General features: G+C 38.6%; 6 protein-coding genes across 9 annotated transcripts; 2 read left to right on the top strand and 4 right to left on the bottom strand.

Moving 5' to 3' along the window:
• Positions 1-11,197: 11,197 nt before the first annotated feature.
• LOC130545264 (transmembrane and death domain protein 1-like) lies at positions 11,198-18,411 on the top strand. Its single transcript, XM_057319696.1, has 5 exons — positions 11,198-12,286; positions 13,536-13,715; positions 14,096-14,215; positions 15,262-15,426; positions 16,189-18,411. The coding sequence occupies exons 1-5, from the start codon at positions 12,226-12,228 to the stop codon at positions 16,488-16,490; spliced, it is 828 nt and encodes a 275-aa protein (XP_057175679.1). The 5' UTR covers positions 11,198-12,225; the 3' UTR covers positions 16,491-18,411.
• Positions 18,412-25,293: 6,882 nt separating this feature from the next.
• Positions 25,294-29,599, bottom strand: hrct1 (histidine rich carboxyl terminus 1). The gene is made up of 10 exons (XM_057319481.1): positions 29,476-29,599; positions 28,502-28,534; positions 28,144-28,312; positions 28,017-28,064; positions 27,626-27,788; positions 27,386-27,510; positions 27,029-27,086; positions 26,264-26,455; positions 26,101-26,178; positions 25,294-26,020 (listed from the first exon to the last, which is right to left on the bottom strand). The coding sequence occupies exons 1-10, from the start codon at positions 29,489-29,491 to the stop codon at positions 25,646-25,648; spliced, it is 1,257 nt and encodes a 418-aa protein (XP_057175464.1). The 5' UTR covers positions 29,492-29,599; the 3' UTR covers positions 25,294-25,645.
• A 3,091-nt stretch (positions 29,600-32,690) lies between these two features.
• LOC130545315 (solute carrier family 26 member 9-like) lies at positions 32,691-39,156 on the bottom strand. The gene is made up of 20 exons (XM_057319752.1): positions 39,038-39,156; positions 38,811-38,950; positions 38,046-38,156; positions 37,463-37,638; positions 37,188-37,352; positions 36,945-37,097; positions 36,741-36,823; positions 36,495-36,642; positions 36,262-36,375; positions 35,859-35,936; positions 35,633-35,728; positions 35,241-35,347; positions 35,056-35,125; positions 34,840-34,932; positions 34,612-34,767; positions 34,253-34,486; positions 33,963-34,017; positions 33,212-33,348; positions 32,927-32,989; positions 32,691-32,829 (listed from the first exon to the last, which is right to left on the bottom strand). Exons 1-20 carry the CDS (start codon positions 39,154-39,156, stop codon positions 32,818-32,820), a joined length of 2,310 nt encoding a protein of 769 aa, XP_057175735.1. The 3' UTR covers positions 32,691-32,817.
• Positions 39,157-39,994: 838 nt separating this feature from the next.
• Positions 39,995-43,420, bottom strand: slc48a1a (solute carrier family 48 member 1a). Its single transcript, XM_057319170.1, has 3 exons — positions 43,186-43,420; positions 42,496-42,663; positions 39,995-42,128 (listed from the first exon to the last, which is right to left on the bottom strand). Exons 1-3 carry the CDS (start codon positions 43,313-43,315, stop codon positions 41,992-41,994), a joined length of 435 nt encoding a protein of 144 aa, XP_057175153.1. The 5' UTR covers positions 43,316-43,420; the 3' UTR covers positions 39,995-41,991.
• Positions 43,421-46,796: 3,376 nt separating this feature from the next.
• Positions 46,797-77,649, top strand: rapgef3 (Rap guanine nucleotide exchange factor (GEF) 3). 4 transcript variants are annotated; one of them, XM_057363203.1, is made up of 28 exons: positions 46,797-47,151; positions 50,819-50,883; positions 57,563-57,607; positions 65,483-65,589; positions 65,802-65,923; positions 66,239-66,419; positions 66,750-66,834; positions 66,922-66,982; positions 68,089-68,165; positions 68,302-68,448; positions 68,621-68,733; positions 68,974-69,062; positions 69,521-69,599; positions 69,720-69,870; positions 70,299-70,381; positions 70,532-70,562; positions 71,297-71,375; positions 71,682-71,819; positions 72,543-72,640; positions 73,549-73,674; positions 74,236-74,417; positions 74,580-74,670; positions 74,812-74,862; positions 74,952-75,039; positions 75,858-75,922; positions 76,080-76,134; positions 76,621-76,692; positions 76,844-77,649. In XM_057363203.1, the coding sequence occupies exons 2-28, from the start codon at positions 50,833-50,835 to the stop codon at positions 76,960-76,962; spliced, it is 2,586 nt and encodes an 861-aa protein (XP_057219186.1). In that variant the 5' UTR covers positions 46,797-47,151; positions 50,819-50,832; the 3' UTR covers positions 76,963-77,649. The 4 variants fall into 4 exon arrangements, with proteins under 4 accessions (XP_057219186.1, XP_057219184.1, XP_057219185.1 ...); XM_057363201.1 differs by lacking the exon at positions 46,797-47,151 and adding an exon at positions 49,083-49,285; XM_057363202.1 differs by lacking the exons at positions 46,797-47,151; positions 50,819-50,883 and adding an exon at positions 52,300-52,636.
• A 128-nt stretch (positions 77,650-77,777) lies between these two features.
• On the bottom strand, positions 77,778-118,406 carry itga5 (integrin, alpha 5 (fibronectin receptor, alpha polypeptide)). The gene is made up of 30 exons (XM_057363205.1): positions 118,011-118,406; positions 105,191-105,321; positions 101,648-101,748; positions 101,060-101,183; positions 100,537-100,598; positions 100,385-100,430; positions 100,075-100,203; positions 99,905-99,949; positions 99,577-99,620; positions 99,307-99,360; positions 98,489-98,541; positions 97,901-98,109; positions 97,611-97,811; positions 97,464-97,509; positions 97,264-97,377; positions 96,215-96,270; positions 94,937-95,094; positions 94,383-94,520; positions 91,871-91,938; positions 90,165-90,312; positions 89,798-89,890; positions 88,275-88,354; positions 88,096-88,176; positions 87,878-87,983; positions 85,102-85,245; positions 83,628-83,735; positions 81,603-81,716; positions 81,136-81,237; positions 80,925-81,047; positions 77,778-80,088 (listed from the first exon to the last, which is right to left on the bottom strand). The coding sequence occupies exons 1-30, from the start codon at positions 118,205-118,207 to the stop codon at positions 80,008-80,010; spliced, it is 3,156 nt and encodes a 1,051-aa protein (XP_057219188.1). The 5' UTR covers positions 118,208-118,406; the 3' UTR covers positions 77,778-80,007.
• Between the last annotated feature and the right edge of the window lie 25,773 nt (positions 118,407-144,179).

Raw genomic sequence — 144,179 nt, 5'->3', positions numbered from 1 at the left:
AGTGGTCCGTCGTAAAGCGGATCAGTTCGGCACACCCGGAAAGAGAATGCCTCAAAAGTGTCTATGAAAACAACCCAAGTCATCAGCACAAGTACCACCCACATTGCATTGAAATTATTGAATATCAAAGCTATCCACACAGTGTGCCTCTGTTTATGCAAAAAAATACATATATATCACTTTTTCACCCTGATTTTATTCCAAACCAGTTTGACTTTCTGTCTTTTGCACAACACAAAAGAAGATTGCTGATACCCAAACAAAATTTGACTTCCACTGTACAGACACAAAACGCAGACATTTCTCAATGTATCATTTTTGGGTTCCACAGAAGAGAGAGTCACATACAGGTTTTTAAATGACATGAGGGTGAATAAACGATAACTTAATTTCAATTTTGGGGTAAACTATCCCTCAAAGTGCAAAAAAAACGTAAACTTTCACGAAACGACAAACTATGGAGATCGTGCACTTTTCGACAACTTACTTTACATAAACATCAATCCACAACACGCTCTAACAAAACTTGAGAAATCCAACACAACACTTTACAATCCAACACTTTACTACAAAACATTTTGACAACCTCAAAAATGACCTGTGAAGGTGGTTGTACCTTTGCAAGTTCAGGACTCATTTACAGCTTATGGTTCTTTCTTAGCTTTGTGACAACGTCTGCATGGTATAAAATAAAATGTAACTCTCTTCTTAATACTGTAAATGTCATTACATGCAGTCGTCTCTATGAACAACACACGCAGACAGACGTGTAAATTAAAGCCATTGGAATACTAAGTGCTATATTTTCTACACTTTTCAAGTCTATGCAAATGTAACACTGTAGTAGAGTTCGCTCTTGGCTTATAACTGGAAATATCCGAAGTGCAGGAAAAAAGCTTTGCATCATCTGAAAATAGCACTGGTCTCCAAGAGTATCGAATGTATTAGTATTAAAGCCCAAAGAAAAGAACAAGGCTTCAGGGTCAAAGACACACCCTGAAAATCGACTTAATAATGTCGAATGCTCTTCCTAATTTCTCTGAAGTCTGGGAGTTCATGCAGAACTACTTTGTCCTATGCCACAAGACACTGAGTTTTATTACCACCCAACCAGAGGAAAAGACAGCCCCGATTCCAGCTGTCCAGCTCACGGTCTCTGATCAAAACATTTCACTACCTTAACTTAGAGAAACAACTTCAGCTTCCAGCAATGAAAAAGCAATAAATTCTCAGTTTAATTATGCAATATGCCCATGGATTTAAAGACGCTGTTAAAAATTCACCGTCACTTGAACCACAAGGCCCCCAAATTCATGTGGCTTAAAGCTGCATTTCTGGGGCCGATGCTTCACCTGCAACCTGTGTGAAGCATGCGCTGTCTCGTCCACAGAGAACTGCACTCGGTTCTAATCAGGCCCTCCAGCTGTTCTTTCTTGGCATGGTCTGAGTTTCCATAGAGACGACGACAAGAGATCCAAAGAGCTTTACAAACACCAGGAATTCGGCTTACAGGCAGGCATGCACAAGCTCACGGAGGGTAACACTAAAAGTGGGTGGGGTGATTTTGGCAGGTTAATCTGCCTTACATGGGGACGTATCTTCTGCAACGCTAAATACAAGTCCAACTACCCCTGACTAGGACACGTTCATCTATGCATTATGTATTTGCACAAGCTATAAGAGACAACCATGCAGGACAACATACAAAGGGGTAAAAAAAACAGCTGGAGTTCACCACCTCAAGTACACTACACCTCAACTTTTTTCATTTAGTTGGCCTGTACTGCAGACAGACCGTTCGGAACAACTACACTTTAGAGTTCCCTAGTCTGAAGCGCCCGCAGTGAGCCGGGGAGTCAGCGAGTCGGTACTAATGTGTTGATTGGGCCAAAAGTGAGGCTGAGAGAAAAGAGCATTTTGATGATGGCCCGCTGGGATGGCAGCCCTCCACTGTTATTACCCAGCTTTTAATTACAGCGTGCCAGCAAGAGGGGCGGAAAAGCACTGGTTTCTCATGTCTGATGAAGGGGACTGCGAGCACGAGATGTCCAGGGCATTCACACAAAACACGATGCAAATGTACGTGCATCCAATGCGATCCTGAATAAAAGAAGCCAACAGAGTGTGAGAGCTTTAAATATAAAGCAAAGTATTTTTGAAGGCATGTATGTACTGTCTATAGGTCCTTTACAGTAGCTGACACTGGCAACCGTGAGGACCTGTTTGCAGCACAAAATGCAAACTAGGAAAATGTTTGGTTCTGGAGTCTAAATGTGATAAGCAATGCACTTTTAAGGGAAACTTCACCCAGAAATAAAAATTCCGTCATCATTTACTCACCATCTTGTCATTTCAAACCTGTATGACTTACTTTCTTCTGCAGAACACAAAAGTAGATATTTTGAAGAATGTTTGTAACCGAACAGCGGTTAAAAGCGGTACCCATTCACTTGCATTGGTTTCGTGTCTGGTCTGAAGAAGAGAAAGATAGAGAAAGAGACCGTACTTCTTTTAGGTTACATACTGTACACTTTTCCATTTAATCCAAAGCATTTTAATGAACAATTACAGGTTAAAGTGTCTTAACAGAAGTGAATAGCCATTGTTCGTTTACTAACATTCTTCAAAATATCCTCTTTTGTGTTCTGCAGAAGATAGTAAGTCATTCAGGTTTGAAATGACGAAAGGGTGAGTAAATGATGACAGAATTTTCATTTTTGGGTGAACTATCACTTTAATCCCCTAGAATAATCATTCCTACAACGGCATGCTTCCTTTCATGTTTTTTGTTAAAAGCTTTCCATCACTTTGGGTTGTTGCTGTGAAATCTTGTACTGAATGTCATATTAAAGGAAAATGCTCAAAACAAACTAACAGGTTTCTTGGAACGTGACCGAACTTATTTTCCCGCGTGAACAAATTCATTCTCTGTATCTCGCTCATCTATCTCTATGCGCACGCACACCTCCTCTTGGGTGAAATCACATTCACAGTCGGCTCCGGGGGAAGATGGCCTATTCGAATTCTACAAGCGACGCCTCAAATTTGCATCCAAACTGAGAATGTAATATTTATGATGTCAAATAATGGCAGTCTTCACTGTCAATTTGCTTTGACATGAAAGTACATTACAAGGCTGCCGCATTCCAGCTTGGGCAAGTCAGAACAGACATGGGCAACATGTCTTCGCATTCCCATCAGGCCTGAAGAAGAGAAATATACAGAAATGAATGCACTTCCTTAAGGTTACATACACTTTTCCATTTAATCCAAAGTATTTTTATAAATAATTACAGGTTAAAGTGTCTTAACAGTGTGAATGTTGTGCATGGATACTTACTAATCATGGCTTTCAGATCTTAGATGCTTTAACCAACCCTGTGCCGTATAACCAGGAGCAAAGTTGAGAACCACAATACAGCCTGCATTCCTCCACGCATGAGTCAGAGATGGGGGGAGACGGGGCTCTTTAAACTGATCAGTACTTCTGCTCTCATGGGAGAGGGAACAGAAAAGGAAGATTCAGGGATAGATGGAAGGAGAGAGAGATCTAGGATTCTTGAAAACACACACACACAGAGGAAAAGAAAGAATGAATGCATTCCTGGGCGCGTTGAGACAGATTTGCTGCCTACAGGGAAGAGGCTACTGTAACCCAGCACCTCTATGTACGAGTGCATGTGTTTCTATGGGGGTCATGCCTCAAAGCCGTAACTCTGCTCTGACCTGACGTTTCAAAATAATACAGCCAGATATATTACACTTGCTTGGTTTATTGAGCAATAGGTCATCTCTTCCTCACTGCTGAAAGGGCAGCGTCCCACAAAATTGCCAATAAAGTTGCTCTGTGACTGTCCCATTCTCTTGCTAAATGCTCTCGTATAAACGGCATTTTTTCTTAGCTGTCAATTAGACATGCACATTTTCAGATTTATGAAAATAAACATACTGGTCCTTTGCTAAATGTGACTCGAAGTGAAATAAAATGTTACACTTACTTGTCAATATATTAAAAATATATATATATACTGTAGATGGTTTGAAAGCAAAAACATAAACAAACGTGCTTTGTGGACCAAACTTAACATCCGGTACACATGCGCAAAAAATAAAGTCCCTGTAGATTATATGTAATAAAAAGCAAAAGAAATAACACGTAAATTACATTAGCTAGAAAGTTAAAAGCATGTCTAACCAGTGTTATTTTGGGTTACCAGTAGAAGAACCGTTACTTGGCTAAACTTACACGCGACAAAGTTACACGTCTCATTCAACAAATTGTTTATTTTATAAAATGTATATAAAAATACAATAAAATTCAACAAATTGTTTATGTAACACGATTATTATACAATGAAATATTAATATAAATAAATATCAATATAAATTAAATTAAATATGAAGCTATATTATTAGCCACTAGCCAGACCGATCAACAAACACACGTCTATACACACTACCGGTCAAAAGTTTGGGATCACTTAAGAATTTTAATCTGAAGGTATATGTTTCAATATTTGAAATTAATTTTGTAGATAAAAATATAATTGTGCAAACATATTCATTTATTTCATTAGAAAACTAAATATATATAACATAATAAAATATTGGTCAAACTGGACCAAATATGAACAAAAGCAGCCAATAGGAGTACGAAATAGATCGTTCAATACGGTAAAAAAGATTTCCAGGTTAGGAAAGCTGGATGAAAATATGCCAAGTGTAGGTTTGTGCAAATTCTAGACAAAGGGTGACTACTTCGAAGATGCTAAAATATAGCAGTTCATTTATTTTGGATGTTATAAATCACAACATAATTCCCAGTTACAAAGAGAGTGAGCAGGGATAGGCAACGTCAGTGCCGGTGTCCTGCAGATTTGAGCTAAAATGCTTATAGCTTTGTAACATCTCTTGGGGACAGAGTGTGTGACATCTAAAACTGTTAAAACTAGTATTAAAAGGCTTAGAAGGAGAGCTTGTGACTCCCATGCTGCAGGCAGGATGTTTGCCTTCAACCATTCATTCATGCACCTTTTGTTTTCTGCCACTGTTTGACTCGGGTCAATTCAACCACTGATTTTTTGGAGAGAAAGAGGCCTGTTTCTTTTATCCCCCTCAAGATTCTGACCAGGTGCAAAGTTTAAGAACGCTTCAACAGTTTTGAGGGCACGAAAACTATGGGGCGGTTTCCCGGACAGGGCTTACGCCTAGTCAAGATTCAAGATTCAAAGAAGCTTTATTGGCATGATAAAACAAATGTTACATTGCCAAAGCACAGGAAAATTAAATAAAAACATTCTGCACAAATACAGATTAAGAAAAATATAATAAAAGTATCTATATACACATATCAATATAAACAGAAAAAGAGCAAAGTATTGATGAAAGTTCTCAGTGAGGGTGACAGGATCCTGTCATATAGTGTCAGTTTGTGTGTGGTGTGTTGTGTTGTGTTGTGCTGGTTGTTCTTTTGTCGTGGCAGGACTTGACATATCTTGCAGCTAGGTTTGAGCTTATTGAGTTTTCTCCCAGTATGTATGAAATCTTGTCCTTTTGTTGAAACTGGTTATAGTCTTTCTGGAAGTTTGTAAACTGGGGGAAGAATGTTTCACTGATGTGTGTATAGTTTGGACACGAGATTAAAACGTGCAGCTCTGTTTCCACTTGATTCTGTGAGCAGTGTGGACACAGTCACTCTTCTCTTGGTGTCCATGTCTGTCTGTGTCTGCCCGTCTCTACAGTGAGTTTGTGATCACCGAGTCTGTACATGCTCAAGACTTTTCTTAGTTTAGGGTCTGATACGGTTTTGAGGTATTCTAACAGTTTATATTCTCTGTTTAATGACAGATAGCATTCCAATTTACTTTGTTGAGCTGTTGCTTCTGTCCAGTGTTTGAGATATTTCTCTTTTTGTGTTTTTATAATTTGGTTTAGTCTGGCTGGGGTTTGGGGTTCAGATGGGCATGTTTTTTGTTGTAGAGTTAGTTCTGAGATCAGTTGGATGAAAGGGCTTCTCCCTGGGTTCAGCTCTTGATGGCTAAAGGCTTTGTGATGGAGTGTCACTGTATGGCTGTTCTTAAGGTGAGTGTAGAATTTTATAGCTCTTTTTTTGTATTTTAATTATTAGAGGATATAGTCCTAATTCTGCTCTGCAGGCATTGTTTGGAGTTGTTCGCTGTACCCGTAGAATGTATTTACAAAAAAGTCTCTATTGGGTGTTTGTCCCATTTGGTGAACTCTTGGTTGGTGAGAGGGCCCCAAACCTCACATCCATACGGCGCAATTCATGGTTCTATAATTGATTGGATTATTTTCAGACAGATTCCAGTTGGGATGTCAATTTTTATATTCTTTTTTATGGCGTAAAAGGCTCTTCGTGCCTTGTCTCTCAGGTCATTCACAGCCTTGTTTAAGTTTCCAGTGTTACTAATGTTTATACCAAGATATGTGTAGTTGTGGGTGTGTTCTAAGGCAGTAGTTCTCAAACTGGGGGCCGTGGCCCCTGGGGGGGCCCCGAGATGGATTCAGGGGGCCACAGATTTTGTGGCATTTTATGAAATATAGAAATTGATCATAGATTTTATGCAATCAAACATCAGAAAAATAAGACCACCAGACAAAAGAATTAATGTTTCAGCATTGTATAACCGAGTATGTTTTTGTTTAAATAAAAATGTTAAATTTAAGATTATAAGTCTTTATTTGGGGGGCCGCAAAGCGATGTACTCTACACAAAGGGGGACTTACAATGAAAAAGTTTGAGAACCACTGTTCTAAGGGCATGTTGTTTAGTTTGAAATTGTGATGTTGGTTTTGGCGACTGGGCCTTTTTTGAAATACCATGATTTTAGTCTTTTTAAGGTTAAGTGATAGGGCCCCATGTTCGACAGTGCCAGACTAACTTAAATGTTAGAGGTGTCTTGATTAAAAACAACCTGCACTGACAAATCTTAAACATATCACTGCAAAAAATGACTTTCTTACGTCTTTTTTTCTTGTTTTCCAGTAAAAATGTCTAAACATTCTTGAATCAAAATGCATTTTCTTGATGAGCAAACTGACCTAAGAAAATAAATCTAGTTTTTAGGCAAAATATATGAAATTTCAGTGAATTTGTGCTTAAAACAAGCAAAAAATCTGCCAATGGGGTAAGAAAAATAATCTTGAATTGAGTGACTAAGAAGAAGGTAAACCTTAATTCAAGATTATTTTTCTTAACCCATTGTCAGATTTTTTTTTGCTTGTTTTAAGCACAAATTCACTGAAATTGCATAATTTTTGACCAAAATCTAGACTTATTTTCTTAGGTCATTTTGTTCATCAAGAAAATGCATCTTGATTCAAGAATTTGTAGACATTTTTACTGGCAAACAAGAAAAAAAGACTACGTAAGAAAGTCATTTTTTGCAGTGTATCAAGTGTGATTGTTTTGTATCAAGATGCACACTGCAATGTTTTTTTAACTATGTTTTGTTTTTAAAGCAACATTTGAAACCTAGTTTATCACTTCTTGTCAAAGAAGCTTGGAAAAGTGTGTTTCATGTTGTTATAATGCAAAGACATTTGTACATTTTTAAGATTTGTTTACGTGCCAAAACACATTTTGTGGCTACTGTACATACATAGACTACCCTGTAAAATCAGATATTAAAGTTTACAAGTAGACATGAGCAAAAACTTCCACAGATGCCGTGATTTGGAAAAATCTAACCAACTCTTGAAATATGTCAGTGGGCTATAATGTGCTTTAAGATACACATGCACACACAATGATCAGCAAGACACACCTGCAACAAAGATCTTATCTAATGGGATCCCAAACCTCCCCCTCTGGTGTAGAGTTCCTGTTGTCGAGAACAGAGAGAGAATGTGTGATGATTGCATGCTCAGACAGCTTTGTATATTCTAGCATGAATCTCTAGAATATACAAAGATAGTAGATGATGATAGTCTTTAAGTGGTGAACGTGAACCCAGACGTATACAAAATAAGATTCTAACTGTCCTTTTGAAATACAAAAGATGCCATACTTTCCTACTGAAAGCGGATCGGGTCAAACGATAAACCTGGCATTTACATTCCTGCAAGCCTTTGTAGAGGCAAATATTGGGCTTATACGTTCTTCTTGTCGGTCCTCTACCCGTCCCATTCTATTCTGCAAATTAGGCAAAAGACACAATGCCAGCATGTGACAAAATTGCTACTAAACAAACACACAAAACGTTGCGTTCCCAGGTGACTGTGAGAATCAGTCCTCAGTAATTCCATCAGATCTATAATCAGTCAAACACCCACTGGCTTTTACCCACAAGCCAATTGTCTTCACTCAAAATGCCTATAGAAATCACAGGAGGGGTGGGGCATTCCTGCTCCTGTCCAGACTTGAGCCCAAAGCAAATTGTAAAAAGAAAACATGCGTTTTAAAAGTGCCAGGTTTTAGTGCTGCACTTGTCTGTGACTCAATGTGAGAGGAAGTTACCGTCATTAACATGAGCATCTGCGGCCGTGTGTCGTGTCAGCACAGCCAATGGTGTTGTAAAAAACATGCTAAAGAAGTAGATTAAAGTTTGAACTCAAAGCACGGGTCAAATAACAACACAACTCGCAATAAAGACAGTTTAAGGAGAAACTTGCTCAAGACATCTGTAAACATACACAAATAATTCTTCTATTATTAATGGTTTAGGTAAAAAAATGAAGAAATTAACTTTGCGCACTCAGAGGCGATTCACTTCGCTAGCTTTGTTTTATCAGATTTATTAACTTTAATTATTATAAATACAAGATACATTTTAACTGTAAACACCTGGCAAATTAAAACATGAGCGTAAATTCTTTCATTCAAATTTACAACACACACAGCGAGTTAGAGGAACAAGGTGTGGTTCAGGTTTATGATTGAGAGGGGTGCGGTTTACAAAAAAAGGCTTCTTCCTATTGGTCGCTGTCTGCTGGTGAAGTGGTGCTACCTGAAGCAGGTAGGCAAATAAAGACAGACCTGAGACAGACGATCACACTGTGGCTCCTCACACCTGCACCAAAAGGACCAACTATAGACATTTCCTGCAGTTACTCACCTTTTTCCACACTAAAGGCTTGCAAGTTTTGACAATATATTTTTCTCTTTTTTTTTTGGATTAGATGTTTTAGACTTAAATGGGTTTGGATCTAACAGCATGCAGAAAAAGGTGAGTGTCTCAACATCAAGGTACGTAAGATTTATCCTGGGAACATCTAATGCCTACAATTGACTTAAAACGACTTTTTTAAGCTTTTTTATTTACAGCTGATTTCAAACCCTTTCTACAGGACCATAAAAACGTGTACTAATTTGATTATAGGAAACACATATATTTCCCTAATCTTCTTTTAAGTAACTATGTATCAAACCACTTGAATATCAAACCACTTGGGAAACCCCCAACTCCTCGCCCAGAGGGGGACGGGGGTTAGTGTTAAGTTACAGTGTTAGTCAAAATGCACAGTTGATGACAAATCAAACATGTAGGCCTTCTTACCTCTATGACCTACAGGCACAGAAGGAGAGACAGGTTTGGGCTCGCTGAAGGGAGAGGCAGAATCACAGGGTATATAATCTCACACGCTCTCAGACTTTCACAGCCCTCAAATACTGGAATATCCTGAGATATCAAATTGGCACAATAACAACTAGTTTGCAATTTCAACTTGAATCGTCCACATTTCGAATTAGCACTCCGTTCGAACAAGTAGTGATGTTACATAATCTCACTGTTTCATTAACATTGTGTTTTTGTCACACTGCATACAGGTATGGAAGTGCTGTCCTACTTTGTCTTATGAGGATCTGCTCTGTTTTCTCCATGAATTCTATCCTTCATTCCACCGGAGTCTGTGTAGCTGTCCAATCAGATTTCAGTGGTGTGAAGTTTAGGAAACATGGTAATATCTCCTCATCTCCTACAACCTGACTTTTTGAAAAACGTTTTTTAGACATGGGGCTATACTGCATTGACAGAAATTTGAACACAAGCTGAAATACAAGAACAGCATCATGAGCACACCACAAACACACAATTGATAAAGTATGCATGGCTAGCTTGCACTTGTAGTGTAATTTGTTTGGGGGCTTGGATGCGTGCTTGGATCAACGCAGCCTGTACACGCTAAATGCTGAATGTCAATCTCCTTTTTTTGCCATCCCAGTCCTATTGTGCAGGGAACCCTTTGAAGTTCACTATATCTAACATCTATGTAAAGCAACGCACCTCACCCTGCCCTTCAGCGTATACACTAGCTCTGAAAAACATGGCATGTTTTTTCATTTGCTATTGTGAAGCCTGCAGAGGCAGGGCAAAAACACACAAATTATATTCAACGCGCCAGCCAGGGTGCATTATGTATAGTGGTCTCAACCCACACTAATAAACGTACTTTTCAAAGTGTGTGTGTGATGTGTTTTGTGTGAATTGCTTAATCCTGACAATAAACAGTGATAATAAAACAACCCTTACTCGCTCCCCTGGCATTTGTAGTCTGGTTGCTGCCATTTTTAAATTGCAATTAGTCCCCCATATATTCTCTCTATGACCTGCACTTTGCACTTTTCTGGTAAGGTTCGAGAAGATAGCTGTTAAGCCTGGATAATATCCCACACAAAGCCACACAGAGGTGAACTGAGCTTGAAATAATGCCAGTGCATTTCAAGCAACCCGCAGCTCTTCAAAGGGCTATAAAGTTCACCAACATTCGTGCCAACGCAAAGAAACTAAGACTTCAACAGTATTGCTAGCGTTGTTTCTTGTAAATGATTCTCTCTTGGAATAGACATGTTCGGCTGTGCCTCTTAAATAAAAAAACATACGCAAAGTTACAAAGTATTGCCCCAAGGTTAAGCCTGTAGCTTCTTATGCACAGCAAAACACGCTCTTGTTTTTTAATGTTAAACATGTTTAGACACGATCAATACCTTTTAGAAACCCTGGATAACAACTCCAAAGGCATGAATCTCACACATAACTGGATAGCACTGCACATAATACGAACATGAATAATATATTCTCCTAAAATTAAATAATTAAATAAGTTCAGGTTTAGCTACACGTGAGACTGACGGTCAACAAGAAACTTCATAAGAAACGATGACTTCTTATAAATATCAAATACAGCAACACAACAAATGCCACTACGGAGAGTGAAATACGTTTTTATATTTGATTATTTTTAAATGAAATCACTTAATCTTAGAGCAACATGCTGTAAATCACCTGATTATTCCAAAGCACAGTGCTTGCCTATTTTGCATCCATGAGAAGCATGTTTATAGCACTGTAAAACGCTTTAATGCAATTCCAACCTTTAAAAGTACATGCACTTAATTTATTTCTCTGTAATTTGGCTTTTAGTATTGCTTGTTTTTTGCTTGCCAGAAGCTACAGTTGAGTAGTTCGCCATTAAATGCAGCCATCCTTTAAATTTATATTTAAATATGAAACTTTACCAAAACTTCACGTCACTAAAGGTTGATAAATGCTCAACGTTAACGGGCAGACGTACCAAGAAACTGCCCAAAAAACAGAGACCCAGCGACCCAAAAATCTAGTCAAAACTCTTTGGCAAAAGACTTTGGCATAGTGATGCAAGCTAACTCACACCCGGAAACTATCAGGTAATCAATGCCACCTACACCCCATTTCTCTGCCTGTTATTACACATCCAAGAACGCCAGGAAACCATGGCAGCAATACAAGAAAAATAACAAACAAAGGTTTTATGCAATCAATTCAATGTCCAAAACAAGATTTCAGGACAAAAATGATCATTTATTTATAAAATGTTGCTGCTTATATTTAATTTACAGATGACTGCAAGAATCTCTCTAGGCTACTTAATTCAATACTTTTGTGAGCCATAAGCAAATTAAACAGATCAAACACAAAAATATTGAATAGTGACTTTTGACCGAAAACTTTGCTTCTGCTGCATCTACATTTATGATTATTAACTCAAAATAAGAAAGAATGAAAAAATGAAAGCCGAGTAACTGAAGATGTCCTTCCCAAGAACCTTGACTATTTCCGGCTATGATGATCATACCCTCCAGCACTGGCTGTTCCTTTAGCAGAAGCTGGCCAAACAGATACATTTGTCCAGAGAACAGATGATGTTTAGTTTCAAGTTCCACACGCAGTGAGCTCAAAACATGAAGGTGATTTAAAAATACACAAAAATAGAATTTCAGTTACGATGCAGACACTGATGCTCATCTTCGTCTTTCTCCTCAGCCCGGGTCTCGCTGAAGACACAGGTGAGCGGTTACATTGTTCACAAATGACAAAAATACACATAGCTTCTCCATCTGAGAAAAAAGATACGACATAGAGGACAGTTTATTCACTGAAGGTGACTGTGACGGAAGGGGGAAATGTCACTCCTATCACACATCCCTGTTAATTGATTACACTTCTTCCCTGTGTCGCCGCGTCTGCCTCTCTCTTTCCATTCACAGCTGTTCTATACGTTCCTCGAAGAATGATATCAGCGGCAGTCATCACGGCTGCCAGAAAGACTGTCAGGCCTGATATAGGAACACATAACTCTAAAACATGACTGTGCTTGTTTGTGTACAGTATATGTATACACGGCGGCTTGTGTAAGTCTGTGAATGTGCTAGAGACGGAGATGGGCTTGAGCGCAGCGTTGCTATCATTAGAGAAAACTCACAATGAGAAGATAAAGAAAAACATACATTTACAGAAACAACAGGACTGGAAAAACATAAAACTAAACTGAAATGTCTGCTCAAAAACGAACAAATAAACCAGGGCTGGGTTTCCCGAACCCTTCTTAACCCCACGTCATTCTTAAGTTATACCTTAAAAGTGGTAGCAATATATTCTTAAGAACGACGTAGTGATACGAAGGTTGCGGGAAACCCAGCCCAGACTTTTTGAAAACAAGAAAAGACAAAAGTAAATTAGAATTGGAAAGCACTGAGAAGCTACAGTAAAACTCAGCCTTATGTTAAATAATCTAAAATCATTTCAAAGCGACTTCTGAAAATAAAGCTAAACCTAAATACTGGTTAAGAGTTCAAGGGATAGGCTAGTTCACCCAACATATACAATTTTATCATGTATTCACTTTCGTGTGGTTCAGAACCTGTATGTGACAGTATGTGGAACACAAGGAAGATACTGAGAAATGTCAGTCCAAAAGTCAGTGGGGGTCAAGGCTGTTTGGTTACCAACGTTCTTCAGAACATCTTTTGCGTTCTGCAGAGGAAAGCAAGTCATACAGGTTTGGAACGACACGAGGGTGGTAAAAAAAATGTAAACACTTGGCTATCCACTTCATACAAAAACACTAAGCAATTAATTGAAGTCTTAAGGATGACTAAATCTTCACAACTTCCAATTAACATATTTTAACATTTTTAAATGAATATTATTACCGCAATGCATTGTGGTTGCTACGAAGGATGGTTTCTAGGAACAAACTTCATATCTCTATAATCGGGTCCCAGGGACATATCTAATTTTTCTTATATGCCACAGTGGCAGAGGACATTGGCCCTCACCAGCTGGAGCGTCTGGTGGGGCTCCTGACGGCGCGTGAGTGTGAGGAGCTCATCTCTGTTCTGTCTCACGTCGAGGAGAGCATCTTCCAACGCCTAGATCGTCTGTCTCCAGAAAGGAACCAGCTACAACTACACTCACGGAGACCAAGAAATACAGGTAGACAAAAATGAGACTGCTTTTCAAAGACTTGAAAAAACTCATTCTTATTTGTAAATTATGCTGATGAAGTCTAGTATCAGAAAGCAGAAAGGTCTTTGGCGTGACTCATTGTGAGAGCTCATCTGCCACCAAATGTATTTGTTTATCACTACCGTTGGTGCAAAGAACGCACACATCAGTCTATTCATGTACAGTAGAGTTGAGAGGTCCACTCAACAGACATCTCAACCAAACTAATTCTGTTGATAATCCCCTTTAATCAGAAATGAAATCTATCGAGGAATTGAGATGTGATTAAATTGTTTAATTGCCTGAACAATTCAAGAGCTGTTTGTTCTATTGCTGCCTGATCAGTCTGGCCCATGTATGATTATCAGACCAGGAGACCCCCTGTCGCTCAGCGCTCAAGGACTGGTTGCAGACTCATGGCAGGCAGATATACTACGACAGACTGTCTCGCGCACTGCAACAGATTGGCAGGACTGACATTGCCATAGGTCAGCTAAAGACACACACACAAAACACAACATTACATGGGTTGTCCCAGCAAACCACAATCACATTCTATTTGCCAAACCTTTTAGTAAACCCCTACAACACCACAGCAACATGCACCCTCAAAAACCACCTCAACATCTTCATTAGACAACAAATAAGATTGTCAGAAACAAAAAGAAAGTCGTCTGGGTGAAAGCGATAAAGCTTTTCATTATCTCTCCTGTCGTTTTTGCACACCACTGAAGCATCCAGCTAATTCAGAGCAATCCATCTTACGCTGCCATCCAAAAGATGAAGTTCAGCAGAGCATTATGTTATTTTTATACATTTCTGATGGGACGCGTTTTGCACCCTGTCACTTCTCTGGCAGCGACTGCGGTCCGGTTTGCGCGCGACTCCGCAGTCGAATGGCATCGGATGCGAGGAGGTGCAAATGATCTGACAGCAGGCTCGCTGGAGCTGACACCGGATTCGCTGCATGCCATCTGTTCCTTTCATCATCTCCGTTAAGAGGAGAGAGAGAAATAGATAAACAGAGAAAGAGGGGGAAAAATGACAGGCTCGACGGCCCAAGAACATCCTTCAGTCACAGCGATGCGTCGCCGAAAATAAAAGCAATTCCTCTGCAAACACAGAAGCTGAAACACAACGCTGAAATTAAAGAGCTTTAATTGCAGGCCTATAAATGGGCTATGATGAGGAGTAGCCACTCGGCAACAGCAACTTAGATCAATGGCATCCTTATGCTCCAGCATGCGTGTCTCCTTCAGTTGTTCTGGCTTCATTATACTTGGTTAATTTATAGGGTCTGGCAGACTCAAGGTGCTCACGGAGGCCATTACTGTGTGTTTGATTTGCTAATGTGCGTTGCGTGTTGTATGAATATGAAATGATTGCCGCAAATAAAAAGCAGGTGGAATTCCCCACAGTTTTTAGAATGATTTTAACAAACCAATTTACATTAAAACTGTGCTGAGAGTTACATCTAGACTAAATACAAACAGGCAAGAATTAATGCAGCATTTGGATGTGCTCTCTCTTGCAGAGGTGGGTAAGAACATCAACCAGGATAAAAATCTTGCTATGCAGAGACATGTAGAAGGATACCACGAGTTTGTTAACAAAATGGCAGCCCAACAAGAGAAGGACCAATCAGACGTTGAGGATAAAGATAGCCATGAGGAGGTGCTACAGTACTCAGCAAAACAGGGTGAGAGACCTCAGCAAGTATCGTAATGACCTATACTGGCATCTCCAATATTTTCATTATTTAAGTGAGATAAATTTACCATAAAATGCTCAAACAAAATTGATTAAATATCCTATATTGAGTGAAGAAATGCTAACAGGTTTTCTTCTACAGTATGTGCAATTCACAAGGACGATGACCAGTATTTAATAGTTTCTGGAAAATAAACTTTTGGTAGAAAGTTTGGTAACACTTTACAAAGAGGTGCTATTTGTTAACAATTAGTTAATGCATTAGCTAACATGAACTAACAATGAACACAACTAATACAGCATTTATTAATATGAATTCATGTTCATTTCAGCATTTACTAATACATCATTAAAATCAAACGTTGTCACTGTTAACATTAGCTAATGCACCATGAACTAACATGAATAACTGTATTGACATGAACTAGCATTGACAAGGATTAATAAATGCTGAAATACTCAATCGTTCATTGTTAGCTAATGCATTTACTAATGTTAACTAATAGCACCTTATTGTAAAGTGTTACCGAAAGTTTGATTAAAAAACCTTTACAAAGTCAAAACAAAACAAGCAACCTGAGCAGTTGCTAAGTTTTAAACACAATACCTGAATGATAGAGACACAGATCTCCATTGGTTAATAATCCTAAACTTAAGAACTGCACATATATACAGAAGAAATAGTTGTCTGAAGCAACTGTAACTTGGCAATCCATCATTCTAACCATTCTTGTTACTCATTGGTTGACAGCCAAAGGATTGAAGTGGAAAGATGTGGATTTAGAGGTAAAAAGGCATCCTGCACCACCGTCTCAACGTCAACTACAAGACACAGTGTGGCATCTGCTTTACGGCCTTTTCCTTGGATTTGCTGGGGCACTGCTCATGAGTGTGTCTGTCCTGCTTATTAGCATATATGTGTCCCATGGCAACAAAACCAATTACAAAACTAGCCATCATCATCGTCCTCTACTTGGTTTGGAAACATCATCATCAAAACACAGACAGCGCCCAAAAGACACACAGGATGAAAGCGAGACGCTCCCATACTAATAAATGTTCGGGACAATTATCAAGCCATGCTCATCAGTCGGTAATTCAATATTAAACAGATCTGTCGTTGATGGCTGATGATGACCCGAGGTACTTCCAATAAAGCAGTTCTACTGGCTGTTATCTTATCCTGCGTGCTATTTAAACTACATTAGAAATAAGTTAGACAGCTGCACGTGCCAACACCTTCAGATCCCAAAGCCTCTCATAAAGATATTTCTGCAATAAAGCGCCTGACAGAACATAATGACAGCAATCTGTTACCTCCATCGAGACCGCAGCCATTGTCCTGTCACTATTTTGATGGTTTGAGGGGAGGCTGTGCAGGAATGCGGCTGCTGTTGCCTTGACAATCTAAGCACTTCCTGTTTCCAGAATGCGACAGTAGTGGTGTGCTCCTCTGGCATTGAGGAAAAACTAATTATCCAGCCTGGCTCCTTCTCCCCTGAGCTTGCACATACCCCTGAAGCAATCCACAAGGCTAATAACAATGACAATGCCGGCAGACAATGCAACCTACGAGAGACAAGATAGACTGGGTGGGTAAGGCACGAAAACGCACAGGAGAGAGCGTCTGAAGGTTTGGAATGAGGCACAGAAAGAACTCATTTACTGTTTCACCAAGATGTGCAAAGCACCAGGAAATGAGTTCAAGTGGATGTTCATACACAAGCAAAATATCTCTCACACTGGCATCTGCTTTCTTTTTTACTCTTTCTCCTCTTCACAGTTAAGTGTTTCTCTTTTTTCGAAAAACGTACCCCCTCCTCGCCTTTCTCTCCCTCTCTTTTCTTTTACTTCTTATATAATTGAACTAATTACTTCATTATACAAATCCAGGCTAATGTGCTCCTGGATCCAGACGTCATGGATTAATAGTGGTGCTAAGCAGCAATTACAGGCAATTAGTTCATAAATCAACATCTAAACAAATTATGGTGCGGTGGAGGGGGGAGTTGTATGTTCAAAACATCAGCAGACCAAGAGGCCACATACAAACTTTACATGCAGAGTTCCATCAGTCTCACCTGCATCAAAACGATCAAACCAAGTTTGCTGTTAAAAAACTACAAGCATTTGACTATTTGTTTCAGAGTTATTCTAAGTCCACTCAAAAATGACAATTCTGTCATCATCTACTCGGGGTTTTTCCTGGCTCGAAATGAGGTGGAGGTGGTGCCATCCTGATCTTGTACACACACACACACACACACGCACACGTAGGCCTAACGTACCTTTAAGTGGCTTAACCAAAGTGACTTTGACATATTAAAAGATCTAATAAAATTAGATGTAAATGACAATTATTAAGTTATATTAAACATTACTTTTATTCAACCAAACAGAAATGTTTTTTTTATCATTTTCAACTAACTTTTCAGCCCACAATAGCCAAAAGAATTAACCAGTCTTACTAAATAAGCAAAGCTCATTCACATCTTGCATTCTCTTTGGTTCACTTTAAATGATGTTCGCTAGTGACTGAAAAGTTCAATAGTTTTAAATGAATCGGTTCAAATGAGTCATTCGTGTGCGAGTCGTTCTGAACACAATGTGCGTTCATACTGGCGAACATACTTGTGGTGCCATCCCAAAAAGGTAAAAAGTCTCTCTCACGTACCTTCTCGGGATCGGTTCCACATTTATGGAATGATCTGCCCGCTGCTACAAGATCAGCAGATTCTGTAGCCATCTTTAAGAGTCGTCTGAAAACACATCTCTTCCGTCAGCACCTGACCGATCATTTCTGACTTCTATCTCTTTTCTACTCTTTCAAAAAAAAACTTAGCTCTGTATACTGTGGTAGGCTATATGAGACCAGTTTTTTTATTGGACTTATGCTTTTTGTTGTCCTTGTGTTGTTCCAATTGCTTCCATTGTTTTCCTCATCTGTAAGTCGCTTTGGATAAAAGTGTCTGCTAAATGACTAAATGTAAATGTAAATGTTGTGTACAGTATACGCTGATCCAACTGCACAGCTAAAGACATTACAATGATGTACGTCATGTTCATTTGAGAAATTTCAAGAAATTAAACATGGATGCAAAACAGACAGCCGTGAAACACAGCTAGCTCTTGTTCTGAAACTCTTTTTAGCGCCTCAGTGTGCTGATAACGAAACAGCGCCTCCACTGTGGCGTAATGTCGCAACTGCAGTTACAAATGACTGTTAGGCTACGTTCACACTGCCACCAAAATCCAATTTTTTTCCTCATACGTGACCCCGATCTGTTTACTGCATGACAGTGTGAACAGGACAAACCACATGGAATCCGATCTTTTTTAATCTGATCTGAGCCACTTCCATATGTGGTCCTAAATCAGATACAGGTCTGATGTTTCGCAATGCGACCTCAGTCTGAACGGTCATATCGGAATTCATGCGACTTTTGCGTCATTGTAGATCGACATGCGTCACAATTCTGCGGTGATTTAAAGCTTCACGAGCCACTCTGTTGAGGGAAGTGCACTTTGCAGCTCGGCTGCCAAACTTTAAGCATCAGATTATAAAAATAAGCCCTTGCACTGTCTACACCGCACGCGAGCAGCACGACGCGATGCAACAAATGACTATAGGATCCATTATACAGACTGCTCCGGGAATGCTCTCAGATCGCACCGTGAGAACGGTCCACTCAGCACCGCATAAAGTCAAACACACCTGCTGACTTGACCCTTGCTTATTTATGACAGCCTGCTGCGTGTTATTGTTGTTTTGCTCATGCGATTCAGTTTAGAACCATCACGAGTTCACATTGGAATCTGATATTAGCCACATTTAAAAAATAGTGTGAACAGCCGAACAAAAAAATCTGATCCGAGCAAAAAATCGGAATTGAGCATTTAGGCTTGCAGTGTGAACGTAGTCTTAAATGCAAGCAGCATTTCTTGTGAAGACACCCGACATAATTTTAGGCGGCACGACATTTGACGGAGGCGACCGCCTCCAATTTCTCTATGCAGCAAAACCCCTGTCTACTCAATCTCATTCTGCTAGTAATCTGTATTACTTTTTCTTTACCTGGGGAACATGAAAGTAGTTATTTACCATAATAAAACTACCTAACTAGTAAAAACTAGTAACAGGAGCTGTCAAGCTTTAAAATAACAGAAGTACAGGTAATCTGCAAAGCTTGTGTGCTTTAATAAATCAACCTAACCTGCACAAAAACTTCACTCCTAAAATGCTCTTATAAACAGTGATAAGCAAAACTCTAAATTATGAAACTCAAATACACAATATGGCAAAGTATGAAATACCAAACTATATTTAAATAACTGCAAGGACCATCACCGTACCAGAAGTGGCCCTCATGTGCATAACATACTGCAGGCCCTTGCAAGATCATCTTCAAATAGCATAATGTGAGACAGGTATTTATAGACAGACCTGACATACTGTTGCTGAAGGGGAAAATGACTCCGTCCCTGACAAGATGTTCTCACTTCATTTTCAGGTGTGAATGCACAATCTTCCACGGTCACCCGGACACCTTAAAAGAAGTGGAGAAAGATTTTTTCAAACGAACTGCATAAGCATTGTCAACAAATCTTAGGGCCCATACACCAGTGTTGGGTGTAACTAGTTACTAAGTAATTAGTTACTGTAATTTAATTACTTTTCCCTAGAAAAAGTAAAGTAAGGGATTACTCTTATTTTGACTGTTATTTAATTACAGTAACTTCTGATGTAACTAACTACTTTGTGTAATATATGTGTGTGCAATAGTGGAATTGACATAAAAATTCTAACTTTAAAATCTGTGCTTTAACGTATAATTCTCACAATTGTAATACTTCGGTCAGTTAATAAGAGTAATTTATGTAGTTTAATATTATTTATTTAAATGAATTAAAAGAGTTGTTTCATGTCTATCCTAGAATCAATTAACTATCCAAGGTTGATAGGATATAGAAAGTAATTAGTAATAAGTAATTAAATACTTTTTGGAGAGTGTAATTTGTACAGTAATCTAATTACACTAATGAATGTGTAATTAGTAACTAGTAATTAATTACTTTTTCAGAGTATCTTACCCAACACTGCCATACACACACAATCATAAAATGAAACCTCTCAGCTCAAACTCAAACAGGCCAACCCTACGTATATAACGCCAATGGACTTTTGAAGAGTCAAGCCTTACCAAGCCTAAACCAACATCGCTAGCCGTGTAGGGAACAGTTTACATTTTAAATACTGTATATATTAGCCTGAAATGTTGCACAGATAAGTAAGAGAATAATCCAAGTATTTTTCATATTGTACATTTAAATGCACAAAAACGTGACACAAAATGCAACCAATGTCCAATTTCAAACAGTGGACCAATCAGGTGAATCTCAAGCCGGGACAGGCATCCTGAGTGTGCACATTAGCACGGTGTATGGAAGCTAATGCACCTACAAACATGCCTGCTGTTCGAGTCCGTCACAATCCATCCAGCTGTTTCTAACGCAAGAGTGCTTCTCATGTCATGTATATCCCCTCGGTCCTTAAAATACAGCAGTTGTAGATATGAGACAGATGACATAAAGTTCTTCCTGTTTCTCTCTGATCTGTAATAGTTTTCAGATGGTCTTACTATGCCATGACACTCCCAGCAAGCTGCCGAGTTTTAGATCTCAACGGCAGAATGAAGACAATGCCTTAGTGTCTAACAGGAACAACCTCACATATGGGCTCTGTCGAAATTAAACGCATAAGCATGGATATATTGACAGTCTCGTTTTTTCGTTCCTCACACAGAAACATAAATATGTATGTAATGTCACAAACGAATTGTCTCTCTTTCCATCACACACATAAAAACAGATGGAAGACAGACACGACACAACAGACCCATCCATGCGATCACACAGATTGGCATTGTGTGACATCCTGAAGTCAATATTTTCTCGGAGTGACAACGTGCTTGCCTGCAACGCTTGCCTGTTGGAGGCAAGAAAATGGGGTTTCTCGAGAGCAGACAACGCATTTAATTTGACGTGAAGGAAAAGGGGGTTGAGAGGGACAAATTTCGCACACCCACAATACATAACACTTTTGTTTACCTGAGTGTCATTTTAAGCTCAAGTTTTGTGAGCTGAGTGGTCGACATCGGTATAACATGCTCTACTTCCGGCCTCACATCTTCATTGACGTTCACGTCAAATTAAACATGGCTTCTTCTGCTCAACTAAACTTGAACTGCACGTTGCTCTCATTTGAAACATACTGCCAACCATGATATCTACAATACTGTAAAGCCGTATCATCCAGATAAACATCAAATCGGCGTTATTCTGCGGAGAATGACTGAATCATCTATGGACTGAATGACATCTTACTGCAGTCCATCTATTTACAGCTTAACGTTAATTTACCTCCTCACGGTTAAGCGTACAAGCCCGTATGTAACGTTAGGCCTACTACTAAGCAATTTAGTAATATCTTTACAAATATTAGTTTATTGGGGATAACTGTTTGGTAATATAGTTATTATAATATATGAAAACTCAAGCATTTCTACCTGTTCTGACTGACTCTGGATGACTTCCTGTTTTCTTCACGAATGTCTCTTCTTCATTTGCTCCCTCACTTTTCAGATATTTAAAGATTAGTGCATGAACGTCCCCCTCCCCCTTTCAACTTGGGCAGTTTTTAAATCCCTGCTTGTAATTCAACTCTCTGGGGAATGTTTTATGTCATTATATGATTTTACCTTCTGTTTTCAACATTTGCATCTTTGACATCTTTCTGGGACGCGCACATTTACCCAGACTGTCTCTGTCTATGAACCGTCTCGTACACGCAGATCACGCGCTGTAGAGATCACATCTGGCTCGTTTAACAAACAAACTTTTGTAACAGTAAGTCTCAAAAGTAGAGATCACATCTGGATCGTTTAACATACAAACTTTTGTAACAGTAATTGTCAAAAGTTGTGCTAAACGCTCGTGGTGGTGGCTTTCTTTTGTGAAAACACGAGACGTTTCTAATAGCGCTTTTCTCATGACGCCAAGTTGAACTGACAGAACCACAGTGCCACCCAGTGGTCAACATTAGACGATGCCAGTGAGAAAATAATGTAGCATTTCCTTAAAACTTCAATTTAATGCAAAGCTCAGACCTTGTCAAACCAACAAATCTAGTCCGAGTAACATATAACCCTGTCATTCACCAAAAATGCCAACAACTTTAATATTAAAAATATGGAAATTTATTTAGTAGGCAATTCAGGTAAATATTCTACTGTTAGTAGAAATAAGCCTTAAAGGCACATGCATGTGAACAAATTAAAAAGCAAATGTAATACCGACATGTTTTGTATTTTTTTATATACGGGTGCAGCTGGCCACAATGTATAAGTTTTTTTTTTCGTGTATAATCAGATGAAGCTGTGATTGGCAGAAAGAGGTAGATGCCAGATGGCAGTGTTATGCATGTGTGTGCATGTGTTCTTGTAAAATAAGCTTGCTGGTCAAATATGTTAATGGTGACAGGAACATACAACAAAGAAATACATGTTAGCTTACGTCGCTTACCCATTTTTTTACAAATACACCTATATATACACGATCTCTGCACACAATCTCTGAGCGGACAGTGATTGACATCTTAATGATTGTTTTTAAGCAAATTAAGTTATGGGGTTAATGCAATAACAGAAATCAGCCAACTATGTCATTAACCATTCAGCACCTACAGTATATGTACATACAAGCATGTTAGTAGCAGGCATTGAAGCAGAGGAGGATGCACGGTCCTCCTGCAGTTAATAATGAGATCCCCGAGAGACATTTTACATTCTCAGCTGTCCATTTTCATTTCTGTCCGGCTGTTGAACAAAGCCACAGCCACCCTCTGTGTTAACTGGGAAAAGATATCCCTAACATCTGAATTTCATGAACAATGATGCCAATCATTTTAGCCCAATTGAAAACAAGACAACAGAAAGATGGAAGCTCTTAGCCAGGCCTTTTTTCTCCATCGTTGGGTTTTTCTCTCGATCCACAGTTCTTTAGAAGCTGAAGGTATGTGTTATCATTGAACAGCTGGACAAAGTTTAAAGTCAGGCAGGTGTCACTTTGTAGAGACTTTTCTAAGACTTTTAAGACAAAAAATATAGAATTGCGGTATAATAGCCTGTATGGTCATTTTTTGTATGAATTTTCTGTGGTTAAATAATAAAGCTAAAGTTATCATTATTATTATTATTGCTCATGCTCAAAGTAAGAGATTTGAAAATTATGAAATATTCATATGAGGGTCAGATTATCAGAGTCATGAATTTGTTCCGCTTCGCCCACAACACCCTCACAAATAGGTTAAATATGCCCCGCAATACGCCAGACACCAAACCAAACACCTTAGCAACCGCATAGCAACAAGGTCACCTGGTGGCAGTGACTTTTGTTTGTGAAAGCACCATTGTGCTACAGATCAATTCCTTTTCTTTTGGAATTTTCTTATCGCAGCAAACGGACAAAAAAATGAATTTTACACTACATGATGCATGGCCCGCTTGCAGAATTGGATTTTAAGTAATTAGGCATCCTTTAACCAAATGCAGGCCTTGCAATTTTATGCCTAAATTAATTACCAATGCAGTTCATGGAACATTTATTTGCAATCAGACCAGGGACGTGAGACAATAGACGACATAAATTAATATTAGCCAAAAGTCAACGGAAACGTCAAGAGATGGTTTGTTACGGCCAGCGGCTGGCCAGAGATTTATTGCTGTGTGTTCTGTAAACTCGTTCATTAAGTCAAACAATAGATCGTGTCAGCAGAAGATCTGTAAGATTAATCACACTAGTTGATCACTGTCCAATCATTTGATATGTTTGTGAATGGGGGCTTGTGTATTCTGTCCTAAGTGTGGCTGAATGTGAACGGTTTATTTATGGAGCAATGGTCAGCTGCTGGTTTGGCCTCCGAAGTTTGGAAATGTCCATTTTAATGAAAAATCACAGTGCTTTTCGCCTTGAGTAAAAAATGTACTTCGATTGATAGTGGCTAAACTTCAAACACTCAAAGACACTTCAACTTGGTGAATATAGACTATTTTATCCGTATCCAAAAGCCACAATCCAAAAAAATTAATGGAATGGAAATTAAACTGCTGGCTACTTCAGTTTACAACACAATGTCCTGGCATAATCTTTTATGCAAGGCTACCCAAAGTGAGACATGGATCACCCGCTCACATTTGGGAATTGATTAAATAAGATGTACTAACTTTAAGAGGAAATTTAAATAAAACGTCATGCAGAAAAAGGAGGGGAAATAATTGGCATTAAGCTCATGCCTTATTGCATAAATGAAATGTGAATTTTTGGTGCATGACTCAAAATCTAATTTGAAATGATACCAAAACAGTGAATGCAGTGAAGCACAAGGATGCTAAATGACAATCGTCAACCTATTAAGCAGGAGAGCATTATTATGGAATGTGTTCTGCACAAGGAGAGAATCGGCTGCAATTTACCTGCGACACCGTCTGCTACCAATTAAAGTCTGCAACAGCAGGTTCCTTGTACAAGCATACTGTGCAACTGCTCTTATGAGCCACAGGCAATCGGAGAACCAGGTGTGTGCGTGTGTGTGTGTGTGTGTGTGTGTGTGTGTGTGTAGAACCCCAGGACGTTCAAGTAATAGCCTCATTTATCTCCTCGTGCATAAAGCAGAGCTCCATCCCTATCAAAAGAGTCAGTCTATTTTGGGCCTGTTTTGGTCATACAATTAGCTTTAGAGCTTATTAAACTCGCACAGAATGATCTGGCCAAAAGAATTTGAAACCTTCAGACATTTAGGCTACATATATTTATTTCATAATGCTCGTAATTGTAATAAATGCACTGAGAAACCATTATATAGATAAAAATATAGACTAGAATAACGAAAATTATATTGTGAAGTTCTCAGAAATAAGTAATGATTAAACCTGTAAACAACATGCATAGGTCATATTTTACTTAAAATGCATAATCATAAGAAAAATGTTAAATGTACTTTTTTACTTTAGGCTTAAAAGTGACTCTCACCCTAATTTACATCATAATCCTTTTCATAGGCAAAGCTTAATTGTACAAATTCCAAAACATTTTAAGATTTTTTCTGCCTCTCATCCACATTTTTGATTAGAAACTCATGTGCAACTTGGAAGTCACTCTAAACCCAGCCGTCTCTCTGTGGATGTTACGTATTGAGGAGTTGGATGGGGGTGATGGTGATGGTGATGATGACCATGGTGTCCATGACGATGATGATGGCGATGTCTGTGATGGTGACTGATATCATGGCTCCTATGGGAAAGATTAGATTGGTGATCCCTGTGACTATGGGGATGTTCCCGTCTGTGATGATGATGATGATGCCCACCAAGCCCATGAACTCTACGCCCATGATGCATAATCATCTTAGACTCAACAATCGCCCTTTCATCCTGAGTGATGCTGTCACATTCAGTGTTAAAGAAACCATCCATATCTATGAAGACAACCCCTACGCCACCAAAGCCCTTCTGGAGCAACCACGACACCTGCACATCAATAGGAACACCATTAAAATATAATAATATGTCAAATATAACGTATTATGTGTCTGCTTTAAACAACCCACCTCCTTGACAAGACTGGGTTCATCTGAGAGACTTGTTAAGGTAATGAACTCCTCTCTGCTCTTTATAGCCAGACAGACCTGAAAGGGTTTCAGATGATTCAATTATTTTGTCTAAGCCATCCCTGAGGAGCTAATGTTTAATGTCATGACTTATTCGATCTACCCGATTGGCCAGGTTTAAGCCCACGCCGTGGATGTGATATTTCTTTCCTTCCTCTGTGTTTTTGTCATTATTGCTGGGATGATGATGATGATGGTGATGTCGTCTGCTTGACCTCCGTAGAAAAGCAGGAAAGGCTAGATTTAGCTTTTGCAGGTCAACCTGCTGATCCTGCCAGTGCTGGACTGTTTTGTTCTGTATAAGACAATACATGTTTCTAATAGAGTAAGTTTTTGCCAAGTAACAACCAATCAAATTGTAGAATTTTGCTTTATTGTTACAAAGGGGTTGGGGATTTAAGATTAATACATTTACAAACCTCTGAATTCCCCTCTTATTCTGAGGTTAGGTCTGGTATAAAAAATGTCATTTTAAAGGTCAAATGTGTAATTTTTTGGAGGATCTATTGACAGAAATGCATTATAATATACATAACTATGTCTTTAGAGGTGTAAAGACCTTACATAATGAAGCGTTATGTTTTTATTACCTTAGAATGAGCTATTTCTATCTACATACACCACGGGTCCCCTTACATGGAATTCACCATGTTGTTTCTACAGTAGCCCTAAACGGACAAACTGCTCTACAGAGCGCATTTCGTAAATACGTTATCTCCTTCTTGAAAAAAAAGCAAAATCTTCTGTGTCATCACGGTAGTGCATTGAAAGTGAGGAGGAGTGGAGTGAGCATGTGGTTGCAATTTGCAATCTCACCGCTAGATGCCGCTAAATTTCATGTGCTGGAATTTTAATTTGATCAACTTACAATGTGTGGTCCATCTTTTTCCAGATGAGCAGGCAGAAGGGAGATGAAGTCCACATACCTTTTGGGACAAAAAAAAGAAAGTTCAAAGATTTAAGATTTGATTTGTCACTTACACAGTTATATAAGGACCATATAGCCTAACCAGCAATGTAAGTGTAAATAGCATAGCAAATATTTGTTAAATATGTATATAATAGAGACAAAACAAACTAAAGATAATAAGATAGTAAGAAAGAAGCTGAGAAGTACAAGACAACTACAATAGATCTAAACACGATATATATTCAGATGAAAAGAATATACCAGAAGACGAATGTGCAAAAAAGAAAAAACATATTTACAATGTTCACAACTTACTGTAAAAGTGTCCGCACATCATATCCGACCGCACTGCTGTGGTCATACTGGTGTGATAGAGACAAAGAAAGTAGCAGAGTCCGATCAGAAGAACGTGTCTCCTCCTCAAACGCTTCTCTTAGACTCTACAGAAAAAACACAAGTTTATCTATTATATTTGAATGTTCATATATGTGCTATAGAGTAAACGTAAAAGGTGTAAATGTAAAATGTGTTCAGCCTGAAAATTATGATTCTTGCCTTCAGAAAATGTCTGAGTAGCTCTGTGCTATAGCTCGATTCTGAACTAGGGCCGTTCACCCAAGTCAAGTCCAGGCCATCAAAACGTTTTTCCTTTAGGTAACTCAGTGAAGTGTGGGTGAAGTTTCCAACACTGGACTCACTAGTGAACATCAACTCCAATCTAAACAACAGCACATTAGTTAGTGATCACTTGAAGTCAGGCGATGCCAGTAGAAAAAGCCTTTATCATTTAGTTTTTACCTAATGAACTTGTCACAATCATTTCTGAGATTTCTGATGTGTTTTTTTAAGCTTTAGCTTCAAATTTCTTTATCAAGTAATTTAAACAAAATTGTCATCTTGACACCGTTGGATTTGATCTAAAGCAAATCGAGCATTTTTTTCATACCTTGATGCCTCGACTTCCAATCCAAGTAAAATCTTCAGAGTTGGGTTTCTGGGGGAATATAAATAAATATTTCAATATTAGTTGAACTGTATGTACAAAAAAGAAATGCTTTTAAAATGACACATACCTCCCCTTCATCTTCCCAAGAGCATCAAAGTCATCCTCCGACAAACTTTGTAGGTTTAAACTGTCGTTGATCCAAGCCGAAGGAACAATGATGTGAGTGCACGGGCCCTCACGTGTGCGAGGCGTTAAAGCATCCAGATAACAGGTCACCCTGTGTTCCCTCTGTGCACCTGAGACAAGAGGGAAAGTCAACTACGGTCTTGTATTATTGTTATTATTCTGAGTGCCTGAAGTTAGTCTTTCAGATCAAAAGTGCTCTGTAATCTAGCGGCTAGAGTGCTTGTACTGCATGACACCATTGTAAATGCAATGTCTGTGAGAGACATGGAGTGTAGAATGGCATTATATACATGCCTTACCTACTGCAATCACCAGGCAAAAGAAGACGAGAGCTGTTAAAAGAATATGGAATATTATTATTAATAACTTGATATAGGTGTTAGGACTCATTGATTTTCACTATGTATAAAAATTTTAGGGAGGCAGTCTGTTATGGTTTGTATGTGTAAGGTTTAATCCGCTCTAGTTTCTGAAACCAAAATGAGAAACCACATCCTGATGTGTGCGTATTGCTACAAAACACGTTCTATATCATACATCAAGGTCTCATATGAAACTTGATTTTATGCTCCGATACATTTTTATTCATATACGTCACATGTGACCCTGGATCGCAAAACCAGTCATCAAAAATCATTAGGATATTAAGTAAAGATCATGTTCCATGAAGATATTTTGTAAATTTCCTACCTTAAATATATAAAAACTTTATTTTTGTGAGTGGATGGTCTGCCACAGTGCCCCTGATTAACAACTTCAAAGGCAATTTTCTCAATATTTTGATTTTTTTGCGCTCTCAGATTCCAGTGTTTTAAACGGTTGTATCTCAGCCAGATATTGTCCTATTTTAACAACTCATATATCTATAGAAAGATTATTTATTCAGCTTTCAGATTGTGTAAAAATCTCAATTTCGAAAAATTGACCCATAAGACTGGTTTTGTTGTCCAGGGTCACATATATGCAATGTATGCTTGTTATACAGTAGACCCATACAGAAATCTGATATACTGCCATATATAAACTTGTGTGTTTTAAACATTTCAATATAACATCATCAGTATTTCACATAATGTCTGTTTGAGGATGCAAGGCATAGATGCACAACATCAGGTCTTTCTTTATTGTAATAGCTAACATGACACTAAAAGAAAAATGCTGAAAAAATGTCAACTACACTACTTAAAAAACAGGAGCTAAAATAAGGGTTTAAAGATGCACTTCAAAATCAAAATAATACATTTATAATAATATAGAAACCTCGCGTTCTTACCTCTGTTGAGCTGCATTGCTCCACTGTGTTGTTTAACTAGAGCTGGCCAAATTGTTTTTGATAAAAGCAGACTGCATGTTAAAAACAGGCACCACTTCCCGTGTCAACGTGTGGTTTGATCTGATAATTGTCTGCACTGGTTCTGCACTAGTGAGTTTCTGACACATACGATAAACCCACATCCGTGAAGTGCAGTGTTGTGCTAGTCAAGTATAATCCTTTAAACATGCTAAAATATAATTGTCATATGTTAACTTTATTTTGGAGTCAACCTCTTCAGCTGCATGCTGCTCACAGTTAAAATCCAGTACAGTACTGTCTTTCTGTCATGATCATTCACTTACTGCTATTAGCAAAACATTGTTGATGTAGGTACAGTATGTAGATATTTACGAATGTGTAAATTATAAGAACAAAAACATATTGTTTGAACCCAACTGCTGTCTGAATGCTTTCTGTCTTGTTCTGACCTGTTGGACTTGTGGCTATTGAGAACACCTTTCTGGGCTGCTCTGGAAGAACATCTTTAATTTGTTTATTACCTAGACATTACACCAGAAAAGTTGAAAAGTTAAAGAATGTTTAATTGGTGTAAATTAGGCTTGGTACATAATTTTCAGGTGAAAAATAGAATGTTCAGTATCAGAAATGTTTATATTAATATTTGGGTACTGTATATCGGCAAATATATCGGTTATCGGCTTCCAATGTTCAGGAATTATCGCTTATCGGCCAAAATTTACATATCGGTGCATCCCTACACTATATGGCATCTCAGTTTGTTAGTGTAATGTACATTATCAGCCACTAGAGGGAGACATTTCTCATATTAGGTCTGCTCAATTCCTAAACATGTATTTAAAAAACAACTACACATAAAAATGATTGAATAACTACAAACTATTATCTAAACATAAACAATTTATATAAAACGTGATCTAATATAGTAAAGTGATCTACAATTTTACAATTCCTGTTGCTGCATGTCTATAAACTATACTTTTTTTACTATTGTATCTTTCAGTAGGCCTATCACACATGATCCTTCTATTTGAAGTCGGCTACTTACAAATTTAGGCGCTGACATTTAGTTCTGATATAAGGTCAATTTTAAGGATCCTTACATTATGGACGCATGTTGACGGAGACATCAGAATGAGACCGTTTGTCACGAGTTCGTGGGTGGTGAGACAAGAGGACCCAAGTGCAGACAGGGACGTGAGGGGTTAACAAGACTTTAATATAAATACAAAGACAAAACAAAAACCCACGATGGGGGAGAACAAAACAAAACAAAACAAAACATGGCAACAGGAACGAAGACTCACTGAACTAACAAGACTAGACTAATAAAACATTACATCAACTAAAACTAAACTTACTAACATAAGTCTCTCTCCACATAAAACAAGAGGTTCTGTCATGGCTCTGCCACAAGATCAAGAAAAGCAAGACAAGATGGGGCAGAACCATGACAGAAGCCCCTCCTTATGGAGCAGCATCCTGATGCTCCTCAAGGAACAAACAGGACTAGACAGACTGACAAACAAACCATAACCATACGTAACCAAAAACATGATACATAGAAAAAAGCTCAAACAAGACATGGCGCCGGCTGGAAGGCCGGCTGGACAGTACATGGCGCCGGCTGGATGGCCGGCTGGACAACAATGATGCCGGCTGGACAGCACATGGCACCGGCTGGATGGCCGGCTGGACAGCACATGGCGCCGGCTGGATGGCCGGCTGGACAGTACATGGTGCCGGCTGGATGGCCGGCTGGACAGCACATGGCACCGGCTGGATGGCCGGCTGGACAGCACATGGCGCCGGCTGGATGGCCGGCTGGACAGTACATGGTGCCGGCTGGATGGCCGGCTGGACAGGCCTGGATGTCGACGAGACGGGACAGGAAGTCGGTGGCTGGGCAGCGTTCTCCGACGGCTGGGCAGCAAACAATGACAGGAACAACACAAACACATAGGGTGTCGACTTAGACAGGCGTGAGTACCAGCTGGAATGCCGGCAGGGATCTGTGGCGGGAACAGGACACCGGCGGTCTCGACCCTGGAGGGGAACCCGACGAACTCAACCCTGGAAGGGAGTCCAGCGGTCCCGACTCTGGACGGGAGCCCGGCGGCCTCTACCCTCGAAGGGAGTCCGGCGGCTTCAAGCCCTGGAGGGGAGTCCGCGGCATTGACCCCTCCCGCTGAGATCCCTCTGTCTGCTGGGTCCAGAATGGCTGGTCCATTCTGTCACGAGTTCATGGGTGGTGAGACAAGAGGACCCAAGTGCAGACAGGGATGTGAGGGGTTAACAAGACTTTAATATAAATACAAAGACAAAACAAAAACCCACGATGGGGGAGAACAAAACAAAACAAAACATGGCAACAGGAACGAAGACTCACTGAACTAACAAGACTAGACTAATAAAACATTACATCAACTAAAACTAAACTTACTAACAAAAGGAACTCACCCCCATGACACAAGCAATGGACCAGCACAGGACAATGAAACATGAGGACTATATAAATGGGACGAAATCAAGAAGGAACAGGTGCGGGACATGAACTAATTAACAAGCAATAACGAGACGAAAGGGCGGGAACAGAGACGCCACACCGGAGAGAGGGGGTATATGGAAGGCCAAAACTGTCTCTCTCCACATAAAACTAGAGGTTCTGTCATGGCTCTGCCACAAGATCAAGAAAAGCAAGACAAGATGGGGCAGAACCATGACACCGTTTCAAGATGCGTGATCCTCCGGATTATCTTGGGCTAATCCGTTTAAAGTGTATATCGCCATCTCTTTACAGCAAATTGAGTGACTGTATTCTTGAGTTTAAATTCATTCATAATTTCCCAGTATTGATAAAAGATCAGGTATATTTGGATAATAAAGAGAGCACAAGTAAGTTTGGTCTATAGAGTGATTTTGTTCAGTCTTTGAGATCTGCAGATAAAAGAAGCCATAATAGGCAACGCTTCTGATGTAACGTTGTTTAAAAGCAAAGTTGTACATTTAAAAAAATGTGAGGAAATCATGTCAGGAATGATAAAGAATTTTGTGAACTGCTGCCCCCTGTGGGTGACAACTGAAAGTACAACGTCGACTCACATATGTACTATCCCTATAGCTAGAAATGTCCACACACACAAAACATGAAATCTATATAGTAATTTATTAGCATTTGTACAGTACTGTATAATTACTGAGGAAAGATATTTTTGACCAATTTTTTTTTTGTTACGGTGGGTTTCAGTCAGGCTTTGACATCTAGCTTGGCTTGATCTCTCAGATAGTATGACATTAGTTTCATACCGAATGGTTTAACAATCAGAACATGTCCTGTAGGAGGAAATAAAAAATCAATTAAACAAACACTAAAGGTTCAACAGCTGAACATCATTCTTTTGTGTATTTCCTTGTCACATAAATAATTTACCTGCTCCAAATCGTTCCGATCTTCATCTATGTCACAGCTCAGGTCTATCAGCTCTCCATTTACCTATAATAAATAATGCACTTGTTTTCTATCATAAACTGAGGAATTTCCATTCAGTTAATTTTATAAGCTAATAACATTTGAAAGCTGTCATTAGTTTAGTTTAGACACAGGATTTCCTGAAGCCTTGTTCACTTATTTAAGCTTTGAGTGAGATAAGTGACAAGAGATGAGTCAGAAAGCATCTTTGGAAATGGCGTGGGGAAAAGTCAAAAAGTGACTTACCTGTTCTGTGAGATCAGACCTCACGAAACGATTTAGGCTAAACAGAGCGGCATCATGGACAGAGATGAAGAGATCAGAGTGAAAGAAACAACCTTCCTCAAACGCTCCTCCTTTCTCCAGATCTTCATACACCTGAGCTGCACAAAAAAAAACCCACATACGCCAAAATGATCAACTATATCTGTAAACTTGCTGAGAATCAATAAATAGCTAAAGATATATGAAGATTTCTTGTGTGAGCACTTTCATAATTCTTTGCCATATATAAATCATTGTTGAGTTTTGATGGAATATTTAGTAGATCAAATGTTTTATTTGTTTATTTATTTATTACTTGTTTTTTTCTTATTTTTAAACATTACATTTATATTAAACGTCCAACAAAACATATTGTCCCACCTCTAGCATTAAAGACTTTTTATTATTTCCATTTCCATGTGATATGGATATTTATTTTCAACCCTAATACTGACAACACGGAAATAGTTGAACATTGGTAGTTTGTTTCTTTTCATCGCTAAAACCAGAGAAAATTAATTTGCGTTTCTGTTGTAGTGAGTATTTTTCAATGCTGAAGCCAAAAACTGATGTATTGTTTCACTGGCCTCAAAAAAAAATTGCCAATTATTTATCATTTGAACAAAATTGCCTACAGTCAACAAGCATTGAAATCATAATTAATTGTCTATGTTTTTAAAGATATTTGTAGATATAAAAGCCAAAAAGGTCACATTTTTTGAAAAGTCCACACCTTGAATATTTGCCAAGTACATATTGATTCCCAGCTTCTTATAACTGCTGCTCATCTGTACAAGACATAAGAGACAGAATTTATTGAAGGTCAGTAGTGGATCAAAAGTGGGACACACTAAAGTCTGTAATGTTAAACAGAACTATTGCTTGAAATGCAATCTGTCCAGCTCCAGCACGCAGATCAATGTATAATCTGTCCAGCTCCAGCACAGATCAATGTAAAACCTACAGAATGTATTGAGTTCACTCAATGTATTATACCAAAATCCACATCTTACTAATATGTACCTTTGTGAGAACTTTTACACCCATCAGGTCAATGAAACACACTCCTCCCAGGTCTAGAATGAGGCTATGGAAAGGCATGGGTTGCATCTCTATGGTTACAGGAGAAGGGCATTCTGAATCAGTGGCTTTTGAATCAGATGAGCCACTGACATCACAGTAAGGGTTTTCAAAGGATGTCGGTGTGCTGATGGTATTGATGTCAGTGTCACTCTGTAGGTTTAGCTGAGATATAGTCTGAAAGAAAAATATCATATGATGATATGAATCTTTGTATCAGTGCAATACATGTAAATATTTTAAAAAGTTCATATTTCGAAAAGTCCAAATATGAGTCATATTTTCCTCCACAAACAACTTACCTGTGCTTTCATAGCAACCAGCGAACTCATTCTTCTCTTTATGTTGTCCAGTTTGTTCAGACTGTTCTCCTCCTTTGCTTCCTGTTTCTCTTTGTCTTTTTGTTTTTTCAAGAATTTCATCCTGGCCAGCAGAACCTTCCCTGGATCCAGTCCTGTCTGGTACGCACACAAATACAGGTTCAAATAATCATTTACACCAGACACGTCTTCTGATAGGCTTTGACATACTTTTTTGATGACTTTTCCTCTGAATATCTCTGCATTGGCGAAGTACAGTGGCGAGCAATAGCTCACTATTTGAATTCCTTCAAGTCTATTCACCTGCATTGAGGAAAATAGAGCTATTCATTGGCTGAGGAAATGACATCAGCGAATGGATTCGATGCGTCTTGTTGCACAGTGGATTTTTAACATCAAACATTGCGTGGGTCTGACATTTATCACCTTATTGTAGACTTTCGGGTTCTTGTAGATATCTGTTTCCATGACCTGAGCCACCTCTGAGCCGTTCTGACTACACATACAGTGCACAAACCACAATGCAGTCATTGAAATGTCAAACTGATGGTCACGATGATAAAACTGGTCACAAAAGTGCCAGCAACATGGCGATCAGTGATAACACTTACAATTGAGTTCGGAATATCACAACCAGGATTGAGAAGCTAACTCCCACAGCCACACCGTATGGCAAACTCAGAAAGAAAGTTGCTAGAAAAGACACAACCCAGACACACTACAAAGAAACAGACAGGAATACTGATACTAACGTATATATTAAAACTTAAGTGTTTCATTTTTACACAATCAAATCGTTTGTCAAACTGAAGAAGATATTTTGAACACTGGCCCTCATTGACTTACATTGTACGGACACAAAACCACTGAGGCATTTCTCAAAATATCTTCTTTTGTGTTCCACCGAAAAGAGAATCATATACAGGTTTGAAAAAGGGTGAATAAATAATAATAGCATTTTTAAAGGAGTTTAAGGTGTTAAGCAATATTGAGCTTAACTCACACAGTCTAGTCTGCTCTTCTTCCAGAGATAATAGGGGTCGGAGAGCTGCAGAAGTGTGTTCTTTAGATTGACTGCTATGAGGGCCCCCAGGACTGACTGCGGAATACAGAACCATCATGATCATAAACACTCAAACCTATTACTTCAAATATAACAAATTAAAAGAGAGCTATTAATGAAAGCTGGGATAATGAATAATTAATGAGCTGTGAAATAAGGTCCCCACCTTTGGCAGAGGTCTCAGATAGGTTCCAAGAGCCAGCATGGTCACCATGACGACCAGCATCACGCACAAACTTGCCAACTGAGATTGTACGGTTGAGATGTAATGAGAACTCATCAAAATAAGTCAATCGAGACATCATTTTGAATTTCATAAAAAATGTCACGATGCAAAAAAACATTAAAACAATTATTAGATATGTAAATATTTATTAAATGTCTGATATTTATTAACTGTTAAATATTTATACTTAATATTATATTTCTATTTAAAAATATATATATTTTATATATCTCTTGATTTTAGGGTGAGATCTTGGCAAGATTCACACTAAATAGAAAAGCAAGGAATATGTCTATTTTATTTCTATTTTTGGACAGCTGTTTCCATTAAAAAACAATTTCACCTGTGATGAACCGCCTGCATTATCAACAGCCAGAGTGACAGAGAGTGCACAGCAGATGACATGAATCTTGAAGAAAGATCCCAGAAGGTTACTGCAACCCAACGCCAGCATCTCCTGTCAACAGACAACTGTTCATTGCGACAACATGCGACTCTATAAATCTTTTTCAAATCACAAACGAAAAACGTGCAATCCATAACCCAAAAAAACATCAATGTGTACATGGTTTCCACCTGATTTGGATTAATGTCGTAACCATGCTTGGCGGCCAGTGTCCTTCCCATTGCAAGATTGATGACATAACCAACAATAGCCAATGAGAAGGCTGCACTCATCATACCTTCCCATTGTGACACTGTTGGCAGAATAGGGGCGGGGAACCTAAACAAGACAGTCAAGCAGACAGGGTTTTTCATTAAAAAAATCTGTGTATTATAAATCACTGCAGTGCATATGATGTACAATGTCTCATTTCTCACCCTAGAGGAATATCGCCCACTATGTCCATGTGATATTTCTCAGGCAAGTCCAGTGGCCCAGAAATGGCCGTAGCCACAACCACCTGAAGGTAAGGTCGGAAAAATGTCCATTTTGTTAAGCTAAACATGTATTTGCAGGACTCATAATACATTGAAGTTAGTTTATTTTACATGACATGGAAAGATATTTTATACTTTGCTTACCACAACGATCTCAACTGGGATGGGGAATGGGATTTTATGGCGGAACCTGGCACCCAGTTCTTTCACAACTATCAGAACCGCACAACTGACCAGAGCGAAGATCAAGGAAGCCACGTTTGTCTTGGGTATGCCAAGAATAATATCCACTATTGTCTGAAACACAAAACAAGAGATTTAAACATGAAAAAGATCAAAGTTATTTGAGTTTTTGAAACGAGTACATGCTAAAAGTTTCACACTTACATAAACAACTGCTAAAGGGCCGCTAAAGGGTGGAACTTTGATTCCAAATATATACTTAAGAACAGATATTAGGATCTGCAGTCCAGCTGCCGTCATGAAACCTCTCACAAAAGATTCAGACAGGTAGATGGCCACAAAACCAAACTGCATCACACCCATACCAATCTGTTGGCATCATTGAAAACATGACATTCTTTGAATACAGAAACACAGTTATCTTCTGACAGTGTTGTTATTTGACTGGATTATGGATGATACACGCAAGGCATCTATACCTGTATAATGGCAGTTAGACAAGCCAGTGTGGCTGAAATACTCAGTCGGACTTCGTTCATCTTCCCCTCATCCACCACAGTTTCGTTTAATGTGGCGTTGAAGTGGGTAAAGTCAGATTCAGGAGCTAAATGCAGACAGACCATTCCAACCATGATGCTGAGCACAGCAAACGTACCTATAATGTAAAAAACGTTTTAAAAAAGTCTTTATAGCAAAAATGGATCAAGGTCAAACGTAAAGGGACAGTTCATCCCAAAATGAAAATTCCTTTAGCATTTCCCCGCCTTCAAACCTGTATGACTTTCTGTTTTGAAGAACATCGATAACCAAACACAATTGAACCCCATTGACTTTCACTGTGTAAACACAAAACCTTTTTCAAAATATCTTCTTTTGTGTTCCACAGAAGAAAGAGGTTTACATCTACATGCAGGGGATTAAATGATGAAAGAATTTGGATTTTGGGGTGAACTGTCCCTTTCAGGCAGACTGTTTGGTCAAGTAAAACTAGTCAAATGAAGTGCCTCTTGAATTTATAGCATCTGAATTTGCTTTGTTGCAATTTCTAAAATCCATACTTACCAGGTACCATTTGGTGAGCTGTGCCCATGAAGAAATAAGGAATGAGAGGGAAAAAGGAGGAGTAGAGGCCGTTGACTGGAGGCAGGTTAGCCAGAAGGGCAAATGCCATGCCTGAGGAGATTATTTTTAACTTTTTAGAATTATAGTAAAGTTACTACAACTATGATAATTATGTAGTGATTATAAATATTGAATCAAAACTCATATGTGTACATACACTACCGGTCAAAAGTTAGGATAACTTCTTTATTTACTGTATATATTTATTTCACATTTTAAAATAAAAGTAACTTCATCAAAGCCATGGAATAACACTATTGTAACTGTGGGAATTATGTTGTAACTAAAATCATCCGAAACAAAAGAATATAACATAACTATGTTATATTTGATCATCTTCAAATCAGTCACCCTTTGCCTAGAATTTGCAAAATCGTACACTTGGCATTTTATCATCCAGCTGCATAAGGTCTCAACCTGGGAAGCTTTGCAAACAGTATTGAAGGAATTTCCAACTATACTGGACTTATTTGGGCTGCATTGTATTTATTTTTTGGCCCAAGAAATCCATTTCAAACATTTATTTTTTTATAAAAAAATTAGTTTTCTAATGAAAGAAATTCAAATGTTGGCAATTATATTTGGGTTTATAGTAATTAAAGTCATTTCAAAAACACACTTTCAGATTAAAAGATTAAACATTTCTGTGATTCTAAACTTTTGACCGGTAGTGTATATATGTGTATGTCTCCTGGTGGGACAAACCTTGAGGAACCTGTATGGTGCCTGCGCTGACCCCACTGATGACATCACAGAGGAGGTTCTGTTTAACGTTGTACTTGGGAAGCCAACTGAGAATTGGCAGACGTCTAAGCAGGACACCTTTCAGCCTCTCTCCTGAGCATCTGTGTTAATACACATACACATGTAATTTACCACGGTAGACCGACTGGTTAGTATTAATTGTATGTTACATGCATGTCTTATGGTACCGCAAGGCTTTGCAGAGTTTCTGTCCCAGTGGAAAAGTTCTTCTCTTTCTGTCAAACTCCTTATCAAAGTCAGTCTGAGAATAAACAGGCCGATCAGTCGTGTAGCGGAGGTGGACCATAGTGTTTGCTAGATATAAAGTTCATTGATGGAAAACAATGCAACGAGAGAATATTAAATATAAAACAAATAGTGTAACATCTCTATAACTTGCATGAGAAGCCTTTAGGTGTTGGTACCTTTCAAAGGGTATATATAAGGTTTATTTAGTTTTCATAATCGGGAGCCTTTCTCTTTGGGCGATAAAAACGTCTTATCTGACCTTGTGCAGATTTGTACACAATGAACACAATGCAAAAATACAAATGCCCCATGACTTTGATTATACAAATCAAAATATTAAAAAACAATATATGATAAAGGGGTTACTAGTCACCTGCCAGGGAGGTTTTGTTAAAATGTAAGTTTGACTTGAGCAGTTAAATATAATATATACAACACTCTTTTGTCTGTGCATACAGTCATTTACTGTAACAAAACCAAAATTACATGACGTAAAAAAAAACATTTCAAATACATTCCACCCTTGTTTAGAAATAATGAAATAATAATACTGTAGTTTGTTCCATACAGGTTTTACATGAAATATGTCAAATGTAAAAATGACTTACCTTGTCTCTGTGGAGTCTAAGCGTTTCAGACGTCTTTCAATGGCTTTGACATCAGTCCCTTCTATTACAATCTAATGTAGGGAGGAGCTTACCGTATCACAATACTTCAGTACATACCACAGTTACTCAGTTAGGCCTTAACATTTAAGCATTTTTAAAATAGAATCATTTTATATAAAAGACTGATTCGTCATTGTCAATCTCTTGTCTTTCTCATGCACATTTCAAACTCTATAAAAAAAGACAAATGTACACACAGAAATGATGAAAACACACAGTATTTGTGGGTGAATTAAAACAGCGTTACTTTAATCTCATTTAAATCTCTCAATGTAACTGCATGTTGCATTACTGTAACATTAAATCTGTGTTAACTGGTTTAAAGTGTGATACAAATATGTTTATTGACACACATGCTAAAGAGAAAAATATTGTACGTTCTTAAGGTGACCTTCACATTTCTATCAACAAACAATAAATGTAACTTTTATAAGCAATCAAGTGCAATCGATGTAATATGTTGTACTTTTTGGCTCTTAAAAATTGTATGGACCATCACTTCCAAATGGTCACCTTTCAGACTCAAGCAAACAAATGCTACATCTCGATACAGAGTGACTAACACTCATTCTTAAACACACACACAAATTAATGTTGTTTTGTCTCGGGCAGAATGAGCCAAAAATAATCAAAAGTAGAAGGACTGTATATTCACAGATGACAGAGCACCAAGGTAGCCAGTAATTCAATTGATTTATCGCCCCCACTAGTGGCCAAGGGAGGAACTGCATTATAATAATGTAACAGGCTAGGTTTGGAACAGAATACTTGTGTACTTATAGCATACACTGTATTCTGTTTTTTTTATAGTGTAAAACTGAATGCTTTACATTTAACATTTAAAAGATTAACATGCTCATACAACATCACTGCGTTCCATGTTAAATTCAGGAAGTGATGCTGAGCAAAAAATGAGAAAATGCTTCTTTAATTCAAATAATCAGATCAAATAATGAGTCAAAAATTATTAATTGAAATAATATTTCATATAACTTGGAAATAGAAGGTCAAGTTGAATGCAGTGCATTGTGGGATACAGTGTGCCACACAATTAGTGCACTCGGCTTTACACATCAGAAAATTTGGCAAATTTAGTAATCCATGCATATAGAAAATTTGCATACTGTTCATAGTAGCATACTATTCCAAATATTGCAATAAATAATCCTTGTCTTCAGTTCATAAATAAAAGATATAAACAAAATATTTCATAACAACAGAATCTGGCAAACAAATAAAAAACACTGTCTGACAACATCTACAACAACACTGAGTAGACCGAAAAAGATGCTTGTATTGAAACTGTCCTACATTCCTTCATTTCTGCTTTAGGCCCCTAGAACCAGCTATGTACATCACTTGCTATGCATTTGTTATTTCACATCTGATATTGAAACACAACTTGCCCTGAGTAAAGTAACAACTACCTGTGACCGTATCCTTGAGCGGTTCTCAACCCTGGTCCTCGCGACCCCCCGCTCTGCATATTTTGTACGTTTCTGTTATCCGCCTTCAGAGGTTTGTTCAATATGACTGTGCGAAGTGGACATCTATGGATATTCTGCCATGAGTCCAGTTCGTAAGGAGCATATGTTTCATTCGAAGGGCATTAAATCGCACGAGACGTGACCACTACTCAAATCTCCTGATTACGGTTAAATAACTCTTCACATTTCTGTTGTAAGTTTTGTCTGTGTGTGAAGACACAGCAGGCAGTCGTGTAGTGCAAATCTTCATCTGATTTCCTGTGTGTAGGGAGTAGAGAGCAGTGTGAACACTGTGTAGGGACCATGTCAATCGGAAGACAGTTGGTTCATGGATCTCTCTTCTAACAAGCTGGTGATTTAAATCAGGTGTGTTAAACAAGAGAGAGTTGTAAAATATGCAAATTTTTGGCGGGTCGCGAGGACCAGGATTGAGAACTGCTGTCCTAGTGTATCCCACAAAGCCTTTTAAAACACCTGACTACAATGTCATAAAGTCACCTATTAAAACTTTTAAAAAGTGAAAATGACAAATGAGTCGAATCACAGGAATCACAGAAATCGTATTCCTGGATGGGAGGGAAGGCGGGGCTAAGGTTTGACTATTTTCGTAAAAACAAGGAGACCGTTTCGCGGTATTAAAAAAGGACAAGCATCCATCCTTCCATCTTCATAGTGGCAGGTGAAGCAAGCCACCGTCTGAAAAGAACAAATCCATTCAGCTCCAGATGAGAGAGCCAATCAAAAGTCACTGAGGATGCTGATGTCAGCAAACTCCTGACGGTACCGGTAAGAGTACAGACCCAGCAGGAAGGCCCACTTAAGAGTCATGAAGCTCCACACGGCAGACAGGTAGAAACTCTTGGGGTCAGACAAAGCTGCAGACAAAACAAAGAAGAAGTGACTTTGTAACACGCCTTCAGTGAACCGGTATTATATTGTTAAAGAAGTTATCTTGACCTAATCGCAGATTACAGTGTATGCACACTCTAGATTACAGATAAACCTCCATATCACCTTGTAATTGATCTGAATTGAATTGTACGTTAATGGAATGAATATATTAGTATATCATTAATATACTACTATAGGCTATATATCTATCTATCTATATATCTATCTATATATACACAATTTACATACAACTATATATACTATGCATATACTATTATGATACAGGTTATTTTCCTAAAATGTATAGTTTGAGAGGATTTAAACAGTAGTTGTCTGTGGTAAAGTACTTACCCTGCTGTTCAACAATTGCTAAAGTTAGGAAGGTGGCAAATGCAGCAAAAGCCAGAAGAGAAAATACAGAACTAACAAACATGAAGAACTTGAGTCCTTTTAACCAGGTTCGCCAATAGTCCTGAAGGTACATGATGTGAGTGACCAAAGTCCAAATAGCCAGAACCCCTGTAAACACACATACGTCACAAATTCACTGTAAATGGGTCAAATACTGATCTGTTCATTTGAATCTTATTCTATGGAAATTGCCTGATCGTTTCAATATGAAACATTTTTATATGAAACAGATAGCATCCAGCACATTTTATCACCATTACAACATCTTATGATAAAGTTATTACCCTAAAATAAACAGTTGCAGAGAATCTGTTAATTTCTGAAATTAACCATTGTACTATAGTAAAAGTATGGTAACCATGTTTTTGATTACCATTTGCATTTTAGTACAAAGATCATCTTTAACAATGGTCATCACTGCAATGATATAATGAGACCATTGCACATTTGTGTCAACTATCATTTTACTGCAAATACTACTATAGTAAACTAATGGTTACTGTAGTAAAACCGTGGTTAATTTTCGTAGTGAGATTTAAGACATGCAAAATAATGCTAAGCAAAGCAGCACAACAGTTAGAAACAGATTATCTCTCAGTTGTTGCTGTGGCCTTGAATGTGCTCACATACCCGATAATCCACCCATCGCCGCCGTCCAGGGTTGTTTATAAACCACATTCCACACGATAAACGCCGAAGATCCAACCAACATACCGAATGTGGCATAACCAACACTGATGTAGATCCTTCTTGGACCCATTAATAATCTGTAAAATATCGCACGGGTTTGGAGAAGCTGTGTGAAGAGAACGAACTGAACGATTACACCATCGATGAGAGATTATGTAATGCGGCGCTGTTATTCGTAAACATGACGGACCGACCCGGAAGTGCTCCGCGTCATCACCATAGCAACTATCAACAACATATCCAGGCTGCTATGATATTTATTATTATTTTATTCTTTATCATTACGCAGTAAGGTGGCATGTGAGTATAATAACTATCAAAACAACCCTAAATGGACAGAAAATAAATAAGCAGAATAATAAAAGACACATAATTCATTGTTTAGTAATATTCTAACATGTACAAAGTGTTAGTGCAGGTTGCAAAATAATATATGGGCAATGCAAGAAAAAGGGATAAATGTAGACTATATTTAAAAACCTTTTCAGGACTTTCGTGTGGAAAAATGAAAACACTCAAACTGTGTTTTTGCCAGTTGATGGTATAAGTGATATACAGGTGCTGGTCATATAATTAGAATATCATCAAAAAGTTGATTTATTTCACTAATTCCATTCAAAAAGTGAAACTTGTATATTATATTCATTCATTACACACAGACTGATATATTTCAAATGTTTATTTCTTTTAATTTGATGATTATAACTGACAACTAATGAAAATCCCAAATTCAGTATCTCAGAAAATTAGAATATTACTTAAGACCAATACAAAGAAAGGATTTTTAGAAATCTTGGCCAACTGAAAAGTATGAACATGAAAAGTATGAGCATGTACAGCACTCAATACTTAGTTGGGGCTCCTTTTGCCTGAATTACTGCAGCAATGCGGCGTGGCATGGAGTCGATCAGTCTGTGGCACTGCTCAGGTGTTATGAGAGCCCAGGTTGCTCTGATAGTGGCCTTCAGCTCTTCTGCATTGTTGGGTCTGGCATATCGCATCTTCCTCTTCACAATACCCCATAGATTTTCTATGGGGTTAAGGTCAGGCGAGTTTGCTGGCCAATTAAGAACAGGGATACCATGGTCCTTAAACCAGGTACTGGTAGCTTTGGCACTGTGTGCAGGTGCCAAGTCCTGTTGGAAAATGAAATCTGCATCTCCATAAAGTTGGTCAGCAGCAGGAAGCATCAGAAGCGTCTCGCCTGGGCTAAAGACAAAAAGGACTGGACTGCTGCTGAGTGGTCCAAAGTTATGTTCTCTGATGAAAGTAAATTTTGCATTTCCTTTGGAAATCAGGGTCCCAGAGTCTGGAGGAAGAGAGGAGAGGCACAGAATCCACGTTGCTTGAGGTCCAGTGTAAAGTTTCCACAGTCAGTGATGGTTTGGGGTGCCATGTCATCTGCTGGTGTTGGTCCACTGTGTTTTCTGAGGTCCAAGGTCAACGCAGCCGTATACCAGGAAGTTTTAGAGCACTTCATGCTTCCTGCTGCTGACCAACTTTATGGAGATGCAGATTTCATTTTCCAACAGGACTTGGCACCTGCACACAGTGCCAAAGCTACCAGTACCTGGTTTAAGGACCATGGTATCCCTGTTCTTAATTGGCCAGCAAACTCGCCTGACCTTAACCCCATAGAAAATCTATGGGGTATTGTGAAGAGGAAGATGCGATATGCCAGACCCAACAATGCAGAAGAGCTGAAGGCCACTATCAGAGCAACCTGGCCTCTCATAACACCTGAGCAGTGCCACAGACTGATCGACTCCATGCCACGCCGCATTGCTGCAGTAATTCAGGCAAAAGGAGCCCCAACTAAGTATTGAGTGCTGTACATGCTCATACTTTTCATGTTCATACTTTTCAGTTGGCCAAGATTTCTAAAAATCCTTTCTTTGTATTGGTCTTAAGTAATATTCTAATTTTCTGAGATGCTGAATTTGGGATTTTCATTAGTTGTCAGTTATAATCATCAAATTAAAAGAAATAAACATTTGAAATATATCAGTCTGTGTGTAATGAATTAATATAATATACAAGTTTCACTTTTTGAATGGAATTAGTGATAAATCAACTTTTTGATGATATTCTAATTATATGACCAGCACCTGTATTATATTTGATATATAGGTCTATGTAAGTATAGATCTTATCTCAGCAGATTCTCAGAAGTGATGTTGGGACTCTTTTTATGCAGCACTGAAGCAAGGGGGCTTTTAATCAGTTCAATCTCTTTAGTGGGTTTCGCTCTGAAACCCCCTTCAGATCTGCAAAGACCTACAGCAATTCTGAAACACCTGCTTCAAAACTTTTGTTATAATTGTTCATTGTAATACTGTAATTGTAATATTGTCATATTCTTGCAATTGTTTGTATGCAATACTTTCACTAATAACATGAAAGATGGAATTATGGCGGTTACTGAGGGCCCACAGTGTCACGGATGTGGCAGGAAGAACCCAAGTGCAGGCAACGGCAATGAAGGGGTTAACACAAGACTTATTACAAATAACAAGACAAAAGAAAAACCCACGAGGGGGTGTCAAACCAAGAACGAACTAAAATACAAAACTAGAACAAAAACTTCCCACGGGGGGGCCAAAAAACAGCAGGACGAAATAACAAAACTAAACACGACCAAACGTCAAAGTAAAATACAAGGAAGTTAAATAATAATCCAAAAGACAAGCAAGACAAGGCAGGACAAGATGAGAGACTCACAGAGTTGCAGTCTTGGGAGACGTAGCGCTAACACACCAAACACATACACAATACACGAGCACAGGACAAAGAAACATGAGGGTAAATATAGGAACACAAACGAGGGATAACGACATGGGGCAGGTGTGGTACATTAAACACTTAGGGAAGGATAACAAGGAAACGAGATGGCGGGAACAGAGACGAGACACTGGAAAAACACATGAGAGGCATAAACATCTCATGGTCTTCCCACATAAAACCCAAGAACTCTGCCCCGATCCCACCACACGACTAGAATTTCATAAACAAGACGGTGGGACCGTGACACACAGGTCCAATGGGCACAACAACATACTGTATGCAGTAAAAGTCAAAATCTTTAATTTCAAAAACTTTATTCTTATTCAATCCAGTGCATACACAAAATAATTTAAATACTTCCTCCAAAAGCTCCTGGTGGCATTTTTACATAGGCCTACAAGTAACTTTTGGATGGACAGACATAGTAAAAAATACTATTCATTACAAATCAAAACACATAGACACTGTTGTTTGCTGAATCCATCCTGCAAATCCAAGGAAGGGTGGGAAGAAGTGTTGACAACATTTTTGGAAGCATGTGCGTGATGCACATGTAGCGTACACGGAATGAAAGTCCAGAAGGGAGTGGACACAGATGTACATTGACCCCATGGTCACCGTGGAGAACTACTGTAGTGCAATACAGGATCTACTTAAAATTTTGCGCAAACGAGGACAGTAAGTGTCATCAAGCACATGGCACACCTTAAGTCAGCCTTCACAACATACAAAACCACATTTTGTCACCAATCAGAGCGCAGCAGGAAGCTGGTTACTCGCATGGCCTCAGCGATTCAAATGAGATCAAAACTCAGAGGTTTCCTCTGTGTACTTTACAGACAGCACAGCGAGACAAAAGGATAAGAAAGAAAGAAAGAAAGAAAGAAAGAAAGAAAGAAAGAAAGAAAGAAAGAAAGAAAGAAAGAAAGAAAGAAAGAAAGAAAGAAAGAAAGAAAGAAAGAAAGAAAGAAAGAAGACTGAAAAAAGACATATACAGATACGCTGTATGACAAAAGAAAGAATTGGAGTTCTCCTCGAAGACAAGACAGACAAGACTGTCCTGACTGACTTAACAAACTAAAGAAGAAGAAAAAATCTGTTATTGAAATACTGGATATACCGGTAAGTTTGATCACATATCTCTGACATATATCATCACAGTTTTTCAATAGTTAAAGTTTTGTTTGAGAAGACAAACCTGTGCCTCAGTTGTGACCTTAAGAAGCTATTTTTACCCGATGCCCTTAAAATAACTTTTGTTGGTGTAATACAGGAAGGTTGATATGTTGGTCTTAATATTTTAGAATAAATTATTATTAGATTATTATACATTATACAAATAAAAAATGTTTTTGTTTGTTTTGGTCATGTTTGCGTACATTAATGAATAACTGAACATGAGAACAAGTGAGCGCAGTGTGTGGCATATTTTGATTTAAGAAATGATTATAAAATCGTTTAGTGTGAAAACTCCTTTTCAGTATTTGGACAAGATTTAGTTTTCATGTGTCTGTGCGTGTGCATTTAATTTGCAGTCGACTCGGTACAATACACAAAAATTCTCTGACAGCATTTGTTACCATGGGAAATTTTGTGAGTCTGTGATTCACAGTGATGCTTGGAAGGATAGGTGGGTGAAAGAAGGGTTTAGGTGTGAACTTACATAAACCATCAAGCAGCAGACAGGAAGTTACATATGAGCAGACCCTCCTGAAGAGGTGTGCATTAAAACATCTATCTTGTTCTCCGATCTACCTCTCTGTTGTTTGCTGCTGTTTATAAAAATGAGAAAATAAGAACAAAATTTATGAGCACATAAAATTAAAGAGTGAATGAAAACTAAGGAAGGTCATCTTTATATCTGTAAAGCTCGAGATTTACATTTGTTTCATTTTTAAACTGTGGTGCTGGTGCATCAAAAGTCCACAGGAAGCTGAAGATTCCAAATACTGTGATTTGTTGCAGGAAATCCCACACCCTTTCCCTCAGGAACTGTTTGTTCCCCTCCCTCTCCCCCGCTCTCTGATGTTTTATTTTCTAGTACGTCCACATGTTTAAAAACATTTCATTAATATTTTGTATGGCTTATTCAATAAACTTATTGTAGTTATTCTAATAGAATAAGATTCTCAGGACATCGATCATCAGACTTCAAGTGTGTGAACTGATAAATGCACACTAGAGGGCGCACCTCAAATCCAGATCAAAGAGACCGTTGAATAAAACCTGAGAAAATATCAAACATATTTAGATTGTAGGAGGAACCTGTGCCATAGGCTATTTAGGGACCACGTAGAAAGTTGGGGGTGGGCTTTTTTGACGTATGCCACCGATTTGACTAACCTCTAACCACCCTAAACACCAACATCTTGTTTTATCACGTGTGACTACAATTTGTGAAGTTCCCATTATTTACATTATTTTATTTCGCCATTTTTATGTCTTTTAGTTGTAACAAATATATTTTTCTCTATGTATTTTGCTACATTTTTGTTTTCTAATATGTTTCATTTAAAAATGAAAGACAGTCAGGACCTGGTGCCGGTTGCATAAACTGCTTAGACAGTCTTAGTAGTCATCTAATTTTTTTCTTCAAGACAGTTTAAAACAGTTACATAAACAGGTAAATTGGGCTAATTGAAATATGAAAAGTAAGACTGATTAGTCCTAACTAATTGCTAGTCAGTGAGACTAGTTGTTAAGACGCAGCGTCTATGTTTATGCAACTGGGACCAGGTGAGCTGTTCGGTGTCTGTTCAATGGCTGTGTGAGTTTAACCTAGAAAATCCTGTGTAGACTGTGAGAAATGTTTCAGACAGTTCATGTGTAAAACTACTTCTTAAGCACAAATATATGAAAAAGCGTATAAACAGCCTTCACCTTTAACTGTGCTTATATGACATAAAACAAGACAAGATCGCTATCTGATCCGAACGTGTGCTTCTCCTTATCAAAGGCAAACTAGCATGTTCACTCACCCCGTGTAGTCACATGCAGGAAAACTGGATTTCTGAGTTCTGTCACTGGCACATTTTGTCATAGCCAACCGCAGATGCCCACAAACACACAAGTATACTTTCAGATATGCAGACGAGCAGAGATTCTGAAAGAACACATTGTGGATGTTCTTTTCAGTTGCCCGCTGGGGCCTTAAGGTTAGCAGCCGTAAAGTGAGGAATACATACAGTAGTGGATATGCAAGCCAGAATGTATTCTTTCTTTAAACAGATCCTGTCTCCTAAGAGGAAAAACATGGGTAAGAGCCGAAAGTGATTGTGTTGAGGTTTGTGAGTAGCACAGCTTGGTGCAAATATCAAATCACATGGTATTGTTTTCTCTGTTGTGGTTTCTTTTTGTTTGTGCAGATGCAGAGAACTATCATGTGTAAGCGTGTGTATACTTGCATATGTGTGCAACTCATGTCATAAAAACACAGGGATACGCTTTGTCATTCTCGGGTTATTGTTGTTGGTTCTCTTTTGGAGAGAATTGTTGTTTTGTGAGTCTCCACAGCCAGACATAATTCACATAATAATACAGTTTCATTTTAGAAACATTTTGGGGGATCTGATGGAAGCCTTACAAAAATTAACCATGGCTTTTTTGTGGTACAAGTGTAGTAACCATGGTTTTTTGGTGCATTGATTACTTAGGGAAAACCATGGTTTTACTACAGTAACCATCGTTTACTATGGTTTTTACAAAAAACATGGTTTTCAAAACCATGGTTATTTTGTGATAACCATTGTTTTTACTACAGTAACCATGTTTTTTGGTTTTAACTGTAGTAAAACCATGTTTTTTTTTCAATTTTAACTGTAGTAAAACCGTGGTAATTTTTCGTAAGGGGGAGCATGTAAATAGACACCGTAAAACATCTTAAAAATAGAGCACTATATAGTGCATTAATATGAACTAATATGATTAAATTTTGTACAGCTGTTTCACTTTTAAATTTTGCACAGCATTGAATTGTGTTTTATTGTTGTAAAATTAACGAATAATGTACTGACAAAACATTACCAAGATTTTTTTACAGTGTAGGGACATGTAAAAGATTATTACTTGCAGTGACAAGAAAAAATACAAGGAACGTTTGCTGTATAAATTTGCTGTAGAATAAATTATATTATAAATGTTTAATTTCAATGAATGCTTTATATTATGTCGAGAAGTATACCAAATTTCTGACATTTTATTCATGACAAATTCCATGTCATAAATATTAAGACAAGACAAGTTAGAGTGAAGATGCTTTATCTGTCCATGAGGGGGCAGAGTTTGACTAATACCATGAGAACAATCCCTGCTCATCTGATCTGGCATGGCATTGTTATTCCCAATTTGTAAAGAAGACAAAATGTGTACATATATAAAATAACAGTAACATTTACATCTTTTAATTTTACTTTTATGGATTTGTGACTAAAACGGCAGTAAAGAAGCGACTCCCACACGTCGTTCCTCCAGGAAAGGAAGCCCACAATACTGAAACAATGGCCGGGGTCTAAAGAAGCATTATGTAATCCTCCCTGACCTCTAGAACAAAAATGACATGGTGGGAACTTTGTGTCCTGCCCACCTGAGAAAACTCTGGATTTATAACAGGAGCAGAAAACAACACTTTTCAAATTAGTTCACAATATCCAGACAATGTGTTTTACTGCAGTCATGATATTACACAATATTACACGATATGACATATGATGTAACACAACCAGAAGTGCATTTTGCCTTAAATTTAACAGCAGTTTTGACTTCATCTCTTTCTGCATTTTTGTCTTCTCAGAGGTTCAAGCTGTCATGTGTTCAGCAGACACTCTCATCCAGTCACGACGCTCGTCCCTAAAACAGGTAGGCTACAGTGCCCTTCCTTAATCATACAGTATATATGGACACAGCACTTTTAAAAAACATTCTAATAACCCTTGACTATTTATTGCAAATCCATCTAATGCACTGATGTTGTAAAACTGCCAAATTCATGATCGTCAGCTCCACAGCATGATAATTTATCGCGATACCACTCAATCCTATTGTAATCGAGCTGGCTGCGATATGCAATGTGTCGATTTTTTTATGCGTAGCTTGTCCGTGAAGCACGTCTCTGGGATCAGTAAAAAATGCTGCTCGATCTAAAAGCAATGCGAGTTTGAGTCGCTTATAATGTGCATTTGAAAAAGCAACACCCGTCAAACATGATCATTATAAATATACTTTATTATCATAAAAATACCTGATGAGGCTTGAGTAACAGTGATAAAAAAGATGTCCATAGGCATTTCCTAGATTCTAGAAGGTGTTATGGTCTTCTTCTGCAGAGCGTATTTGGAGTTTCCGCACGAGTGCGCACTCTGGCTTTCGGATGAAACAGCATTTTCCCGTACTTCACTCAAAAGCTGTGCATAAATCACGTGATATGTATCGTGACAGCCCTACATTAAATACCCAATTATGGAAGAGTTTATCCTAGACTTCATCAAAGCCAGAGCTTATATTTACTGTTGGTTTACTCCGTCGTTCCAACCTTGGCACCTGCATTAGTAACTAAGGTGGGTTACAGACACGCCCCCTGGTCCTCAGCCCCTCAAGGTTTATCAGGCAGCTGGAACACACAGATAAGAGAGCTGAAGGAGAGACAGAGTGTGTTATTGAGTCAGACGCTTGAGCTAAACATGTTTTTTCCTGCAGTAGACGGCAAAAATATATATTTTCCCGTTTAGTTGAATGGAGTCTCAGGATTCGTTTGAGATAAAAAGGATGTCCCTTAAAAGTGGAAAATGTATTTGTTTTATGTTTCTTTTTATTTCTCTACTATGTTTATTTATATTGTTTATGAATCAAATTAACCATAAATGACCTTATAAAAAATTCGATACAATCACTGCACCATTTTGTGTGATATGCAATATATCATAACAAAACATTTTGTATATGGTGCTAAATAAACATACAGAAAGCATATCAACTTGTTTAGTATTACTCAGTATTTAATAAAGCAAATACACACTAACACAAGCTATGTCAAATGCTTTTTGATATGTAGTTGATTAAATATTCGATATTATAATATCTATTTTATATATTTTGTTATTAATCTATAATGATTCAAGTTTTTTAGACGTGTTGCTGAGATAACCTGACGCAGTTAACAATCAAATCGTATGATCAAAAACTGGCGTAAATGTTGGCGCAGAAACACGCACACTACAGAAACAAACCCACGCTACTCTGGGAAGCGAGAGGCGCGCCGTGTCCGGCAAGGGCGGGAGCGCGGGTGGCGCCTCCTGTTATTGAAGTGCTCGGCTGGATTGTCGGGAGCGCGCAGGCACGTTTGACAGCCCATAGCAGGTTTTTAAAGGCATTCACAAACTGAAGATAAGACGCATGTAGGAATGCGGCGTGCAGGTCGGACTGTCTTTACTCTGGGATGGTCAAACCCTCACAGGAGATGTAGCTTGCGCCATGTGTTACTGCAACAGATGATCTCGAAGTGAAATATATCGGATGGAATTGAAACATGCATCTCTTTCGGAGTTACAATTACCAAGTCTATCCCGATCGATGTGCCAATGAGAAAACACCTAAAATCCGGGGTGTCAGCTGGGTGAGTGGACAGAAAAATAGACAATACAATATTTGATAGAGTTTAAAGAGGGGTGAGGTTTTTGAAAACTTATGTTAAATGATAGCCAGTATGTCCATTTTAACACAACTTCCATTATCATGTGACAAAGTGAAGTCCAGACATCGTTTTCTAAAACATTGAAAATTAACCATGGTTTTAGTAATCATAGTTTAAATATTGCATTTCAAGTAAAGTCATTGTTACCAAAAATGTATCATGGCTCGCATAGTTTATTCATGGTATTTGTAGAAAACTGTAATACAAATTAAAATAAATCAGCCAAAAACCATGGTTACTACTTTTACCGTAATAAATCATGCTTACTTTTTATAAGTCTGTAGTAATGTGAGTGTGTGTTGTGGCTTTGAGGGACACATTTCTGAAACTGTCCTCACTAAAACATGACTTGTGAGGACATTGATTTTTGTATACCTGAGTATGAAATCCAATTATTCATCTAAGATCTTCACCAATAGAGCCTATTAGGTGTGTGTGTGTGTGTGTGTGTGTGTGTGTGTGTGTGTGTGTGTGTGTGTGTGTGTGTGTGTGTGTGTGTGTGTGTGTGTGGACGGTGCAAGGACATGATGGCAATGAAACCAATGCCACATAATGCAAATGCCATTAGACCCTTAATCAAACTGTGTCGGACGAAAGGGTTTCAAACTACTTTAGTGTATCATAGTTATTTATAGCATATTGTTTATTGTCAAGCCTAAGGTTTGTTTCCGTACAGTTTGGAAAAGAATGTCCGCAGTAAGACTTCCGTCCAGCACATGAAAAACACCCTGCTGTAGACCACAGTGAACTAGAGTAAACTTTAAAGAACCATAAATTAAATCTCATGTGTATATACACAATAAATCAATCCAAATGTAGGACACTCGCTGAGCTCTTTTGAATTACATTAATATCAGTTGTGGGCTATTTAGGTGAATACAAACAAGAGACATTCTGTTTAAGGTGATATAGGTGAGGACTATATAAATGCCTCATTCATTCATTCATTCATTCAAGGTGATATAATGTAAGACACTGTACATGTGAGTGAATTGTTGCTCTGTAATGAACTGTAGATGTTTAGAAAAGATTTATGAACATAGATCTACACTTATTTAAGCTCGCACAGTGTAAAATTGCTTTATAAATGTCTTTGTTCTGTTGAACACAAAATAAGATATTTTGAAGAATGTAGGAAAGCAAACAGTTCTGGGACACTTTTGACTACCATTGTCATTTTTCCTACTATGGTTGTCAATGGTGGCAAAGAACGTTTTTTTAAGTCCTGTAGTAATGATTGTTAGTGGTAATAGAGTGATGGTTCTTTACTGAATATGCTTAGACACAGGAACCCAGAATCTTCTCCTGCATTCCAGCAGTTACTCAACAAGAAGTTGCCTAAAGTCTCTCTGAGGAGCGATAAGGAGTGTAAAGAGAAATGTGCTCCAACTAAAGACAGAAAGGTGTTCAGTCTGCCACTTAACTGTTATCTGGCTGGTATGTTCAATTTGTATTAATGGCAAATCATCTTTAATTTATTTATAATTTGTTTGTTTGTGCCATGAACTTGCTTTCCACACCGCAGTCATTCATTTCACAAATTATCAAATTGACGCTTCAACTACAAAGCACTATTAAAGACTACATTACTACTTATGTATACAAATATAAATGTTGAGAAAGGGAAAGCAAACAATTTACACAGGTTCATGTCAGTGTTATCAGACTGAAATGCAACTATCTACCTATGAATGATTGTGTGAATCATTCAGACACTGAAGTAAAGAAATAAATACAGGTCTCCGTAAAATTTCCCTTTAGAATCTTACCCTATCTTCATTAGACTTAGAGTAAATAGCTCTGGGTCATTTCGCTCTTGTGCCGGAGCATGTGATCCAGCCGGTCTACACAGTTTACTCAGTCAACAGACCCACAGGGTTGAGTATACTCAAGGAAATCAAGCATGAGGATCCAGTGAACCTGTTCACTTGAGAATTATCCCTTTCCACACTAGCTAACAACCACTACTGTAGCATGTAGTGTGTATATATATAAATATTAGTTATATAAATAATATATAATATATTCATTTTCAGCAAACCCATAAAGATAAGTTATCAGTGGACGTCATATATAAGAGGACGTGGAACAGCTGATGCTGGACAACACCTGGCGTGGGAACAGAGTCTGACAGAAGCCCATAAAACTCTAGAGAGTTAAATGTGGCAGCTCTGGAGATTTTCTCTTTGTCCATTTAGAAACAGATAGCAACTAATCTCCAGCTCGACTGGTAAAGCATGTTGCCCAAGTCCTGAAGCATGTTGGTTCACTTGAGATGGTAAAGTGGATTCAGGTTAATTGGGACACTTTTAGACATTGAGATGAAGGTCAAAACACAGACCAATTAACCTGATTTCATCTAAGACAGCGCAGGACTTATTAAATGGACAGCAAGCCAAACATCTTCACCGTTCATCCATTTAAAGATGATATTAACATGCAAACGACCTAATTGGTATTTCAGGTTATTTTAAAATCTGCGTATAAAAGATGGTTTGGGCCATCTTTTGTAATGACTTTGCTGACTATGTAATCGTAAGCTATAGTCCATTCCTACCATGAAAGGTGATATATCATAATGGAGCTGATGCATAGACTATGGGTCACTATAGGTCCGTTCAGTACAGAATCTACACATCATTTGGAGACTTAACAGCAGACCAGTATGTATAAATAATTAAAGAGAGTGCATCTTTTATTCTCTGTTTGACCTCATCAATGCTCATCTTGGTGGACGAGAAGTTTGACTTTTGACAGGCTGTGATTGTGGATGGAGATCAGAGCAGCTGGTGATTGTCATTTGTTAATGGCTGGACATCGAGTGCCACTTGAGCAGGAGTCCCATCACATATGCGTACTTGCCTTCTGATTGAGACCCAAGAACGTGCACCACTTCAGCCGCTCCAAATCACTCCAATGCTTCCTTTTTCTTGGGTCATTTCAATGACTTGTTTAGTCTACACAATATTGGACCTTAAAAGACTAAAAAGCAAAAAAGCTACTTAATCATCTTCATGATTTTGCAATCCTTGCTATATATAGCTGCAGAAAAAATGAAGAGACCATTCTAAATTTTCATTTAATCAGCATTTCTAGATGTATTGTGACCATTTCAGTCCAGTGTCTGTTGAATTTCAACATAATCAAACATCAGGAGTGACAAAGTCATCCAACAGCAATGTGAAAGACTGACAGCATGACAACAAGACATGTGAAAACTGTGATAAAAATCCAGGTTATTACTTAAAGACATTTTAACTTCCCCTAAATATATGTACAGTACAAATATTACTGTTGTATTGCTTAAAAGTGAATGTGAACTTGTTTTATTTCCAGTATTTGAGGTCTGAAAAAATACAGAGCATCATTTCTGTCATTTTGACCTGTTTTGCAGTTTTCATTTTCTGCAAATAAATCCAAATAGAAACATTTTTCTTTTAATTTGGGGGCGAAATATTGTTAGTAGTTCACAGAATGAAACAAAATTGATAATTGTACCTAAATACATACCTATAAACAGTCATTTCAGAAAAGCCCGGGGCCGGATTCACTAAAGTGTTCTTAAGACAAAAGATTGTTTTTAAGGTCAATTATAGGAAGTTCGTAAGAATGTTCGTGAGTGCGATTCTCGAACATTTCTTAAAACGTTCTCAAATATTTTCTTAAGAACATCTTAATTTTGATTACACTCGCTTGCTCGTGTGGTAATTGTAAATGTTTATCTAATAAACTTTATGTGTGTAACAAGCACATCACATTCTTATATAGCCTATATATATTAGCATGTGATGTATAAAACGGCATTTATGATCGCATGTAAGATAATATGTTAGCAAGCATTAAAAATATATACTTATTATAATACTTTTTGTGTGTTACCCTCTCCGTTTCAAGTCACTTTGTCCCAGAATAATGTAAAAAGCACTCCGTGTTTAATAATGAAAGCTGAAGAACTGTGAGGATGATATATACGACAGCTTTTGTTTCGAGAATTTGGATTCTTCTTCATTTTTTCCTAAAATCAATCTTGAGAACATTCCTAACTTTTTTCTTAAATTAGAATTTAAGGAAAAACATGGCAGTTAAGAAGAATTTTCTTCTAAAGAATGTTTTGTGAATCCGGCCCCTGTTTTTTCCACGGCTGCATATATTGCTGTTTTATGTATTCCAAGATCCAATATTTGTATATATTGTTTCATTTATCTCATTTTATTTAAATAGAGAAAATAATAATATCACAAAACGAAACAAATTTTTCTACATGTCAGTACTTTGTAAAAAGATGACCCGCATCTAACCCGACGCATAATATTTCGCATTTTACACAGCATCAGCACATTTGTCAACCTGTCCAGCAAGTTCTATTGCAAAGACAAAGGACGAACCTCTAAACGACAGTTTCTCTCCACCACACAAACATTCCTCCTGAATTCCTGTGTCAGTGATCATTATATTAGGGCTGTTAATGAGTTTTAGCCGAGCGGGAGGCAGGTGCCAGAGATCATGTGCAGCACAGGCGTCAAATGCCACACATGGCGGCATTTGTGTGGAATGTCTTCTGGCATTCTTCAGCCCCTGAAGCCTTTGTTGTATCAGGCTTTAATACTGAGACCGTGTACATGGACAAAATGGCATTCTGCCAGTCACAGCTTGGCTGTATTGGGGTTTTTTTCACTGTTGACCTGGCGAAAAATTTTGAGGCAACAGCACAACTCTCAAGTCTGTTCAGATTCCCACACCTTAATATGAGCAATGTGTATAGTGATGTTCACATTAATATGCAACATTACTTCTCTTACAATCTCGCATATATCCTCAAACGCTTTGTCTCTCTTTATCTCCTCACAGACACCTCTGCCAGATGCTGTGGAGACACACGACACCATCAAACAGGTAAAAATGTCTGGAAACTGTTTAGCTCTATGCTATATCATGATATCTGAACTGAACTCCGCCAGGTTCATGTTATATTCTTAACAGAGCCCGAAAATGATCACCTATTCCATGCAGCATCAGCTATATGGAGTTACATATTTATTTAGCAGTAAGCAGGCCTTTATCTGTACGCCGCTGACCTCTACGTGTTAGTAATGTTACGCTCAAGAAGTTATGCTGAGACTACTGAACCTCTAATAATGAAAATATAAATATAGCTCAAAACACAACATCAAAAGGGAAGCATTCAGCTTCTGGAATCAGTCCTCCTTTCCGACCACATAACACAACATTCTTCCAGAGTGGGAGAGGTCACAATAAATATTAGAGTTAAATGTTTATGTGGTAATCCCTATATATAAATCTTTGTAGATTGCAAGTGTAACATTTTTATTTATTTATTTATTTTATGCATCATTTTCAAACATTATTGTGCAATATAATTCATGATGCATTATTTCAACCCAACGTTTGGTCAAAAATGGACAACTGTTGGGTTAAATTAAACCAGCAAATTGCTTATATTCGATGCAGCAATGGGTTAAAACAACCCAGCATTTTGGGTTGAAACAACCCTGCATTGGTTAATATATAACCCAACAGTTGGATATGTCCATTTTTGGCCCAATGTTGGGTTGAAATAACTTTTTTTAGAGTGATACGTAACTCTTGGTTTTATCCTCCCATTTAAAAATGACATCCCTCAGATTCTTTTCGCAGGACTGCATACATGTTTCAATTATGAAAGCTCACCTTCATAGTTATTTCACAGCCTCAGGAGGTTCTAACACTGCCGTGTCACCATCTAGTAGCTCATGTGATGCATGTCCGTCTATGATCATGTGAGTACCTAAAAGAAGGGACTACTGTAAACATAGTTCTACTGGTTTTGACTACATATCTCATGTACAATGAGTTAAACTAGGTCTGTAGCAATGTATCAACTTATCCATTCCCACATTCAGCCTATCCGTCATACTCAGTTACTTAAATGGAAAGCCTTGTCATTGATATGTACGCTTGAGTAAACATCTGTAAGGTTATTCTTCCGTTCAACTTACCCCAGTCCAACCACAAGTTTTCTAACCTGAAAGCCAAGACTTACTGTAATTGCCGCTATGATTACCATAACCACCTGCTTCCTCTGCGCTTATGTTCCTCTGTTCTTTGGTGGAAACCTACAAAATGAGAATGAGACCAAAAACCTGATATTAAGATGAAATTCTATTTATTTTTCTATGGTTTTAGGCAAACATCTGGGTTTGCGTACTTGTTTAAAGTCGGTAGCAGTGCATGATGGGAAAAACACAATATTGGCAAGGATTTACTGTGACTTATAAGAGTTCTTGGAGGCTGTTTCATGTGTGGAATGCTCTCAGCACCTGGAGTGGTATTTGGTGGGCATTGTGATTCTTGGAGTGTGTTTCGCAAGAGTGGAAAGAGACACAAGCTCTTACTTTTAAAAAAGTGAACAAGATCTCTTATCAAACCTGTTGTCGCTTCTAAAAGTTATGATCACTATTATTTTTGCCAAATGAATAAATGAAAACGTACTGTATTGTTTATTCTTAACATAACTATTTAACTTTGAAACCTATTCCGCATCATTTGTGCTGCAGACATGGATAATGTCTCAAAATCATACAGCACCCACACAGAACACCCTAGCTAGTGCACAACACGTAAGAAAGCCACTGACCTTAGCAACTGCAAAGCAACAGCATGGCAGCCGCTCGAACAAGTTTTTCAGGGCAAGTACATTTTATGTTCAAAAAGTAAAACGATACATTTACTTTGGTTTTCCTTTTTTTCAAGTTGTTCGGTTCTGAATATCCCACTTTTAATATTAATCACGTGATTATGTTTTATTTATAATATGGCCTTTTTATCTGTCCAGTAGGGAAAACAATAAACCAATATTGATAATAACCATGATATTAAAAACAATGATTGTTGTTACTGTGTTCATTTCTACAGATAATATCGTAAATAATTCAGAACCCGTTTAAAGTTTTGCCTTAAGAGCCACAATGGTTACAAACTCTGTCTAACCCCCACACTCATATTTTTAGTGCGATTTGTTGGCCGAAAAACAGAAAACACAAAAGAAACCAAATTAAAGCCACAATATGGAATATTTGGACCGCTAGATGGCACACTTTCGAAACAACAACAAAAGGCGAAGCTAAATGACGTTATGTAGGAGAGTGGAATAATGGGACATGTCGTTTTCACCATCCAGAGGCGTATGGAGAACGCCCATCATGTTCACGGACGAAGTAATGAATTAATTTTATTTTATGTCATCGTAATGAATTAGCTTGCAAGAAACGTGGAATGTAATGCTACGTTAGCAATTTGTCAATTGATTTGGTAGCGTAATGCTACACAGTTTTACCTGTTTAAAACAGTCATACAGTCGTCGTTTATAAAGTAAATTTGAACGAACCCACAGCATTTACAAGTAACATTATTGGCTACATATTTTTGTGCGACATATACCGTATTTCATAGGATAACTGCATTCATAACTATTAAAATAATCTGTGCATGAGTATTTCGTGTACAATAAAAAAAAGGTGCTTACCTGTCTATTAAAACACATGTGAGAGCGGAGTCTCTGTCGAGTCCAAGTTGGTCGCGAAGCTCTCTCCATTTAGAAAACACCACGCCGATATTAATCCTTGTTTCATTTCTTCGTTTGTCCATAAGCCTGCATGTCTCATTTGGCCTACGTTTACACTTTTTTGGGTTTCCTTTACTCGCCAAAGCGTAATCGTGATCATAATAACAGAACAACAGATGTTGCGTCCCAGATGCTGTATAACCACTTCCGCATTTGCGTGTTGCCGTAGTTTCTACAACCGGAAACTGAGGGTAGTGCGGAGCAGCGGATATTAAGTCACTGATATGCGACAAATACAAGGGAGACAAGGGGCGGGCCATTATTTTAAATAGGAATTTCTCTGGAATTGCACATTCTTGGGAAGATTTGGGATAATGTAAGTACACAACTGCATGAAATATATCACACTGTGCAAGTGATTTTTGGATATTTCATAACAAAATTCTTCCATATTGTGGCTTTAAAGCTCAATTTGAATTTGAAAAGTAAAATAGTTACCGCGGTAATATCATAACACAGAATTCTTCCGGCCACAATAACCATGAAGTGAAAAAGATGATATAGTGACAGCCCGATTTTCCAGTAAATTACAGTATAATAACAAACTTAAGCAAGTTTATCTATAAAACAAGAAAAATATCTGCTAATGGGTTAAGAAAATAAACTAGAAATGTGCTTATTTAAATTAGGTTTATATTTCTTAACCCACTGGCAGATATTTGTTCTTGCTTTAAGTACTCACTTTATTTTGATAAGTAAATATACATTATAATATATAAATATAAGATATATCTTAATATCTTAGGTCATTTTGCTCAAATGTAGTTTGATTCTCTCTCAGCATCCACAGTCGCAATATGTTCATAACCATATAATCTGTCCTGAGAGGCCACTGTGTTCTGCTTCGGTTCCTGCCCGCCTCTATTGTGAGCTGGGTTTGTATTGTATGAAATGGAGCCTTTTGCTCGGCTCACCAAGGTCACAGCATCACGACTGCCTCTGTGAGCATCGCCCACAGGTGGAAAACACGTTTCCTCCCCACAACACACAGGAGGACGACTCTGTGCTGTTGCTACTTCACAAGCGATCGCATGTGGATGACTAACACTGTGTATACAATGGAAGCACAACCACATCCCTGTCTGTATAGGGAGGTTATTTGTGTTAGAAGCTTGGTGGGGCGAGGCTGTATTGTTTGGTGGCGGACATTCATATTCGTTAAAGTTCACGAAACTTAGAAATCTGATCTCCCACGGTGCAACTTTACAACCACGCATTCTGCGCATTGGTATTGTTGTTTAAGGTAACTGTTTACATAGCAATCTGACCCAGACTTGAACAATGCCACACGTTCCCTCAAAACAAAGTCATGCAGCATGAGGTGTTCTGTGACCTGCTAGGAGTTTGGTTGGGCTACTTATGTGCTCCTTAGACACACTTGAAAGATTTCTCAGGGATTTATGTAAGAATGACTCTTCATATAGTGGCCCTAAAATGTATTAAGATACATACGCCTTTAAATCCATGCTTTGCCAATTATTGTCAAATACAATGAAATTAAAATGTGTGACAAACACCGCTGGTCCCAATTGACTCCCATTGTATGGGCACAAAACACTTTTTCTCAAAATATCTTTTTTTGTGTTCTGCAGAAGAAAATCTTGTTTATTAAACAACACTAACATAAATAAATTGTGCAAGATTTGTCATTTTTGGGTGAACCGTCCCTTTAAGTGTCCAGATACTTTTTCAGGTCACTGTATTTTAAGAGTCCATTTTATATAGCTCTATAGTGATAATCCCTAATATTAGCTGAAGGAAAAGAAAAATATGGATGTGCTTATAACATTAATCTATGAATTTGAGGATAAAGTTGATCTTATGAAATATGACAGTGTATTATCCAGGCACTGGTAATCATTGAAAAGTTGCCGTGTTATTTTTTGTTGTCACATGTATCCTAAGATACACCTATTCTCAGGTGTTCATCACAGTAAACCCAGTGCACTACAGAGAGATAATTATTCCCCATGAGACTAGAGAATGCTGGGAAAATACTGCCAACAACTGTTCCCATCTATACCCCTCTCCAGGGACAGAGTCATGAAGCAGAGATGACGGGAGAAAGATGAACATACTCGGGGTCTGTAGACGCTGTGTCTGGGCACACGCAGGGTACAATGAGTTTGATGGAGAGTTATGCGTTGTAGAGGTCTCGTAGGAGAGGGCAAGATATGGGTTGACCACATTTGCACAGCATTGGTTTAACCGGTATACGAAGTATCCGATAAACAGTCGACAAGGGAGTAAAATATATCTGAAATGTTTAATTTGTGTGACACTGGTATCTTCACAAGAAAATATCACTTCTCTGATGTCAGCCAGATAATAAGAGGTTCCAAAATGAACACTCGCCAAGTGCCAAATGTGAGAAAGAGTTGGTTTTACTGAGCAAATAAAACATTTCATGGGGACATACTGGGCAGTTGACCACTTTTTCAGGAGTGGCAACATAATATAGGGTTTTATTCACACTGTGAGGGACTATAAAACAAAAGTGAACGAGAAAGTAAAACAAACTGCTGGCGAAACGTATTTCAACACAATCAATATATAATCTAATGAAGAAAAAAGTATTTAATGAGAAATATATAGAACAATGCATAGTAGTTTTATAGTACACAGAAACTATTTGTAATATTTATTACAGTAAATACAAATGCCAAATGCATTTGAATGCTTTTACTTCTGGAAAATATTAATTGTACAGTTCTGTCTTTGGAAATGTGGGTTTGTATATGGTGCTGTAGCATACCAATAGTCCTGTAGGCGGGTCAGCCGATCCCTCACGGGTCAGAAGCCAATTACATCACCATGACCGACTGACCGGACCAGAGGCCAAGAGAGGGGCTCACATCACCGCCCTCAGCAACAACCACAACAAACAGTGTGAGAAAGAAAGGGTGAGAAATGAACCTTGAGACTTCATCCCTGGACAAACATAACAAACAAATAAAAGTTTCACCCATCCATAGAAACACAAGACTAAAGAATGAGAAAACTGGGACAAATGTGCAATTCCTGAGCTGCAATAGATAATAAGTGACAGAAAACTCCCATAGACTATATTGAAGGAGAGAACAGAACCGCATCGAAGTGCCAAAGTCTTGGGGATGGGCTCTGTTGACACGGGACAGCAAGAAAACCACTTTAGCAACTAAATATCAATGCCTTATTGACGTTATTATAGTTTACTTAAAATATAACTCAAACTATTAAAATATTTTTGTTAATTGAAAAACTTTTTTTAATCTTTAAAAGGTTAAAACTAATATTATCGTTTGTTTAGATGTAATGCAATGTGTATACACGATTTAAGGTTAAAAAATGCTGTATTTTCCACAAACCGTGCATGTTTGTATCTCCTCTTTGCCCCGCCTCTCTGAAACGCGCGGGTTTTTTACAAAGCTCATCGCTCTGAAAAGCGAGGTGTGCTATGATTGGCCAGTTAACCAGTGCGTAGTGATTGGTCGAAAACTGCAAGCGTGTGATGGAAATGTTACGCCTCTTACCGTATTTGGAACATCAGGTTCCAACGCAATTGTACTGACAGGTACGCCCATCTTACTTGCGTATACATTTGGCCGGTCTTAGTCAACTCATACCACGAACTGATGTAGATTTGTGGGGGTGTGGTTACACGAGGCGTTTCAGGCAGGTCTGGGTGAGCATTCGCTTTTAGATAGAATGCATCTTTTGTTTCCGACACTTTAATTTGTTTCCGACACTTTCCAACACTTTAATTTTTGAAATTTTACAAGTCTAATACATGCATGGGCAACTTATAACACACCAAAGACACAGAAAAACACGTATTCACACCATATGACCCCTTTAAGTTGAGGCACTAAAATGATTACCTGAAAACATAATAAATAAAATATATAATATAATAAATAATTTAAACTTATATAGAAATATAAAAATAAAAACAAATAAGTAATAATAAAATGACCAAAGCACATAACAAGATTGCTCAAAAATGTAATCAAAATTAGCATGAAAACTAAAAATATAAAATAAAAGCTAATTCAAAATACTAAAATACTACAATAAAACTGAAAAAAGATCTGAAAGAAGATAAAAAAATGTGCCAAGCAACATGCTAAAAAACCACTCAAAACACCCTAGCAACCTGACGACAACCACCCACAACACCCTACCATTAGTAAGTTTAGCACAGCATCACAAAATAATTTCTAACATATTTTTTTCAAACGCATTGCTTCAATTTCCAAGTATTTATTCCCCCATGTTTGTCTCCACTTAAACAGACGTTTGATTTTTACAGTGTTTTCTATCGCCATGTGATCGCTAAGTTTGCTTTGGCTGGCATCGAGGAAAAAAACTATGTCTGCGTTGCAAAAACGGTGGCATGCTTCAGTAACTCTATAAACCGTAGCCTCAATCAATGGGGTTGAGTTCTTACACTCCACTCCTCTCAGTTTGTTTGGGAGCTGGTGGGATCTGCGGGGGGTCTATCTGAACACAGCTTGGGAAAGAGTGATGGAATGACGGAGAAGAGAGAGGGAGGGATAAAGTGGTGAATGCAGGAGTGTATGAAAACAGAGATGCTAGAAGAAAAACAGAAGAGCAACAGCTTCCATATGTGGGTGGAGTGTGAACGGTAGCGATCTTCAATTTTGCAAATTCGTCTCAGTGGAGGAGGTGTTGGAGAATGTAGAGCTGAGTGGATGTGGCATGTTCTATACGCACCTACGGCCTAGGCCAAAATCGGAGTGAAATCATGTGAAAATGTTTTTCTAATTGAATTTATTTTTTTAAATAAATGTTTGTGTAACAATTTATAATATCTTTGAATTCAGTTTATTTTGCTTTGATGACAGCATGCGCTCAAACCGGTTTATAAGGTTTGAATAAGATTTTAGATACCAGATTATTCGATTTGTATATCAATATAAACCACCACATATTTTAAGAACTACTTTTTAAAACGATGAAAAGTTATATCAAATATATATCCTAAACGCATTCCTCATCTCTTATTGGTTGGCCAAACACATAGTCCCGCCCTAAATGGCACTATTGAGGCCATGATTCTGAGTCTGGCTTCATCAGGTCACAGAAACCGAGCGATACTGTATACACATTTTTTGTAATCCTTCGTTTCTTTCTCTCTCTTTAAGTTTTTGTCCGACCGAATCCTGAAAGCCACACGGGTGGTGTACAGCACTCTGATGGAGCGTAACCCGGGTCTCATAAGAGACAGAAAACACCATCTTAAGACCTACAGGTGCCTCTTTCACTACATCACACATGTGCTTATGCCCAGCATGTTATATTCCTGGAAGCGACAGAAACACTTCGGATCACTTCCAGGAATTTACTTTGCATCCGTTGAAGAAATAAATGAATCCGCTTGATTCACAAATATGAGAAGATGAATATGTAACACTTTAAATGAAGTATTCAGCAAAATACGTGTTCCTCTGGTTTGCGCCACAGACAGTGCAGCTGCGGGAAGGAGCTTGTTGATTGGCTGATGAAACTGAATGACTGTTTCCAGTCTCGGAGTCAGGCGGTCGGGATGTGGCAAGTTTTGGTGGATGAGGGCATTCTGGGTCACGGTAAATATCCACAGTAATTTTTTTGGATATGTATACAAGAATTCGCCAGTTGTTTTGCATGCTGATATTTGCATTTCCCTTACAAAAAAACTACAGGGGCATTTTCATTAAATTATTGAGTTATTTACATATTCATGTTTCATGCTATTTACAGCAGGGGGTACCCCAAGGCACTAGATATGTTTAGTGTTACACTACTGAATGCATTGACTAACTGATGATCCAATTTGTTACATAATAAAAATAGGTTCATACTGTATTATGTAATATTTAATAAATGCATATTGTGATCCATGTCTTTTTTATAACATGCAGTGAAACAGGAGTTAAACTTCCAGGACAAAGACACACAATTTTATCGCTTCATGGAGGCAGAATTTGACCTTAATAGCTCCAACATTGAGAAAGACTCCAAAGAAGACGAGCTCCAGGAGAGTCTATCACTGCTGGTCCAGATGGGTCCAGATGCTCTGCTGACTATGATACTGCGAAAATGGTAAGACACAATTATACCACAAATTAAAAATATCATGCGTAGATACAGGGAAGATGCAAATTTCTGCCCCACCACCATTTCTGCTTTGACTTAATAGATCTACACAATCATTTTTTTTCACTGTTGAAGTATAAAATTGGCTTTACAAGCCATCAGTTATGGGGCACTTTTGACTACCATTGTCATTTTTCCTACTATGGTAGTCAGTGGTGGCCAAGAACTGTTTGGTTACAAGCATTCTACCAAATATCTTTCTTTGTGTTCAACAGAACAAAAATCTCAATTATAAAGAACATAAAACGCCTAAAAATCTGTTTGCATGTTCCTCAGCCCAAGTCAAAGATCTCCGGAGGACCTTGAAGTTATTTACGAAGAGCTTCTTCACGTCAAAGCCGTGGCCCACTTGTCTACATCTGTGAGTCAAATGACACGTTTCATGTTTGTTTGTGCCACAAAAAATCACGCATCCATCATTACCTCAATCCTTCGCTCTTTCCCGCAGGTACGGAAGGAATTGGCAGCAGTGCTGGTTTTTGAAAGCCAAGCCAAGGCGGGAACAGTCTGTGAGTGTGAAAGCAATGATGACAATTTCGTAAGCGGTGGGCGGAAAGAAAAAACAGCGCTGATATTGAATTAGAGCAAAAAAAAGAGCAGCAAATGTCTTCTTAAGACACAGCGGCAGACAGCACGGTTAACACTGAATGAGATGATTAAGTCATTTGATTTGATCATTCTCGGCTGCGTGCTGTATGGGATGATTGACAGTCTTGTATCAACAAAGTGAGATGAAGAGAAAATGAAAGCGTCAATGCGGCAGGCGTACTTGCATACTAAATAGCAAGAGTAGGCAGTACAGACACTGTGCATTATCTGATAGAGGTTAGTCACACTTAAAATCTGTGCATGAGAACATATTCATATAGCATCGATAAAAATAAGTTATTCAATAAAATGTTTAATAAATGCACAAATGTTCTTTCGAGATAAACTGGTAGAGCATGGCATTGTTGTGGTTTCACTTGCCAGGTAACACTTCCCTGTAATATCCCACCAATAGAATCCATCAGTAGACCATTATAGTTTCCATTAAAACCCAAACAATTCCCAATATAACCTAACGGTAAACTAATTAAACTAACAGTACTGTTTAGCGTGTTGACAAAATGTTTATATGTTCTCCTACTTCCCTGCTGAAAAAAACAATAGAACCCCAACAGAAACCATTACAGAAATTCTAAAGGTTTACAATAAAATACCATTATGAACCATTAGCTTTTTCCATTAAAACCATTACAAAATGCCTTTTTGTAGTGTGTTTTGGGCATTATTCCAGTAGGATTTAACATCCCACCAATAGAATCCATCACATACCAGTAGAACCATTACAGTTTCCATTTAAACCAATACAAATCCCTTTAAACCCATTAAAACCATTATAATTTCTTCAATGGTTTTTTTCAGCAGGGTTAGTCGCTTTGGATAAAATGTAAATAACCATTAAATCCATTACATTTTCTATAGTTTTTTTAGCAGGGTTGGTATAGCATTGGGATAAATGTGCAAAGTTCATGGATTTAACTCCCAGAAAACGCACAGTTCTTCAGATAAAAGCATCTGCCAGATGCATAAAAATGCACTTTAACTCTTTAAATGTCTGTTTCTGTATCAGTGTTCAGTCAGGGGGACAAAGGAACTTCCTGGTACATCCTCTGGAAGGGCTCTGTTAATGTCATCACCCACGGCAAGGTAGAGTCATCAGGCCTGAGTTATGTGACCTTTAGAAGACACTGGGTTTTAATATAGATTACATTGTTTAAAAGTAATTCATATTGTATGCTTCCTGTTGGGAATGTTTATTTTATGCCCTTGTGTGTGTGCACAGGGCTTGGTGACCACACTTCATGAAGGGGACGACTTTGGACAACTGGCTCTGGTGAACGACGCCCCCCGTGCCGCCACTATCATCCTAAGGGAGGACCACTGCCACTTCCTGCGGGTGGACAAGCAGGACTTCATACGAATCCTTAAGGCAGGTTCTGTGTTTGTTAGAATGGATGGGTTCACGTCTTGGATAATGTAGGAAAACTGTATATTAATGTAATCTGCCTCAATCGTCAGTAAAGATTGTATTTTTAGGATTTTGGGTTGACCTTAAATAGCTTAAAATGCATAAATGTCACATAACCTGAGTTGATCTGCAGGACGTGGAGGCCAACACTGTCCGTCTGGAAGAACATGGTAAAGTGGTTCTAGTCCTGGAAAAGAGCTCAGCGCAGGACTCCACCTATCAGGGCGGATCAGCAAACAGCAACAGGTGGACGATTTCTTCACTTTTTTTAAAAATGCACATCTTAAATAGACAAGTAAATAAGGCAATTGAACACTATAAACCGTAAAAGTAACACAACAAAATTCTAAAAAGGTTAAGCGGGTGCTTTGCGTATCTTACGTCACTTTTATAATTATGCAGAGATAATGTCCACAATGCGACTGTAATGGTTGTAAATGACTGTAATTATTCATATGAATTACTCTCTCTGTCTCTCTCTCTCAGGTATACAGTAATGTCAGGAACGCCAGAGAAGATTTTAGAACACATGCTTGAGACGATTAAATTGGAAACTAATGGAAGTGATTTTATAGGTATGACAGATTTACGATCTCGGCTGATATTATTAGTTTGAGACCAATGCTGGAGCATTTTTGCAATCATTTTGATATGAAGTTCATAACATATCAAAACAATCTGTAGCGGATGTATGAAAAAAGTGATACAAAATAAATCATAGGTATTGACCAATCAGCATCAAGGAGGGAAATCGTATAATTGTTTATACAACAGTTTGTTATATAATGAAAATATATTCATACTGTATTACGTAAATATTAAATAAATACATATTTTAAGCTTTTCGGGACCACCGCTTTCAAGAAAAATTTGTACCACAGACCGAAGGAGACCAAAGCATTTCTACTCATTTTGAGTTTACACATTTATTACAAACCACCAGTCAGGTGATTCAGACTGTTGTATACTACCCATACTACCCAGAAAACAAGTGCGTGTTACAGAGGTTTGTTTGTCTCTTGTGCTTCTACAGATCCTAGCGTGAGTGACTTCCTCTTGACTCATCCCGTCTTCATGCCCTGCAGTCTGCTCTGCGCCGCCCTCCAGCATCAATATCCAGAATACCATCTACTTGATCTTATTTCAGTTTCTGTGTTTAGTTTTTTATCAGTATGTTTGTGTACTGTAGCGTTGTTTGGAGTCAGATATTATTCCTTAACCTGCGCGTGCACTTACCAAGCAGAGCCGTCTGAAGGCACGGATCTGGAGAAGGCAGCGTATGCTCTCAATACCAAGCAGAAGATTGTAAAGCTGGTGTGTCAATGGGTGGCTCTGTATGGTTTGCTGCTGAGGGACGACCCTGTGGCTTCTGAATTCCTGGAGGTTAGAAAAAAAATCTTAATATATATATTTTATATATATATTATTTTATATAAAATATAAAAATATATATTTATTATGGATGCATAATATGTCAGTGACAATATCAGAATTAACTTTTTTTAACAAATCAGACAAAGTAGACAAACTAATTTATAAAGGCTTTTATTTGTTTTTATGTTCTTTTTCTATGCCAGGTTTTACAATTACTAAACATTTTTCACCTTTTCTACTTAAAAAAAAACTTGCAATAGTATAGATACAATCTCAGCCATAACATTGAAACAATTATTGGTTATCTGCAAAATGAATGCATCTCTAATAGCTTCAGATGTTAAAAGATTTAATATGGTCCACTTCAAAGATTAGCTTTTAGTGCTAACTACTAAGTGAACTTAACCTAAAAGTGAGTTTAAATATCTTTGTGATAGAAATTCAGAGAGGGAGTGATGGCTGATTCCAGACTCTCCACTATGCTTAAAGAACAACTGAGGGACCGGAGAAAAAACAAAATGTAAGAATTTACACACACAACTTCAAAATCTTTCAGTAGCAGATATATAAACGGATATACAGTATAAGGTCATGATAATGAAATAAATGCCATAACATTTGACCTGCTTGTACGTCACTGCACTTACTATTCCTTATTCACTCTCTTTAGAACCGAGAATGGATGCCACACTTTAACAAAGGTAAGAAGCTTCTGTTGGGTTTCTTACTCCATGGGAAAAAAACTTGTAGAGATAAGAGGCCAATAAATCCTAAGCACGGACATTATGACACGGCATGATAAACAGACTCGCCGGTGGAAAAGTCAACAGTTCAGTACCCACAGTTCCTTAGGCTAACTCACAAAACAAAACAAACGTAACGAATGCTCTGATAGAGTGGCACAGGCTATGAGCGGTGACGGCAGTGCCCGCTAAAGTAGGTCAGCATTATTCACCATCATATAAAATCCAGCCAACCATTATGTTGTTTGCGGTGTGTTTGAGAACAGCCATCTAAATGACAATTATAAATTACTGGCATGTAATTACAGAGACCTTTTTATAAGCATTTTCCAAGCATGGGATTTTTAATGGCTATGTAGAACAGCACGAATAAAGTCTGGGGTTATTTAGGGTACTTGATGATATTTTCCTCATTTTGTCTACATGAATATTGAAACAGTCTAAAGCTACCAAAAAAAGGTGAATTATTTTATGAGAGAAGGCATCTTTAAATCAACAAAGGGTTCCATAATGTCATGTGCACCAGACTACCCTGATACATATTTTATCTCTAATTCCTCACATTCTTGAAATAAGAACAAGCCAAGGGCCTGAAGTTATTTTCTTCCAAAGAGTAAAACCGTCACACTGGTAGTTTTCTGTTGAAAACTCCTTATCTTCTTCAGAAACGTGTTGTTTTCTATTTGTTTCAGCTCAACCAAAAGTTCGACTGGTTTTCTGCATACGAGGAACCTGCAGGGAAATTGCGATCGATTAGAGCTCAAGACAAAGGTTTGTATTTTTACTTCAGTAAGATGAGCAAAAACCCATCACATTTAGAAATAAAGCAAACAGAATTTAAGTAACCTAAATTTACCTAAATAGGGCCAAATGAACCAAATTTCCCTGGCTGAATTTGAAAATTGGTGTGCAAAAGAGTGGACAAGAATCGTTCTTCATTATTTAAGCACTTCCTTCTCCAATATTTAAGCACTTCCTTCTCCAGAAAAAATAAAAACACTTTTTTTTAAAGCCGAGGATGTCTGGTTGATTTAGAATGACCCAATACTTTTATTCAGTTCTTTTTGTCTGTTACAGTCTTGTACGAGATCTTAAAACCGGACCATAAAGTCATAACGCTGATGTTGTCAGTCGATGCCTCTGTGAAGAACATCTTGTCTACATTAGTGGATCCTGACAGCAACTATGTCCTGGTGAAGATGAATTCTTCAGGAGGTAAGCTAACAGATTCCTGTGAGATGTGCTAGAAATGTTATGTTGTATTTAGGGGTTTAGCACTTATATTGTTAAATCATCTATTGCATTTGTTAGTTTTTATATAATTTTGCATCTTCCATGGATGTGTATGGTGATGACCCCTAGAAGTTAGAACTTTGGTTAAATGTAAATAAATTTGTATGCATCTTCGCAACAATGTCCTAAAGGCACCGCCTTAATCTGGTGACAAGATTATAAAACTACATTTAAAAGTCCCGTTTGTGAAATTTAGCAGCATCTAGTGGTGAGGTTGCGAATAGCAACCAATGGCTCACTCACCTCTCCCTTTCGTAACACTACGGAGGCTAACACAGAACTAAGATATCGTCAGGTTTTCACTTCTTTGCCGAAGGAGATAACATATTTACGAAACGCACTCTATAGAGTAGTTTGTCCGTTTAGGGCTACTGTCGAAACAACATGGCGAATTCCATGCAAGGGGACCCGCGCTGTATGTAGATAGAAATAGCTCATTCTAAGGTAATAAAAACATAACGCTTCACGATTGGTAAGGTACATGTACTCACATCCTTTTATATTTTCTAAAACACCCCCAGTAATGCTGCTTTGTCCAAACAAATCTTCTCAACCATTGGTTTACTTGGCTCCATACTTATCTAAACCTGTAGACCTGAATTCTATTTTTTTCATGTACTGTAAGTTTGTTTTTGTGTGTATCAGACAGAGTCCAGCTCAAGTTGGAAGCCACAGCGGTCTCTGCCTCTCTTGGAGTGAACGAGAGGCTTTTTCTCTGTACTACAGACCAAGTGGAGCAACAGGTGAGAGACACAATTATCACTTGGGTAATCATTTCACAGCTGTTCTGCAATTCTGATGCAACGAACTGTAAAAGCTGTCAATAAAGATCCTGAATGAGAAAAATTGCATCACAATTAATTTGCAGGACACAAATGGAAAGAACCTGTAAAAATATAACATCATTAATAATCATGAAGTTGCGGTGCTCTTTTAAAGTTAAAAGATACTTGTAATGTTTTAATGCCACTAAATACTTTTAATGTTAGTAAATCCAGATTTTACTTCCGTGTTTGTGGTGGGAAATATCCCACTTCCGAGGTGTATTGAACGCAGTATTAAAACTATGTGATGATGTCACGAATATGTTAATTAGCGCGTGATGTCACCAAGCACAGTTTCACAAAATCCTAGCGGAAACACTGATTAGTCATTTTAGACATGCATGCATAATTCAGTCCTCTATCTCTCACAAAATAGCGAACCGTTTCAAAAATGACTGATATTAAAACGGCTAGTAGCTATATATTTTTTCTACTTAGTACTGTAGAAATTAAGTACAGTAGCCCAGTGGTTCTCAAACTGGGGGCCCCCAAGATGGATTCAGGGGGGCCACAGATTTTGTGGCATTTTATGAAATATAGAAATTTATCATAGATTTTATGCAATCAAACATCAGAAAAATGACACCACCAACCAAAAGAATTGAGGTTCCAGCATTGTATAACTGAATGTTTTTGGTTTAATTAGAATTCTAAGTTTAAGATTATACGTCTTTATATGGGGGGCCGCAAAGCGATGCACTTAACACAAAGGGGGCCTTACAATGAAAAGGTTTGAGAACCACTGCAGTAGCCTATCCAGCAAACATTTATATCTATGCATCTATTTACTGAGACTGAATTAAGAATCTTTCTCTAATTTGCAACAGACCCCCGTAAAGGAGCAGCTCGGCCCTGAGAAAAACACCATAGATACGCTGGAGCAGATGGGATCCAAGGACATCGCAGGCCAGCTCACCAGCTACGACTGGGAGATCTTCAATGCCATGCATGAGGTGAATGACATACCACAACACCAGAACGTATTGCGTCACAGGTTGTGTGATGGGTCATGTGTGCAGATTATCTGTCAGAGGATCAAGCGTGGGGTGTCAGATAAGAGTGAATCAGTAAAACACTTTACAGCCATGCTGTCTGACATCTACCTTTACCGCCGCTCTGGTAAACACTTGAACGAAGTGTCTGACGCTCCATTGTCCTCAGCTCACAAATACCTAAATGAGTATGAATCAGATGAAAGAGAAGAGGAAGCATTTCAATGGCATTTCAATGACTTCTCCATGTTCTGAGTAGACACAATCTGATCATTGCAAAGTTCCCCAGAAATGGGCACGGAGGTGCCAAACACAGATGTTATCTTGTGAAACAGCGATGTACAAGAACAAATAACTTTCGTGAATGATGCCACTTCTAAATCTGTTTGCCTTTGTTGTTGATCACAGATAATAATTTTTTCTTGCTTACAAAAATTATAATGGTATATAAATACTTTATATAAATGCTTCATGGATTATAAAAACCATGGGTGATACTAAAGTTAGTTTGCTATACTACAGGTGGAGCTGGTCTACTACGTTTTTGGACGGGACAAGTTCCCAGGTGCCACCACGGCTAACCTTGAACGTTTTGTCCGTCGTTTCAATGAGGTTCAGTATTGGGTAGTTACTGAATTGTGTCTCTGTGAAGATCTGGTCAAGAGAGCAACGCTACTGAAGAAGTTTATCAAGATAGCCGTTGTGTGAGTAGTCTCGAAAATCTAAAAAAGAAGCACACTTTACAAAATTACAAAAACGTGCAACCTAAATTCTAATATCAATCCAATTCGTAGTATAATAAACACAGGTTGACACTGGTTTGCATTTCTTATTGTCTGCCTGGCATCTGATTTGATCTATTTCAGTTTAAAAGAACAGAAAAACCTGAACTTATTCTTCGCCGTGATGTTCGGGCTCAGTAACAGCGCTGTTCAGAGACTAAATAAGACATGGGAGGTAAGGAGCAGTATTTGTACTTAACACCCGTTTTAAAAGAATGCACTTTTGTTGCGTTTAGTTCGGTTACTAATATAAAGTACAATAAGCTTTTTCAAGAAAGACTCAAAGCCTCGCTGTTTGTTTCATCTTAATTAACAGAGACTTCCAAACAAAACCAAAAGGATCTACTGTGCATATGAAAGACTGATGGTGAGATTTGCTTTAAAATATTCTTCTTATTTAACTTTACATATTGTCCATGTACTTTGTCATTTCTAAGTCACATCCATGCGTTGTAGGATCCATCCCGTAACCACCGAGCCTACAGACTGACTGTCTCTAAACTCAGCCCTCCGTACATTCCCTTCATGCCACTGCTACTTAAAGGTACAGTTGTCTACCAGAAATCCAGTTTACTATCACTTACACAACAATACATCGCTGACATCATGAGCTATTTAATGATAAAGAGATCAGAGTTGTTGTGTTTGAGTCTTACCAGTATGGTCATATGTATGCCCTGCATTAAAACCATTACAGAATTCATGTAGTGTGCTCTGGGCCTTATTCCAGTAGGATTTAATGGTTTTCTATTGGTTCCCATCAGCCCCTGCTGAAAAAATCAATAGAAACCATTAAAGAAGTTATAATGGTTTTATTGGTTTTAAAGGGATTTGTATTGGTTTAAATGGAAACTGTAATGGTTCTACTGGTATGTGATGGATTCTATTGGTGGGATGTTAAATCCTACTGGAATAATGCCCAAAACACACTACAAAGAGGCATTTTGTAATGGTTTTAATGGAAGAAGCTAATGGTTCATAATGGTATTTTATTGTAAACCGTTAGAATTTCTGTAATGGTTTCTGTTGGGGTTCTATTGTTTTTTTCAGCAGGGAGGCCATACGTTTCCATTAAAACCAATACAATTCCTATGAGGAGCATTAAAAAAAATTATTTCGTTATATATAGCACGAACTTACTTGTCAACTTATGCAAACATCAATTACACATCCCTACATTCACTTTTTGTTGCGGTAGCGCTAAACATTTCAGTGTTTGTCGGTTGGTGAAAAGATACAAAGCAATGCGTTCCTTTTCCCAAACAAACCAACGCGCAACAACCAATTTCCCAAAACGACTTGAACGCATCTGTAAATTTATGAAAATGTATTTGACCTAATCTCTCTCATTTTGCACTGTAGATATGACATTTATCCACGAAGGAAACAAAAACTACACTGATAAACTAGTCAACTTTGAGAAAATGGTGAGTTCGATGGCTTAACGTTACATGTTGGCCTGCTCCTTGTGAATGTGTTTTGCAGAAGATTGCATTAGAGTAAATGCTCTCTAACTTATTGTAATTTAAATATACATTTTATTTTTAGAAACGAGTCAATTTAATGTGAGCTTTTTACCTGCAGCGTCTGATCTCGAGGACAGTGAAAACAGTGCGGGAATGCAGAAGGCAACCTTACGGTAATACACTCTCCCCCTAGTGGTGGGGAGCGCACGTAACACCATACACTTCACCTTTAATCTTTTTTATGTATTTTATTTACTTAAATAAATCTTTATAATTTTGTAATTCTATTTATTTATTCATATTTTGTCATTTTTGTATTCTTCTTTATTAAAGTCAGACAAGTTTACGAATAAACAGGCACCAGAGAAAAGAATAGTAACAAAAGGCAGACCTTGAATTTCACCATATACTGTATGTGAAAATATGTGAAACTTGTCAATTAATAGGTAACAAAAGTGATATCAATTTTATATGAATAACTGGATGAAAAAGAATAGGATAGAGCTACTTAGCACTCAATGTATTTGTTAGTTTTATGATTTCATTTCATTTAAGAAAATGCAGAGGGACTTTAGTTTAGTTTCAGCACATAATTAAGTTGTTCCTCATCTTTGTTTAGTGTTTATTTATTTTAATCATTTACTTTTTTCTTTTTGCAGTGCCTTCATCTCCACAAAAGGGTCTGACAGAGAGAATGTTCTTGGATGCACAAGCAATACGAATATCAACATGTATGTTTTTTAAAGCCAAGATTATAAATATATAAAAACTGAGCATAAATGAATAAAAATTTGAACAGGCATGCAAAACTTTTATTGTCTTTTAAAGATTTCTATAGAATACATGAACAGCTACAGTGACCTCTCTTCTCATCTCTCATAGATTCAGATCAATCTTTGAACCTGCGCAGTGCAACTTTTGAAAGACAGTACATTCAAAACCTTAAAGTGATTGACAATCAGAAGAAACTAACTCAGCTATCCAGAACCATAGAACGCTGAGAAACCACGAGACGGCCTTTCTTCACCCCTGCTCTGCTCTACTCCATATTGGAGAAAAAAAATGTATTTCAGAAATTTTATGCGATTTATGGAATCCGTGATCACCCTACGTGTGGTTATGTGGTGTTACAGTCAGTGCTTCATGGACTGAGCTAAGCCAAACACTTCTCCAAAAATGTTGTTGTGCCCCCTGTGGGCCATATCTGACACACACTAAACCACAAGCAATGAATTTCACTTTAGTGCTGCTGGCAATAACTGTTATTTATACATTTGTATACTATAACATTGTTGAGTTTCTGTTTCTTGGTTGATAAGCTTGAGATAAACATATGTAGACACGTGGTCGCTGTAGTTTTAAAGAAATAATTAACATCTGGTTGAATTATTAAAAATGAATGCACGGCTTTACACTATTGAGTGACGTTTGATGTGAATTTTTATAATTCAACCTGTCATGACCAATTATTCTTACCATTACAGTATTCTGGATTATTGAAATGTTAACCATTGAAGTTCATTAAGATGCATTTGTAGAACAAACAACTGTGTGCAGATGATTAACTGCTGTAAATACTATTCTAATGCCTTTGTCTAAACCAATTAGTGCTGTAAGATAGAACCACCAGTTTTGTAGACAGTATAAATATATATATGAAAGTATATCTTATGCATTTTTATTATGAAGCATTTATTTTTTATAAATAAATAATTGAAAATTGAGGTACTCTGTTTTTATTACAAAATAATATTTGCTTAAATGATTCATTTAAAAACACTTTAATTTGTCGATACCTTATATACATTTTAAAAGCCACACCCACCCCATCATTGCTAAACATTTACAAAAACCTCATCATATCATGGAAACAACAACAAAGAATTTGTACAAAAAGATTTATTTTAAAATGCAAACTGTAAATACAAATAATTACTTGAACATCCCTCTGATTCTCCCCAATATGGGGCGATGAAATACCATGTGAACTCAGCTAAAAATTACAATAATCTCCTCACCAGACATATTTACAACTCAAAAAAAAAAAAAAAAAGAATTCGGGTTTTATGGGATAGAAATAAGAAGACATACCCAGTGTTAAAAAGCAAAAATCTCAGGTTTACAATGTAACTTTTGGAGGAATAAATAATGTTTTTGAAAATGTACAAGAGATTCAAAACATAAAAAAAAACATCGCCAAGGTTTCAAGTGGTCTCTGCGTTTGTTGGTTTTGTGCCATCTAGGAGTGTCGCAGTAAAATCTGCAGCATCTGCTCATAAAGCCACACCACAGCCAAAATACAATAAACAGTCTTAATTCAGTGACAAGAGATTTTTGTTGGTTACCGTTTACTATATGTATTTACAACACAATCACTTTGCGAATGAAAATAGCTTTTTTTACAAATAAATCTGATTTGAATATTTTTGGCAAAAAAATGTGACTCCAGTATAAACAGTGTACTGTTTTTAGAACTACCCAAACTTCAGGGCTAATTTCAACCCTCAAACCGGGTGTTGTCTTCAAATAATTTGAATTCCAGAGAACTTAACTGAAATAAAGTATTAATATACACATGACAAAAAGGTTGAAATGAATAGATTAAAATATATTGCACTTCCATACATGTCCTACACATTCCACAGTGGGAAATGCTTTCCCTTTCTAAGTGGCTCGTCGAGACAAGAATTGCATGATAGGTGATTGCGATATCTTCTTGTTTGGCCACTTTAGCACCATGAAGTACAAAAGCATTTTTACTCTCTGAATGTCACTTACTGTGAAGCCCCACGAGCTGAGCATTTGGACAAAAGTCTCAGTTTCTCATATCTCCACATCTTCTCCTCACACACGCATTCAACAGAAGAAACTTTACAGGTGTATTTCAACATTCAGTCCCTGGATGAGTTACTGCTACCTTGGAACGGGTACGCTTTCAGTCCGTGAGTCAGTTGTCTATGCATGTTATACTAATGTGTGACCTGCATGCGCACTGACAAACAGACTTCTCATTCCAAGTCAACAGCGGTCCAAAGAGTCTAATAGTGTAATGGCAAAGCACAGCTCTGCTTCAAGGTTTCACAGGCTCGATGTGGATCCAGTTGTGTCCCAGATGACTACAAAGGCAACGCTACTGCTTGTTACTAATAACTTAGTAAGACAACAGAACGGATCTCCGCCCCATCATCCCAGAGCCCGGGACAATGTTTCTTGTTGTCCCCCTCTGACACGGCGGCAAGGAAGAGCGGTCGCCTTCCATAAAAGATCCTGACAATGTTTCCATGGAAACGGCACGGCACGGCACCGGACCTGTGTGCTGCTTTTCCACAGTATCACCTGAGACCGAAACCAACTTTTCTTTGGAGGAGGTGACTGAGCTGAGAACATCTCATTCAAACCGAAAACGCTCACACAACAAAACATAAAACATTTACAATGTCTTTGTTAAAAAACAACAGCAGGAACATGGAGACGAGGGTCCATGGTGAGGTATCCTACCTCATTCTCACATTCAAAACACAACAAACAAACAAACAAACCCACCTGTATCAAACTCTTTGGATTTTGGTGCTACACTGTGGATTGCTTAAGCATCTTAAATGTTTAAAACATATGAGGAGGTGCAGACTAAAACCAACAACTAAGTGAAATTGTAAAGGTAAAAACGTATTAGTGCAGGTGAGTGTCAGTCCTGGGCAGAATCTGTAAGAGAGATTCTCATTGGTTGCTGCGCTTTTCCGTTAGCACGCTACAAGGCAACTGATCCTGAGCTTCGGTTCAGATAAACCCAAACTGTCTGCGAGTGGTAGGCTATAAGTGGTGGTTTAAAATCGAAACCCACAGCAAGAAAAAATAAAATCAACACAACATTCATTTGGCTTGAAGTCCTCAGGGTCTCGTCCCTTAGCGCAGTACAGTGAAGATCCAGTGATCTTTCCTCCACATTCCTCTACTGCAGTCTAGTCTTTGTTTTTTAAACAGCAATGAACCTTGTCTTTGATGGCTTCTGGTTAAAAACATTCTTTGGCGTGTTTTGTCCGTGTAGTTTAGGCCTCAGAGGCGGCCTGAGGTTTGAGCTGGGCTTTTTCCATAGCCGTGCCGTACTGAGTTCTCTTGAAGAAGCCGAGCTACAGGATTGCAAGAGGAGGATACGTTTAGGATTAGTTACACGATAACCTATCCACAAAACATAAGCCAAGCCAATTACAATGAGTCAATGCAAAACCCAAAGGATCTATCCATTTATGGAAAAAAAAAACTGTGAAACATTTGTTAAAGTCCCAGTGAAATTAAAAGTGACAATTCTTATTTTTTCATGAAATATTGCAGTGTTTATAGTAAATAGCTTATCAATGTGGGTCATTGTACCCTCATAATCTTCAGTTAAAATCTGACAATGCACTTCCCCCCTGAAATGACTATCCATCTCAAATGACGTAAACTAGACGGCTTGGCCGGAGCATCCGTTAACTCCTCCCCTTCAACTGTCAAGTCTGCTGCCAGCTTCATTTCAAAATCAATGCAACACCTGTTTTTACACATCCAATCAATTCGCAGTGAAAAACGCAAGCCACGCCCACTCATGTTCTCCTTTGAAATTCCTTTTCACTCGGAAATGTGTCAGAATACGGAAGTAAAAACGATCGCAACTTCCGGTTCACGGGGACTTTAAAGTTAGCCTAGTTAAATAGATAGTTAAAATATATATAGATCATTTTTAAAAAATCATTTACTCATCGTCATGTCATTTAAAACCTATATGACTTTCTTTCTCATGCACAACACAAATGAAGACATTTGAATGGACGTTGGTAACCCAACAGCATTGCCCCCATTGACTTCCATTGTATGGACACAACCCCACCCACCCCCCCCAACCCCCTCCCCCTCCCCGAGACATTTCTCATTGAACTCATTATAACAAACTATACATAAAATGTTAATAAAAATGGTCACCGCCCACCTTGTAGAGGACATAAATGAGCAGGGCAAGCAGTAAAAGGCCGGCAAGAATAGCCAGAATGATGATCCACAGAGGTACAGCATATGTACTGCCTATTTTGTTCCAGACCACAGGAGTGACCATCTACAAAAAAAAAGAGAAAAAATACTAAATTAATCTGAAGTCATGTCAACAGATTTCTAATAAACAAAGACTGTAAACAAAGGTTTACCTTTTTGGCACCACTAGGAGTCACCTTGGGCAAAATAGCATAGGGCATCTTTTCTACTTTGTAACTTGCAAGACACTCTAAAACAAAGCTCTTGTATGGATTCTGCAAAACAAAAAGACACATTCAGTATTTAAGTGACAAATTAATATATTAACCTTGCACAATAAATTAGATCTTAAGTGGTGTTTGTCAGGTATTTTTAATGTTACAATTCCTTCCAAAACTCAGTAGGGGGCAGCATTGCTTCACTAAAACTCAATATTTCTCAATATACTCTGACATTCCGATCCGCTGAGCTCTCAGAATCGCCTGCTAATGTATTTTCAATGCACTCATTTATAATCGTTGTATTGGCTAGATCAAGAGAGCATGTAAGGCATGTCTCAAAGACCGGCTTTTGCAACTTTGCTTTAGGTTAACTGCATTATCAGTAGAAACAGAGACGGCGTCCTTGAACTTCTGCTCACCTCCATAAATGTTTCGGCCCAGATCCGCGAGCGAATGTGCAGTATGGCACTCGTCCCTCTCTCCAACAGGCCAACATCACACGTTAACGTCCAGCAATCCACACTGGAGCAAGACTAAGGCAGAAATGTAGAAAAAAATCATCACCTTACAGGAATGTTTGCCAACCCTTCTGTCTTAATGCTAAAAAGAAAAACAAGCAGTCATGTGCCAAACAAGAAACCAGCCATTTATTATATGCAATTTCAATAATTTATTTAAATGTATTCAAAGATAGTCTTTAATTATTGTTGGTTTAAATTACTATTCATTTAATGACACTTCAATAAGTCATAACTTACCATACTAATGATATAAAATCATTCCCAGAAAGGACTAAAACTTGGTTGAAAACCAAGGTGGATTTACATAATTGGCCTAATGCAGTTACAGAACCATTTTTTATAGCTGTACTTGCATTTTAGCTTTTGCCAAAACTTCATAATAGCGGTTATTTCAACAAACAAATAAAATCCAACAAGGTCATAAAAGACATGCTTTAAACAAACAATAAATTCAGAACAATTACAGTTAATTAGATTTCCCGGCGACATAAAAACTATTTGAACTGCTTGTCACTTAAGACCACTGAGACAAACTCTCATTGAAAGCTCCAATTACAAGTAATTCTGAACGTGATGATCCGGATGAAGAGCTGGAGACCATGAGACAGACGTCAGCATTATGAGCCAAGAGCAGTGACAAAGAACCTAATGTTAGAGTCGAATGCATCGACTGCTTTAAATTAGAGGGAATTGACTGCTTGAGAGTCACAGGACTGTAAACTCCTGCCTCGAGTCGCCTAAAGCCAAATACCAACCCAACGTCGCAATAACATTTAGTTCCCTGGTTTTTTTAAGCTGTACACTACCACATTCATCGTCAGATCCTTGTTTTGTATTGTTTGCAGATCGTGCAAACCCTTCCATAATGGTACATACAGTACACAACTTTGTGTGGGGTCTTGAGGTTTCGAGCTTCTAGCAATTGTCTCTTGAGTAGCGTCTTGGACAGGGAGTAAGAACTAGTTTGTTTGTTTTGTGCTGGATTTAATGATGGCCAAAAGCGCACAAACACAAAAAGGCTGACTCTCATTTCAAAGAAAAGAAAAGAAAATGAGGACATAAACATGTAACTACTGTCATCTTTTATTCACCTTCGTGTCATTTTAAATCTGTATATGACTCTTTCTTATGTGGAACACAAAAGAAGATATTTTGAGAAATGACTATCCATACAATGGAAGTCAATGAGAGGTGATGTTGTTTGGGTCACCAACGATCTTTAAAATATCTTCTTTTGTGTTCTGGCGAAATGAAGAGGGCAGAGAAAGAAATAACCCTCCAGCATCCCGTCATCAAGCCAGGTATAATAAGCGAGGGCGATCGAGCACAACACGCTTCGGGACAAAGCCTTCTCTCATCGGGACACGTACAGAGCAAGGATGAGCGCTAACTGCACCTGGTCGACACAATCGGCTGCTGTCTGAGAGAGGTAGCAGACTGGGCCGGTTAATGACGCAGAGAAGAACTGAAAATTAAAGGGTAGAGCGAGGACGTTCTGGCAGGCCAACGGGTTGAGGAGTAATGAGGTCATTAATGATGCATCACACGGCCACGCGCGTACGTAAACACGCGAATCAATCTTCATGGCAGCCAATCAGTCAGAGCGGATCTTTGACCCTGTATGACTCGACCTTTTGAGTGAATACACCAGTGAAGGAAAGGTCATGTGACTTCTGAGGTCATGAGAATGTTTGTTACGCGTACAAGTCACGTGAAACCAGTGTGTGTACCCACAATGCACTGCGTCAAATTTGGCGTGCCAATAAGACGATGGACAAGGTGACATAAATGAATAACGCTACCTTAGTAGGCAGCTGCCTATGTAGGGAACTAAACTTGATTTTAGCATGTTCACTCACTTCCTTTGTGTTTTTGATTTCATTTCTTTGTGTTTTGATTTTGTAAACATTTAAGGAATCTCACCAGATTGGCCATTTGAGACAGCTCGCCCTTGTGCGTTTCCCTCTTCTCGATGTGATGTTCGTGCGCCCCGTCTCGTAAGGGAGGCTGCTCGGTTGAGGACTGCTGCAGCTGCAGAGAGAAAGAGAGGGAGGAAAGAGAGGAAAAAGAAGAAAAGATAGAATAGAACATTAAGTGGAAATGTACCGCCCTTTTGGACATTCACATCACAGTTCAGTCTGTACAGACGCCCTCTGACTCAACGTGGGCTCAATGGGGGGGACGCATTTTGCAAGAGTTGAATTTTACCCCACTTCTCCATTCTCTCCTCAAAACGAAGAAACACATCCTTAACAACACAACAAACTTAACAAACAACAATTCTGCCAAATCCCACGTTACATCAGTTTTGTGTTAAAGATCATCTAGACCGGGGGGCATGTCCCCCCAAAAAGGCGAAATTCTGGGACATGGTCAAAACATTGTAAGAATAAGTTTACTTGACCACAAAAACAGCCGCATAAAACAATAACATCATTGTCTTAAAGTTGTTGATTTATGCAGCCGGCTACAATTTACCATCACAAGCCGGGCGGTCAGGTCTGTAATGCACAATTCAGAAAGTATTGTGCAGAGGGTGGATGGGCAAATGTCACGTCACAATTAAATTCATCAGCCATGCTGATCATTTCTAATGCATGTTTTGAACTCCTTAGGGAGGTAGAGAAAGATCCAGAGATTTATGGTACACAGGGGTCTGTCAGATTGAGCGGATGGCTGTGTTTATATAGATAAAAGTGGCACATGAAAGGGAACAAATTGAGTTGAGAGAACAGAAGGAGGATCAAAGACTTCTTAATGTTCTCGGGTGGGGCTGGAGTAGAGACAGTATGGTGGTAATGTGCATGTGCTTGGCATATGCAAAGTTGAACGGGACATGCTGGGTGTGATTGACAGCGGATGTACATTGGGTTTGAATGCAAGTAGTCGTCAACAGGCTCCGCCCATTTATGAGCTTCTGATGTGTGATGGACATCTGTTATCTCTTATGTTTGTGTGTTGTGTTAGCACACATACATTGCGTATATTAAAAGAATTAAAATAAAAAATGTTGCATGAGAAAATGATATATTCATCAATGATCTATTTTAAACGATTTATTTAAATCTATTGGAAGGATTTTGCATTGTCGTCATTTTCCACAGTTTATTTTCACATTACAGTAGTAATGTAACTTCAAGGAAAAAAATAATAATTGTCATGCAAAAAACCTTAACTCCGCTAAAAAAAAGAATCCTATGTTTTTCTTTTGGTTTGGGGGTGAAATGTAACCTGGACATGTTCTGTGCAGGTTTCATGAGATTTTCCTATTTACAACTTTAAAAAAGGCTGATAGATCAAAGTCATGCCCATAATCACAGAACTCAACCGCACTCTTACTGCAGCGGGTCAATCCGCGATTACATCTCTGCCCTGTGGTTAACCCAAGGCCTCTTACCTTCAGCTTCAATGGGTTGACTATGTTGTGGGTGGTGCAGTTAACAGGGCCCTCAGTCGTGACCTCCAGAGGGTAAATGAGCCTCATGGGGCACTTCAGCTGCAGGACAGTGTGACTGATGCGACTCGGCCCATTGTTCACCAGCTGAGACAGAATGAGAGAGAGATGACTCAAGTTTGTTGTCATAATAAGCCCTCTGAACCACACTGCGCTAACTTTCAGGTCGCTCCTTTATTACACTGAATGCCCTGACAACCACAGGATTAGTTGTTACCACAATTTAAATCCAGAGGTGTGCTTGTACTCTCCGGTCACCAGTGTTGGGGCAACAAAGTAAAAATAGTAAAGCTACTAATCTAACTACATTTGATGTTTTATATCTTTTCCTTGAATTTCTATAATAATATTAATAATAAAATCTATTTCTTATTAACCATACAGTGAGGGAAATAAGTATTTGATCCCCTGCTGATTTTGTAAGTTTGCCTACTTACAAACAAATGAGGGGTCTATAATTTTTATGGTGGGTTTATTTTAACTGATAGACACAGAATATTAAAAAAAATCAGGGGAAAAAAATGTTATATAAAGGTTATAAATTGATTTGCATTTCAGTCAGTGAAATAAGTATTTGATCCCCAAGCAAAACATAACTTTGTACTTTGTGGAGAAACCCTTGTTGGCAAGCACAGAGGTCAGACATTTCTGATAGTTGGTCACCAGGTTTGCACATGTGTCCGGATACATTTAGTCCACTCCTCTGTCAATCTTTAAGGTTTCTTGGCTGTCGCTCAGCAAATTGGAGTTTTAGCCTCCTTCACAGAGGTTCTATAGGACTAGGGTCTAGAGACTGGCTAGGACATTTAATGTGCTTCTCCTTAAGCCACTATTTGGTTGTCTTGGCAATATGTTTTGCGTCTTTGTCATGTTAAAGGCTCATCCATGACCCATCTTCAGTGACCTAGTTAAGGGGAGGAGGTTCTCGTCCAAGATTTTACGGTACATGGGCCCGTCCCTCAGCCCCTCAATGCGGTGAAGTCATCCTGTATACCTGTAGCAGAGAAAAAGCCCTAAAGCAGAATGTTTCCAACACTGTGCTTCTCTGTAGACATGATGTTCTTGGGCTCATAGTCAGCATTTCTCTCCCTCCAAACACAGGAGTCCATTTTGGTCTCACAGCAGTGCCAGCACTTTCGCCAAAGCCTTTTCTGAATCATTTTTATGTTCATTGTCAAACTTAAGACGAGCCAGGCAGGCCTTCTTGGGCAGGAGGACCTTGCGGGTGCTTCAGGATTTCAGTCTACTGTGGCATAGCGTGTTACCAATGTGTTACCAATGTTTTGCTTGCTAACTGTGTTCCCAACTGTCTTGAAATCATTAACAGGCTTCTTCCGTGTAGTTCTGGGCTGATCTTTAACATTTCTCATGATCATCTTTACCCCATTGGGGAAATATTGCAGGGAGCTCCAGAACAAGGGCATTTGATAGTTATTTTGTATATCTTCTATTTCCAAATAATCCCACCAACAGTTGTCTCCTTCTCACCAAGCTTCTGTCTGTAGCCTATTCAAGGTTTGTGCAGGTCTCCAATCTTGTCGCTGACATCCTTTAAAACCTATTTGGTATGGACCATGGTGTTGGAGAGGTTGAACTGGAAGATACAGATTCTGTTGGCAAGCATCTTTTATATACATAACAAGCTGATTTAGGAGTACTTTCTTAAAGTGACAGGACTAATCTGTGGTCCATATAGGCACATAACCAATCTGTGGAGCCAGAATTCTTGCTAGTTGGTAGGGGTCAAATACTTATTTCACTGACTGAAATGCAAATCAATTTATAACCTTTATATAACATTTTTTCCCCTGATTTTTTTTAATATTCTGTGTCTATCAGTTAAAATAAACCCACCATAAAAATTATAGACCCTTCATTTGTTTGTAAGTAGGCAAACTTACAAAATCAGCAGGGGATCAAATACTTATTTCCCTCACTGTATTTGTCATATTTATTTTTGTTGTTGTTGTTAATAATAACAACAGCAATGATACTACTACTGCTAATAATAATTATAATAATAATGACTGTAATTAATAAGAAATAGCTATTATTATTATTATTGCTGCTGTTATAATTATCATTATTATTAATAATAATAACTATAATAATATCATAACAATAACTATAATCAAACCATTATTATTATGAATAATGATACCTATACTAAATATGATGGTTATTAATTAATAATAAAAAGCTATTATCATTATTATTATTACTATTACATCTATATTTCTGGTCTGTCCGTTCACAATGTGTTTTTAAAACACCTGTTTTGCAACAAAGATATGCTGCAGAAATAAACTTGTAACAGTAGCTCAGCTGTTTTAAAAATAGCACAGGTTTTACATGAACTACTTTTTCCAGTAAGCCGCGGTGTTTCATTACAAAACACTGCATCACATTAAATTAGATTTGACTAGTTTTACTAGTATTAGTTTTTACTAGGACCTTGCATTGTAGCAAACTATTGCATTAAAAATTTGAGTAACAACACTTTCAAAGTAGCTTCTCCGACACTTCTGGTCACCAAAAACGGATGACTCCATATCTTGTGCTATTTTAGGACGCCTGCATTACTGCTGGAGAAATGAGCATCTCCATGACAACCTCTCTGTGTGAGTTTCCGTGACTCATGTGCAGAAGCCTGGCAGAAGGTATCTGTCCTATAAGAATAACGGCGAGTGCCTCTAAAGGATTAGGAAGAGGTCTCTACCTCGTAAGTGTGCTGGACGGAGGGTCCGACATCCTGTTCCACCATCACATTCTTGGCAAGCTTCCAGTTTGGAGGGGGGAAGATGACCTTGTCTGGTCGGGAGACGCTGTAAACGTGAAGATGAAGAGAGAAGGTAAAATGAGAACAGAGAGAGCATCCAGAAGAGATGGTCTTGTGAGGTACTTAGGAAAATAAATGAGTTCTGCATGTGAACTCACCCCTGTAGAATAACATCAGACTGGACCGCCACCTCCAACTTGTAGGGGACGACTTCACTCTGGGAGTTATTTTCATTCTTACTGCAGATCAAGTACAAAGAATTAAATTGAAGTGTTTTGAGTGACGCACAGTTTATCTCCGATCATATTTGAGTGGAGGAATACATATAATGTCTTACCAACGGATCTGCAGGTCAAACTGCACAAATTTGTGTGTGTCCTTCAGACGAGGCAACGTGAAGCGCAGTCCGGCCCATAACTTCAAACAAAACAATGACTTTAAAATCTCATTTCAATAACATCAGGTTTACTGATACAAGAACCCTAAACATACAAATCATCCATAGCAACAGAACGGATGTCTGAGGAATGTTTCCTTCCTGTATTCTGTCCAAAAACATGAGCGCGAATACTGACCGAGAGCCAATGAAATGTATCTACTCCCATTCATCATCGTGATGTCATGTAAGCATGCATGCTCCAAAGTAAAATACTGCACACCGAATGCTCAAGAGTACACGGGTGTTCCCAACTGTCTTTTATAACTATAGTTTTATGATCCTACCGCACGCACACAAACATGCAACAAGACCTCATACAAGAGCCTCTAATTCTCCCCCCAAACCACGCGTGAGAGTTTGCGTGTGGGTGTCTGTTCTCGCATACATGATTTCTGAATTTCTCATTGTATAAGATAACATTACAGATACTGTACAAGGAGTTACAAGGAACCTCTTTGGTGGTCTTGGAACCCAAAAATAATGAGTTAAGAATTACCTTAATAATAAAATTGCTATATAAAACAGTCTTGGTGTAAACTGAGAACGATACACTCACTTAAAGGGGTGTCTGGAAAGCCACACTGAGAGCTTGAACAGTCATTATTTATTGTCCGTTGCATTAAAAGAGCCACAATTTGCATTTTAGAGAGGGGAACTCCAGTCTCCAAGGGGCTCACTTCCTGTGTGGCTGGTGGGAACTTCCTGCCCAAACGTGATCCAACACAGCCCCTACTGACTAACACACTTAGTTTACGTGACTAACAGAATACATGATTAAGGGTTTTCTTGTTCTAGGTAAAATGCTAGCCTGTGCTGATCCGAGACCAGCTGTTAGTCGTTTCTTCGAATTGATTAAGCTTGACAAATGCAGACATAGATCATGCAAAATGAAATCACAATGAGAGGCCAGGAGTAGCGCCAACAGTGTGTTTTTTTTATCTTAAATGTCCAGTGTATGAAATTTAGCATCATCTAGTGGTGAGGTTGCGAATTGCAACCAACCACTCACTCCAGTCCACCCCTCCCCCCTCCCTTTCGAAGCACTACGGAGGCTGACACAGAACTAAGATGGCTTCACGTTTTCGCTTATTTGCCGAAGGAGATATCCAATTTACGGAACACGCTCTGTAGAGCAGTTTGTCCATTTAGGGCTACTGTAGAAACAACATGGCGAATTCCATGCAAGGGTACCCACGGTGTATGCGGATAGAAATAGCTCATTCTAAGGTAATAAAAACATAACGCTTCATATGTAAGGTCTTTATACACCTCTAAAGAGTATATTATATTGCATTTCTGTCAAAAGATCCTCCAAAAAATTACATATTTGACCTTTAAAGCAGTGTGGCTATGGAAAGTCATAGATTTATGATTCACAGCAAAATTTGCATTCTTAGCGTGTAAAAGTGTGAGGTTCTTACGCTGGTGCCTGATTTCATGGGGTTGCCCAGGTCACAGCTGAGATAACGGGTTTGATTTTCCGTCTCGTAACTGCAGGTCAGTTGGGTCAAACTCTGTCCAAAAAAAACACAAGCATCAGTAAACGGTGATTATTAAACCCCTGACACATCCTGCTTACATCACCTCTTCTTCTTTTCTTCTTCTTCAAAACGCATCATTGAAAATACATATGCACACTGTAAATTCATTTAAACGCCAACAGCTGTCAGGCTTTTCCTGACTATGAGATTTTTCAGCTGAAACGTTGAACATCTGTGAACATATACAGGTTCTGGCACACGTCTGTTTAATGGACAGCACCTGTAGGGTGGGTCGGCCGTATCTCACCTCATTATTACGCCCAATTCCGATGTAGTCGGCCTCTGGTGGCAGGACCACATACAGCTCTGCTTCATATGCTCCACCTCCATCGTTCTTTGCGTTGAAAGTCAGAGTCAGAGAGTTGTCATCACCCATGTAGACTTCCTTCCTGTCCCTGCAGAACACAAACCAAACAAAGTGTGAAGCTTTACTTTCTCTATAGTGTGATATTTAGGGGGATTTGAACCTGTCAAACATTAAAACTTCCACGTACAAGCAAATGTAATATTAATACATATCGCAACCAAGTGCAATATTAATACAGTGTCTCCAGTTTTTGAGTTTCCTGTACAGTAACACAAAAAGAGAAATGGTGCTGATATGGGGGTGAAAAGTCACGCGGAATGCACCAGCAAGATATTCCAAACAGGAAGTCTTTCCGTCTGACATTTCCTATTTAAAAAATTGATTGTAGTTATAAAGTTCATGCAATGACAAAAACTGTGGAACAGCACCTCCCACCCCAGAAAGTGCCCCGTTTATATTGCTCCATGTTCCCTCCGCCCACTTTTTCTTTTGACATTACAGACACAATGAGAAATTCCATGCGAGGGCCACACAGACGCTTCCAATTACAGCCTGGCCGCGTAAAGCCCCACTAGAGAGTCAGAGCGGGCTGAATTCAAACACTGGCATTGGGTTGGTGGGAGACCCCATGTAGAATCCATTGCTCGGTGTGATTTAATAACAAATCCCTTCTGATGACATATATGGCACTGGTGTCGAAATTTGTATTCAATGGCCAATTAAAAAATTTGTGATTTAAAATGTTGTCATATGAAGAGTTTGGTTCCAAAATGAGATCTTTAAAAATGTAAAAATATTTTTGTACTGTTGACTCATGTAGAATTAACAGCGGTGAGTGCTTATAATCACATGGAATTCATTTGGCACAGTGAATAAAGTAAAATAAGGATAATTTGGTTACTTCCCAAGTTCTCAACAAGGACCTTAAAGTGAACTTTTGCAGGTCACGCGTCTTGGCAAATAGAGAGTGGAACTAAATAACGTCCAACATGGGCCCCAACTTGTCTCTAGAAATCTGTCTGGATGTATTTTCTCCTGAAAAATCACCCCTCGAGTGAATTTCCTAGATTATTAGTTTTGCTTGTTTAATGTCAAGATCATCCAAATCACTCAGTCGAGAATAAACGTCCCCCAACGTTTTCGAAACACACGATCTAAGAACAACGTTACAATTCTGTAGGGTTTTGGCAAGTCGCATTTTTGTGGTTGTAGAATAGCAACACTCGGCAAACAAACCTGTGCATAAAAGAGCGAGTTGAAAGGGAACAGGAAATACCCATATGCATTGGAAGTGCAGGAAAAAGGGGGCCACATAGATTTCCAAGCCCCTGAATTTTCCAAACTTGTTTCTTTCATCGGTCCATCAGTTTTTTCCTAAATGGCAAATCACAGCATCGTTTGCGTAGCCCTCCCTCCTGTTTTTCTTCTGAATGACTATTTGTGCGCACAATTTCACTTATCTCACCTAAACACGCTTGCACACTTTGCCTCTTAAAATAAATGGACCTAAATAGTAGTTAAAAATTACTTTTAATTGTCTTTATGCCTACAATAGTTTCACAAACATGACTTAACGGCAAACTCAATAACAAGCAAATTACACCCCCGAGGGCATTACTTTTTGCATTCCTTGGTAATCATCTTACCCGTGCACAGAGAGTTTCAGGTCAGGGACGCAGATGTTGTCCTCTCCACAGTCCAGTAAAATCTGGGCCTAGAATAAAAGCCAGACAAGAAACCAAGGTGAGTTCATGATAGGTTACAGGCAAAAAGAAAAGACGTGGCTTCCAAACACAACAAATTCTGACATGAATTTAGTTGTTGGCGAATCTTTGGCTGTACATCATTTACATCATGTATCACTTGACCCAAGAGTTTGCACTTTATACCTGGTCTCTTAACATGCGTCTCAATTTGTGTCTTCTATGTCATATGTAGCCAACTCACTAAATCATCGTTTCTTCTACATCGCCAAAAAAACACTGCGAAACAAACGTTTAACTTGTTGATACCAAGTGCAAACAAGACTCGCAAATTCTAATGAACGCAAATCACATTCAGGTGTCCCACACTTGAAATAAGCGTCTACAACACACTTCACATGATCATTAACTTCAATACTCAATCCACAACTCAACCAATCCCAAATATTCAATCTATTTACGAATTGCTACGAAACGACTACAAACAACTACAGATTCAAATAAAAATCCGAGCAAAGCATTCGCAAGACAAGCTGTGTTTGTAAACAACAGACCTCAATCATCTGTTGTATTATAAACAGTGCATTCGGCGGGGTCAAGTGTTTGCGCACGGCCTCATACATTATCGCATGGTGCAACTGAACCTATAGTCTGCAGTAGCACTGCTATAAACATTATTGCTCAGACCGGTAAACATCACTCCTCAGCCTAGCAAAACATGACGTTCCAGGTTAGTAAACATCGCTAAATGTATTTTGGGCTGGGGAGCAGATGTGCACGAGCTTTACAAACGTATAGCGCTCATTTGGTCTGAGGGATAAGAAACTGTATCGGCCACCAGCATCCACATCAGAAGCCGCCGACCCCTAAACCACATGCTAGCTGCACGCGACACCACCCAACACACAACACACACGGATATATATATATATGTCACATTAATGAGCAAGGGGGGAGGGAATCAAACTTGTATAGAAACCTATAGGAAAAAATAAAAGTCGTGTCACGGCTAATTACTTCCTCCTGATGCCGTGTTTCCGACATGTGCGATAATGACGCACGGCGATGAGGATAAGAAATAGACGGAGAAGATTAGAAAGGGGAAAGCGGTTTCCCTATAATCTGTTAGCTGCAAACTCTAATTACGACCGATGAGGGCGGCCGCCCCTTTCCACAGCTCCCCGCAGACCTGCGACGGGCCGCTCTAAAAGTCCTGGAGAGAAGAGGTTCATTGCGGCTGAGCAGAGATATGAATACGAGGGGGTCACATGTGCATAAAAATCGGACCTACGACCAAAACCCTCATAGAGTGTTTACTGAATCATGAGGGTTTGAAAACAGAACTGGATAAAGAAATGCTCGTCTGCTTCATTTGATGCATCATAACATCAACCAACAGGAGGTCTGAAACGCTTTCATCTACAGGCAAAATAAATGGGTTTGCATTCACAAGGAACACAACCGTGACTTTGGTGTTTACTGTGCAGTGTTTAATGCCAAATTATAGACCACATCATGAAACTTGCGAGCCTTTTGTGCCCCACTGAAGCATTAAAAAACACATTCACCTCATGGCCCATTAGTATTTTAATGAATAGTTCACCAAAAAATGAAACTTCTTTATCATGTAGTCACCCTTATGTCATTCCAAACCTGTATGACTTTCATTCTTTTGCAGAAGACAAAAGAAGATATTTTGAAGAACGTTGGTGACCAAACAACACTGGCCCTCATTGACTTCCATTGTATAGACACAAAACCACTGGGACATTTCTCGAAATATCTTCTTTTGTGTTCCACAGATGAAAGAGTCATATACAGGTTTTGAACAGCATGTGGATGAATAAATGATGACAGAATTTTAATTTGGGGTGTACTATTCCTTCAACTGTAAAACCTATGGAAGACCACATATAAGCAACAATTCAGCTTTGATATAAATGAGAGATTGCTTAGTATTTTGGCCGATATGTTAAAAAAACAGCTCCATCTGTAACGCTTCCAAAACCTTTGATTGGAACGTTCCAGCACCGAACGAAAACTGCCACCCAAAAAGCTAAACCTAAACAGACAGCATATGGCCTATGAGGGCTCCACCCGGGGAAAAAAGAGAAATCTATAAACCCCGAACATAAGCAAACACCCCCAAAGCACTCTGCCCTCCACGTTGGAGTTTCCACGAGGCCTGGCGAGCTACTCCTAGTGGGACGGTGAAAAGCTCTTGTAGCGTACACGCTTCACATTTTATTCTACTCTCAAATGGCTTTCCAGACAATTTGGAGAGCTTCCCAGATACATGTTTTGAAAATGTGGAGGAAGGCCGTCTTCCCTCATCAGGATGAGCAGGTCTGGGTGAAAATGGATGCCATACGGACACAGGAACTGCACGGCTCAATTCAATAGCTCTCTCCGTTGCAAGGCATTGTGGGATATTTGTGACACCACATGTACGTACTTTCTGTTCGAGGAGCTGTGCCGTCTGGTAGTTGAGGATGGGCCGCAGTCCGTGCACGTCTGCAGCGGCTTGCGGGTTCATGCTGAAGTTGAGAGCAACAAAGATGGGAGACAGTTTGTCCCTGAAATCTTTCTCATCCTGCACGAGGAGAAAAACGAACGGGAGTTTATGAGAAAGGTCACGAACCAGGACGGTATGAAACTTAATCCCATGCTACATTTTTGGCCGTTAATCGCACATTCAGTTGGCGCATTAGAGTCACTTATCTTACTTGCATTAACTCACTTTTAACACTTATATTGTATTTAACAATGGAAAACTCATTTAAATGTGTCATTTTTTTTCATTTTTGAGAAACAAATAGTGCTTTTGACACTATTCTATTCTATTCTGGAAAAGACTCCATGTCCAAGTCTCTAGTACATAATGGTACTTTGATCTCTCCTTATAATATGTCTAATCTAAGCACTATAAAACTAACCTTGTGCATTTTAAATACCCTGCTTTGTTGTGGTTTTGCAGGTAGAGGAGTTGTAACGTGGGGTCAAACTCACCCGCAGGTAGATCTTTGTGTCACTACAGACTCTGGCTCCATTCGGCACAGTTAACGTCCTCTGTAGACTTGGTAGCTGTGTGTCCAAAAACAGAGCTCTCCGTACAGATCCCTTCTGCTGCTGCTTCAGACGATCCAGCTGAACTTCAACGTTAAACTCTTTGACACACATCAAGATATGGTTTATTTTTAGGGCATTGTACTTTCACGTCAGCTGAAACAAGAGCCTTCCTGACACAGCGCTTAATCTCAAACCCTATTGGTCAGCATTAAACTTGATCCCTTAAGAACACTAGAACATTAAATTTTATTTTACCATTTTCATTTTTATCATGAATGATCCAACACCTGAAGAAAAAAGCCTATGATAGTTTGGATCAAAAGCTTTGAAGGCATGAAGGAATTTAGATGCGTTTGGAATGCCGGAGAGATGAGTGTAGGGCACCTGTGCTCAGTTATGTGTGTGTAGTGGGTGTTATTCTTCACACATAGTCCAGGACTTTAATGATCAGGCATATGGCAGTGTCATTAGGTTACAACTACTTTGTAAAGGTTGTGCTTATAGATGGGAATGGATTTTATATATAAATATATTCTAGGTTAACTGAGGTAAACTATTTTTGTAAGACATGAAAAAACCTTTAGATTTTTAAGAAAGAAAATACAAATGTAAACTACAAATGTTTATGTTTCTGAAGAAAATACGCCCCAGGTCTTCCCATTCACTCTGGGCCTGATCACATAATAGTACTAGCAAACTTGAGGTATCGTTCATGTGCAAATCGTGTGTAATGAAAACAATCAACAGTAAAAGGGACAAATGCCTTAAAGTCCCGGTGAACCAGAAGTTGCGATCGTTTCCGTATTTTGCACATTTCCGAGTGAAATGGAATTTTGAAAGAGAAAAAAAGAGGGCGTGGCTTTCGTCTTTCTCTGCGATTTGACTGGATGCATAAAAACAGCCGTTGCATTTTGAAATGGAACTGGCAGCAGACTGACCGTTGAAGGGGAGGGGTTAACGGATGCTCCGCCCAAGCCGCCTAAAACACGCCATTTAAAATGGATTACAGGACGGAAGTTCATTTTCAGATTTTAACTGAAGTTTATGAGGGCACACTATTTTTAAAAAGAGAATGACCCACATTGATAAACTATTTACTATAAACGCTACAATATTTCATGAAAAAATTATTTCACTGGGACTTTAATACACCCCTATTCAAACTTTAGGAACTCTTACAAATGGGTAAACAGTAGCAGATGTGTCCTGCTGGCTTACCGAGATGATTTGGTAGGTGCTTCCCATTGGCTGAGAGACAGAAGCTCAGGTTTACACTGAAAAAGGCAAAAAAAAGACAAATGATGAGAGATGGATGGATTTATTACAGTGACACATAAAGATTGTGTGTGTCTATCAACACTCGATATTAATTCATTCAGCTGCATGGCTATAAAGAACGAGGCAAAAAGAAAGAAAGAAAGAAAGAAAGAAAGAAAGAAAGAAAGAAAGAAAGAAAGAAAGAAAGAAAGAAAGAAAGAAAGAAAGAAAGAAAGAAAGAAAGAAAGAAAGAAAGCGAAACGTTCCTAAATAAAAAAAATACACAAAGGGAGAGAAGAACAAAATATTTTCACAATCCAGGCTACTCCCAACCTGTGCAATAAATGCTGTGTGCTCACATGTGTGCTTCTAAGCCTCAGTATACTGTTCTCTGTCTGTGTGTGGGTATTAGCGCACACGCATGTGCGGCTCCGTATGTCCTGATGTTTCCCAGCTGTGTTCCACCACTAAACAATATCTCATTCAAAGCCACTGCTACACCTCTCTCTCTCTCTCTCTCTCTCTCTCTCTGTCTAACTTCTCCCAAAAGCCCTGTGTCTAGGCAACGAGTTGTAATCAAGACATGTGTATACAAACTTTCCTGTATAAAACAGAACAGGCGGAGAGAGACACGTTTCACGTCAGATGGGGAACAGCCCAACAGAGTTTCCTTTCCCTCCACAGATAGGATGCATATTTTTAAAAACGCACGTCACAAAGGTGGGAAAATTCCATTTCACGCTTTTCGCCACCTTCCTGGCTCACGCTCAACCAGCCGTGGATGTCCAAACCATTTCAAAAAGCTTATGTTGACAGCTTAAATATACGCTGCCACATGCCCGTTCTGTCCTACAAAGCCCTACTGTGGATGTCAAAGACTGAAAACGAAACAAATGATCATGCTGTATTTTTCAATCCTATCACATAACTTTGTTACAAATTTAGTGTTTGATTTTATTACTGCATATTTATTTACACTTAAAAACAAAGCTGAAAAATGGGAAACATACCAGGAAACGTGCTGGGTCTCAGTCCCGTGGCTAATGGTGCAAAGTTTCTCTTCAGGATTAATAATAGTTGGATAGACACTCAGGGTGGCACTTGTGTTTACAATAGGACGAGATCTGGAAAATAAATAAAAGACAAAACAGCTTGTAGTATCTCTTTATTATCATTTTCTATGTTGGCAATATCTCTGATTCGGACTCACCTGTACAAAATAGCGGCGTCTGCACCAAACGCACCAACAATGAGATCTGCATTAAAAAAAGATGGAAATGAAACTTAGTATCAGACTAGACTACTCAGACTTGCGGTAGCCGGAAAGATTTTCACTCGGCGGGCTATAGTTTCTCACCCGGGTAGCCGTTGTAATCCAAATCTTCACCTCCACGAAGGGCGTATCCGAAACTGGCAGGTAAATGTGATGATACAGATGAAGCCCATTGGCCAGCGATCACCTGAGACGGCTTTTCTCGGAGACCTCCAGCGAATCCATTATAGACGAACACCAATCCTTGTTTGTTCTCCCCACCGAACGGACAACTGATGGCCACATCTGCAAAGTGAAGATGACAGAATATAACTATCAAATCTTTAAGCCCGTATGTAGATATAAGAAAGTATAAAAGATGTGAATGCTCTAACCGTTGTAGCCATCTTGGTTGAGGTCTCCGAGAGGAGCGATGGAGCTGCCAAACCGGCCGAACATATGAGTGCCGGTGAGGTGAGGTAGCTGAGGCGTGAGGTCCAGAGGTCCGTTCTGCAGGTACACGTAAACCCGACCCAACTCCTCCAAACGCCCATCAGAATCTCGAACCATGAACATGGGAGCTCCAACTAGCAGATCTGTCATACTGGAGGGGACATTAACCATAAATTTAAAGGAACAGTTCACCCAAAAAATAAAAACTCTGTCATCCTTTATTCACCCTCAAGTTGTTTTAAATCTGTAAAAATGTCTTTGTCCTTGAACACAGAAAAAGATACTTGGTAGAATGCTTGTAACCAAACAGTTCTTGGCCACCATTGACTACCATAGTAGGAAAAATGTCTTTGTTCTTTGTATATTTTGAAGAATGTAGGAACGCAAACCATTCTGGGGCACTTTTGACTACCATTGTAATTTTTCCTATTACATTTTTGAGTGAACTGTCCCTTTAAGAAACCACTTATACAGAGTGAAACTGAGCAAAATATAATATAAAAATCCTTTTCACATTCATGTTCACTTACCCATCGTTGTTGATATCACCAACTGCCACCGCATGACCGTAGTAGGATCCCATCTGAAAAACGTCAATGTCAAACGTCTTTAAAAGGTCAACCCAAATCTCACAAACCAACTGATTCCCATGCCTGGTCTGAACGTTCTCCCTTCTCATTTTCAACATCTTACCCACCGCTGTTACCCCGATCTGAATAATAAACTAAGTATGCAAGTATCTTCTCATTCTAAAAGGAGGCTATTTTCACGAAACTATGGTTACGTGGAAACGTTGTGTAAGGTTCTTATGAATGCCACACGAACAGCAGCTTTGCATCGTTACGCCTACCACACAAATTGACATTTATTCCAATTGCGTATGATTTTCGGTGTATGAAAAGAGCTCTCTGAGGACTCAGATGTGGCTCTGTTCTCCAGCCCCCCGAGGTGGGCACACGCAGACGCGATCTGATTGTATTTACTCAGCTGAAGCAATCATAGCAAGCTCCAACAATTTCCATTTGCAAAACCGTGGTGCTCGAAAACTGCCCGTAAGCTCTCGCCTCAAATAATCATGTTTCCTGCCAACCACCGAGCACTCCAGACCGGTTTAAAGAGATTGTTAAGGAAATGATTTTGCTTATGTCATCAGTCCATAAAAATCAGGGTGGGAAAAAGTTTTGCCGTAATCAGAATTACATAACTCTCTTTTACACCGTTAAAAAAACAAGATATTCTGGCAATAAACTGGTGACCTTTTTTCTTTTGTTTTAAAAGGGCGATACTGGTGCGGTTTCATATTAATTGTAGGCAAAAAATTGTGTGCTGATGTTATTTGAACTCTCACCTGCTCGCCAGTAAAGTTCTTCAACATGTCCAGAGAGCCATTCAGAATGGAAACCTAACAAGACAACATAGCATTTATTTTTCATCACATGCCATCGGAACATTTTGTGGTTAAAGGATTGTTCATACGCTACAGAGTGATTTCGGACAAATTCCGATTTGATGATGGATTTCACGGAACACCGAAAAGCTCATTTAACATGCATTTTGAGTGAAAAGTTCTCCGGCAAAATGTGACAACAAATTCAATCTCTCTGATGTTTTCTCTCACCTGCCCGTGTAGTTTTAGTCCTCTGGGAACTCCAGTCACAATGTCTGAGAGACGGAAAGCAGGCATGCCAACAAAACACAGGAAAAGAGCAAGATTTAGTAGTGGAAACATGGAAACGTGCGGGTTTCACAGGAACTCTTAGGGCGATTAGGGCCAGAATCCCTCCAAGGGCTCCATTTACGAATTTGTTTAAGTAAAAAAAAGTGAAATCCCAACACTTCATATGATTTTATGTATACTGCTAATGAAACCATGATCATCTAGTCAAACTATTTAAATGTACCATAGACACACAGAGGTTTATTTTTTAACAGGTCAAACCATTCACCTTCTTCAACGCCTCCACTGAAATTGCCCACAGCCACAGAGTAACCTGTTAAATGAAACAAACAAAAAATAAAGATGATGACACACGTAAATAATGCAAACCACAGAGTTTTTTCAACCCGTAATGGCAGCATCATCTGCTGACTAATAAGGGAGGGTGGCAATTCGTACCCATGTAGGTGTCGTCAAAGGTGATTTCTTTTTTCTGTTTGGTCTGAATGAGCCCGTCCACCGATGTGAGGAAGTATCCTGGGTAATAAGCCTGGACTATTTTTTCTTTGACTGCTGTGATCACTTGACCTGGAGAAAATGTTAAGAAGTTGAACTTATAGTCTTTAGCCATTCCTTCCCCCACATTTAGAAGACATGAAAAGACTGAAGAACTTGAACCGAAATCATTCATCTGATGTTAACACAACTCGCTATGGTCAAACAAGTATGAAAAATAAAAATAATATTGGTGTTTATTTTGAATTCCAACCTTGCCAGAAGTAACTGCCAGGTCCTCCAAGCACCACCTTTCCTTCCTGTAACATAGCAACAGAATCTAGGTGAGAACAGCAGATGCAATAGCAGAATGGTCCATAGCATTTCTGAACTACTTCATTCTTTTCCGAATCCAAAATTTCTCACCCGCGTAAAATCAGCACTGAATCCGCCCTGACAATAACCTTGTTCTCTTCCTCCATGGAATTCTGCAACAGGTACACATTCGTTTCAGAAAGCATCACCTTGCTGTGTTTTTCAATACTACCCATTAAAATTCTTCTGATGTGGATACAACAGTTAAAGCGATGGTTCACCCAAAAATAAAAATTCAGTCATCATTTGCTCACCCTCTTGTCATTTCAAACCTGTATGACTTTCTTTCTTCCGAAGAACACAAAAGAAGATATTTTGAAAAATGTTGTTAACTGGACCCCATCCGCTTGCATTGGTTTTGTGTCCATACGATATAAGTGAACGGGGTCCAGTGCTGTTCGGTTACCAACTTTCTTCAAAATATCTTCTTATGCGTTCTGCGGAAGAAAGAAAGTCATACAGGTTTGAAATGACAAGAGGGTGAGTAAATGATGACAGAATTGTCATTTTTGGGTGAACTATACATTGAAGTAAAATGCACAGCATCAAACCAAATGTTCAGAGACAAGCCCACCTGTGCGACACGGAGCATATTCCACAAACTTGGTGAAATTTTTGACTGACAGATAACATGATCCGGTAGTGTCGGCATGGGGCGTGTTCTCCATGCCCCTCCATGAGTACAGAGGAGCACAAGCCTAGAGGAAGGATAATACTAGGTTATAGGTCACCTCCATCAAACGTCAGAGAGGTTCACGGAAAAGGTAAATCAACGGTACATCTGGAGCAAAGTAACCATGACGCTGAATGTGTGGGCTTTTAATGTTCCACAGAAATGTAATATTATCCGGATGACAGGAAAATTCAAATTATAACAAAGAAAACTGCAAATTATAACAAAACCAAAAAAAATGTATTATTGAAAATGAATAGAGCTAGATCTTTGAGATACATTACTGATGTATTGTATACAGCTCCCTGATACATCTAAAAAAATACAGTGGAGATTATTCAGACTTCTACAGACTTCAAACATAAATGTTCAGAGTTTTGTTGGAATTACATAATTTCGCAACATAATCAGTTTTCTTGAACCGCAGGATTGTATGGCTATGAATTTAGACTCTAATACAGAATATATGTCTTGTGTAAAACATCTTACCAGGACACTATCTTCATGGACTCGTACTGTTGCTCCGAACCACTGGTGGGATTTGAACTCTCCCTGCTGCGGTGTGAAGTTCACCGTCAGGTTTAGATCACCTACAGCCAAAAACAAGTGAAAAGACAAACTAAGAGATGCTTCCACGGCTCAGATGGTTTTAGAATGAACACACCATAGTTACTTCATTAATCTGAATAAATGTCTTCAGGTGAAAAAAATGAACAGACTGCCCCATTAGTTCCTCAGACTCAGGTGACCTGTGAGGTTAAAGGTCAGCTGAAAGAGTACCGGCACTCAAGAGGAAAAGACAGATGGTCACATATGGACTGAAACTGGATTCATAATCAAAACAAAGGTGACATGTCCTGACCAATGAGAGAGGTGGAGACCGTCAGAGCTCAGGTTCAACAGCTGAAGGTTTGTTCAGCAGACCAGAACAATCAGATTTCACTCCATAATGTTCAAACTCACCACAAAAAGCTCTCAAAAATGGGTCACTTACAATTTTACTGTCAAACTGAACTTTGCCACAGAGCATTCTCCATTTGCACCATCATTTTATGCATGATGCAATATTTGATTGGGGGGTGAAATATGACAGATCTTTGCGATTCATGGGAATCTAATTCATGAGTTTCACCTAACTGGCAGTAACATCCCCTACAGTCGTATTTTGTCTGGCTCAAAAGGGGGCGTGGCCTAGGTGAGGAAACAGTGCCAGGAAACCTCATCCAAGCAAAACAGGGGCTCGAGCTATCTGTCAGATAAACGCTCTCGTTCTCTCCTTCAGTTCACAGCGCTCTTCACCTTCCTCTTCCTTTTCTCAAAGCCCGTCATCCCTTTCAAGGAATTCCATTATTTTCTCTTCCCTGTCCTAGTTACTATCTCCCACTCATTCTTTTACTATCATGTATTGCTTTTTTATCTATCTCTACTTGTCAACTCATCCTATTTCTTCCAAACTACCATAACACACATACAGACATCGACACACATGCCTTCCTTTCCCTAGACGTCTGTTGTTTCCATCTCTGAAGGATCATGGGTACCCCAGTAGGAAAGCAGTGGGGATTACAGCCCTTTAATAACATTAGACTTATAAGTCTTATGGTCACCTCCAGGGTGATCGAATTCTCCCACTCCGTTTCCCTTTTTTCAAATCCTGCCTTTCCCTTGTGCTCTGCCAAAGTAAAGAGGGTTGAAAAATCACGCAGGAAAACCAGCAGCCCTGCCCCTGCGCAACTCCTTACAACTGAAAACTATGAAATGTGTGCGCAATGTGCTCCCAGACACTCCAAGACATGAAGACACTCCAATAAGATGCCAGCTAATGTAAATCTGCTGCCGGTCGGGCTGGACGGCCTGTGGGAAGAGAACCAGTCAATGCCAGAGGAGGTGGAGCGTTAAAACTAACAATTATCTCACTTTCCACATCACGCTTGAAGAGTGCAGCTGGGATGATAAAGCTCAGCGGGGACGAGGAGGAAAACTTTGAGGAGAACTACACAACACTTGGGTCTTCAAGATCTTGGTTTTTGTATCAGGACTGCCTCCATTTCTTGAGACTCAACATTCCCTCTATCCGTAATCCTATGAGTGCTCACCATCTCGAGCCAAAAAAAACACGTGCAAGACTCTCATGGGATGCCCGGGGTGAAGAGGTCACACACACCACTCTCTCTCTCTCTCTCACTGCGGTGAGTGAGGTATCCCATTAGTAAAACATCAGACCTGTGTGAATAAGGGCGAGACAGGGAGGGGCATCGGAAGGCACGGGGCACATGGCTAAATTCAGTCATCACATCAAGTGTCCTCTGGGAGATGCCAAGAGAAGGAAATGAGAAAAGATAAGAGTCAGCATCCCTCCCCCTCACTCAGCTTCTCTCCCTCGTCATTCTCTGTTATTTTCTTATCAGGGACGAAGAGGAAAGAGGTTAGATCTTGAGACGTGATTAGCTATCAGGGACGTGAGGCTGGAGGAAGTACTATGTGACCCTCTCTTGACCCACTTAGAGAAACCGACGTGCATTAGCAACCGCTGGGTCAAGCCCTTTTTCAGGTGGTGAATATGAAATATTCACTTAGTGTTAATATGAACAATGCAAGTGCAACATCAAGGATTGCTGAGGTCAAAAATGTTGCCAATTATTTTCTCCATATAGAAAATGTAAATAAACGCATAAACCATTCAAGCAGATGGAATGCTTCTATATTTGTTTGTAGATCAGAGATTAAAGTTGCAGTCTACCTGTCTGTTTTACACTTCTCAAAATATCATCCGTTTCAAATCCGTCTGTCAATCTGATGTATTGACTTCTAATTTAATGATCATTGGATAAACATTGACCTCCGAGACTTAACCAACCGCTGCAATACATCACACATCACAGAGTATTACCTCAATTCAATTTCCATCTACCGCTCGAATATTAAGTTAAGCCAAAATAAAATTACGGTTTAATTGAAGTCAAATGTAATAGGAAGGACGGCCTTGCATTTGTAAGATTCATAAGCACGCATTGCCTTTATTAAAACCACCCTGCGTAGAAAAGGCCCCTCGCAATTTTACCAAAAATCTGCTATATGCAATGACAAGGATGGATATTTTCCATAACTTTCGGTAATGTATAACAGCGCAGCATACGTTTCAAAACTAAAGATAAACCAAGCCACACGTCCCTGTAAAAGGTTTTGCCAAAGATTTGCTGGAATATCTGTGTGTGTGTGAGTAATAGACAGTAAATCTGGATTTTCGCAGCACTTTCACTTTGCAGGAAGGAAGCCAACAGTCGGGAACATTTCACTGTCCCCCTGACATGTGTTCTACATACTCAACTTGGATCAGTTCTTAGCACTCAGTCCACATCAAGAAAACAGACACTTGATAGAGTGCATGTTGTGGTCCGCGTTTATTCCTGGTCACTGTAGTGCATGGAAATTTGAAGCCTTGAGATTTACATATTTCGTTTTACCACAAGAGATGACTTCAAAGACCAATGATGATAAATATGCAGGAACTAATAAGACGACCACAGAAAACTGACCTATACAAATTGCACTACACGAACACTTTCAGCTTTTGCCTATTCCAAACCTTGTTTACAAGTAGCTAGCTTTAATGTTCTTCTGAAAGAGAATCCTTGTTGAGAAACTTTCAGAAAATTTGAGAAAGTTCATGTCGAGTCTGCTTTCACCTCCTTCCAAATCCCGTCTTCCATCAGCATCACAGAAAACAATCCACACAATGAAAGGTGAAGGGCTGTGTGACCGAAAGGTGCTAGCTTCCAGGAAGCCACATAATGGAGGGAGCAGATATCCATCACCACAGGGATTGTTTTTAAGGGGATATGGGAACTTAAGTGACTGGATCTACTTAAGAGTGCTGGTAAACAATTCTGAAGTTCTCAATTTGGAGGTACAAAAGGGTATTTATTCACTAAATATTTCCTAAACTTATCAAGACTTTCTAAACTAAACATGAAAGTGATTTCTAAGGCTGTTTAACCTAATCGTGTGTTAAATCAGGTCACTGAAACTTACCGTATGGATCAAACTCGATGCTGCTACAGTTTGATTGGTCGAGACTCCATGGACAGTAGAAGACAGATCCTCCCTCTCTGATGTTGGGCTGGCTGGTGTTGGCTTTGGGTGCTCCAATTATAATACTCACACTGTTCAATGGAGAAAAAAGATGAAGGAAGCCGTTAGCATACTACGAAGACCATTTATAAGACGAAAACAAATCTAAAAGTGCCCTGACACAAACAGGGCTATGGGGAACTTTGGATTTGAAGTCTAAACTAAAGATAACATCTTAATGTTCCTTTTTACATTTTAATAGGATTATAAAGACAGACTAGAAACTAGAAGAGAAATGCTGATGATCTGTGAGGAAATGGACTGGCTACTAATCCACAGTACACAGTATACACATTATGCAACAGTGTGGCCATGTGCAATCGTCCAGTCCCACTGGGTAATAAGTCAATGAGAAAACAAGAGCTGAGACTGTGGAGTCTGTGGTGGACCTACAGATGGTTTTCTTCAGGGTTATTACACACACACACACACGCGCGCGCACACACACGCACTACACAACAACACGCATGTGAAAACACATCCTCCAAGCACTGCACATATCAAAAACCATACAACCCAACAAACTTTCAACCATGAGGAATAAACAATAGTGGTTGGTTGGCCAGGAAGAGACATACTCAAATTAAATTTTAAAATAAAAATGTGAACACTGTTTCACTATAAAAGACTTGGCCACGATGCTTTGGGTTTGGGTGGTTGCCAAGATAATGCTTTGCAGTTGCTAAGGTGTTCTGAGGAGTTTTTGGTGCATTGCTATGGGGTTGAAAAAGTGCTTTGGGTGGTTGCGAGGATATTGCCAAGACCTTCCTGTCCTCATATATCTATTTATAAGGTTCTGGTTCTTAGGTGCGCCTCAGATCTCCTCTTCTAGCATAGGCAAGGTTGAAAATAGCCTGAGGGGACCCTTGTTGGGAACATATTCATATTTGTCAACCATATCTGCTATAAATGAAACTACATTTGTGTAAGAAGAACTTTGCATAGCATTTGGAGGCTGTAACGTGGAAAAGAGATGGAAATCCTCTGCATTTTAAACTGGAACTCCTTGCCCCCTTAGTTCCAGCCTTGTATACGGGTTATATAATATAGGTTTCGCTCATGATGGTGACACACTCGCTGAAATTTAAGGTTTGGGGTTTTGTTTTAAAGCAACCGTAACTAGTGCTGTGCCTTGTGTTTTTGCAGTGGATCATATTTAGGCTACATCTGAAACAAGCTCCCTCAGAAGTACCCAAAAGTGAGACGGATACTCCCAGTGTCCCTGCTCTTCTAATCTGAGTCTAATTTTCCAAGAGCCTGTGTGGATTTGTGCCGCCATGACCTCATTGTCTGTAAACTTACTATCATCTTTCCTGTCATTAACCCTGGTCTTTTGAGAGCAGGGGGTGGGGGGTGTGGAGGTGTTTGTCAGAGGGTACTAGGGGCATCTCTTGGGGGGGTCAAGGTACAGGAAGAGAACACCCTTTCCTGCCCCCTGGGCTGCTCTCAGTGACGCGTAACAGAGGGTTTCCTTACAATGGCTGCATTCAGCGAACGCTTCGGTCAGTCGTGCACTCAAGCCCACTTTAGATGCACTACAGAGATAGAGTCCTGTTAGGTAAGACCAGATGACCACTTGAAGCACAAACAGCTGCACAAGCAAAAAACAGACTGTTCAGGGTATCACACATGAGAAAACTAATAAAAAAATTATTATATTATTACTAAAACAAAATATTCTCTTATAAATATCATTATAAAAATGTCAAAAGTTTCTCTTTTTTTTGTAAATTTTACAAAATCGTTTAAGACTCGTCTTTTTCACATTAATACATTTATGAAACCTTAATTGAGCCAGCTGAAAATTGTACATGCAACAAGTCCGTTCAGATTTTTTTTGCAGTGATACTACTGTCAATCTTCTTGTTAAACTTTTTCTCAAGAGTGTACTGTAGTTATTTCTAAATTGATCTTATTTTTGAAAAATTAAGGACAGTCTAAGACGAAGCTGACCACACTGTATGTGACAAGAGTGAACCAAGAGTGACCAAACTTTACTGATGTCTATAGTTTAACAACTTAATCTTTACAGAATGTTTGTTTCTTCCTTTTCTTATCACTACTAAACTTTTAAATCCCAAAGCAAATTTGGTTATACAAAACAATAATAAAGAAATGCAAAAATGTAAAAAAATCATGAAAAAACAGTAGAGCACAAATCATGAAAAAAGTGCAGATGCTCCATTTGTTTTTCCAAAAGGAGGTGGGGGCAACCAAAACAAAGGCCTTTCCGGCCTGGAGTGAGTATCCCATTTTTCCACCACGTGTGGACCGAGAGACCATCCCTAAGGTGTCAGAAAGCTCCGGCTGTGGTGTAATGTTAATTCTAGACTGCCATGATGCTCTCCCCTAGGAATTTAGAATGAACAAGTATATCTACCACCAAACTGGATGATGTCTAAATGTCAAAACTGAGAAATGAACAGGCTGGTCCACCTCAATTGAACCCCAGCACACCAGAAATGAACTCGCATGCACAAATCTGATGAAATGTTATGTTGCTATGATGCATGCGAAATGTGAAATGCATCAACAGCTGCAAACCCTCCAACTTTCCCAAGCGCTTCCAATCTAATCTAACTTCTCAAGTTCTGGAATGTCATGCACTTTCACTACTGCTTTGGCTCACAAGTGTACAGTTACAGTATTTATAAGCATTGCATTTTTTTTATTCAAAAGTATGAATGTTGTTAGCACTTTGGAGTAGGCTATGCAAAACACAACAAATATCCATTTATAATATAATAAATAATTTAATATAATATAAAAATAAAATATAATAATATTTCAAAAAATATATATATATATATTATAAATATATATATAGCTACACTATTTAGTACTCCCCCTCTATTTAGTACTTTAGTATTTAAACTTCACATGTGCCGCTTTATAAATAACATGCAGCATTAGATTCACTTTCAAATCCATTTAACAGGAAACTCAGAAATGCAAAACGCTTTAATCAGCCCAGTTGGAAATGACTGTATCTTCCGTCTAACACTGACGGAAGTCCGAAAAACCGTAAAACCGTAGTTTGATACTGATCTGAAAGAACTGTAAATAAGAAACAATTAGCATGTAATGGGATTTATCTTACAGGGGATCTCACGTCTCCTAAATTTCCCTCTTTTCCCCGCTAAGCCCTTAAATGTCGAGCTAACATTAGCATAATGATAAGAGCCAGATTGCTTTTGGCTTAGATGCTAGATTTTGCAACGGCTCTGCATAAAATAAGAAAGACTACAGGAGGCATTTTAGTGGAGAGAATACTGGAGTTCTGACTTTGATTAAAACAATCTGGCTTGTAAGAGAACAACAGAATGCTGTTCTAGATGCAAGGAGAACAAATTATTAAACTATTATTAGCAACCGTAAACCGCTGAGCAGATTTATTGCAAAAGTCAAAAGGGGTTACCGCGTCAGCTGAATCACTGAAAATAAGCGTGCGGCATGCAGAAAATATTACGATTACAGTTCTACTTTTACCATAAAGTAAGTTATATTTTCTATATTTCTTTCATCTGCATTGTAAAGCTAAAGCATAAAAACACCACTCTTTTCTATGAGAAAATCTTAAACAACTTTAAATATTTTGCAATAGAGGGTGTTAACCCACAAACCCAACTGTTAACAGTCGATGATACAATATCCACAACAGGATATTCAAAACAAGAGTTGGACTTAATCTTATCTACAATGATCTGAAAAAGAATGTTTTTCTTTGAAATAACTAGGGTATAATCTGGTCAATTTAAGTGGGATAGTTCACCCAAAAATAAAAAGTCTGTCATCGTTTATTCACCTTTGTATGATTCAAAACCTGCACATGTGAAACACAAAAAGATGATATTTTGAGAAATGTCTGAGTGGTTTTGTGCCCATACAATGGTAGGCAATGGGGTCTAATGTTGTTTGGTTACCAACCAACGTTCTTTAAAATATCTTCTTTTGAGTTTTTGCACAAGAAAGAAACAAGTTCACATGAGGATGAATAAATGATTAAAGAATTTTTCGTTTTTATTGTTGGGTGAACTATCCCTTTAAAGACAGGAGACCGCTTAAATGCCATTGTGGTGTCTCTGAGAGAGACGACCACCGTCTCGAACCAAAGTCGCTAATCAGCAGAGGCAAACACCATTCTTTGTGCACCGCTAATTAAGCTAATTGAGTTAGTCTGGAATTTAGCCTCAGATATTTACTGCAAAAATGCTAAGCTTAGATGCTCACCGCTAAGGCTAAAGATGTCTTAACACTGCAATATCAACATGTCTGAGGTTTGGTAATCAGACCCGAATTAAGCTATAAAAATGAATTGACGTACCACAGATAACATCTACTTAAGTTGTGGCAACGAAACGTTGGGTGAAAGACGCTGATAGTGCAAAACTAAAGGCACTAATTGGCTCATGGATATCAGATGGCAAATTCTTGCTTTACTTCCCACTTTTAAACATGTCTCCACCCATTCCACACTTCACTGTGTTCCAGCTGTTTAGCTTATGTGACTTGAACGCTATTATAATTGCTTAAGCTTTCCAGGAAACCCCATTGGTTGGATGAAGGGCATGATAATCACAATCAAACTAAATGCAAAACCTTCGCTTGCCTCCGTCATTACATATGGCATTGTAAATGAAACAGTACACAGCCAGTGATGGACGAAAATTTAAGTAGGCACAACTGGGACTTTTTGGTAAGCCATGTCCCAACCCTGTGGGCTTAAAAAAAGAAATAAATCAAGCTAAATGCAATGCAATACACGTGCCAAAATAATTTATTAGAGACTTCCGTCATTTGTGATTGCTCCAGCTTTTCCCATGCCCACCAGACGTGCATAAACAAGACCATGAGGTTTCAGACTGATTGTAGTTTGGCCTTAGGAGCATTTCTGAAACGCTTTGCAAACACAGTTGGTTAATCAGGCCATTCAGAGGCATGTGGAATCTGAATGCCGTTATTAGCAAAAAAGGTTATGGTGGCAACACACCATGTTCTCACACAAGATGTGGAAGTGATCCAAAACAAATTTTAGGCCTTTGCAACTCTTCTACATCAAGGAACACGCACTGACCTCGATGAACCGACGTTCTCGAATCAAAGAAAGCTCAAGTGAATTTTAAGGCCCGGATGGTTCGTTTTGGGGTGTTTTCCTTTGTGAGACGCCAGTGGGCATTAACACAGATTCCTGTCTGTCTCTGTATCGTTAAGCAGCTAATAATGAGACGGATAAAAGCAGGATAAAGAAATTCTGTCCACCGTCTGCTCTGTGGAGCCGATCCGCACGTGATCTGTTCTGCTGTCTGGGAGCCGTGGCCCGAAGATGATGAGCAAAGCAGTGACCGCTGGGTCAGCTGGCAATGAGGGATGAAAGCTCACTTACAAAACCAAAGCGCCAGGAACTCTATGGAGAACTGAACAGTAATGAAGGGAGACAATAGAAACCAATATCTTAATCTCACAGTAATACAAAACAAAATGAATCTCATACACTTATATTGGGAGGCTAAATTCACATTGTTTACAATAAGTTTTAATGCATTCATTTCTAAACTGTCTAAATGCATCCGTTGTATTAAAACTGAGATATTTGCTGCGTCCGAAAATGAGTACGAGTCATGAATAGTATGTCTGAAACCTCAGTATGCAAAAAACAGTATGCGAGAAATACCCGGATGGTCTACTACTTCTGCCGAGATTCGAGAATGTGGATCGGATGGACACTTTTCTATCCCATGATGCCACGGGAGCTGAGCAACGGTCAAATTTCAAAAGTAAATCAAATAAATATAGCGGAAAACTGTAAGGTGGACGTACGTTTTTAATGTAAGTGCCAATAAATGAATTTTTCGCGACTAAATTATGTTTTTATCAATGCTCACGTATAGGTTGTTGTTAATACGTCATAGGTCAAACAGCATAAGGGTCACATGACCATAAAACATGGAGGACGCAGTATGTCCGAAATGTATTCATACTACTCCCACTCATACTATAAAGAATGTAGGGCTGTCACGATAAACCGACAATAAATATCACGTGATTTATGCACAGATTTTGAGTGAAGTACGGGAAAATGCTGCTGCATCCGAAAGCCAGAGGGCGCTCTCGTGCGGAAACTCCAAATACGCACTCAGAAGAAGACCATAACACCTTTTAGAATCTAGGAAATGCCTATGGACATCTTTTTATCACTGTTACTCAAGCCTCATCAGGTATTTTGATGATAATAAAGTAAATCATGTTTGACGGGTGTTGCTTTTTCAAAACCACATTATAAGCGACTCGCACTGCTTTTAGATCGAGCAGCATTTATCACTGATCCCAGAGACATGCTTCACGGACAAGCTACGCATTAAAAAAAATATCGACACATTGCATATCGCAGCCAGCTCGATTACAATAGGATTGAGTGGTATCGCGATAAATTATCGTGCAGCTCTAATAGAATGTACTGTTTTAACGGCCGATAGGTAGGAACTTATTCAAATTCAGTACGTACTGTCACAGTATGTGATTTCGGACGCAGCAATTGAGATGTAGCTTCTGCAACACCTGATAGGACAGAAACTTTTTCAAAATCTTGGCCTGGGCGTTTGAATGTTCCAACATGTGATAACAATGCACATGTCAAATGTACAAGATCTTGTAAAACGAAAAATGCACCTATATAGTGTCTGCTGCGAGGCTGTGCTGGTTTGGAATAGCCGTTAAAAGTGCACACATGCCTTCAGCTGTTGATCTGTTAAACATTCCCATCCCGTTTTAAAGATTTTAATGTCACCACAAAAACATTTCCTCCCAGAGGATATGGTCCAATTCAGCATCACTGCACCAGGTGCAGAGGGGTCAGCCAGATCTAGTGTACTTGGCTCGCTGCACAAACAGGCATCTAGTGTTGAATTATTTGATATGCCAATTAAAGTACTAACAAACCAGAGGGAAGTTAAAGTGGAAGCATAAGAACGGCAAACTGAAAGGTGTACTGTAAAGAGAAAAGTGAGTCAATGTTCAGTTGCAAAAACTTTATTTTCCACATCAAACATCCTCAAGTTTATATAATTCCTGTATAGCTTTCTAATGGCACTTTGTGTGGTTACATTCTTCTGTCTTATTGGCCAGTGAAATAAACATACATTACTTTTATGCCAAATGCATGTAGATTTAACACAAACTGTCCTTAAAGGGAAAGTTCACCCAATATAAAATCCGGTCATTATTTACTCACCCTCGAGTTGTTCCAAATCTGTATGAATTTCTTTGTTCTGATGAACACAGAGAAAGATATTTGGAAGAATGCTTGTAATCAAACAGTTCAAGGCCACCATTGACAACCATAGTAGGAAAAATTACAATGGTAGACAAAGGTGTTGTAGAATTGCTTTCCTACATTCTTCAAAATATCTTCTTTTGTGTTCAGAAAAAAAAAGTAATTTTTCCTAAAATGGTAGTAAATGGTGGCCAATAACTGTTAGGTTACAAGCATTCTTCCAAATATCTTTTTCTGTGTTCATCGGAACAAAGACATACAGATTTGGAACAACTTGAGGGGGGAATTAAGACAGAATTTTCATTTTTGGGTGAACTGTCCCTTTAAGCATAAAAATTAATGCACTAATATTGACACTTTTTTCAATTTTGCACAATTGTCACACCACAAAAAAAGAGCAGTTTTTTGCAATCAAACTGTAAACGAACAATACGTTGGAAAAAAACATCCATCAGCTTATTCAACAGGGAAGAATCAGCCATGTTGTTCAACTATAGACCTCATTTTCATTTATTTTCAATTGGCTGCACAACAATTTAAAGCACCCCACATCATTAACTAAACACTGTTTGTTTTTAGCTCTTAAATCTCCTGATACCAAATTGTAACCCCAACCCCCCAATAAGCTATAATTCACACATTTACAGACACCAGTAAACATCCCATTGTAAGCTGTGACTGTTGACACCTCATGAGGAGTATTCACCATGGAGTCCTTTTGTTCACACTTTAAAAAAGTAAAAAGAGCCATCAACTACAATTAGCATAAATCAATCACCTTTACATGCTATACCTCATGTTCTTTGTTTTAATCCAGCAGGCCATCTAAATGGACGCTCATTGGACGTCATTGTCATTGCTTGCCCAGCAGGGGCTTTACACACCAGAACAAAACAGATGAGGAGATAATGATCTACCCAAAATGTACAAGGCTGAACAACAGAGATCTGCACTACTCTATGTGTCAACCCCGGGCCATTATGAAGCCCAAGGACTAAACGTCTGTAGTTGACTGGGCCATTTGTTCTACCATGATCGAACGCATGCATGTTTTTCAACCAGGGCGCATGTACAACCTCACACACAAGAGCCCATTATACAAGCCTGCCAGGTCCAACTACGCCATAAAAAGCAGACGACTTTTCAACGACTAAGACAAGTTAGACAACCTAACCCGAACTCCCAATCAGCGTGTATGATTGTACCCATTAACCTGCAAGGTCTAATTTGACCAAATAGACAGCGGCATCGGAGCCAAATGTCACGGGGCCAAGAGAGCTAAATGAGGTTTTTATCAAGAAACGAAGGAGCCAAAACATGACTAAATAAATACAGATTTAAGTCACATGGAAACATCGGGCTACTGAAAACAGCAAACCTTTTCTACTAAAGCACAAAGGCCTCTATTGTACAGACTCCATGGAAAACACTAGTCGTCGAAGGGAGAACCTGCGTGGAGAATAGCTTGGCAGCCAACATAACACACACCCATCTCCAGCTGGATGCAAGACTACGGACAACAGACAGATTAATCCGTTGGAGGACGAGCGATGATAAACGACAAATGAGACCTTTCTGGTTTAGCAAGAGCTCAAGGTCCGAGATAAATATTGATTTAGCAATGACCCTCTTAGAAGAGGTGAGCGTGATCAGCACAGTAAGGGCCAAACCATGATGTCACTTCCTTTCAAACACACGGTACAAGGCGTTGAGGTCATTATCAGAAGAGTCTCAACTTGGGTAATAAAGAATATAGAAGCAGGTGATAAGTTTTCATGTTTTTACAGTAATATTCCTTCCAGTACTGATCATATTGTGGCGGTAAATTTGTTGATTTTGGCGAATGCTGCAGACAGTCCTGCTCTTCAGATTCGACCGCAAGAATAAAACCGCCGCCAACAATCATCAAACACCAAAAACGTCTTTTTAAACATCATAAACACAAAAGGAATTTATGCATAAAAATACATTATTCTCTAAGAACAACACTTAGCATCTGGAGCCACGCGAATCCCAGCATGAGATACGTTCTCCTTCAATAGTTTGTGCAATCCAAACATTTCAAATAAAGGTATTTGGTTTTCTGACATTCAAACCTATATCCAGACCCTGACCTTTGACCTATCACAACACACAGGATCATCTCCTTATCCAAAAGCAATGAATGCTGAGACGAAAAATGTGGCGCTCCTCCACATCACCGTCTGTCAGGGTTTTACCTTCACTGTCAAGCATTAACTGTTGGGTCCGACAAGAGCATCCAAGGACATGGAGAAGCGTTTCGTTTTTCAAAAGATACTCAGTGACTGACTGGAAAAGCTCTAAATTCAACCCAGGTGAACACGACGGTCACGAACCAGCTACAAACAGGACAACTTTGGGTTATTTACCAGCCCGTCCCAATGAGGCCCCTAACATAAGAATGTTCTGTTCTTCTCTCCATATCCAAGGGCCATAAATTTCTCCTCCACGTATACAGCTGACAAGCCCCCTGACACTAAGATCATGAACTCTGTCCTCAGGCAGTTCTCTGTGGTGGTCTGCACGCTAACTAATTCAATTAATGTGTGCCAAGCAGTACTATTCTCCTCAGACGTACATCATGCCGATTATCAGGAACTGTTCATGGGCTAAGAAAGAAAATACAGCTTGAGAGAAAAAGAATGACAGTGAACATACCTGACATTCGATTCATTTCGAGAGAAAGAACAGAAAGTTAGACAGCTGCCTGCTGCGTTTTAACTTTAGTTTGGAAGAGTATTACTCTGATATCTACAACCATGAAAGCCATTATTTTAAATTTCATTCATACTTCATTCATTCAAGGTTTATGCATCACTCTCTCGTGTTATTTGGCTATTTTGATAATGCTTTCAGCTACAAGGGTGTAGGTCAGGACTTCCAGAATTCTGTAGATTTTCCATTAAACATAAACACAGAAAAATGTACGATTGCATAATAGGTGGTGACAAAATGAAAAGAAGGTATTTTGAAGAATGTTGGTAACCGAACAACGGTGGTACCCATTGACTTGAACGGGTTTTGTGTTTATACAATAGAAGTGAATGGGTATGCCATTGTTCGGTTACCGACATTTTTTAAAATATCTTCTTTTATGTTCTGCAAAAGAAAGAAAGTCATTCAGGTTTGAAATGACAAGAGTGCAAGTAAATTACGGAATTTTCCTTTTTGGGAGACCTATCGATTTAAGTCTGTTTTATCTTACAGGTGTTTGCATGATATAGTAAACACGAAAATATTTGCAATCAAATGGCTGATTCCTCCAAAATATGATAAACTCCGGGCTCCACTCCTTTCAACTACTTGGCAACCCTGTTACTGTATTGCGTCATGTACAGCAACCCAAAATGAAGGAACACAAAATCTAAACATTCTTTCTAAGAAGAAAACCTCGGATATCATACACCCCGCCACCCCTTCACTCAGCCTCCTGTAGGAGGCCCATCTCCCCATCCGTCCTCCTCCATGAGGACAACTCTGGGATGTGAAAAGTTCAGATGAAGTCATCGCAGAGCGGGCTGCGTCTTGCAGTGACTTCACAACTCGTAAGAACGGGAGGGAGACGTCTAGAATATTTAAGTGGAAGGGGTTTATATACCATGCTGGATTACATCATTAGGGAGACGGAGTGAAGAAGCACACGTTCATAGGTCGCACACACGCAATGACACACTTCTCTGACTCACTCACAATGTGTCATACTCCGAATCACCGACTGCTTCTGAATTTCAGACACCCAGAGCAACACTGTAGCTTTTAATAAAGGGAAAAGCAGACAAATAACCTGCCTTGAATAAGGTAAGCAACAACAAAAAAGACCAAGAGTAAAGGAGACATAATAAGAGAGTGAGACACAAAGAGAATAAAACCATTGTGGAGCCATCACGGATTCATGCTGACTAAGACCCCTCTACAGCTGTGCGCGGCTAGACACGGCCCACCAGACAAAAACACAGATGGAGATGGTTGATTGTTCTAGTCAGGGCATGCGCGAGTTAATGATTACAGCAATCATACCATCGGTCGGTGTTGCACGGCTGTCTGCAGCACAAAACGCAATGCACGGTAATGCAACCTGGGGGGAGTGAAACTCCGATGTGATTGCACTGTGATTGAATGACATGTCTTTGTGATTTCCCTCTAGATTTATGCTCTTTCATGGCCACACAGATCATATCTATAGGTCGAAGGTGATTATGTGGTCCTGTTGTCTCGACTAACAATCACCGTTAGATTACATCTACAACTAGGGCTACTCCTTTCACCAACCTTTCTCCACCCCGAGCCATTTCAATAACAGACATCCATGCGCATTAAAGGCACTTTAAATATCAAAGTTGCTCATTAAACAAAGCAGCACAAAAGCAGCGCCCTCTGACCTAGAATCAGCAGTTAAATCATAATATAGGCCAACCACAATACATAAAATACAACTTACTTTGATACATTTTATCCAAAGGGTATCGAAGCCATGACCCCGTCACTGCTAGCTGTCCATTCCAGGGATATTTATAATCTAGCAAAGGTCATTTTTGAGTCTCACACTAGACTATAGAACCAGACTCCATGCTGGCTTTAAGTGTCCACAACACATGCAATCTGGGATTATTTTGTATGTGTGGGGGGTCTTCATTCAGCCTGAGGATATCAGTCTTTTGTACCCTCTTTACCTTACTATGACATCACCTACACTCATGTTCTTAAAAAACACCACTGATGCCACTTAACCGGATATATATATATATATCATCATGTGCTCACATACACTTTACAGTTACACAAACACTTAATCACACAGGGGACCATAGCTCCCCAACTGTGGTGATATGCTTTGATCTAAATGGCAGTGCACACACTGGCTGGGGGTGTAAACAACAGTTGGGGGATACCCCTGGTTTCATTGCCCTCAGGTCTGGTGAGTGTGTATTAACCCTGAGCTCTTGAAGACTTTTAATACATTACTACAACAGAGTCCACCGTTCTGATGCGTTTGAAGGGAGGGAGAATTAAAACGCTATTTTAAAACTATAAGCAATGAATGAACAGAACGTACAAATGATCATTATTTTGGAATAAAGACCAAACCAGTCCGTTTTCAATGTTTTAAAACATTTTTAAAACATTAAGTTTCCAATCAAATAGTACGTTTTCTTGAAACTGAATAACAAACTGGTATTTTGTGCACATGGCCATAAACACTATTGTATACTTCACTTTTGAATGACGAGAAAGATGTGGCCCTTTAAACCATCCCAGGTAACACTTTTAAATCATTTGTTTAATATGAAAGGAAACTTTTAATGTAACACATATATGTCAACGAATGAAAAGTGAGCGTGGTAAGCAGATCTCTCAAGCGGACTTTTCGTTGTATTCTCTCCAAGCGTGTTAAATTTGTGCAATATGTGTGCTTCCAAAAAGCAAACTAACCTCGACCCGAACATGTAAAAGTCCACCGAGTAGCCGAAATAACTGCCGCTGGGTCCTTTATACACCGCTGGGTTGTCCACATCCAAGTTGAAGGCAACAGACAAAGGTAGAAGAAGCAACAGCGAAAGTCCCATTGGAGAGCAGCTCGTGAAGCGCAAAGCCGCCGTAGTCTTTGAACGGTGCCTTTTGGAGCCCATGGCAATCGATAATTCTGAATCCAGCTGTTTAATTCAACTTCTTCACAAAGAAAATGGGGTCACTTGAACGGAGTCCTCCCGGGATAGCGCGCAAACGACGCTGCTTCACGCAAATCTCATGCCTTGGTGTTGCGCACCGGATTGAGTCTTATTTTTCCAAGCGCTTGTGCGTATCTGCCTCTGTCTCTCCTTTCTGCGTCCTCCCTCTTGCTTAATTGAAGGGGTATTAGGAGGAGGGCGTTCGCTTCTTCCACTCGTGAAACTGTCATGGAGGTGGGGCTAAAAGTACAATTCACAAAGTGGAGATGTAGCGGGACATGGATAACTTGATTCGAATTTCATTCACCAAGTGCTCGCAAAACCAGAAACAACAACCTGTATAAAAAGAGACACATTTAACAATACGGATACGTAATATACATATGGCTTTTTTAACAGTTTTTACTTTAAAAATGTAGAATGTTTACTTAAAAATGTTTGCTTTAGAAACAGTTTAGGCCTTTCAAAATACGACAAGCGTTTTTTACGCGTAATTCTGGTGACCTGTCCAAAAGTTTATCTGTCCACTTGAAGGACTCTTTGCATAGTTGTCACAGATAGCCGAATGAATGATTAACCCTTTAAACAATGAAACAGTTGTTTTCAAAGACTGTTATCTTCCAAACAACGATCTCCAAACTTGTTGCTTTCAAACTCGGGCCTTCTCATTGACTAAATAGAGTCTATACCGATAACGCTGTATTTGGCGATGTGGTAGGATATGCCGTCATAAAAATATTTGAACCACGACAACGAATTCCGCATGTAGGTAAAACGGGATATGAATCCATTTTTATTTTGATACTTGTTTACACTGCGCGGGCCTGCACACTGAGTAAACTCTATTTTGGGGTGTGACTGTCGAGACGCACGGAGCTTGGAAATTGCGCGACCCCGTCGACTGGAATAGAGTGTGTTGTTTTAGTTGATTCAGCCTCGGCTCAAGGGATTTGAACGGGCAGCCAAATTTGGCTGTAAGGCCACAGGACACTCCACGAGAATACATCTCTTTGGGAAAGTGAGGGTGTGAAGTGGGAGCTTACAGCTGTCCGAACCTCTTTCTTAAAAATGTTAAGTAAAGCGCGTAAAGTGACCTCTGGGATGCGCAAAACTATTTCAGGTCGCCGTTATTTTATCTTCGTTACAGCATAAATAAAGTTGCATGTCAGGCTTTATCGACATGCAACATTACTAACAGCAAGTTTTGAAACAATAAATCATAATCTCGCCATAACAAACACTTCAGGTTTTGTGCAAGCATACAGGTCCATACAAATCACAAACAAGGTAAGAGTGCATAATAATAATTGATTTAATATTAAATGCTTCAATGTCTTTTTAAATACTTTTTATGGTTAAGTTGATTAATTATGTTATAGCTAAATGTGATTCTGGCGACCCTGTTCCTGACATAGGCTTGGCAAGCATTGGTAAAACAAATTGGCGGTAACAGTGTTTTTTTGAGATGTAGATTTTTATTTAGGATTGTAGTGAGAGACTGTTTAATTATGTTTATGTAGTGATTATGTTAATGTAATTATGCTCATTATTAGAGTAACCATAATTGCAGTAAAATATGTGAGTTTGACATTTTTAATCACACTTTACACACACATGAACTGGTATGTTTATGCATTTGGTTTTAAGTGATTAACAGTGCATTCAACGAATATTTCAACAATATGTGTGTTCCCCGGGTATCGAATGAACGCAATGCTATAACAATTGAGCAATTGAGCTGATGTCCTATAATGCATGAATACAACATCAAAGTGTTTTGACTGTCACACCCATAATGCAAATATATGTGGCCACATTATGACAAGATATACACAACTTTGATCTTCAGGAATGTGGTTACTCCTCCAGCATTTTGGATTTATTCCGTCTTTCCCCCTTTTTTATACCTATTTGATTCCTGTCATACACCCCATAAAACGTGCAGATACTGAGGCGTAATGATATTTACATATACAAAGACACACACATGTATTCCACTGACACTAGAGAGGTCAAAAGTTTGAGGATCTTGGAGAGGTTCGCGCATACACAGTTCAGAGAGAGATAAATTGTTACACAAGCACGCCGTCCCCCACACACACTCCAAAAGGTTATCCTCCTAATTACTGGAGACTCTAAATTCTAGACGCTAAACGCATTATGTCTGCCTTGCAACTCAACATCTGGCACCTTGAGGAGAATGTGTGTTGTACATTTCACAAATCAAAGCAAGAACATAAAGGTCCCGAGCAGTTTACAGGTAATACGACATATCAATGCGAGGAACCATTTTAAATCCATAGCATGAGAGGCCTCGGTCCAGACCAGTGTTCAGTAAGAATAACAGGAAAAGATTAGGTAATGGGGCTGGATGTAGGTCAGATTTTCTTTTCGTGAACTAAGCAAAAAGGGCTGTCGTGTTGATAATAGTGCTGGGATGTTATCATATCTTAAGGGTTGTGCATGAATTGTGTATAAAGGAGCATTAATAAGTGATGACGGGTGGTAGTTAAAAATGTTTTCTCCGGAGGGCTGAAATGAGGATTGTATATGTAAGTCTGATATGCGTTAACGTGAAATATTTTGAACATATGGGATGTTTTTCCTTAAACCGAGGACTGGTATGAGTGTGCGTCTATACAGAAGGTGATTACAAACTTTGGATGGAATTTTGCTGTACTTGGTTGTTCCGCTCTGAGTCAGGTGGTTTGTCATACGTGTCTGGAGTCTAGAGAACATTCAAGATGTCTCAAAGTTTAAATACTACAGAATGAGTCTGTGAGAGCATCTCTTGTGGTTACTCATGTAACAGGAGGATGCTCTTTTTGGTTGAACTGTGACGTTACATCCCTTGTGTTATACTCTAAATGCTGATCTGTGCCTTTTTTGCACTCCCAGTGCAGCACCCCACCCCTTTCATCCTCTCTTAAAGTTTTTTTTTAAATATCATGACCATGAAATCAAGATTTACTGTGTGACTAAGAAAAAAGGAGGATTTCACACACTCCAAAGACATACATGTAGCCTATAGAAAACCTTTTTCCATCGTCTGTGAATAACTTTTAAATGTTTCTTGGAAAGATTTGTAGGTGGAGGACTTTCATACTTGCATTGTGATATCACAAAAGCTGCCAAGGCGACGATAAAGAGCACAACAAAAATAGTGCGAGTAGCCTGTGCGGTTCCCTGAACAGCTGGGGAGCTGTTTTAAGAGCAAAGTATATAAATATTATACATACTCATATTCGTTTCTTTTATTTATATATACAGACGTTGCATTCGCATAGTAGATTGTTCCACGGCCTTCACTTGTACTTGCGAGGTTCACGTAACATTGCAAGTTAAGATTCAATTATGAATCTGTTTACAGAAGATACATAAAACAGATTTCTTCAGTCCAGCTCTGTTGGCATATGCTGTCGATTACCACAGACAATAATTTTGAGTCAGTTTGTAAAACAAACAAAAATCACATTTACAGTAATGAAGGCATTCTGGAGTGTTTGAAAAGCAGAAATGTGCCACTGAGGGACAGTTCACTGAAAAATAACATTGCTGTTATCATTTACATCTCTTTGAGATCAGCATGCCATTCCCCCCCCCCTCTCTCTCTCTCTCTCTCTCTCTCACTCAATCACTCACTCCACTCTCTCATCCTCTATCTCTAATCTCTATCTCTACTCCTCTCTCTCTCCTCTCTGCCCTCTCATTCTTCTCTCTCTTCTCTCTCTCTTCTCTCACCCTCACCTCATACACACTCTCTTCTCTCTCTCTTCTCTCCACCTCTCTTCTCACTCACCATACACTCACACTACTCTCAACTCTCACTCTACACTCTCACTCTCATCTCAGTCTCTACCTATATCCGCTATCTCTATCTTACTTTCTCCTCTCTTCTCTACCTCTCCTCTCCCTCACTCTCTCCTTCAGCTCACTCTTCTCACTCTCTACATCTCTATCTCTATCGTCTAATCTCTATCTCTATCTATCTATCTCTATCTCTTTCTCTCTCATCCTTCTCTCTCTCTCTCCTCTTACTCTCTCATCCTCTCTCCTCCTCATCACTCCTCTCCTCCGTCTCAACTCTTCGACTATCACTCACTTCCACTCACTCACTCACTCACTCACTCACTCACTCACTCACTCACTTCACTCCTCACTCACTCACTCACTCACTCACTCACTCACTCACTCACTCACTCACTCACTCACTCTTTCCTTCACTGTATTCTTTAACCATTGCTGTTATAGAAATAGGGAGGTGTTGCCGATAGCTTCAGGCTGCCTGTTACATCGTTACAATGGTTGAATGGCTTTATTATAGAGATTCTGAGTAGTAGTAGTGTCTTCCACTAGGCCGAAATCGCTATTTCATTATTGTACTATTGATCATGTCTTTGATGGTCTAAGACACCTGTAAATCCTGAAGGGTCATTTGCTTGGCCACAAATGGGTTTGTTTGATACATAAACACCTAGCAAAAGCAAACAACACCCTAGCAACTACACAGACGTGTGAAAACCACATAAAACATCCTAGCAGCGTGTTGAGTTTTGCATATGCAAACACAACTTTGTTGTTAAAAATAGAAAACTCTTTTGTAAGTTAAACACTCAATAATAAGAAACGCTTCGCTTTTCTGTCCTTTCTTTGTTTCCGTGACCATGATAAAGATTATGTGTACGTTTTTTATGTTTAGTTTGTGTTGCTTGGACCTCCTTCAGATTCCCTGAGTAACTTAGTCCAGAGCTACATCACGTTTCAAAGGCTCATTAGAATTATGTCCTCTTTGAGAAACAGTGCAGACTCCATAAATTTTCACACTGTCATTTCATTACAGAGTCTAGAAGTGATAAAGGGTCACCAAAATCACTGTAGTTTTCATGGCATGCAGTAAGAAACTCGTAAGTCTTGTATGTTGCTTTGGTATGGAAAGAACATCAGTCAAGAACTCTAATGTTAGAGACCCTAAGCCAGCAGTCATATTTTCATTTCTAACCAAATATTTTCCTGCCAACTGTTGTTATTGTATTACCTTATTACATTACAAGCTGGGGCACTGATTCTTAACTGGTTCAAGATTACATTGGGCTTTGTGATGACCCAACATGGTACCAGAATTGTTTATAGTACAGAAGTTAAACGAAATGTTCTTTAAAAAAATAATTAAACTTATTAAAAATATATGCAACAAGTGAGCCACCAGTTGTGAACCATTGTGCTCAAGCAACTATATCCCCACTTTACTTTTAGCTTTAAAATTTTGATCGTTTACTATACTAAAAATAACTTAAATTGAGTTCATCTGGATTCCATTTACCTCATTCAGGTAGGCAATTTTTAGACAGAGGAGAATAGCATTCATTCAGCAGTAGAGCATTAGAGTGTTCCGTACCATACACACTTTTCCCTGTGGTGAGGTTTGTCCTAAGGGTCGGGGTCAAGTTCAGTAGGTGTCAAATACATAAAACAGAAAATGCAATGTTACTTGAGGTTAACCTCATGTTACAGTATAACCATTGAGGAGTCTAACCATAAATCTCATCTTTTGTGCCTAAAGTTTCATGGCACTGTTTTCTTTTCCAAACAGACTGGGAGCGCAGCTTTTAACAGTGGCACCAGGAAATCAGTCTAAGGTGCCACTAAAGTAAGCATTGTTCAGAAACCTTCTTTAAAGAGCCACAAAACGGTTCACGACGCGTGTTTGTGTTTAACGCACATCCGCTGGAATCCCACACTGAGACGGGAGGCGTAGTACCCTGCATTGAACCCCGTTTCAGAGTTCCACAGACAGCTAATGAGCCACATAAACATCCCACCAACCATTTACAGGGCACATATGTTGCCGTAGCATAGGATCAGTTATCATCCAAGTGGGTTACAATTATTTAAGTCTTATCTTAAGTTTTCTCAGTGTCAAGTATGTAAACTTTCAATAGTCAATGAGATTACAATTATGTTACAAAATCACTGTCATTTTGAGATGGTCCCTTACTTTTACATGCATTTTAAAGAATCACATAAAACGTGTGACATAATTTCACAGGCCGATAGGAGTTTGGACAGTCAACAGTAAAGCTGGTATGTTGACAGAGAGTGTTTAAAGATGTGTGTGAATGCCCTCGGGTGAGAAGGTGAGCACATGTAGAGCAAACATTTGGACTAACGTCAAGTTAACGTAAACCTTTCTAACGTAAGCTCTGTTCTAAGACCTAGTGAACTGCCTATCTAGGGAGCATTTAAGTCATCATAAGCAAGTACCCGACACAAAAGTCCAAAAACAGTCCTGTGAATAACCTTTCGGCTAAATTTAAAGCAGCAACACTTCACAGTGTGCAATCCCAGAATGCATTGCGCAAAGTGAACAAATGTTAAATGTTGGATAAGGCTTGTAATTTGTACAGAGCTAATGTTTATTTTAGTTTTTGCTTTCTCCTTAAGCTAATAACGGGATAGTAAGTTTGCAAAGGCTCTGTTAATCTCTAAATGATCTCTGTTTTTTTGTTAATGAGCTCCTTTAAATGTGTGCGATGAGTCAGGCACATGGCATTTTCTAAATTCTTACTCTGAAGGGGTTTTATTTTAATGCAATAAAACAAACATGCCTGTTTGTATGCTTTAATCCAAACCTTTGTGTTTTCCCATTAAATGTGATCTTGATCTAAGTACTGTAAACATTATAAAACCAGTCTATACTCATGAGCTCTGTTGAAGTTCTACCAAGCATGCATAGTATTTGCTCTGTGCATCCGTCTTATAGAGAAATGGTGACCTCTGACCTCCCCCTGTGTTTTCTCATTGGGTAAATCCAAGTTGTGGAGTAAGTGTAAGGCCCGATGGGGAAACAATATAGTGTATGGGTAAGTGTGTTTGGATCTGTGTATGTGTGTGTGCGCGCGCATAGAACAGACAGGCAGTAAATCAGACTTTTAGGGGGGTGCCACAGGGGAACACCGCTCCGTCCATCGTGAACCCTGAGCACACATACACACAAATAAACACACATGGATCACACTTGAAGTCTTTCTACATTCATGAGCTTCGAAAATCATTCAGAGCAAGCATAAAGGAACATGGAGGGATAGTGTGAAGAACTGTTATCTAATGAAAAAATGAATAGAATTTAATTAATTGTAGAAGGATTTATAGCATGCAGAGTTCTCATAATGACAAGCCCAAACTGCAAAGCCATCTTCACATAAACTTTGATTAAACATAGAATTTATTGCCTTTTATCACATTAAAGATGATCTTAGATATGTTAGACACATAACTTTCAACTCTGCAGAATTAATATACTTTTGTTTTCAGTTTTATTGTAGTTTTTTATTAATTTTTGGAAATTTGTTTTTATTTATATTTATATTTATATATTAGTTTTAGTTAAATCTGTAGTTATTTGATTATGTGCTATTTGTCATTGTATTGTTATATTTTGCTTTATACGTTGAATATAATTTTATTTCCATTTTATTTTTAGTTTATTTTAAATTAATAATTTTAGTGCCTCAACTTAAACATTTTTTAAATATTAAATCATTTTTCTAATATGTTTGTATATTAATGTGTATTAAATTTTATTTAATTTCAATTAACAGATTTTTTATTTTAAAATATATTTTAAATAATAAAATAATTGTATTTAAAAAAATAATTTAGCTTTCATTTATATATTTATAGTTAGGTTAATTTTATTTTTTATTGTGCTATTGTCATTGTATTAATTTACTTTTTTATTTTGCCGTATAAGTTTAATATATTTTTATTTCCGTTTTTTATTTTTTATTTTTAGTGAATAATTTTAGTGCCTCAAACTTATTTCAGTTAAACGCTAAGTCAACATTTCTATATTTCGTTTAGTTTTTTTATTACAGTATTTAAAAATATTTAGTTTAATAATTAAATAATTTCTCAAATATATTGGTATTATTGTGTATTATATTTATTATATTTTATTTGATTTCAATTAACATTTGTTTTTAGCAAACTTTAATAACCTCACAACGATGTACTTACTGTATATCAATTATCGTCTCATTTTGTCTTTTTAATTCTCTTTTTTATTTCCATTCCTAAGCTTTTTAAGGACTATCTGAGACCTCAAGTTGATACCTCAATAAAACATGACCAAGAACTCAATTTAGTGTCCTAAGCTATAAAAGAACAACCACGAGCAATAAAACCTCTGGGTCCAACAGTTATATTTTTGTTGTAAAGAGAACACTAAGAAGCCCTCTGACAGGTCACATCCTCCGTGCGTTGGCCTCTAAACCACGGTTTATTGTATCAAATACTCTGCATCATATCATACATTCTGTTATTGTTTGCTGTATCCTTTGCAGCAACGGCTCTGCCATGTTTGGAGAAGGTCGTTTCTCCAAAAAAGGTCACCATCACCTAAGCACACCGTAACAGCCCAACTGTACATAACACTGTGTTCCACTTTGTGACTCACCACGTTTCCGAATTGTTCTGGAACACTTTCTGCCCTGTCAGGATCTGACAGGGTCTTCCTTATAAGACTATGTTCACAGTGCAAAAAGGGGGAGACTTTCGAGAAAGTCCCTTATATAGATGGCAGCAAGAGGTGTGATAATATTGGCATCTGTATGGTGGAGGGGACCGTTGACGGACGTTAAACTCTGTTGGGTCCGTCGGTGGGTGAAAATAACATATCTCCTATGAGGGTTTTTGGAATAGCGTTTAGCGGGTACCTTTGTGAAACCCAAAGAAACGCTTTGAGCGTACTGAAGTGACTGTTTGGGAAGGGCTGAGAGGGGAATGGTTTTAAACTTCTCCTTTCCTTTCACGGGCTTGAGTTGCTATGAAAATAAACCACAGTTGTCTTCACAAACAAACTTGTGGCGGGGCCGAGATGTTTCTTTTAATGGAGAAGTCTAAGGCATGCTGACCGCTTAAACTGAGCTGGTAACCTGAGATATTCTGACCCTTAATAATGCCAGTTCATTTTCCATTTGTGAAATCCAGACGGCATCTCCACCTGTCGGGATGACCCAAGTTCACAGAGTCTAAATCTTCATGTGTACGTATAATCCTCAAAGTGAGGACAAAAACACGCACATCAATCTCAAATGGGTGCTCGACCAAGAGAGTAAATCCAAGTAGTAACAAAGTCGGCACACCAGAGCTCCAAAAATACTTTATTATTTAGCCATGCGAAAGTTTTTTAAATAATAAAGTATTTTTGGAGCTCTGTTATGTATAATCCTCAAACATCTACGATTGACCAAGACTGGATATACTGTAGACCGTTTTCCTTTCAATTGTTTCGCATGAGCATCATTTAAGGCATCTGGTCCAGAATATATGTGTTGTTACAGGAACAATTCATCACTTCCTGCTATTGTATGAAGGAATGTTGTTATGTTTTGTGCAGAGACTTGCACAAAGTTGCATTCCCGACACTTACAATAAAAGGCATACATTTTTACATTCGCAGAACAGTAAAGTGCACACATGAAAGCAGGTGTGAGACCCAGGACTCGAACCTATAGGTCACCACGACTCCACGAGCCAACAGTTCTCAAAGAGATCAAAGTCTGTGCGAAGCAAAAAAAAGTTCATACAACTGAATGTTGACATACGCTGTTTTGTCTGCCTCTCCACAAGCTATACACTAAAGTGCAATGGTGTTTGCTATAGGAATTAACTTTAATGCTAGTAAAAAAAATCATTGCAACATTTGCTGACAATTTCTCATGACTTGGTTTACAGCTCATTGGATTGCAAAAGCAGCCTAACATCACATAGGACTCCCAGAGATGATCTCCTCTTTAAGAGCCTTGTTTCTTTGAGTTTCCCAGAGAGATGACTGAAATTCAGGCCTGCCTGTCTATAGCCATCCCAACACAAATGCACGGTATGTCACATGAGAGCACAACAAACATTCTGATAAATGCGTTTGGCCACTGACAGGCAGATGAAGAATGATGAGACAGTTGCTTTCCTGCTGACAGACAGACTCTGGTGGTTCCAAAGCGTTGTTGCTTTAACACTGTGGCATGTGCTTTTAAACCCTATCAGGTCTGACTTTTTACGAGAGCTTATTGGAACACCCATGTAGAATGTGGCCAGCCAATGAATTAACACAGAGATAAACACAGAGGTGACGTGTATTGCTTTTGCTGTTTGAGTTCACTATGTTGGCATGAATCATATCCAAATGCCCTTACAAGAAAAAGCAGGATTTGATTTTCCAACAGGAATGTGCCGCTGTTAGTGGTAAGCACAAAAGAGTAAAAAGGCCCAGAATGTCAACTTAAAAATGCAGGTTAACGCAGCAAAGTCTTCAGATACATTCACAGGTGGATGAGGCGTATAGACCATTTCACAAGATGTTAAAGTCCCAGGGAAATAAAAAATTATAATGCCTGCTTTTTCATGAAATATTGCAGCATTTATTATAAATAGTTTATCAATGTGGGTCATTCTCTTTTTAACATTCGTGTGCCCTCATAATCTTTTGTTAAAATCTGAAAATGCACTTCCTTCCTGTAATGACTATCCACCTTAAATGATGTATGTTAGAAGGCTTGGGCAGAGCATCCGTTAACTCCTCCCCTTCAACTGTCAGATTGTTTCCAGTTCCATACTTCAAAATGCGGAAGTAAAAACGATCGCAACTTCCGGTTCACGGGGACTTTAACACTTTTTTATATTTTAAATTTTACATAATGTATTATTAAATCGTAAATATATTTGTTTAAAGGTGTATTTTTTTGGAGGTTCTATTGACAGAAATGCAATATAACACATAACTATGTCTTCACAGGTGTATAGACCTTATATAATGAAGCGTCTTAGAATGAGCTTTTTCTAACTACATACACATTGGGTCCCCTTACATGACAATCGCCATGTTGTTTCTACAGTAGCCCTAAACGGACAAACTGCTCTACAGAGCGTGTTTCGTAAATACGTTATCTCCTTCGGCAAAGAAGCGAAAAAGCAACGACATAGTAGACCTGTGTCAGCCACCGTAGTGCTTCGAAAGGGAGGTGGAGGGGTGGAGTGAGTGGTTGGTTGCAATTTGCAACCTCACTGCTAGATGCTGCTAAATTTCATACACTGGACCTTTATTTATATATTGTTCCATTCCTAACACCATTCCAGCATCTAAGGCTATATTCATGGTGAGAACTAGTGAATTTATGCACGTGTCTGTTCTATACACAAGTCCATCCTACACTGGACCTTTAACATTTTGATTCATTTATAAATGTTCTGTTGGTTGCTTTCTTTTCAAACGTTTGTGTAGTGTTAAAAACTAGTTCTTCTGGACCATCGTTGGACCACCATTGTCTACGTGTTCAGAAGTGGTCTCTGTGTGAAAAATATACAGCATCTAAGGAGAAAATAACACTTATCATCAGAAATCATTTTCAGGTGTTTATCATTCTGGTGAAGGTAGCCCATAAATCAAGAGTCATCTATCACAACCTTCTGACATTACCAGTTCTCTCACTGAGCGCCCACTTTACACTGAATGCCCTCTTTAACTTTGTTTGACATTAGTCAGTGAAAATAAACAAAACTAGCTGTTAGCGGGTGAGAGTCTGTCCCTGATCAATTTAGAGATACCACAACCTCGCTATAAAATAAATAATCCTAATGACATCCACCAATATACAATCTGAAGGGTGACAGAAGCACAAGAGGCAGAAAAGATGATGGCCTTCTAAATCACTGCCATAATTCATCCCTGTTTCTTCTGTACAACAAAGATATCAACTAAGGACAGTTCCTCACAACATACAGTTGTGGAAAAAATAGCACTCTGATTTTGCCTTTAATCAGCATTTCTACATGTATTGTGGTAATTCCAGTGTCTGTCGAATTACAACAGACACAATATTCAGGAATGACAAAGTCACCCAACAACAGTGTAAAAGATGAAAAATCAGGCTTAATCCATTGTATATTTTTATTTTTGGACTGATAATAAAATACATGTAAAACCTTATTATTGTGTTGCTTAAACATGAACATGAGCTTGTTTTATTTGTAGTATTAAAGTCATTATATACTTTCTGTTATTTTGACCAGTTTGTCCCGTTTCAATTTTCTGCAATAAAATGTCTCTAATTCACAGAATAAAACCAAAATGAAAACTTCCCTTCAACACGTATACCTAGTAAATTCAATTCCAAACTGTAAATAAATTTTCAATTTTTTTCCGCAGCTAGGCTAAGCCTAACAGAGGTCAGATGCTGTTGTATCAGTCCACGGGGCTGACATGAGCGTAACAGGGTTGACATTATCACCTAAATAAACTTAGAAAGGCTTTCGAAGAACAAGAGGTGGTACGAAACACCTTCAGATTTGGTTAAATCAGAGCTCTTTTTGGATCAGGTTCTGCATTCCTCAACATGTAAACCGCCAGGAATTTAACCGCTTTTAATGCTATACAACTGTTTATATTTGCCATTCTGTGAGTGCTTGTTTTAGCGTGACTGTAAACTCTCTGTAAACTCTGTTCGTATTCAGTAAGATAAATTACAGCGTTATTGGACGGAACACATAATAATTTCATTGTTAAATATAACCTTTATGCAGAACAACCCGTGCAAACAGACATAAGGTCTGTATCCTCCGTGTATACAGGATGTGAGGCATGGGTTCTTCCGAGTGAATCAGATCGTCCTCTTTTATCAGACAAACATTATAATGTCTGACTCTTTACTGCAACTGACTGTTACCACCTTGTATGGCCATCTGTGCTCCCATAAAAAGACACGGGTGAATATTACCCAGAGGCCTTAGCGGTAGCCTGCTGATTCAAGCGCGCTTAAAGGTGACTACAGTGAGTGCGATGTTTGAAACAGAACACAGACACAGCTTATCTGTATCCTTCCTGACCACCAGTAAGAAATCGTTCCCGGGGTCACGTCATACCTCCCAAAAATACCTAATACAAAGGTTCCAAAAGGAGGTGATGTGGAGTCTGTTCTGACATGATCTCAATACAGAAAGGGAACATGGTCCCAGATCTGTTGATAAGTGGCCAGGGTAAGTGGAGCCATTTCGACAGGATCACATGAACGTTGTTGAGTGTTTGGAAGTTGAATGTTGTGCTTTCTTTCTTTGACAGATGAGAACATAATAGTTCAGAAGTTCTAACAGTGAATAGAGTGAGCGAGCGGGCGAGAAAGAAAGAGAGAGACGTATTCTCCCCTAAGACCTCTCGGTAAATATGACTCAGAAATTCATGTGAATCATATGATTTACTGCTTCAAATATTCACACACCCACTTCTTGTTTCTTACAGGCTTTTTTATTTCTTTCAGTTTCTTGGCCTGTCATTGAGTATGAATCATTTTGGACAGTCCGTGGACACGGAGGTGTTGTGGTGTCCTGGTGTTGTGGTGTCCTGTATAAAAATATACAACTCTCTTTAATATTTCAGTTCCTTTTTTTAACAGGGACTTCTGCTGAAGTCAGCTGCTTCTCAGGAACAAATTAAATGTCATTTCAAACCTGTATGACTTTCTTTCTTCTGAAGAACACAAAAGCAGATCTTTTGAAGAATGTTTGGTAACCGAACAACATTGGTCCGTATTGACTTCCATTATATGGACACAAAACCACAGAGACATTTCTCAAAATATATTCTTTTGGTTTTACAGAAGAAAGAGTCTTATACAGGTTTTAAATGATGTGAGGGTGAATAATGATGACAAAAGTTTTATTTTTGGATGAACGATCCCTTTGAGTTTATTTGTTTTACCCATTTGGCAAATAGTCTTTTTTCTTGTCTTTCAGAATTTGAGGTTTAATTTCAGTTGTTACAGGGAAACCAGGCAAACATACTGAACATGTGCAGGAAAGAAATTACTTGAAGTGTCTGTCACTCCACACTTACATCTGACCTTGTCAATACAGATTCATCCACCTCCTCGTGCACGAATAGATATAAATAACTCTCAAACTAGAGATCCAGAACGCTGCATCAAACATATGAGTCTGACAGCACAACATCATGTAACATCTCACTTCATGAGACTTTGAACTTGGCTGCTGTCCTATCGGTGACATCCCATCAACCTCATTTTCCCTCCAAGAGGTCCTTCCAGATGTCACTTATGGGCAGAGAGTAGGCCTGGAGAGTATCTGGAGAACTCTGGATGAGGTAAAGAAATAAACTTTAGGATAACGATACCATGACACGTGACCTTTGGAGTATGTGATTTTTACATAGTCATGCCAGCAGAGCACGCAAAGGGAACCCATAAATCACTTCCCGCTCTTCCTCTATGCAAATCCTTCATTTCTCTTCTCCTGTCTTTCTTTTTCGCCTAAGGTCTGGCTTGCATTAACAATTTGGCGTAGTGCCCCTCGGGGCGGTTTACACGGCCGCGGGAACCGTCGTTGCTCGGACCCCCGCCTGTCTTCATTCCCTCCACCAATCATATCGCCCCGGCCCCCTTCAGTCACACTCACGGCATTTCCTTTTTCCCAACAGACTATTTAGATCGCTGGCTGGAGAATGGAACGTGTGAGTGAGCTGGAAGTTTGGTGTGTAAGCAAACTGGTTGCTAAGCTGGAATCATTGAGGAGAGCACATGCTCTCATGGCGAGCCCACCCTGTCATGTTCTGTCTGTGTACGCTTAACTAAAGCTGGAAACTCTGTTCTGACGTCAGCAGATCTGTACAGATGAAGGAGACTATGTACGATGTGGCCAACCCAGAGAGGAATTTAGAAAGGGAGAGAGAGATGATGCATGATGGTAAGCTTATTGAAACAAGAACTCGGGGACGTTGGGAAATCTGACTCAGAGAGTGAGGAATTGACAGGGTTTACAAACCGGGTAGACAGCCAGCTTTACTGATGTCACTCCAGGCAACCAGACTCGATTTCCAAGAGATGACTTTGTCCTTAGAGTAGTTTGTCCACCAAAAGCTTTATTTTTCTAACATATGTAACATCATCTGGCATTTATAGTTCCCCAGCCAGAAAGTAGATCACACCACAGTAAAGCCAAGTATCTTCTCATCCACGCTCATGTTCACCTCCCATCTCGCATGTGTCACACGAGTCTAACGGTTGATCAATGGTTTGGCAGGCGGGGAGACAGAGTCGCTTTGATCCCACCGTAGAGCGTTCAGGCTTTTTAAATGTTCCCGTGCTTTCCTACGGCCCTAATTGCTTCCATATCTCTCAGTTGTGGTGCAGTCAAAGCTGACTGCTGCAGAATTAACGCCGGGAGAAAGGAACGGGTGGGCAATATTAGGTCACGCCATTTTTTTGGATGGGGCCCTTCACCATCAAATGTCCATTGCTTTGACCTCCTGCCTACAGGAGCTAAAAGAGTAAAAACAGGACTCATTCACATTTCTGTGGCCCGAGAGCAAAGGTGGGTAAAGTCCCAAAACTTGGAAACCACAAACTGATGAAAATCCATCGCCAGATCATGATGTACGCAAGCACAAATATGATAAAGTAAACCGAAGCCATTCGAGGAGAGGATAGATTCGTAGTTGGACATCGAAAACTGGCTGAATAAAAGTGAGAGAGGGAAATATGTTCTTTTGATTGGAAGCACATTGCAAATGGGTTTGCAAAAGCATGCTGTCAGATACCGAGATGTTCTGCTTCTTGATAAGAACCTGTTAGGACTTTACGTTGAGTCTCATTGAACTTAACATGGGGTTCTCTTGAGTCCTACACTTTTGGTGGAACAAGAAACATCATGGAGCAAGTTTAAATAACAACACCTTAAACCCAGATGATGTCCACCCACATTTCCAGCAACTGTTTTCTCCTATAAACATGCATGTATAGAAACCACAGCTTGTGATAACTGTGTTTTAAAGGGATAATCCACCAAAGATGTAAATTCTGTCATCATTTATTCACGCTCATGTCATTCCGAACCTGTATGACTTTATTTTTTTCTGCAGAACACAAAATAAGATGTTTTAAAGAATGATGGTAACCAAACATTGGCCCCCATTGGCTTCAATTGTATGGACACAAAACCGCTGAGACATTTCTCAAAATATCTTCAAGTCATAAATAACGTAATTTTTATTTTTAAGTGAACTATCCCTTCAAGATAGATTTTCAAATAAGGGTTTCGTATGCCTTTAGGTCTAAGCATTCAGCCTCTGGCTGAAACGTGGAATGAGTCTCTCCCAGTGGATGAGGATGTTGAATTCCACAGGTGTGCTTTATCTAAGCCCTGGCAGTCTCCAGGTGTACCTTGAACACGTGTCTCTTTGATATGAATTAGGTAGGTGTGACACAAGGATTAGAAGAGAGGGAGAACAAGGTCTGCATGGCTCTCAGTTTGAAAACTGTTTCATTACTACATCATCCGTAAATCACCCCATCAGAGGTCCCTGTGTGTCATTAAAGGAACAGTTCACCCAAAAATGAAACTTCTTTCATCATTTACTCACCCTAAAGTTGTTCAAAATTGGTATAAATGTCTTTGTTCTGATGAGCACAGAGAAAGATATTTGGAAGAATGCTTGTAACCAAACAGTTCTTGACCACCATTGACTACCATAGCAGGAAAAAGATATTTATAAATTTCTTTGTTCTGTTGAACACAAAAGAAGATATTTTGAAGAATGCAGGAAAGCAAACAGTTCTGGGGCACCTTTGACTGCCATTGTCATGTTTCCTAATATGGTAGTCAATGGTGGCCAAGAACTGTTTGGTTACAAGCATTCTTACAAATATCTTTCTCTGTGTTCATCAGAACAAACACATTTATACAAACCTTATAAGCAAGAGTGCGTTGTAAGCAGAACCACTGTTTCACCAATGTAACCCCGACCCGTCTCTGGTCAAGGGTGGGTGTATTTCTTTCCCATTGTGTACGCTTGAGCCCAGGCATATTGTTTCTTAAATCTCAGAGGGACTCCAGCTGAGCTAATGAGAGCTTTACCTGGGGAGTCGGCACGAGACCTGGCTCCGCTCGCCTTACAATGGCAGACTCAGGAAAACAGCAGCAAAAGAGTTCCCACAGTCATCGCGGTGAGTGACCCAGTCTTCCAGCTACAACCTCACTGCTCGAACTATCATCCTGTCCTCCTGGAGCCAAAACAGATGCCTGTTGATGGAGAAAATGGCTTTATCACATGCACACACACACACATGCAATTCAAAAAGTTGAGGGTTACTTGACTGAAATGTTTTTCATGATTTTAATTGTTTTGTCTGACACTTACAAACTTTTGATTTAGTATAGACAAAAAAAAGTATCTTTTTGTATTTCATTACAAAACTAACATTTTATTAGGATGTTTTTAAAATAGATGATTTCAACCAAATGAAAAAAATGAAAAGCAGTCAAAAGATGGAAACGTCAATATTGTTAAAAATCATCTCAGGGTTAAAGGGATAGTTCACCCAAAAAAGAACATTTTGTCATGAATTACTCAAGTTGTACCAAACCTGTATAAATTTCTTTGTTCTGTTGAAAGAAGAATGTTAGTAACTGACAGTTTTTGGACAGTTCTTGGACCGCCCCAGAACAGTTCGCTTTCCTTAATTTAATTTTTCCTTAATCCTTAATCTTAATTGTGTTCAACAGAACAAAAAAAATGATACAATCATTTTTCATACTTTGGTAGTCAAGGTAAGGAAAACAAGGGTAAGTAAATTATGACAGAGTTTTATTTTGGGTGAACTATCCCTTTAAGGCACTAAACGGTGGCCACTGTGAAGAGGCTAAATCATAACAAATTTTTTTAGGGGTTTTTACAACATGGGTAATTTTTTTTATTACACAGTTTTGATGAGTTTACTAGTAAAAAAATAAGCAAGTGACCCTCAAATTCTGACCGCATATGTGCATGTGTGTATTTGTGAGAGATAGTATCCGCTCGCTATCTGTCCGAAAATGTCTCCTAAAGTCACATGATAATAAGGAAGCATTTAGCAAGGAATCCAATTCAGTCTGGGAAATGTTCATGTGAATGAAACGGGACAAAGAGTGTGTTTTTGTGTACGTGAATGTCAGAGTGCACGGATGTGTGCATAAGTCCATTTCACAACTTAAGGAGGGTGGGAACGTCAACTTAAATGTTAACATCGTTTGGAGGTTTTCCAGGTCCAGTTTAATGAAGCATAACTTGCATTACTCTGGAATGAGACTAAACCCTGGGAGAATCCATGTAGCAATGGTAGTGAAAATAGAGGTTCTGATGAATTTTCTGTCCATAATATTAATAAATATACGTTTGTCCTCCCATAAAGATAAATACGATCTAAAGTGACTAAAAACAGACCACCTGTTGAAGGTACTAAAAACTACAATGTCTTGGCATAGTTTGTATAATTTTTCAAAGTTGTTTTTAAAGCAATGGTAAGACAAACTTCTCCTTTCAGTTTATAAAAGATTTAAGTCAACATTAAATTAAAAATGGCCATATTATTTAATTCATGGACCTGGTCTTATTTCATAAGATTTATGAGTGCACATCACTCTGAATAATGTTTGCCTGAAATGTATTTTCTTTATCAGATGAGTATCCCTCTCCTCCAATCACCTGCCTCTATTTACGCATTTAGAAATGAAATAACTTTCATTGTTTACACAAATTAACTTGTCTTTGTGTAATGGAAACTAATACTGCGTATTAGTACTAGCGTGACCATAGTGTGTCATGGTGAGGTTGTGTGTATTTGGAGTGTCATGGTGCAGCAGTATCACCACTTGTTTGTGTGATGAAGACAGCGAGAGGTCAGAGTGTTACAGTGGGAATAAAAGCCCTAGATGTTATCAGCATCTGTGCTCTGGTAGGGTCACGCATGTCACAAATATGCATCTGTGCTCCCATGCAGAAACACACAATGTGACATGCAGTGTTGGGTGTACCTAGTTACTAAGTAATTAGTTACTGTAATTTAATTACTTTTCCCTTGAAAAAGTAAAATAAGGGATTACTCTTATTTTTTCTGTAATTTAATATAATTTTCTGTAAGTACAGTTACTTCTGATGTAATTAAATTAAATGCTTTGTGTAATATACTGTATGTGTGTGCAATAGTGGAATTGACATCAAAATTCAAAGTCTAACTTTAAAATCTGTGCTTTAATGTATAATTCTCACATTTGTAATACTTTGGTCAGTTAAAACTACTTTATGTAGTTTAATATTATTTATTTGAATGAATTAGTCGTTTCATGCCTATCCTTGAATCACTTAACTAATCAAGGTTGATATAGGATATAGAAAGTAATTAGTAATAAGTAACTAAATACTTTTTGTAGAGAGTAATTTGTACAGTAATCTAATTACACTATTGAATATGTAATTAGTAACTAGTAATTAATTACTTTTTGAGAGTAACTTACCCAACACTGGTGACATGTGCCAGACTCTTATGAAAGAGAGCAGAAAAGGGTAGAGGCAATATGTTGAGAGACAGTCTCTCGCTCTGCATCTGTGTCTTTCAATAACTCCCTCTGCCTTTTATTTCTGTTTTCTCTCTGCTGCCTGGAGTCATTTTGGAATGTTTTTGGAAAAAACATAACATAGGTGCTTCATCTTAGAGGGTTTGCTTTGCATCTGTCCTTATCTACAACACTTTTACAAACAAAATTTCAATTACCAAGTCTGAACTTTATGCATGTGTTAGATCTATAAGAGTTTGTATGAAAAGTAACAAAAAAATACTTCCAGTATGAATATTCAGAATGACATTGGGTCGTATACAGTATCATTACAGATTTACATTTAAAGGTATAGAGTGTGATTTATAGCGGCCACTAGCGGTGAGTTTGAGAACCAATCTCTCATTCCTTTGCTCACCCCTCCCTTTCGAAACACGATGGTGGCCACCACAGTACAGAAAGTTGTCGTCGGCTGAGACAGCGTGTATTCTCATGTTGACGCAGGGAAGAGATCATGCGGGCATTAGAAAGACTGTAGGAAGAGTGATGTCTTATTTATTACTTAAAATAAAGGGTCTGTGGATTTTAAGTATAAAAAGAAGGATAAAAGTCAGGACCTGCGTTAATATTATAAAGAATTTCCAGCAGAGACGCGTTAGGACCCACGGTACTAAGGCTTTTAGAGGAGATACTCATAGATATCTATGAAGATACTTTCCGGCAGAGAGACCTTGGAGAGAAAGATCGTCTAAAAATCACCCCCAAGGAAATTGCTTTGATAGATCCTCCTAAAAATCCCACATTGCTCCTTTAAAGGCCCAATGTGTAATTTCTTCGAGGATCTATTGACAGAAATGCAATATAATATACATAACTGTGTCTTCAGAGGTGTATAAAGACCTTACATAATGAAGCGTTATGTTTTTATTACCTTAGAATGAGCTATTTCTATCTACATACACTGCGGGTCCCCTTACATGGAATTCGCCATGTTGTTTCTACAGTGGCCCTAAACGGACAAACTGCTCTACAGAGCGCATTTCGTAAATCTCTTATCTCTTTCGGCAAAGAAGCAAAAAAGTGACTACATTTTAGTCCTGTGTCAGCCACCGTAGTGCTTCGAAATGGATTAGTAAACGATGGAGTGAGCCGTTGCTTGTAATTCGCAACCTCACTGCTAGATGCTGCTAAATTTCATCCACTGGACCTTTAAGAGAATACATTTTCAAATGTCTATAGAGCAGATTGGTTCATCATTTAAACTTTAGCATTGTGACCTATTTTGACCTAAGTTAAGAGTTGATGAAACTGTTGACCTCCAGAGGACCATATCTCAGTTTGACCGTACCTCAAAGAATGCGATCTAGATTAAGTGAAGTGGACACGTAGTCAACGTAGCTGACACTTGCCAAAGATAAATGGTCAAACACAAGCGTTCTGGCCTTATCTTATCCTGAAGGGTCATTCAACACGTCTGGGTGACCAAGGTTACACAATGGAGGCTTCACAGATCATTGAAGCGCAAAAGGGAAGTTTTGCTTCCATTTCTATGTTAATCCAAAAACAATAAACGTTAAGTAGTTTACTGTTTCTTTTCCATTTCTTTTCAAACCTTTATCTCTTCTGAATAACACAAAATAAGATATATGAAAGAACATTGGCCCCCAAACAACATTGGCCCCATTGACTTCCATTGTACAGACACAAAACCAATGAGAATGTCTTAAAAAATCTTCTTTTGTGTTCTACAGAAGAAAGAGTCATATACAGGTTTTGAATGACATGAAGACAAATAAATTATGACTGATTTTACAATTTTCAAGTACAGTCTGGTTTGGTAAGATTTACGAAGAGGAAATGATCAATCTTGCAACAGCAGAAATTATGGAAATCCCTCTTTTCCAAGAAAGGCTCTGGAACTTTTTAAATAGCCACAGCGAGTCATGACTTCAGATTTCACAGGACATGCTTTAATTTAGCTGTAGTGTCAGCATAATCCGGCTACAGTATATGGAGTCATGATTCATTCATGTTACGAGAACCAAACAAAGATTCTTCAATTCTGCTGTTCGGAATTACACCGTGTCTACACCGGACGCAACATGACAGCCTTCTTGTTCTCAATGGGTTTGTCGCGTCGCATCCAGTGTGGACAAAATTTTTAATTATAATGGGTTCTAATGCGTTTCTAATGTCTTTTGTCGTGTCGCGCCGGTCGCGTCCGGTGCAGACACTGTGTCAAAAACAATTTAATACTGTTTATATTTAAATCAGCATTCTTCAGATGCCACTCTGAACTTTAAAGCCTTTTTGTGGCTGTTTAAAATGAACAATTAATTACGTTTCATTATTGGAATTCCTCAGTCCATTGTTTTGGGCATGGATTCCTCCCACAGCAGTGATTAGCAGACATCCAGCCCGGTCAGAGAGCATTCATGCTGGGCAGAGACACTGCGACGTCCCCCCTCATTATCCCAGCATGAGTTTCTGGAGCCGTTAAGACTCATTGCCCTCATGATGGTTAAGTTCCCTCACATGCTATGTCTATATAATAATGGCTCTTTCTCAATTCAATCACCAGCCTCTAGCCCTCTAATTTTATAAACACAAGAGCAGGAGTGGTCAGTGGAAAAGACTGAATGACAAAGCGCCTGGGTCACATGACAGATCATCTCAGCGAATAAGTGATTGAAAATCAGTGAGCTCTAGTAAATGTGTAAACTAGTTTTAATCAAAATACTCTGTTTATGATAAGCAAACCCAAGTGCCCAGTTGACCTAGCCTAAACAAGAAAAATAGATATAATTTGAAATGTGTCAACAGATTTTTTACAAACGCAGACCTTTGATATACCTGTTAACAGGGAAGTGTGTGACCAGATATTAAAGAGAAAACTATGACCCCTCACTCCCTATGAAACCTATCATCACACACAAGTCGTCCGAGGGAAATATGAGTTTAATCACTCCCCACATGCCTTCATTCAAGCTTTAAGAAAGTCTAAATGAGGATGCATATATTTTTGGTCAGTGTTGTGTGGTGCTTTCAGTGAGCAGGAAAGAACAGATGTTACTTATCAATTACAAGATTTATGTTGTTCTTAAAACCTCTTCAAACTATCCATGAAATGACTTAATGAAACTAACTGACCAAGTTCAAAACTGTATATTTACAATATGGAAAAACATTTTTTATTAATTAATTATTCATTAACTAATGTTTTATGACATGTTTTACAAAAAAAACCCTTGAGAATTGAAACACATTTTTGTCAACACAAATTGTACTCATACAGACAGACATACACATGACATGGATACAAAGATTTGTTTACATTTTAGGCGAATCACAGCTTCATCTATAATTATCCATAACCAATCATGTTAAACTATTTAGACCATGGCAGATATCATGTGATGGGATCCTTTGTGCCTCTGTATCTATACTACTAAATCATTAATTTCCTTTATCTTAGGCAGCTAATGACATAGAGAACTATTGGACATGTTGGTTACATTATGCTCCTCTTGCCACATTAGAACTCTTGTAAATGGAGGACCCATAGATTAAGTGTGGAGATTTCAAGCTCTGCCACCTCAGCTGTTGATGGAATGAGCTAAGCATCGTCAACTGCTAGCAACATGCTAAAAACACATTTCAACTGCTTAGCAACCCCCTGACAACCACACACAACACCTAGGCACTGTGATGGCCACTTTTGCACAATCAAGCACCACATACATCTAAAAAAATATATATATATAAGTATATACTTTAGGGCGTTGGTATCTTTTAAGTTTATCACCACATATGCCTAACAGCTATCTCTGAAAATCTCAGTAGACTTCTCAGTGGCCTCAAGATTCCACTCTCGTCTTCTGAAGATCATTTTTCTTTATTAAGGACATGACCTGGATATTCACTGTACCTGTGTAAGGTCACTAACAAATCATAAACAAACCCTAACATCTCAAATTACCGCTTGAGAATTTATGAAGGCTAAAAGCCGTTCCCTCCCTCCGAGCTGAATCCTGCATGGCGAGATTGGGTTGCAATATAAATTGTTTTATCAGTTCCTCTGGAAGCCAGCCAGCGTGGAAGTAGCGTAAATCTGCAGCCGTTTGAGCCTTTCCTGTGAAGTCTGTCTGAAGGAATTCGTTTTGTCAGGCCTGGTTTGGGCGAGTTGGATAAATGAGAAGTTGGACAACCTTTCACCATAAAATCTCTTCTGCTGAGAGAAGGTGAAGAGAGAGAAATGTCTCGTGGAAAGACACACCCATAGGAAAATATAATCACAAATGAGATCTCTTTATTGTCTTGATTGTTTCTCATAGACAACAATATCATTAAATGCAGAGCAATTGAGACATTTGTTAAGATTATGTTCACATTATGTGCACATTTTGCTGTTTTTTTTAACTCATGGTTGGGTAATATATGTATAAACCGATCAGGGTGTAAACATAAACCAACAAATTGTCTGTATTTTACCCAAACATTGGTGGAAATAACCCAGCATTTTGTGTGTGTGTGTCTCTTGTAGTGCTTTACAACAGATCTCTTCAAGGTCAAATGAGATTTCAATATAAACTCAACATTTCTCATAAATTCTTCAAATTGACTGAATTATCTGAGCTATGCTACCCACATTACTTTTATTTGTGTCTGTTTTTATTACTCTTAGGGAATTTTACGGAAAAACATCTGAGACTCGTTCTGCCACCCTACCAGACGGGCTCAGGTGAAAACCAATGCGAAAGAGAGAAAGTTTGAGTTTGGACGGCTGGTGGCACGATATCCCGTATCTCCCCTTTCAAGATGGCAGTAAATTATCGTTGCGTGCATTGACCCTAAATTCCATCTGTGCCTGTTGGAATCCCCCACTTTGTACCCTGCTATGGTTTATGACTTTACCAAGACACTCCTTATGAGTTCTCGCTCACACGGATCATTCGCTGATATACAGTGAAGTATATTTTGTATATCCAGTGGATTGGAGGAATGTTATTTACAGTACACGGACGGATGGAGGGTCTCATTGGTTTATAATTGTTAACCAAGAACATTTGCGAGCACTCACACAAACAATCCATAGTCATTTCTATTCCCATGACAACAAACATTCATCATAGTTCTGGTAAAAGTATGCTCAGCAGCACATGGTCAGGTCCAGAGCCCAGATGTCCTTTATTCTCAGAGAGGATAACATGATCCCCCTCCACAACCCCCTGTATTTGGAGAGACACTATAAATGACATTATGAACTCATTGTAAGCTGTAATTAATTACAGGTGGGGGATCCCTGCAGGAGAAGCTGTGGGGTATATGACACACCGACTGCACCCAGCATCACCTGTTGGACCCATGCTGGGCTTGTTTTCCCGTTGGTAACCAGGTTAGTTTCTCTCAGTGGTGTGTAATGGCCACTGTGGAACCGGATAGGTGCTGGACACATCAACACATTAGAGAACGGAAACAGTGGCTGTCATGCTGGTGTCTGTGCTGTATGAGTTTTCCTCTATGTGCTCTGGCTGTTGTACAGATTTTAACAGTAAATCTGTTCACAGCTGAATGTGCTTAACATAACATTTCCTCTTACACTAAATTCAATTAAAGACACATAAACTATGAAAACACGCCGGTCTTACGGTGGCGTACATATTTCTGCCCTGTTTTTACTACTACTTGTGTGATCATTTTAAAGTGCTTGGAATGAGCGTATCATTTTCAGACTACTTTTAGGTGTGAAATATGAAATATTGTGATAAAATTGTGTTTCCTCCATTAGCGATGTATTTATAATCATTCATGTTATTGATAATAGTAATATATATTTATGCATCTGGAAGATGATTTAACCATTTTTATGTTGTTTTCAAATAGAAATAAGTAATCCTTAAAACAAGGTTAATTGGAGATTAAAAAAATAAAAATATTTTGAATTGTTTTGAGATAAAATAACTTTAAGCTTTTCTTTTTGTTCGAATGATTAATGTACCAAAGTTTAAAGGGGTTCATGGTTAAAATAAGAAACGTATTTTTATTAAGATTTATTATGAAAACCTAACTTGATTAAAGATAGGAAGAGTTCATTTGCAAAAACAGATACCTCCGTTTTTATTTTATTTTTAAAAATCATGTTTTTTTTATTGTGCACTCCGCAAGATCAATCAAACTGCAGTTGGGTTGTTTCGATTAAGTAATAATAACTCAAAAGAAAATACAGTTAACTAAAAACACAATAAAACATGATAATATAATATAAAAACATGATTTGGGGATTTTTTAAAAACCCCAGAGTTATCTGTTTTTGCAAATAAACTCTTCATATATTCTTTGAAAAGTCTTATTAGCTTCTTGCATCTATCTTCCTCAAATGTACCCTTTTATTGATATTAAGATGATTTAATATATTTTTTATTTTGTCTTGTTTTTCACAAAGATTTTCTAGCAAACATTTGGCTCTATTGCAAAACATAAACTTCCAAATGTTACCAATGCTGCTAACCATATATGTGACCCTGGACAACAAAACCTTATGGGTCAATTTTTCGAAATTGAG

This window comes from Triplophysa rosa, linkage group LG21, assembly GCF_024868665.1.
Source record: "Triplophysa rosa linkage group LG21, Trosa_1v2, whole genome shotgun sequence".
In the NCBI taxonomy this organism is placed as follows: Eukaryota; Metazoa; Chordata; class Actinopteri; order Cypriniformes; family Nemacheilidae; genus Triplophysa; species Triplophysa rosa.
The sequence above is the reverse complement of the archived record's forward strand: the minus strand, read 5'-3'. Positions and strand labels throughout refer to the sequence as shown.

Coding starts and splice junctions, on each gene's coding strand:
- itga5 (XM_057363205.1), bottom strand. CDS start 118,207: ATGGGCTCCAAAAGGCACCGTTCAAAGACTACGGCGGCTTTGCGCTTC. Junction 101,749..105,190: donor CATCGAGTTTGATCCATACG/GTAAGTTTCAGT, acceptor TTTTGGCTGTAG/GTGATCTAAACCTGACGGTG. Junction 100,599..101,059: donor ATATGCTCCGTGTCGCACAG/GTGGGCTTGTCT, acceptor TACCTGTTGCAG/AATTCCATGGAGGAAGAGAA.
- LOC130545315 (XM_057319752.1), bottom strand. CDS start 39,156: ATGGTCCACCTCCGCTACACGACTGATCGGCCTGTTTATTCTCAGACT. Junction 37,639..38,045: donor AGCTCACCAAATGGTACCTG/GTAAGTATGGAT, acceptor TTTACATTATAG/GTACGTTTGCTGTGCTCAGC. Junction 35,937..36,261: donor ATGCAGGCGGTTCATCACAG/GTGAAATTGTTT, acceptor GTACAATCTCAG/TTGGCAAGTTTGTGCGTGAT.
- rapgef3 (XM_057363201.1), top strand. CDS start 49,225: ATGCAAGCCAGAATGTATTCTTTCTTTAAACAGATCCTGTCTCCTAAG. Junction 50,884..57,562: donor GACGCTCGTCCCTAAAACAG/GTAGGCTACAGT, acceptor ATCTCCTCACAG/ACACCTCTGCCAGATGCTGT. Junction 71,820..72,542: donor GAAGATGAATTCTTCAGGAG/GTAAGCTAACAG, acceptor TGTGTGTATCAG/ACAGAGTCCAGCTCAAGTTG.
- hrct1 (XM_057319481.1), bottom strand. Junction 27,087..27,385: donor GATGTGCGGACACTTTTACA/GTAAGTTGTGAA, acceptor TTGTCCCAAAAG/GTATGTGGACTTCATCTCCC. Junction 26,456..27,028: donor AAAAAGATGGACCACACATT/GTAAGTTGATCA, acceptor TGTCTTATACAG/AACAAAACAGTCCAGCACTG.
- LOC130545264 (XM_057319696.1), top strand. CDS start 12,226: ATGCAGACACTGATGCTCATCTTCGTCTTTCTCCTCAGCCCGGGTCTC. Junction 12,287..13,535: donor GGGTCTCGCTGAAGACACAG/GTGAGCGGTTAC, acceptor TATATGCCACAG/TGGCAGAGGACATTGGCCCT. Junction 14,216..15,261: donor CAGGACTGACATTGCCATAG/GTCAGCTAAAGA, acceptor TCTCTCTTGCAG/AGGTGGGTAAGAACATCAAC.
- slc48a1a (XM_057319170.1), bottom strand. CDS start 43,315: ATGGGTCCAAGAAGGATCTACATCAGTGTTGGTTATGCCACATTCGGT. Junction 42,664..43,185: donor GGCGATGGGTGGATTATCGG/GTATGTGAGCAC, acceptor GTGTGTTTACAG/GGGTTCTGGCTATTTGGACT. Junction 42,129..42,495: donor AGCAATTGTTGAACAGCAGG/GTAAGTACTTTA, acceptor TTTTGTCTGCAG/CTTTGTCTGACCCCAAGAGT.